The sequence below is a fragment of the Nesoenas mayeri genome (genome assembly GCF_963082525.1).
Source record: "Nesoenas mayeri genome assembly, chromosome: Z".
NCBI lineage: Eukaryota > Metazoa > Chordata > Aves > Columbiformes > Columbidae > Nesoenas > Nesoenas mayeri.
Window position 1 is genome coordinate 45,186,320 of NC_137542.1, and position 127,884 is coordinate 45,314,203.

A 127,884-nucleotide genomic window follows, 5' to 3' on the forward strand; every position below is an offset into this window, starting at 1 on the left:
GTCAATACAAGCATACCCCATTCATAACTGACTGGGAAACTTGGGGTGGAGTGAGTAAGGTATTTGCTATTGATTCCCTTCAAAAGCTAAAACAATACTGTTGTTACCATTAAGACTTTTCTATTAAGAGATGCCTAATTGAGTACTACAGCTCTCCAAGTGTGTGTTGCTGTCATTGCATCCATTGCAGTGGAGTTAACATCCTGTACAATGAGCCAGTATGGATATATTCCTGATGTGAAAGTACACCAGAAAGAGGTCTTACTGCACTGTAGAAAATATGTTAACACATCCTTAGGCCTGTCTTCAAGGCCAGGCCTTGAAGATTCAAGTTCTCAGGACCCTTTTCCCTAGAAGCTGTGTGGTATCTTTCAGACCAGTGAAGAAGTGGAGTCTATTTCAGACAGCATGATTAGTGTTTGTTTGGTTTTGGTTTGGTTTCAGTTTTTTTTCCAGTTTGAATCTAGTAAGGAACACAGGTGTATTTTCACTCGCTGCTTGGGGGAAAAGAGTCAACACCTGCCATTTTGGAAGTTGTACAGTTGAAAGGCTGGCTGCTCCAAACATTTTATCAAAAGCTAGGAATCTCCAGCTACATGTTCCAGCTTATTAAGGCTGCAAATGTTTTAAACATCTATGATTCCAGCTGTCTGTGTGATTTGTTTTCATAGAAAGAAGTCAAGCCAGAAGTAGCTTCTTGTTTTCTAACCACTTAAGGCAAGTGGCTGAAAAAGCCATCTTCTCCATAACATTAACAGGACAGTTGATAATGCCCTCTACTCTAAAGCTTCTGCACAGTAAGGAATAACACAGTCAGGAGTGACCCATGGAGCTGTGCTTTGATATCTCCTTATTCATGTTACCCTGTAGATTAATACACATTTCAGGTCTATTTATGTATAGACTACACTGTTAGTCAGGTGGAAGCTGTGTTGACACCACTTAAATCCAATTGGCAAGATTAGAATAATTGCCATCATGAAAATGTTATTCTAACTGCCTATGGCACTCTAAGCGCAACAAGTTTGGACATTAGCCTCTGTAAAGAACACAAAACAAAATGTACCAAAGAAATCAAAACCACACTCCCTCCCCATCCTGTCCACTCCCCTACCACCCCCACCCCACCCCCCCTGCCAAGCCCAAAATTTACCTAGCAATTTTCAAACCAGTCAAAAAAAAAAAGGCACAGGCATGAAATAGCAAACAAGCAATTTTTTCCAAGCTATTAATTAATTCTGAGTACCACTGCACAATAACACCCAAAGTTAATTCAAAGGCTGGAATGGATGCTTGAGGTGGTAGGATAAAAGCACACATCCATTATTACTTTTTAGCACAGTTTTAATGAAGTACAGCCTTCTTTCTTGCAAAGAGGCAGAAGCTTCATTAGTTACAGGCTGTTTTTTGCACTCACTGCAAGGGAATACTTCAGCTGCCACCTCCTGGATAATCGACCCCACTGCATTTCACCAGCCTCGTTTCCCACCTGCCTTCCTAAGTTCTGTAAATATAGACAAAATAGCTTTTCCTTTGAATGTATTCTTATCCTAATCCAAACAGGTTCTTTACTAACTATTTTTCATCAGCAGTAAAGAGTGACAAACAACACTGTATTTTCAGGCTTGATCCTAAGTCTGCATGCAGGAGACCAGAAAAGACTATGAACTTGGGTGCAACACAGATGGGAAGTGACGGGTCTATTTAAGGATGGGATAAGGACCACAGACCCACATACCCAATAAGATAGCAGTACTGAGCTAGGAGGATCTCTGTTCTGCCCAGATCTGCCAAGTCCTGTCAAGTCTAGCCTTCATGGAGAACATCAAGAAACTAAAACGAGAAATCTTTGATGATCGGTAGCAGTGCATCAGAGATTTTACCAATATGATAGGGTAAAACTGGTAATTAAATAACATGGATCAAATAAAAGCTTGTAGTGAGGAAAAGAAATATATTCACACGTGTTTCTTCATTTGATTACTATCATGACATCAGCTACCATGCAAGCCAATGTAACTTGGTCATGGGTGATATCTGAGCAGCAGAAAGAATGAAGTGAATGTCTCCAAGTGACCAATGCATTACAGCACAGCAGTTGCAACATTTGAAATTCTGCATCTTGTTCAAATGGGGCTATCACCCTAAAGGAGATATAGAAGAAGATTAATTGGCACCTCTTTGAATGGGAATTTTTACGGTCGCTGCATCTACGTATCTATCTGCTGCAACACCACATGCTTATGATAAATACAAGTATTTCATGCTGGTGGCTAAGGCTAAGACTAAGAATTGTAGGATTTTAGTCAGAAAAATGAAATAAGGAAGGAAAAAAAAGTCCTAGACCTCTTACACTTTATGTCTTGTAGAATGCTTATAGAACAAGCACCCTTGTTCTATAAGTCAACAGAAGCTGTGAGAACATGACAATACATCTCCCTACTCATCAACCCCATTTGACTCTGCTGGGCAAGGCACAGGTCATAGTTGAATATTTTACCTAAACAAAGTGTCATGCTTAGTTAAAAACAGGCCCATAGAGGGTGGAAAGTCACAGAGACAACTATACCTATAATCACAGCCATCAGTAGCATTCAGCTTCATCACAGACGAACTTGGACCCTTTGAAATAAAGTATCATATTCTCAGGAAATGTGAGTTCTACGGGGAAGGCCGTGGCTTCCTGCTCTGTTCAAGGCCTCCATTCATGGATGAGAAGGCCAGAGAAGCAGAGCAGTAGATTTAATCCCTGGGTTTATAAAGAAGCAGCACTATTTCATTGTGTACCATAACATATCACATTTACTTCCAGGCAAGCAAGACAACTCTTACAATCAATCAATCAAACAATCAATCAATCAATCAATAACGCTACAAGAAAAATTGCTTGCACATTTGAAGTTTTGCTTTTACTCTCATAATCTCCCTGCATATTTTCAGTTGACGGGTTCTTTTCTTTTCTGAAGTATGGTAGTGACTGATCCAGTGCTCTGGATCAGTGCTTATCTCCACATAAGAGAGGCTGGGGACCTCTGGCCTAGAAGCATGAAGATTACAAAAGCACTAACATAATCTCCTGAAAAAAAAAAAAAAAAATCAGAAAAGCAGGTTCAGGAGGTTTATCTGGTTTGTGATTCTTCTCTAATGGGATCTAGAAGCCTAATTATCAGGTTCTTCGCATAAGACAGTTTTTGCCCTTTTACCTCTAAATCTCAGAGTGGTTCTCCATGAACCATTAACACAATTCACCACCTCTTTTTTTCATTCTATAATGCCAGACAGCAAATTCTCTCCTACTATTAAACAGCCTTGTTTACATGAGAAGAGCTCAGTCACTTATGCACATTAACATTATATTCTCCGTGGTTTCTAACTATGAATATCAGCCATTAATTCCTGTCCAGTATTTCTTCTCCACAAGTCCACATTCAGTACTCTTCCCAGTCCTGATGTCAGTCTCTCAAGAACCTCCTGACTGTTCACTTCCAGCTGAGCTCTTCCCGCAGCCACTGCCACCTTTGGCCCACAATCTAATAAAGGCAATTCCGCTTATCAGCAATCTCGATGTCATTTTCTAAGGTGGGCACTACACTCTTTTAGCCTCTGCCATCCACGATATATATTTGCCTATAACCTACAGTCATTTGCAAAGCACTTTGAAATTATTCTTGATGAAATGCACTACATAAATAATGTATTATTTATTTACAATCTGTATTAGTGTTGTACCCAGAGCTCACACAATATTTCTTAAGTTTAGGGGGTTGTGACAATTTTCTTACAAACTGTAATTAATCTCTTTTAGAAATGAAACAAAGCAACAAGACAAATCCCCTCAAATTATTTAGTCAGTCTTTGACCAAATGTTGGAACTACAGGCCAAATTAAACTAACCCTATTATCCCTCTCTCTTTGCTCCACTCTGTTTCAGTCACTTGTGACTAAAATGAAGCATGGTTTGAAGGAAAAAATAAGTTTTCCCTTCTGTCTCAGAATAAAGGGCTCGTTGAAACAGAATGCTTTTTCATTTTCGGGCTGACCTTGCCTTTGTTTCCTTTCACTCTTCATCTGCACATCACTACAGCAATGTTACTAAGGCAGGGAGAGCGATGTCATCTGGCTGCTGTGGGAAAATAACATCCAAGAAAGTACATGCAATTTATGTGCAACTGTTAGGACACAAACTTTTTGAAGATTTTCTTTCTTCCCACTAGGTGTATGAGGAATTTCCAACAACCTTTGTGATTGATCTTACCCCCATCTCCCCTGCTCACAAAGAACAGTGGGATGCTTGCTTGCTTTTAGCACGCTTAAAATGTGCAAATTCAACACAGGAGGATGGTATTTTACTGCTGTTTCCCAAGGGCATCAATTAGTTTCCTTTCTTTCATCTACACTTTCCTAGTAGGCAGCAGTGACGCTTGGTCACACTGAAGAAGAGATATCACCATCAAGGCTCTCAAAAACATAAACAGCACAGTTCCCAAATAAGCTGTGCAATAAACATGAGCTTGAGCCCAAAAAATTGCAATGTAACACAGCTGCGGGGTTAAATATGTATACAGGTTATTTTTCTATTTCTTACTCCAGATCTGCAAGTAATACAGCTCAGAATGGGTGCTGTGTCACCTTGAGGAATTTGCAGCTACACAAAATCAGTCAGAGCTAGATCAAAGATCCACTGCTAGAGGCAATAACTTTTTGGTCTCAGGTCGCCATGTCTCAGAAATGCCATTTCTCTGCAATAGTCAGACTACTGAACTAGAAATTTATCAAGTTCTTTCTTTCAATTAGTCACCAGGACATACAGAATGAGTTTGCGTGCTTCTCAGCACTCTGTACAGGTTCGCACTGACTTTTGCGAAAGCAAAACTGCTGATTGTTGATGTACTAACCATCTTTCCATACATTCAAGATGCTTCACAACCAGACCTTGAAGCATCTATTCCCTTTGGTTTTGTACTTCTTGCTCAAATTATCATAAGAGAAAAGATATTTATTTAGTATTCTCATTCACAATCTTTAGTAGGAAGAAAACATGTCAATTTTATTCCTGATTGATGCCAGGTCAATAGGGGTTATGAATGCATGCATGGATTGTTTCAAAAACAAGGAAGATTTGGAATACAAAAAAAAAAAAAAAACAACCAAAAAACGAATCAACTGGGATGGCTCACTGGGGTATAGAGCAGGGAAGTAAAAAGTTATATTTGGGTCCTTCATCTCATCACATGAGAAGAAGGAGCAGCCATTTGCTAGCAAAGTGATAGTGCTAAGACTTCTGGGTATTTATGTAGACAACTTACTGAAAAGCTTGAGACTAACCAATATTAGCATAAGAAGCTAAAGGAAGAATTTTGGAAAAACTCTTAAAAGACTATCATGTATGCTAGCCAAGGTAAAGGGAAAATAAAGTAAGTGGATGCAAATATCCAAAGGGAAGAAGCATCATGGGAAGAAGAAAGGTTTGCTGCAAAAGAAAGCTTGCTATGTTGAACAAAGAGATGAAATTAAAATAAGGATATTTAATATGGTTTTTACCAAAAATAGTTTGTGCTATCCCATCAGGCTATGGGAAATAACACAAACAGAACTGAAATTGCATAAGTACTTGGAGGAAGAAAAAAAGCAATATTTTTGTATGTAATCATTTTGCTGCAGAAATGAGATGATACAGAAACTACCAAACAACAGTGACCCTACAGTGCTTTTGTCACAATGTTTCTAGCTAATAGGACTGTCAATGCGTCCAAAACCTGCAAACATTTAAATGCTGCATTGCTAATAATGCTAACCATTTTCTTAAAAATTTGGAACCTTGGCAGGCCCTTGTATACATTGACACATTTTTCTACTTCATGTTGACATATCCAAAACACTGAGAAATACAACTCAAGGGTATCTATGCAACCTTTCAGAGTAAAAGTTTCAGGCAGTCTTCTCTATTTCATCCTTCCCACTGATACACCAAAGAGAGAGAGTCCCACAGCAACCACAACAGAATATATATACCTTTGGTGATACACCACCATGCCACCCCGGGCAAACCAGTGTACCGCATATGCTGAAACAGCCGCTTCCCAGGCAATGCAAACCTCCTGCAGCACTGCGGCAGCGCGGGGACCGTACCAAAAAAAACCTCTCATGGTTTTAAAATGATCCATCACTGTTTTCATTAGGCATTCTGTTAGTATTAATACAGTGACAGAGTGACAAAGACTGCAGATTTTCAGATAGATCTGTGGAACGAAATGGCAGAAAGCCTGCAGCCTGGCTGTACACACAATTAAAATGAACAGGCAACAGAGACAGATGCAGTCCCCCCTGACCTTAACGATGTTGATGTTTACATATGAACCTCCCCACTCAGCTGCAGATAAGGAACGATAGACAACACTACAAATTAGTGAAGGTCAATAGAGCAGGAGGCAGCAGTTAGTCAATTACAAAAGCAAACCCTCTACTAAAGCACCAAGTCCTGTGTTTTCTCAGTATAATCAACTGTCTGAGTCATGAAGTCTAATAAAATTGACCTGTTTTTCCTTTGTCTAATTGACTGATGCCTGGAATTGCATGAACTTTAGGTGTGCTAGAATTTGAGTCTTAATATCATGTAGCAAAAGGCACACATCTAATTAGTCTGTCTTCAGGTCTAATAGCTGCTTCTGTGATGTGCAGTTCCATCCAACCATGACAAAATCTTTGCTTTGAAGGTGTTTACAAAGACAAAAAAAATTGTTTACAAGCTATATATGAACTCTACCGGGTGCTAGTAAAGTTGCTATAGCAAAACAGTTCTTGTGTGAAGAGCAAGTATTGAATTATAAACAAAAGCAAAAAAAGAAAAACACTTTCCTCAGATGAGATGTGCTCTTTCTGGCAAAGAAATCAAGAAAATCATGAAGTTAGTTTTCTTGAAATAGCAAGGCATAATAATTTTGTGGATTCATTCCTTAGAATGAGTCATTCACAGTCCTACATAGCCTTACATATCTGTTTCTTCCCCTTAGCTCTGTGGGTCATCTACATAACTAGTCAAGTCCTTTAGAAAGCTATAATACAACTTCAAGATTTTCAACGGGTTTTTTTTTCCACACATTTCCTATATATATTGAGCTTAACTTAAAATGGCCTTCACATGAAATGTCTCAAAGCTTGCTCCCTAGTGACAAGTGGACACAACTGCTGTTCCTGCTTTGTGGCTCCACTTTTAGCCAAGCTATTTGTATGTGTCGTTGAACTCAAACACCATTGCTGAACTTTAACTGAAATAAAATTGGACATTGGTATCAAGTAAAATTTGGCACTCAGATTCTTAATGGAACCCAAGGACACTCAAATATTATTGCAAGACTTGGTGCCTAACAAAATCTCAACCCAAAATAGAGGATACTTTACTGGTTTTTCACCATGTCTCTCAGAAAAAATGTAGTTGGACATGGGAAGTTCACTAGATTCATTTTTACTCAAGGGTCTATGGCCCTCTTCACCTCAAACTATACTCACTGAAGTCAGAAATTGAAAAGTAGCTGTAAAATTCCACTACTATATCATTTGCAGTATGATAAAAAAGATATCATTAGAAATATTAATTAAATATATATATAAAATTGGGACAAACTTAAATAATGTACATTCTGTGTGCAATTCTGTATGCACTCTAAAGAATATCATGTAGTTTCTGCTTTGGACAAATCAATTGGCTAGGGTTACGGCTAATAAATTCTGCTTGAAATCACATTATAAATAAATTTCCTCCAACAGTGCACCACAGAGCACAGCCCCCACAAAGGGACCCTTCTGACACCAGAAACTGTAGACCAAGAGACTGAAAAGCACATTCGCAAAAACTCAAAGCAAAATTATAGGCTTAATTTGCACAATTTGGTAGCAAAGTATACATATACTCTCTCTCTAATCACACAGAATATTTTACATGTATGTTTACAAATTGTTACACATATAAAGAAAATACACAACTTGGAAACTCAACTCTCAAACCCATTCAGTTTCCCGTTTTATACTAGTACTTTCTCTGCTCCACTAAATCTCTAACCACATTTTTCAACAATCCCTCCCTTTTGGCTGGGAAATTTCCTGGTTATTTTCTTTTTCTCCCAGCTGCACAGTTACCGATGTCTCATTAACACATTTCCCTTGAACTGGTATTGCTTTTCAGCCATCTCTATGTTCCTCAGTGTCAAACTGCTATTTCTGGACTAAACAATGCATTCTATTGCCACACAAAAGTCATTCCCTAAGAGGCAAATCTATTACTCATTTCATTTACCAAGGGGCTACTTAGTTGAAAAATCAAAATTTGTTTTCAGCATTCTTAAAAATAGCACTCTTAAAATGCACATCATGAAACTCAAGTTTTCTAAACAACAGGTTCAATGCTCACGTAAGTTCAGAAACAAGCATTCAATGCTTCCAACAAGTATTAAAACAATACTTCACGTTGCCACATAAGGCTATCTAGATCTACAATAAAAGGCCCAGGAAAATGGAAACCCTTTAATCACTGACATGAGCCAGCTACATTCGCGAACTGTCGTAGATAGAAACATTTTAGAAGCATATAGAGAAAAAGGGAAAATAAGTTGACTTCACATCTCCTGTTGATCAGTTTAGTACGTTGTACAGGTCCATTGAGTTCCAGCCAGTTCCATTGACAAGTCTTAGAAAACTTTAGCAAATTTTAAAGCTTTTTTTTAAACTAACTCCCATGTACTTCAAAGGAACTCACAACAGGTACTGGTCTGACAACACTAGCATTGTCATGCACAGTCAACTTCTACATAAATATTTCCATTCCACTGACATAGTGTTCATATAATAACATCAACAAAACCTAAGTAAATATCAGAAGTCTATGCGCCTATTATCCATAGCCACAAATTAAAACAAACTACTAGTATAAATTACTTCTAGCAGGATTAGTGCTCAAAAGTATGAGATTCTCTTTGAGAAGTCAGAGCCCAAAGTTTCCTTTTCATGAAAGGTTGTACTTTTGTACTAGACAGAGTATTACAAACACTAAGGCAAAATTCTGAAAGGTTAAAAAAAAAATCTGGCTTTATTCATTACTAAACATTGTATTTAATCTCCTTCCTAAGGAAGAATAACACTGGTTTTGTGACACTACAGTCACTTCTGATGCAGTAAAATTTTATGTCAAATAAAATCATTTTCAAGAGAATGCCTTAACATATCTTTCCTTCAGCCATCACCATCTTTGTCTCACTGTCCAAAGAGGGATGATAGAGATACAGGGGGAAAGTCATGGAAGATGAGAAACAAGCGTTTTCACACATCATCTGTGCCTTGGTGCACCTGGGAGACCTGGGATCTGTTGCGCACATCAGCAGGATCAAGTACTTCCTACGGCACTGGGTATGTGCTGAATGTGGAGCTGGCAGAGTCCAGAGAGGTGACACCAGGAGGTCTGATGTCTTCACCGACAGCACTGATCAGACACAAAAACTGCCTCTGAAAGACTTTGGCAAATACCTACACCTCTATGTCTAAATTCACTGACCACTGTGCATACCAGTTGTATCTCCACCACGGTGGAATTGGGCCCCTTCGGAGCACACCAATTGTGTCCATCCTGGAAAAGGGACAGTTTGTTTCCAGTTTGTCTGGAGCTTGTGTCCAGCACTAGAGCTTTCTTGCAAATGGAAGTAGACACAAACCAAAGCCAAGACCCAATGTGCACCAATATACAGATGACTGAGGGACAGGGTTTAAGAGGAAAGACAAAAGGTCACCAGCATGGCTTTATGAACTCGCCCACACACATCTCCTATAATACAGTTAACAAATCTTGAGCAGGCTCTTGTGATTTACTGCACAGTGAGTACTCTATAGAAAGTTATGACCTGATAAAACGTCAGTTAATACACCTGAAGGCCAAAGAGGTCCCAAATAGGAAAATTAGTGAGATCTTCCTGAAGAGCAAATTTAAAACATAACAGCGTATAGAAAACAGATACCATGGCAGCACACAATTGCAAGTAGCAGTTTTAGTTTAAGAGACAACCTTATGAACCATAAAATTTTGTAATCTCATATTGAGATTGAGGTCTTTGGAGCAAAGAAAATGGATCTTTGAAGGCAATGTTAATAGAAAGTGGTTAGCACAGTAAGGCAGAGGAAAGAATTAATTTGCATGCAATTAAACTCCAGAGACTCAGAGAAGTAATTCTCCAGCCTGTCCAAGCAAAAACTAGGCATATAAAAATAAGGAAAAATCTGATAATTTATTACTTGGGAAAACCGGTACTCTGGTTTTTAGCAACTTGTCAGACAAAAGCCAAAGGAAAGATATTTAAACGCAGCCTTTCAGAGAGGTGCGGCAGCATATGCCCTAATTTGGGAAGAGAGCATGTCAAGAGAGACACCAAGGAGGTTGGAATGTAATTCATGCCATAAAGGAGATGTTGAAAATCAAGGAAATGACAACAGAGGAATTCAAAAGGCTCAGGAAACCCAAGCAGTGCCAAAGGGGTATCTGCACTATCTCATACTTTTGTAAAGTGTAAATTATATTTACAATTTAGGAGAATTACAATTTTACTATGGATAAATTGTGCCTTGTGTGAGAAACCTCTCACAAGACTACAGATCTGATTTCTGTTTCACAGAGAGACAAAAGTCTCTTAAAAGAACAGGAAAAGGTAATGACAAAAGTCACATTTTTTGATGCTGAATTTAGTTTGTTGACTTTTTGTATTCCCTCAGCACTTTTGCAGGGAAAAGCTTAAAGAGTGGTATGACCTATACTGCTCCACTGAGCATTTGTGGCTGACTGGATAGCTCACAAACTTGAAAAATACAATCACAAGATAGTAACATCATAGCCATGTTTGAAGCTAACTACATTGCAGTTTGTCCAAAGCACACACATCACCAGTTACCATATCTCACCCATCAAGAAATATTATTAGTCTATTTTACCTGAAATATTTTTCCTCATATCATTAACTAAAAGTCATGCTCAACCAAGTACAGTTTGATATTTAAGGACCAAAAGATATTGACATATTTTGGTTTAGCCCATATTTCCTAGGTTTTATTTGCTGAAGTTGAATCTGACCTGTTATCTAGAATTAATATTTTTAAAGTTAATTTCCTGAAAATCAAAAGCTAAAGAGAGCCTGAATTACTGATACTCTTGCTAAAACGCTCATTACATTTCAGTAGGATCACATCTGCTTTCCTGAAATCATGCCATACTGTTCCCTGCAGCCTTAAGAATTGATGACCTGCGGATCACAGAATGATAAAGACTATGTTATTTTTTTTTAAACAGACTTTTAATCCAAGGAACACTAAAATATAAACATGTCACAACAGCTCCATGTGTCAATGTGCTCTAAGTGCCATTAAATGTAAAATCTCTAGCATTACAGAGCATCATTGAAATATTTTTTTGTCAAATTGAGTAGGTTTAATTAAAACCTATTATATCCTGGAAGGCACACTACAAAAGACAAGGATAGCATGCAAGAGCTATACACCATTTTTTCTACTCCTAACAGAAGCTGCCAAGAAGAAATTATCAGCTTGTTTAAAAATAACAATCTGTTAAGACTTGCAGTAATGGGGAAATAGTGTACAGTGGTATTGCAACCAGTTACCTTAGATCTGTAGTAAAATCATAGAATATCTCAAGTTGGAAGGGGCCCACAAGGACCATTGAGTCTAACTCCCTGCTCCTTGCAGGACTACATGACACTAAACCAGATGACTAAGAGTGTTGTCTAGTCACTCAGATTCTGTCAGGCTTGGTGCTGTGACCACTTACTTCCAGGGGGAGCCTGTTCCAGTGACCACCATCTCAGGGGAAAACCTTTTCCTAATGTCCAATCTTAACTTCTCCTGATGCAGCTTTATTCAGTTTCCTTGTATATACTGCTGCTGGTCATCAGAGAGAGAAAAGTACCTCCCACTCCGCTATCCTCCTTGAGGAAGCCGTAGACTGTGATGAGGTCACCCTTCCGCCTTCTCCAAGCTGAACACATCAAGTGGCCTCGGCCACTCCATGTAAGTCTCACTCCCAAGACTTTTAACTGTCTTGGTCACCTTCCTCTGGACACACTCTAATAGTTTGATGTCCTGCTTATATTGAGGCACTTACATAACTGCACACAGGACACAAGGTGGGAACAGACCAGCGCAAGTGTAGAGTGGGACAATCACATCCCTCAGCCAACCAGCTGTGCTGTGCTTATGCATCCCAGGACATGGTTGGTGCCTTTGGCTGCCAGGGCACACTGTTCACCCATATTCAACTTGCCAAAGTTATAAGCATTGCCCAAGCCTTCTCTTCTCTAGGTGAAACAATCCCAGCTCTCTCAGCCTCTCTTCAAATGAGAGATGCTCCAGTCCCAGAAAGACTTGTCCCTAGAGAAGAAGGACAGTTGTGAACTTAAAAATCTTGGAGAAAACTACTGCAGGCACAAAACATGTTTTCTGGCTTCAGTGGATGAGAGAGTCTAATCTCAGAAGGAACAACTTGGCCTGTCATACCAGCTTTGAAGTCCAGTGCAAGGCAGAAGTCAGCCAAGGGGCCGGCCCACCTTCTCAGAGTGGATTTTCCAAGTTATTGCTTGTTGCTCTTGCGGCAACAAGATGCCATTTGTGCTCTGGGCCTGGAATGCGCTAAGAGCTGCTTCCAGCACCTGGTGCTCCACATGCCTGTGCTTCTTCCCATTCAGGTCTGCTTAGGTATTTGGATGGTGCACACAGGGGTTTAGGCAAAGTACAGCTGCACATCACATACTCACTTCCCTTTCTGCTCCACCCTGCCAGCTCTGTCCTGAGAGTCTCCACTCCTGTGCCACTCATACCTTACAGGGGAATAGCAAGGGAAAGAAGAGGTGACATCCCCACATCTTGGAGCACTCAAAACAGTGTTTGTGCAATGGGGACAAGGCAAAGCCCTGACAGAAACAAGCCTGACAGCATCTTTGCCACTCAGTGAAAGGTGACATTTGGGAAAGTGTTCTCAGGGGGGCTTTTCTTCCTTTGGACTGAGGTCTCAGCTGGGTCCACAGCATGAAGCAGTGGCATGTGCTGTGGTCTGTTGCACAAAGAGTTGCACTGAAGTGTAGCAGCCCTCCATTTGCTAGAGGCACTGGCTGCCCTCTCCTGCAGAAGCAACATGCCTTGGCCATTGCTTGGGAAGGTGACTCTGCACAGGTGCAAGGGTGGACAAAGTGTTTCCCATGGTCCCTGGGCCAGCCACTGATCTTTATGAACCAGAAGAGCAAAGCAGGAGATGACTGCAAGGACTTCACGTCACAGCAAGACTTGGGATGACATTGTCTGTGGACAGGAGCCTGGGAGGGAGCATGACCTGCAGGAGTGCTCAGCCCTGTGCTGAAGGGGGTCTCCCTGGGTCCTGGCAGGGAAGGGCTCCACTGGACTCCTCCAGGCTGAGAGCACAGGCAATACTGCCCACAGCTAACAAGCTACTGGTTACTTGTGGTGCAGCAGGAGAAGGCCCTGGCCAGAGCGTGGCGGTGACCTGGCTCTTGGCCCTGCCATGGTGACAGTAGGAGCCTTCTGCACAGGGTCACAGGGAGGGAGCCCTGCAGGCAGTCCCAGCAGTGCCCTGTGCATGGCCACCAAGGGCAGAGAAAGCCCCTGACCCTGGGCACAGGGGCCACCTTGGAGCCAGCATCCCAGAGGCCTTCCTCTGTGTAGCATCATCATCCCTGGGCAGGATAAAAAGACCATCCTCCTGTGCCCCACGACCAGCCTGCCAGACTGTGCCTTCATGACAGAGCTGGCCACCCCAGCATTGGACGGGCTGTGGGAGGAAGACTTAAGGCTGGATGAGGCTGCTGGAGGTTCTCTGCCACACTCCCAGCTCCTGGCAGGGCCATGTTCAAAGCTGCATCTGCTGGACACAAATCCTACTTCATCCGTCCTTTGGGGAATGAAGACAAGCTCTTGGGGAGACAAGAAGCACCACACACACCTGGAGGTGCTCACGGCTGTCAGGCCCTTTCAGCTGGATGGCAGTGGCAAAGGCTGGCTTGTTGGCCTGACAAGACCATGGAAAGGAGTTCTTAGTGCTTGAGGAGCACTGCAGATATCGCTGTCCTCATCCCCTGCAAAGCTGGTGGCAGTGGCACTACCAGAGGGGATGCAATGCTGAACCAATGCAAGTGAGCTAATCAGCAATGTAAGCAGCCTGGGCTGCAGTGATCATGTGCTCATGGAGTTCACAGTCCTCAGGAATGTGGGACAGTCAAAGAGTCAAGTCAGGAACCTGAATTTTAGGAAAGCAAAATTCCAGCTCTTCGGGAAGTTAATCAACAGGACCACCTGGGAAACTGTCCTCAGGAACAAGGGAGCAGAACAGAGCTGGCAGATCTTTAAGGATGCTTTCCATACAGCACAAGGGCTCTCAATCCCCAGATGTAAGAAACTGGCTAAGGAAAAGACTGGCATGGCTGAGTCGAGACCTGCTGCTCAAACTAAAAGGCAAGAAAGAAAAACAAAGGCAGAGAAACAGAGACAGGTATCACAGGAAAGAGTATAGGTACACTGCCCAGTCGTGCAGAGATAGTCAGCAAGGCCCAGGCACAGCTGGAGCTGAACTTGGCAAGAGATGCAAAGAATAACAAGAAGGGCTTCTACAGGTCTGTCAGCCAGAAAAGGAAGGTCAAACAAAGTGTAACCCCTCTGATGAGCAAGACTGACAAACAGGTAACACCAGACGAGAAGAAGGCTGAGGTACTCAGCAACTTCTTTGCCTCAGTCTTCACTTAACTTCAAGCTCTCTTCCCCCACTTCTCAAGTAGAACTGCAAGACGGGGACTTGGGGAGCAAAGTCCCTCTGACTATAAGTGAAGATCAAGTTTGTGACCACTTGAGGAACCTGAATATATATAAACCTTTTGGACTTAATGAGATACATCCCAAAGTCCTGAGGGTATTCGCTGATGTAGTTGTTAAGCCACTCTCCATGGTATTTGAGAAGTCATGGCAGTCAGGTGAAGTCCCTGGTGACTGGAAAAATGGGAACATCACACCCATTTTTAAAAAGGGTAGAAAGGCGGATCCTGGGAACTACAGACCTGTCAGCCTCACATCTGTGTCTCGGAAGATCATGGAACAGATTCTTCTGGAAGCTATGTTAAGGCACATGGAGGACAGGGAGGTGATTTGAGACAGCCAGTATGGCTTTGCCAAGGGCAAGTCCTGCCTCAGCAATGCAGTGGCCTTCTGCGATGGAGTAACTACATCAGTGGACATAGGAAGGGCTACAGATGTCATCTATCTGGACTTCTGTAAAGCTTTTGATATGGTCCCCCACAATAACCTCCTCTCTAAATTGGAGACATATGGGTTTGTTGGGTGGACTGCTTGGTGGATGAGGAACTGGCTGGATGGTCATATCCAAAGTGGTCAATGGCTCAATGTCTGGATGGACATCAGTGACAAATGGTGTCCCTCAGGGGTCCATATGTGAACCAGTACTATGTCACTTCATCAGTGACACAGACAGTGGCATCGAGTGCACCCTCAGCACGTTTGTGGATGACACCAAGTTGAGTGGTGAAGTTGGCAGGCCTGAGAGACAGGATGACATCCAGAGGGACTTGGACAAGCTTCGGAAGCAGGGCCATGCAAACCTTATGAGGCTTAACAAGTGCAAAGTCCTGCACCTGGGCTGGGGCAACCCCTGTGAGATGAAGGGATTGAGATCAACCCTGCAGAGGAGGACTTTGGGGTACTGGGGGATGAAAGGTTGGACACGTGCCAGCAATGTGAGTTTGCAGCCCAGAAGACCAATCGTATCCTGTGTTGCATCAAAAGGAGCATGGCCAGCAGGTCCAGGGAGGTGATTCTGCCCATCTGCTCTGCTCTGGTGAGACCCCACTTAGAGTCCTGTGTCCAGCTCTGGAGCCCTCAGTACAGAAGAGGCACAGACCTGTTGGAGAGGGGCCAGAGGAGGCCACAGAAATTACCAGAGGGCTAGAACACCTCTACTATGAGGGCAAGCTGAGAGAGTTGGGGTTGTTCAGTCTGGAAAAGGCTCCGGGGAGACCTTATTGTGGCTTTTCCGTACTTAAAAGGGGCCTATAAGAAAGATGGAGACAGACTTCTCAGCAGGGCCTGATGCGATAGGGTAGGGGGTGATGGCTTTAAACTAAAGGAGGGGAGATTCAGGTTAGACATGAGGAAGACATTTTAAAAAATGATAAAATAAGATACTGGTAAGATACTGGAACCAGCTTGCCCAAAGAAGTGGTAGATACACCATCCCTGGAGACACTCAAGGCCAGGGAGGACAGAGCTCTAAACAATTTGATCTAGCTGAAGATGTCCCTGCTCATTGCAGGGAGTTTGGACTAGATGAGCTTTGAAGGATCCTTCCAACCCAAACTATCTTATGATTCTGTGATTCTATGAATGGGCCGCAAAGACTTTGCAAGGGATATCAGAGCCAGCACCTTCCCCGCAGTGCTCTGGAACACCCACTGGTGTCCTGCCAGGCAAAGGAAGGATTCTCATCCCCAAAGTCTGGCTGGAGACTCTTTGCAACTTCCAGAAGCCCCTGAGATGGATCCGGGAGGGAAGAGGTTGGGCACTGGCGACTTCCTAGTAGGTGTGACCACCCTGTGCAGTCAGGAGATAAGTCTTGCTCACATGCTCAGGGGAAAGCTGATCACCAGCTCTGGGGTCAAGAAGGAATTTTTCCCTTCAGGGCAGGTTGGCACTGATTCCTGGGGGTTTTTCACCTTCCTCTGCAGCACTGAGTTCAGCCCCTTGCCAGGGCGCCTCTGGGCTATTTGGGGTCTGTGACTGCTTGACGCTCTTGCAGCACCAAAACACCACTAGTGCCCATGGGTCTGGGGTCAGGAGGGATTTTTTCCAGCCCCCCAGGGCAGATTGACCCTGATCCCCAGAGCAAAGTCCATTGCCAGGGCTTGTCTGAGCCATTTCTGCTACGTTCCTGCATGCTGCTCTTGCAGCAAATAGATGCTTCTTTTTCAGCCTGAAGACACCACTGGTGGCTGGGTCTGCAGTCAGGAAGGAATTTTTTCCTCCAGGATGACTAGCACTGGTTACCAGAGGTTTTTCATCTTCCTCAGCTGCACTGAGAAGGCCCCTTACCAGGGCTTCTCTGGGCCATTTAGCCTAAGTCCCTGCCCACTGTTCTTGCAGCACCAAGACACCACAGGTGCCCAGGATCCCCTGGAGCTGCCACGTTTCAGCTGTCTCTGTATTTGGTAAAAGTGCTGCTTTGTCCTTGATCTGTGTTCATGTCATGTGTGCGCTGGTCTTGCCCTGGGAACCCTGTCCTGCAGCTGAGCTGTCAGCAACCGCATGCACACAGTATTGGGTTTATGAGGCAAGCTGGGGATGGAGGGAGGGGCAGCAGGAGTGGCTTGTGTGACAAGACACCAAAAGCTTCCCCCAAGTCCCATAAAGCCAGTTCCACCTAGCCAGTTCCTAGTTCAGCTGGCCAAAGCTGAGCCCATCAGCAATGCTGGTAGCACCCCTGTGACAACGTATTTAAGAAGGGGAAAAAACTGCTGCAGCAGCTCTCCGGGTATTGCATTGGACTTCTGGATGTCACTGCACATCACAACAGGTTTTCAGCTCTGGGATGTTGAAACATATTTTACATGCTGCAGTGAAGCCCTTATGCCAGTGTACAAAACCATGACGCAAAAGGAGCAGTCTCCAGCCTGACCTAAGAGAGGTCTTCAATAGCTACAATCACTGCAGAATGAATCTAGCCTTACCAAGCAGCAGTAATGAAACAGATAAATAGGAATGGCATAATCAACCCATTAACTTTTGAAAAACTCCTTTCAAGCATAAAGCAAGCATGTTAGCTGAATTCTGTCACCACAATCAAAATGCAGAAATCAAGCAACCTTTTTAAACTCCTCAAAGATTCTCAGGTAACAGTCATTATCCTCTGTATAACTCAAGCATCTACAGGCTGCATTCACAACCGGGGAATATTCGCACAACAAATATATTTATTTAATAAATATGGAAATTAAAACACAACAGTTTGTATTTACTATGCATCTCTTGCACAAGCCACCATAGTTCATTTTTTAAAGATACTGGATTTCTATTAAAGCTTGCTTCTGTTCCTGCTTAGATTATTTACACAAAAAATTTTAACTCTTCAGGACACAGAGAAACATAGAGTGAGGTACCTGCTTCTTCCCTATAGTAATTTCACACCCATCTGTAACATTTTGGCACCACACTCTATTTTAAAAGCCAGCTTAGCTTGCCTAAGTACTGGAGCCTGGTGCTACTTTAGGCAACAGTGACCATGCACTTGGTTCCATTTTAAAACAGAGCATTTGTGACAGCTTCAGAAGTTATATTCACAAATCTTGTTTGGGGTTCAACTCTACGGCACCTCTGGCTACAGGACAAAACTTATTAATATTTAAACATCAGCATTAAGACTATCATGCATTTTACATAGAATGCTTTGGTTCAACATGATTTCTTCATTGAGTAACTGGCCAGCAAGGCACTTGCTTCCATCTTACCTGAATTATCCATGAGGCATTACCCTGTAGAAATCATCAGCTTCACTGGGAGAATCACTCAACAGAACACTCCTGTCATATTTTATTTTTTTCCCTTTATTAAGTTCCAATGTTAATAAAAATTCAGCATTTTTGGAGGCAGAATATACTCAGTATTTTATATGCAAAAAATCAAAGCTAACTGTAATACAGTGAAATCAATCCAAATCACCAAAATTTAATCCAAAGGTTCACAAAGGTGAAGGTCACACCTCTGCAAAGGGCAGCACAGGACCTTTTTTTATTTCAATAGAAAATAAAGATGAAGACTGAGTTAGTTCTCTGAAAGGTTATAGCATTCACATTACAATTTTTCTGACTAGAAAGTGCTAGGAAGTCAGAGCAGATGCAAATTTCAGGGCCTAAACTCTCTGATACTGTAACTCATACCTCTCTCCACATCCAGTCCAATTCCTCCACCAATTTCTCCTCTGCTCCTGCATTTCAAAGCCAACTTAGAAAACCAAACCAAACCAGACAGCCAGTTCCCTGTCCCCGAACTTCATCGCTTTGAATTAGGTATCATTTTCTCATACACACACTGTGGAAACAACAGCAGCAATTAGGATCAATTTACGTCTGAGGTCAACAATGCTGCCAGGTAAGTGAATGCTTCTCATTTTATTTTTACAGACCCTAAAGAAGAGGCTGCATCCATCGACAGACGCACTCTCATAGCGGTAACATACAGTGTTACAGCAATTTTGAGCTACACAACAGTCATGCCCCTTTCTTCTGTCTTTGAAGTGACACGTGCCTCTAGAGAAAGAAGAACCATTCTTCTATTCCCTTGAACAGAAGGGCTGTGATTTTCCTTGCATCTTGGGAAGGGCACATAAGCGAGGACCTCCCGTTACCTGCTCCTAGGCAGGTGTAAAATCTAGTCTTTAAAAGTTTGCTTTCATATTTAGTCCTTTATCACTGGACAAATATTGACTTTTTATCTTTCCATTTCAGATAAAACCCTGGTGAACAGTAACTGCAACAAAAATTGATGTTCACACTTTGTTTTTCCTCCTTATATCAAAAGAACGTAATGCCCCAACAGTGCCAGAATAGCTCTGCAAAACATCACCTGTGACTCCACAGTGCTGACGGGGTCAAAAAGGAAACATGACTGCTGTCTGAACAGAGACACAGGGATGATTTAGTTTTGCAGGCAGAGATGGAAGTTCAGCCTACATGGCTAAAGAATGCCAAACTCTTGCTGAACACAATGAGATGAGTGGCATGAACCCAAGGGGAGAACTGCTGTCTGTTTGGGGGAATATAAGTGAACAAACCCAAGTAGAATGAGAATCTCACAACTGTTTCAAGATCAACTGAAGTACTTATTTTGTCTACTACAAATGCCTGTTCAAAGAAAAAGAGAAGAAAAACATATTTGAATAAGGCAAAAGTCACAAATCCTAGGTTTTCCATTTTTTTTTTTTGGCTAGCACCTGACTACCAGCACTTTCCATTAACAAATCCATTATTGATATGATCAAGAGTGAAACAATGACCAGTAAGATTCTAGTTCTGTTCTGCATAACTCTATTATGCTGAAATTAAAGAAAAAAACAGATGTAAAAGTCCTTATTCCATGGATGCTCTTAGTGAAAAAGAAAATCCACAGAACCATTCTAGGGAAAACAATATAAATGATCTTTTAATCTAAACTCAGTATTCTTCGCAATACTGATTGCACACCTGGCATACACCAGCATTTCTAGCACTGACTCAAAACTTCCTATGTAATCCTGGCACTTGAAAGAACATGGAACTTGATGTTGTGTAAAGTTAAACTCCCTTAGAGGACTACTTCAAGTAAAATAAACTACCGTAAGTTGAGAAATTAATATACTTGTGTATCACTTTTTCCTCATTCTGCTAATAACTATGAAAAAGATTCAAATGTAATGTAAATGACCTCAGTTCTGCAAACACTTAATCACAACCAGAATATGACCCATTTTTCAACACATTCATTTAAAAATGTATAAAGTATGAAAAAAACCCAACAAACATCACACACACATACAAAAACAAATCAAAACCAAACAAAATGTTAGAAATTTATCATTACTTTCACCTGCACATCTGCTCTATATATATGATCCTTTCAGCAACAAAGTAAACTGAGGAACTTGAGCCACTGACCTCTTTTCATAGAAATTTAATTTTACTTTTGAAATTTACTTTAAAATGATGACTTATAATAATTACTTGTGTTCTGTAAACACATGATTTATATTAACAGGCATGTACATATGCAAATGGTTTAGATATCATTTATTTGCCAAATACTCTCTATTGCTGTTTCACTAACACATAAAGGAGCAGGTATGTCTTAATGCGCTCTAAACCATTTCTAAATGCTCTTTGATATAGCTCTTTATTGAGAGTAAAACCTAATGTTCAGACCCCAAAAAATCTTTCATATGCCAGATATAGTCCCAGTTTCAGTTCAGCTATAAAAGCTAAAATATGTTACCTGTATTAACAGACACAGTAGGTCACAGGATAGCAAATGGTCTGTTACAGCTGCTGAGGGTTTTAATTATTACTTACAGGGGCAGAGAGAACAGTTCAAAGCTGCTTCCAACTGAGCACCTGCTGCCTCTCACACCCATGACAGAAGATGTGCAGTATGCATATCCACATAGATCAATTGGTATATATAGGCCAAACTAAGCCACAACTGTGCTGAGAGAACTACTGCCCCACAGGTATGGCAATTTTTCTCTTGCTTACTGGTAAACATACCTTCTCACATAGAAAACTATCTTGCATCTTTTAGGAAATAAAAAGGGATCCAAAGAAATCTGTAGTGGATCTTAAGCCCGCAAAACAAAGCAGTTGCCCTAGGATATACTCCATTAACAAATCAAATCCTGGTATTAAGTGAACACCAAGACATAGTGATGAGTATGAAGCTTTATACCAGCCTTACCCTGGTAAGAGATACAATTTTTATCTAAGCTTCTTGATCAACTTCTTAAAGACCTTTCTTTCCTTCTCCTCTCTTTACTTCCCTCTGCCACCTGTCCCCGACCACAAAAGAAGTGGCTCTCAGGGCATGAAGCGCTAGGGCTTTGGAGAGATCGTGACAAGGGACACAGGGAACAAACCTGGCAACTAAGAGTGCATGGAAGTCCCTGAAGTGCAGGTTTTGTAGCAGGGAGATGAGGAATGGCTGCATGAGAACAGAACCAGCTGGTGGTTGTTGTTTTTAACATGACTACAACCATATGGGGAGAGGAAAAAGCATGAGAGATATTGGATGTTCAGGCCATGACTCCTAGGAGGGCACTGAGCTGGAAATGCAGCAGTTGGGAATGCGAGAGCACGGGAAGATGTGCGCATTTGTGGGGTCGCAAACAGAAGTCAGACAGTCCTTCCTAAAGCAAGAAGAGAACTCTGAAATGCTTGAGAAACTGCCACAGCAATTTACTCTTCATGCAGGTTTCAATGGGTAACAAAGGAACTTTTTCTTCAAATGGCATAGGTAAACCCACATCTCTTCATTAATTGAGTGAATGGTGTTAAAAAGGCACTAAAAAGGACTAGGCTTTCCTTTTTATGTTACCAGCACATGCGAACAAATTCAATTCTGTAGAGCCGCAGTGGCACATGATCACAGTAAATTAGATCTTTTATTGCTTTGAAGCAGAAAAAAATATATAATTTATGTGCATTCATGTATGTAGGCATAATAAACACAAACCTCAAGAGAAAAACATGAAGCAATACCCCTTTTAAAAAGTGCAGTTTTTAATTAAATTCCAAAATAAGCAGGAAAGTTGTAGAAAATAATGCAGCATAAGCAATTTTTTATCTAATGTAACAGCTGAGAAGAAAACCTTTGGTCTTAAAATAATTTTTGCCCCTTTTGAAGTCAGTTGAAAAGTTCTCTTTTTATTTGAAAGAAAATTAATACAAGAGTAATTTTTTTTTGTAATATAGTGACATCATATTGCAGCTGGGATTTCAATAGGGTCATGAGACAATGAAAGTAAAATCCTGAAGAAAAACAAATTTGAAGGCTTTCTAAACAAAAGGGGGGCGTGAGGATTGTGTTCTTATTTTGAAAGATTTCTAGCTTTGCCTTTTTTCTTAAATTCTGTCTTACAAATTATGAAAATATGGAGACTTAACAGTGCCCACCTTTGTAAAATTTTCACATGTATTCATGTGTTCAAAAGCCTGCTCTCCATGTAACCAGTTCCCCAAAGCATGACAAAGAGGTACACGGTAAGCAGATTTCATTCTGGCAGCAATATTTAGATGTATAAAGTGGACAAGGACAAAGAACAAAACACTAGAAGCAAACATATTCTTTTTTTTTTTTTTTAAATCAATATCTAGTTAGACTGTTTGGTTTGACTCATTAATCTTTTGGTAAGTAAAAAATTAAACAGATTGACCATTACAGTAAAAATTAAAACTGTAAATTAAACTCATTCTAATGAAATTGCTTGCAAAGAGTGCTACTTCATCATGCACAACTTCCATCGAAAAAGTTTGCCATGTCAGAGTACCCACCGCTTTGAGGTGAGGTATTTAGAAATAAATTCTGAATCTAAAAGACCTCAAAACTGACTTTCTAAACTCTTCTTACATTTTTCTATTGTCTGTATTTCTATTGCTATGAAAGTTCCACCAAAAAAAAGTAAAAAGGAAGTATTTTATTTTGTGCTTAATAGCTTCTAACAAATGTGAAACTGAACTTCATATGACTGCTGTGTTGCATCTAAATGATCTCTATATTACAGCTGAGATGGGACATACAAAAACTCAAAAAATATAATGCCTGGAGGTTTGCAATGAAATGTTTTTCATTCCTTCATCAACTGCTGCATAGTGATTGATCTAGTACTGTACAACACAGGAAATTAGCAATTAAAGGCTTCCATGCATCCAGCATTAGATCCTACAAATTCTGTTAACCACAGGAGCAAAATCAGAAGAACAAGAGGAATCAACAAAACTAAATAGCGCTTTATTGTAAACTGTGTGAAATTTGTCCTTTACTGAAAAAAAAACACATGAAAACTCTGCACAGACTGCACGCACAAGAATATTTAATGTAAGATTATAACTCAATTAAGACAACTATTTCTCTGATCCAGTAATTCTAAGGCATTTTGCAGATGTCTGTGAATCCCAGGCTGTAATACAAATTTCATTCTGTTCTCCATAATATAAACTCACATTTTATGAAAAGACACATTTAGCCTTCTGTCTAGGAAGATAATCCTCACAATGTAGGTTGAAAGGCACACTATCGTTCTAGATTGAGTCTAAAATAAGGTGACCTAAATTAGCATATACAACATTAAATGTGAGTATCTTCTGTGTATGTAAATATAGCATTAACAACAAAGCCTGATAGTCTTGTTCCCTTACGAATGCTGGACCATGTCCCAGAGCACAGGGAAACAGCTTCCCAGCCCAGCACAAGACAAACCAGCCCCAGAACTGGATGAGGCGTCACGTAGGAGTCTGCACACACGAGCTGCACAAGACTCAACTTCAGACTCACTGCGCTTCACTACAGGAACAAACATGCCTTCCCTCTGTTCCAGCGTGAGCAAGGGTACATCTGCATTATCATTAATCACATGAGACTGTTTTGCTTCAGATTTGTCAAAACTAATTGAGGTTTGCTGAATTTAGTGACAGATACAGGATTTATCTAGACTGGGAAAGGAGAAAAAGGTTACATAAACTTTCCTAACACAGCCAGGTGAATTAAATTGTTAATCCAGGCCTAAACAAAAGGTCACTATTAGCTCAGGGTTAACTAAAACTTCTTAGCTAATCTCTGACCTCATTTTGACCTCTCTTGTTAATTGCAGAAATGCTTTCAGTTAATAAATAGGTTAGCTGTGCTTACACCCCCCACTTCTGTAGTTCTTTCCTTGCAGCTCATAAATTAAGGACGAAATATCTATTTCTAAGACTAATTAGTACCCAATTAGCTCCATGTTGTTTCCTAGAGTGGTACTGATAGTAAAGACAAACATTAAGCATTTTAAGCTGTTTCATGAAGGAGACATAGATGAACATGAAGAAAGGAACACTAAAACATTTATTTCACTTTTTTTTTCCCCTCCAGATCATAAAGTATTGCTTCACAAAGTTTGTAAAAATACTCAATTCTTTTGCTTCTAGCAATTTCCACTAGAAAGAAGTATAGTTATATCAATGTTAGAACTAATAAAGAACACATGTAAATCTAATGGATCTGCAATCATGTTAGTAGGCTGTATCCAGACATAAGCATTTGTCATTACATCATATTTCTTACAGGGCTGTTTACACTGGGCTTCTTTAATTCCTTTAGGATCATAGCCATTGCATACCAGGGTATAATTATGACATAACCATATCCATAAAATGTCCTCTCCTGTGGAAGAGGACATTTTCTCAAGTAAAAGTGAAGCACCTGAGTTATAATTAAAAAAATCATTTCTCTACATTCCTTCTTTTTGTAAGTCAGAAATATTCAGATTCTGGTAAAAACATACACAGGCTTAATTTAAAAATTAAGTCTGAGAGACAAATGAAACCCGACTGCATTGTAAAATGTATATAAATTTACAAAAGGGAATTCTAATAATATAAGAAATAAAAATCTCAAAGTTAAAAAGAACTATACAAATAGCATGCCTTATGCTCAGCTGGACTAAGTAATATAATGAATTACAGTTTGAAAACCTACTGCAATTAAGATACTGAAGCTAAAATGCTCTGTAGAAATGCATTATACTTATAAATGTTGAAGCCTTACCTTTCCATTACATTCATGTTCCTTGCCTTTCATTCTGATAAAAGCTCTCCCAAAGTAAATTTATCTAGTCACACTCCGGATCATACTTGTCACAAAAAAGATAACACAATTCTAAGTTATGCTCAGAAGTTGTTTCTTCTTTTCTATTGGAAACAAGCATGATCTTCTATCATGTGAATAAAGGCACCTGGCCTACTGCAAAAATGAAAAAGCTTGTCCATTATTGTTTGTCACATTGGCAGATAAACTCTTGCCTATGAAGGGCCTAAAAGTTGCTTTATTATAGTACAGTCAACCATTTGGATCAAATCCAGATTCATATTCATTTGGTAGTTGCAAATAAATCCCACCATACTGTCAGTACCGTTTTCTTATATTTTAACATTATTCACCAAAAGCTCCATTCTTCTGAGTTTGCGCTTATTCTTTGGCATTGGCTTGTCATACAAGCCATTTTTGAGAAGATGCTCCTTGCTGTGATGGATCTGGGCACCATGTTGAAGCTGGAAAGAACATAAAGCTTGAAGTGGACGGAGTATAGTCTGCAGAAAGATAAAGGAGTCGAGGGGAACAAAAATGCAAACCTTTTAGTAAGCTATTTTAAAGGCATCAGTTATTCCAGGTTTTGTATTCAAGCAGTACTTTAAAACGCTAACAAAATATAACGTGGATGATAAATGCTGATAAAATACAACCTTTGAACTTTAAAGGAGCCACATAGCAGACATACATCCACCTACTTGCTGTCATTCCTTATTACTTCCTTTGACCTACTCAATCCTGACTTCAGCCCTAGCTATATTACTGTATGTTATGGCTTTAACTTGACTTTAGTAACATATTACAATCAATTACCGTGGCTCAGTCAACAGGCTGTAATAAAATAAGTAACAATAACTAAGCTGTTTGTGTTTGTGGGAAAATACCTTGAGGCAGGGTTTTGAGGAGGATTCTCATGATAAAGGCAGCTGGACTGCTGTCCCAGAGACCAGACTGTATCCCTGCTGCTGGCCAGTGATATTATGTAGGTCTAATGAAGTCACAAAAAACAAATTTCTCTCAAGTGGCTCCTAATTGTGGCTTCTTAATTTTCTGGTTCTCTGACTCAGTATCATGGGGTCTCATATGCAGCTGTATAAAGCAATCACAAAAGTAACTGCAGTAAGCAGGAGCTGACTTTCCACCAAGTAAAATGTGAATCATCCAAGTACACCAAAAAATCAAGTGACTAATACTGAGCATCTAATTAAGTGCCCTTTTTCACCTTCCATGGTTTTTAACTTCAATTTGCCATCTCATATGCTGGGAATAGCACTACTTAATTCAGAGGGGTTATAAAAAAGTGCGCTAATGTTTCTGAAGTTGGTTGCTATCGCAACATTCGTAGAAGCATCTTTGAGAAACTGATAGTTTTGTCATGGAAAAGTAGGTTGGGCCAATTCTGAAAGGTAGGGATAAAGCAGAATATAGGACTGGGAATTGTAGTCACCAAGAAAACATTAACCCTCAGCCTGAGTAAGACAGAAGAGCCAAAGAAGGAAAAATATGCCAACATTGTCCTAGCACACCAAAGCAAAAAGTAAATATACAAAACTCACTTTAATTTCAGAATTTCTCACTTTTCTCAGGTTTAACTGCTACAGTAAAAAATTACCTCCTTTAATTATAACATAAAAGCATATGATAACAGCACCATCATAGAATATACACAAGTATCTAGAAAAGTTTATTTACACAGAGTTCCAATTTATGACCCACACTTTCTTGTGTGGCCATACACTTTGTTCCAATCTGCTTCTAAAGGCAATTGATTTAATGTTGAGGTGATTCTCTAGTGTCACAGAAGAAGACACAGGGGTAGCATACTCTACACCAACTACAGAACCAATTTTTGACCTGGGAACCTTTTTTAGTAGGTGGAGGTCAAGTACCAAAACATTCATTATCTGACTGAGAGGGATAGGAATACCTCAGAGTGGACACTACAATGCAGTGAATACGTGGATGAATTTTAAATCTCTTTTCACAGACGCATTCCGGGCACACAATCAGATTGCAGATCTGGCTCTAATGTTGCAAAACTACTCTTAGGTCTTTTGAAAAAGGCTTATTGAATTGATATTACTAATGTCAGCCACAAAAGATTAAATAGGACATTATCTTAATAATCTCTTCCATCGCAGACTAGTGGGATCACAACTTGCAAGGAAAAGGCTAATGTTCAATTAGTATTCTTTGACCTGGGTTAAACTTAAAACTCTAGAACTCTTAAGTTCCAAATTCCTCCAGTGACATGTAAGAGTTGTGAGCTGGCTGGCAGGAAGACATAACCCAGTGGCTTGTGTTCCTCAGCTGCAGGAGTGAGGGAGGTCAGTGGGACAGGCTAACAAAAGCACTTTATCTTTGAGGTATCTCCTTGCAGCTTCGCATGCAGTGATATATGTAATTGCCTGTCTCAAAGTGATCAGCTTTTGGGTTTTTGAGAGTTAAATATTATCTTGCTGTGCCTTGACTTCAGAGAACCATTTAGAAATACTGATCTATTTAAAAATATAACCATTATTTGACTCCAGTAAATATTCCAAGACCAATATATGCTATAAAGGAAATTAATCCTACCTGTCTGCTAACTAAATTAAACTTTTTAGAGTATAGCATCTGTTAATGACCTTTGTCAATTCAGTAATTTTAAATTCAGATATTAACTAAACAAGTTAACCATAAATTGAAAGGTAGTTAAATATCTGAATATCCAATGTAAGAGAGACAGAAACTTTACTGATGCTAATTTCCCAATTTTCTTAAGTTTCTCATATGTTGGAAATACTTTTCTTTTTAAAGTTATATCCAAAAATGTTCTACAAATTCCCAACAGCCTCAACTGAAGGAATACTGTTCCCCACTATCAGACTATGAAGACACTGGTGAAAATATCTGAATGTTTCTATGACAATTTTGTTCTCAAATGAAGTAAACAATCATTTTAAGGTATGTATACATATACATTACCTCCTAACATCTATTACAGGATGTACAACTTAAAATGAACAAATTCTCCTGACTTTAAGTGGTTTTACCTACCATTAGGAAAAAGCACAAGAAAGTCAATGGCACAAAGCCTTCAAGAGCCAGCACAAAAATTTAATTCCAAGCACTGCTTGCCACATTATTCAGTATTACTAATCAACTAAATAATAGTCATGCCTTCCTGGCTTCATGAAAATTAGACATCAGAGTGATTATAGGCTATAAGCTCTGCCAAATTTATTAATATCTTCCTTTGTTACAAAGTACTAATAATACTTTAGACTGAATATAACTTCAGTAATATGAGTGCAACATGTAAATTCCACACATTATAGCAACTGAACAGTTGTTAGCAGTTGTTAATTATAGTTAATTAACATAGTACAAAAAAACCAGTTTAATACAAATAAAGGAAAACTTTGGGTTTTTTTTTTTGAATCAAACTAGCATGTTAAATTTGTGCAACTTAGTATATTACATGTCTGGTACACAGTCTATATTTTGAAGTTTTACAACAAAAAATGTCAAGGGAACTTAGAAAAACACCACAGGAAGAGGTAACTACAACAGCACATCTCTTCACTATTTGCTGTGCAATATACACAGTAGTAGTTCTATTTGTTTTGGCCCAAGTCTCCAACTGTCATCTCTACAGATTTTCATTCTGTATTGTGGCAAGCACAGCATATATGATATGCTTATAAATCAACTTAAAAAAAAAAAAGTAATGTAGAGGTGAAGAGAATCTGAGTCACTCGTCTCATCATATTTAGAATTACAGGAAGAAGTGAGTAAGAAAGTAGTATAAGATGAGAGGATGTGATGGGAAAGAATAATGAGGTAGAAGGACAGAAGGAACTAGAAAATACTAGGATTGCTGAGTTAAAAATGCATAAAAATTAGAAGAGCAAAACAGTGAACAGAAAAGACAAATGGAAAAATGGTAGAGAAGAAAATAGAGGCTGAGTAACAAGTACAGGAATAAGACAACTCAAATCCTGAGACAAATGAACCCGAAGATTGCACAGTGAAAACTTGTAAAAGGGGAAGTGCCTGGGGAAAGTAGTAGACAACTAAACAAAATGAAGAAAAAATAAGAAACAAAAAAAAAAAAAAAAAAAAGGAGGAATTTACAGTAACCAATCTATTACTCCACACACAAAATGGGCTGCCAGGGTAAAACTGGTCTGTAAGATAAGTGGTCTTCATTCAGCCTTGGTGGACATTGCAGGACCAAATACAGCCTGTTACAGGACATGATCTGGCCCTAACTAGTACTTTAAACATCATCAAGCAAGATTTTTAGCCCTGAGTCTTGCCAAGGTTTATCTTCAGACAACTCTTTGTGGCAAAAGAGCCAATCTAATTCCATTATAGGGTAGAACAAGAAATGCTCTACCACAAATTAACACACTGAAAAGAGGAATAGCAAAACAAACATTCAAGGCTTTTGTATCTAACAAATTCCCTCAGCAATCTGACAGCAATGTTGAATACAGAATAGGAAGCTTATAGAGGCTTTTGGAACACAACAAGAAAGAGTCACAGTAATCTGAACCAAATAAGAGTTAACAAATATCTGAAGAAAAATAATTTCTGTTGGTACATTCCTGTTTTAGCTTGCTATGCAAAACAACCATTACAATGCTGTTAAGACTTCGACAGTCAAATATGACATTAACAGCTAAGTATCTTTGCTGCCCCTCTACTACTCATAACAGAAAAACTCAAGTGTTTAAAATCAGTTACATACCTCTTGTATACTCTTATTTTTTTCCGTGATAGTAAGAGCAACAGCTGCACACTCAAGTGTGGAGAGACATGTGTTTGTTGGTTGTGTACGAATTACGTATTGACTTGAAATGTTGTTTTTTAACTGCACCTGAAAAAAAAGTAAACTCTACTAAAATAAACAGGTCAGTATAGCAAAAAGAGATACTTCTTCCTTACACTAAGCAAAACACAGTCTCTTCCCCTCTTTGGTCAACTGCCGTCTTTCCCTTTTGCTCTTTTGTCTCCCAGTAGCCAATGACCTTATGCTACTGTTAAATATACTATAATACCTGTGAGTTGCCACTGGAGACAAGAACTGCATATTTGTTGGTGTACAAACACACAAAGAAATTACAATTGTTTGTTAGAGAAAGACTGAGGGAAATTTTAGGAACCAATTTCACTTGCCATAGACACCATATAACAAAAATAAAACTAGTTCTCTATGCTTGTTTTATTGAACACTCTAGACCCACATTTTAAAAGTCTTTCATTCAGAACTTGACAAGAAACATTTATTCATATAATTTACTAGGTCACTGATCAGAACTTTTTGCTTACCTAAATCTGCTTGAAAATAATTTATTGGCTCTGCCTCAAGTGATAACCACGCTATACTCTCTCACAACAATTCTCTTTTATTTTTCCACCTTTTCCAAAAATGAGGGGCTGTTCCCCATGGCCATCATAACAGTGCTCCCATTCTGTATACCAGAGATTTTTCAGCATTTGTCACTTCATCCAGTGTTTCTCCTCTTCACTTTTCCTACTTTTGCTTTCAATTGTAGTGCATCATTTTCCTTCATTTGTTTAACATACAGTCATCCATTCTTTAAAGTTCAAGATAACTCATTTAAAAAAGGGTAACTCCAAACTGCTGAAGAAACTTGAATGTATAAGATCAATTTCTAACACTTTACCTGACTCAAACTTAATAGGAATTAAAAATAAATTAATAAAAAGGTGAAAAGAGAAAAGCCATTCTGGAAAGAACAAATAAGTTAGCCATCAAAGCTCAATATGCTCAAATATAGGATTTGTAGAATCATGGAATGGTTTGGATTGGAAGGGACATTAAAGATCATGCAGTTCCAACCCCAGTGCCATGGGCAGGGACACCTTCCTCTAGACCAGGTTGCCCAAGGATGCAGCTTCCACAGCTTCTCTGGGCAGCCTGTTCCACTCCCTCATCACCCTCACGGTGAAGAATTTCTTCCTTATATCTAAATCTACTCTCTCTTTCAGTTTAAAGCCATTACCCCTTGTCCTATCACTGCATCCCCTTGTAAAAAGTCCCTCTCCAGCTTTTTTGTAGGTCCCTCTTAGGTACTAGAAGGTTGAAATAAAGTCTCCACAGATCCTTCCCTTCTCCATGCTGAACAACCCTGACTCAGCCTGTCCTCACAGGAGAGGTGTTCCATCCCTCTGATCATTTTAATGTCCCTCATCTGGACTCATTCCAACAGGTCCATGTCTTTCTTACTATGGGGGCCTGAGAGCTGAATGCAGTACTCCAGGACAAGACAGAAAAATGTACCTTTGTGACAGAAGAACTTGCTCATCAAAGGAAACTTTTTTATTTTTTTTAATGCTAGTCTTGTTATTGGGTAGGCTTGAAGGACAAAAAACATGCACATATCAGAATGTATTAAAAGTTTCTAGCAAGGATTGTTTAGATAGTTTGGAGAGATAGATCACTTTCAACAGCCAAAGAATACACACTTGGGCTGAGATATTCAGATGATGAATGCACAGTAGTTATTTAAATAATACCATATACTAACATTATGATTTTTTGCACTATGTAAAAATACATTTGTATTCTTTTTACAAGTGTAATACTGGAGGTGTCATTTTAATTAAATAATTTTAAGATCACATCTTCCAAAATCCATTTTGGCCCTTTCGGTGAAGACCAATGCCTTTGGTATTTTAAGGTTGTTTATAATAGTAATTACCAGAAATGCATATTTTTAATCAGGTTATATAATTACCAACTGTTAATTAAACTTCAAATGCACCACTGGTCTCAAAGCACATATAAATGTGTCAGTCTTGAACATACTTAATTATTCTTAAATATTTGAAAGGAAGGGTCACTGGTGATGATATACAGAGTTATTTCCTGAAAATTCAACAGTCATATTCACTTAAAACTCATTTTCCTTTTCTGCAGCTATTCAGCGTATTTCTCCAAATGATGTGGCACAATATATGACAAATTATTCAATACATTCCTATGAGTTACTGTAAAGTCGACTCTGATTATTTTGTATTTAAAGCCAAGCTAGTTGAAATAGTTGATTATACCATGTCTGAAAACTCAGGGTCTTTAGTCTCTAGCTCTGTACTCTGAAAGAAAAGAATTTATACCATTATGCTTACTGTTACACTGTACCAGAAGCCTCTCATACAATCTTTATTTCATAGCCATACTGTAGAAATATCTACTGAATGAAAGATGTTAACAGTTTCCTGGATATTCAAGCACAAATTCAGTCCACATGCTGAGGAACAGATCCAGAGCAGATTCAAGAATGAAGCTAGTGGATATATACTAGCCCTTATCAACTACTTTGTTCAATTTGGTATTGAAAAATCAAAAGATAATGAATTGACTTAGGAGAAAAAATGTAGAATTTAGACTTCAGTGTATATAATGAAATGCAAAAGAAAATTAAAATGAAATGAATATTTTCATTTGCTGTTCCTCAAGGTTTGCTTTTTTTTACATTCCTTTTACTGTGACCATGTATGCTTGTCCATCATGACAGAGCAGGAAGACTAGTTGTTTTTTAAGTATATGGAATTCTATGCTGGAGGGAGCTTTCAGTCCCTACTTAGAGGTGACTAAATGAGTATTAAAAACCAGGTCAAACTCAGTCCCTTGTTTCTTCAGGATGTAGCCTGAGCAGCAGAGCAGGCACATATCCTCACTTCCTCTCAACAACCACATTCTTCAGAGAAGATCTCTAGAGAGACTTGAAGAAATCAGCTGACAGACTACCTGAAAGGCACACCGGCTTCCCTCTCCTTGGACACAGACAACAATGCCTTAAGGCTTTCTTTTTTTGTAAGAGCTGGGAAAAATTCTGTCTGCTGTTTTCTATACTTCATTTCTCGGGGCTCATGCTGAAAAACTTTTAAGATCATCAGTATTCCAGAGAAAGGAAGATTATTCACAATTCCAAGACATGTTCTACAGAAGAAAGGCTACCTGTACTCCACCTTACCCTGCGGAGCCAGAAAGTCTGTAAGTGCAGCTCTCTAAGAGCTGACATCATACAAAAAAACAACTTTCTTTTCCTAACAGCAACAGCAAATTATTTTCTTCTTCTTTGCTGGGAAGAGTGAGAGAGGATGGAAACAAGTGGTCCCAGTCCATTTTTCCAAAAATTATGTACTCACTTGGACAAGATGAAAATACGACAGACAGCACAGTGGTGGAGATCAGAGGAATAATATCTGACCAGGACAACTCCCTGCTACAGTCTATTAGTCTTCTTTCAAGAAACGTGCATTTTACACTACTCTGCCCCAGAGAGGCACAGTATGTAAATATGAGACCCTTAGTCATCTGAGACACAGTCAAGAACAGCCTTTGTCTAACGCACATTCGAGACACTCACTGCATGACTGATTGACTATCAGAAATCAGGTGTACTCACTGAATCAATAAAACACACCATGAGGAGCTCTACCAACCTACAGCATAAACTGAATGGTAATACGAAGCCCAAACAACATTTAAACCAAAATGAATTAATACAGTTAAAATATTTTTCAGATATGGGAAGAATATCTCCTTGGAAAAAAAAAGTTGCCTTTATATTTGAAATATTTGCTGTTTTCGAATGTGACTGGGTAGGAGGATGACTTCTCTCATTTTCAGCAAACAGGTCTAAAACTTGCCTTGCCTTTTGTGGAGCTGAGTTAATAGTTTCTGAATTTCAAAAACACATAATGTGTATACACAACCTATTAATGTACATTTCCAAACAAAAATAATTATACTTCACAACTGTTTCTCCATAAAATCATAAAGATACCATGATACAATATCTTTTTCTTTTTAGATAGTTGAAGTGATTTGCAAATCATATGCACACTTTGGAATAATTTCAGTTACTAACAAAACACAGCAATGTCAAGTTGAAAAAACAGCCTATTTAACACCACTCACCAAAATAAACAGTAGCAGAAAACAGAAGATGGGAACTATCTCAACCAATTCAAACTGGAGAGGGAAATTTAGATAAGCCGAATGCAATTACCCACTGGAATTCAGCCAAGACACTGAAATTAATGTATCTATTCTTTCTCTAAGTGCAAGGGAGTTGGGTAGCTTAGTTTGAAAGCTGTCAGGAGCTTGAAGCAACACACACAATCAAGTTTTGTTTCTATGTGTAACTGAAGAGCCGGGGTTTCGAAAAGCCTGAATGTCAGCAACTCTCACAAACTGTTATGTTAACTTAATAAACACTGGCTCCTCTGCCACCCTCTTAGCCAATGCTACAGCCCTTGAGCATTTACAAAGGATTTCAACCACAGTAAAAACAGTGACCCTTCAAAATTTCTCAGGTCTGAGTTGTTCTTCCACTTTTGGAGATGTCCCAGGCAAGAACCAACCCAGCTGATCTTGTTCAGCTGTGCAGAACTCAGGCAAGCAAAAGTGTTGCCTTCATTCCACTAAAGACCTGCTGTTTTAAATTTTCAAAATTTAAGTCAGTTAAGTCAAGCAACTGATTTCTGCTTTTACTTTGTATATTAGGACTGGAGCTCTTGCAGAATGCTCTAAGTGCTACCCTCAGTCCTCCTCTTAGTATCCTTTTATTTTTACCTTTTCTATGCCAATTTCTGCATCATGACTTTCACTAGCTTTACTCTCCAAACAGAATCCAGCATTATGCATCTGCAAGAACAGTCTATAAAGTTAGTACACCTTCCTCACAGTGCACACTTTCAACAATTCTTTGTTTTGTTTGTCCTGTTTTCTGCAATTAGACTACAGGCACCTTAACACAGACAGAGGAACAACACATCCTTCTGTGGCTTCTATGAAAATTCTGGCACTTATTCTAATATCCCCTCCTCTTTTACTTATGTTTACAATGTCCACACAAAATCTGAATTTCTGTTTGGGAATTAATTTGCTCAGTTCTCAGAGAATGAAGTAAGCAAGTGCCATCAGTCATCCTGCTTAACAGAAGCACTTGTTATTGTTCATAAGTACTGTTACTTTAATAAGTATCTTCTAGAAAAAATACCATAAACTCTTTTTAAAGGAACTCAAAATGCACAAAAAGCACAGAAAGAGTGCAACCCTATCCTGACGCTTTCCCCATCATTCCAGAAACTAAGCAAAAAATGCTTTTAAGCTGCTGAAGAGAACATTCTCTGTTTGCTACTGCACAACCAACCTCAGACAGAAAAGAGAGTCAATCATGGGAAAGATCTTGCACTTGCTACCCAGTGTACCAGGAACAAGCACCTTTTACCTGTAAGCCCAAACAAAATATTTTCTATATGTTACACAAATCTCATGCAGTTTAAATAAAATTACCATTGTGACAGAGAAGATAGCCTGAGTAAATTTAGTCTCAGCATGCTACTGAAAATTAAATCAAGAGTATAAATAAATTATTTTGTTCAAAACCTTGGCTTTAATTTAATCTGACATCTTAAAGGCACTTTGTTTCTAAATACTGGAGGGACTAACTGCCACGCAGCTGTCACAAATGGATAGGCTGAAAAAGTACAAGGATGTCACAAAAACCTCTGCCCACTTTGCACATCTTTTGTTTGAATATGTAGATATATCCATGGCATTCTCGTGTATTTTCCATGTAAATTGCTGAAAGAAGTCATAGATGACACTGTGACTTTTGGGTAAACCTGAAAAAAAGCAATTTCTTCCATTTCTACAAAGTGACAAGATATTTTGCATATTGTCTTTGACAACTTCCAATGAACCCCAGAACCCTTCTCTTTGGGTATCCTGCAAACACTTCCTCTCAGGCAATTGATGGTATCATCTTAGACTACAGTCTCTTACCACAGCAAGCCTTGGGATACCTCACTGCTGTTGTGATGGGAACTGTAGTAAATATGTAATATTCTGTCTTTCCAAGATAAACATAGTCGCTTGTGCTGAACAGCACAATGTGATTGTGTGTAGCCTCTGCCTACTTACGCTCCTTGAAAGTCTGTTCAGAAGAACCTAAATTCAAAGTTGCAATTCAGATTAGCCCTTTCACAGATCAAAACCAGAAGCCTTTCTACACGCTTATAAAAATCACCTGTATGAGAGCAGTGCTCAGAATTTCTTTCATCAAATATGTCATAAATGTATGAAAATACATTAAATTTCTATGCACTCTCAAGCATACCCTTTCTTTGCCTCAATTTAAGAACCAGATTTTAATGCTGTAGGGTATTACACACTAAAAACAAATGCTCCAGAAGAAATCATAAGAGCTACTCACTGAATGACCTCATCAGCTGAATACAAGCCTACATGATGCCTCTTTGTTCCATGACTATGTCAAATAACACCTCTTTCAAAAACATCACCTCTGTATTTCATTATGTCTCTTTCCTGATACTATATAAACAAGTTTCAAAGAAAATAAACATCCTGTAATTTGAGATATAGAAAGAAATGCTGGAGAATGCCATAAGCACATTCTGGTTAAAAAGATGTTTTTTAGAGTTTCACAACATTCTGACCTTTCTTTTAAAATATCATTTTAATGAGGATAAATCAGATTGTATGAAGTATTTCTCTACTGTGTTCTATGCTTTCCTTTTTAGACATAGTTGACTGATGGGATAAGAAATTAAACTCCAAAAGGAACGTGCAATTCATAGATAAAGATTCTTAAATCACATCCCACAGAAAATTTTTGGGGAAGGAAAAAAAGGAAAAGACAAACAAACCAAATAAAAACAACAAAACACACAAAACCAAACAACAACAAAAACCAAACAAGTATATGGACTTCCTCTAACCCTGCCAAATTTTTAGAGTGCTCCAATCAAAATTATTCAATAGAGATTCTTTCCCAAGAGATGGGCAATGAAGCAATAACAAAGGAAATATGGCCTTTAAAAAGTAAATCAGAAAAAGCACAAATGTCTTATGATTATAAAAGATAATATTACAATCCCTACATGTAAAAAAAATGTGGTAAGTGAACCAGGGCCGAAAAAAATACTGTAAAAATTCATTTCCTATAGGCAGAAGGCAAGTTTCTCACACAGCAAGATTCCCACTTTTTAATTTAGTTTGTGTAGAGACTGGAGTATTTGATACACAAACATGATAATCGTCTTAATTAAACAGTTGAGAGAAGTGGAAGCTAAATACCTACTAAAGTTAAAAAACAGCAAGCAAAATAGATACCTCACTTTTCCATATATATCTGTAACCTAATCTATATGTCTACACCGATAATCTTTACGTATTACTCTGTATGAAATGAAGATAAAATTCAGGTTCCAAATAACATTTTCTTCCTTTCAGGAGAACCTGGTAATTCAAAATACTTAGTAACACATATGCCATTTTAAGAAAGTCCAACAAGTGCCTAATAATTCATTAGGCTACATATTTCTCTCTTTATGCACTAAGATCTACACAAAAACATCAAATAGTTTGCAGTTGCCTCCTTATAATTCTTTTTTTTTAATAAAACTATGTAAAACAGGCCCTTCTTCTGCCTATGCAATAATTTCTGATTTTTTTTACCAGGAATCTATCAGTAAGAGTTTTCATAAGAAGTCAAATTTTGAGTGTCTTCTCAGAGATGCTACGAGAATTCAACAGTTTAGCACTTGTTACATTTTGCAAAGTCAAATAAAATTGTCTCTTTAGATTGCCAAATAGTAGAATAGTAGAAACACCTCCAAACTATAATAGTTTAAAAGTATCACCAACGTAAACAATATTTTTGAAAGTTATATCCAAAAGTTGCTTATGCCCTCTGCATATTTTGAATCTTAAGGTTACATACAATATGGAACGGGTAAAATCACAAACTCATAATGTTTTGAAGCATTTCCCATGATGTTTGTCATCACTTACACCAGTCATGGAAAATATATACCATGAAATAAGTGTCCACCCCAAAATAAGTTTGGAAAATAAACATACGCCTACATGAGAACCTCTTTTTTCAAATAAGAAAACAGGATATTCTGGTCCACATTTAATAGATAAGATGTAAACAGTAAGTACATACAAAAAAGAAAAAGTTAATCTCTTCAGTACTGCTGCTTTGCAGAAAGTAACTTACTAGATAAGTAACATGAACTTTCAAATTAATGAAAATCTCCATCACTTGAAGTTATCTAAAATGGCACTTTCTAAGGTGTCAAGATCAGGCAGCTGACAGCGACAGAGAAGTATCAGCCTCCAGTGCTGGAATAAGGCTGAAGTTTGTATGCACTAATCCTGCTTTCATGGAAGACAAGACGTTGGACTTATGTCAGGAAATAATCTGAGCTCACTAACTCACAGTGCAAGTTTAGGCAAGCTACCTTCGTTCTCCGAGCTCCAAGATGATATTTATGCAGTGCCTGTAAATCACTTTGAAGGCTGAGGGAAGGGATGATGAAGAAACAGGAGACAAATGAGAAACAGTAAGTTCTGTTGCTGAGGATAAGAAGATCTTCCAATATTTTTGTGGGATATATTTTTTAAAAGCTATGGGAATAGTAAGGAGGAAAAAAAGCAAATAAGAATAATGCCAATCTTTCTTACATATAGCAACAAAAGAAAATCAAGGTTTCCTTCACTACTTCCCCTGTGTTTTTTATTGAATATTTAAAAACACAAGAACTACAAACAAAACAAAAAAAGACAAACAAAACCAGAAGGCCTTACTATCCTTAAAAAGGCAAAATAGTATGGTCTTCAGTTAATATAGATAACTACAGTAATGTTGAAGTGCAGACAAGCTGTAGCTCTAATCTGAAAGAAAGGGTTCAAATTCCTGTAAAAGAAGGCAGCTTGAGGCTGACCTAAACAGCTTACATAAAACTAAGAGCTAACAGACAGTGAAACTGTAAGGAAAGGAAAGTCATCACAGCTAGGAGAAAAGATAGGCCTGGTAATATTTGGACTATATATGTTGCACATATAATTGAAATACCATCTGGTTATGGTCTTACATTCTGAAACTGCAGGTTTTTACCTCTAATTGGGGAATGACATCACTTAATGCTGCCATTATGTTACCTAAAAATAATTATATTTAAGTGTGAGTCATACAGGGCATTTCTGGCACTTCATAAAATGACTATGCATTTCTAGTTAATTTCCATGCATTTTATTTTTTTTGTATTTAGAGAAAGAAAGATCCAGAAATTACTTCTAGTAATATCTCTCTTGCTCTGCTTGCGTTTCAGAAATGAATGTCACGCAACAGATCAATATTTTATGTAGCACTATTCTTTTAATAATTAATATAACAGGAAAGTGCTGCAATTCAGTCAGTAAGCAGAGTACAGATCTACAGAATGGGGTCATGCAATGAAGGAAGAAAATTTAATTACGTGTATTGTCACAGCCATTTAACTTTAATTACAGCAAATATCACAAAATTGAAAAGGAAAATTAAACATCTGAATGTCAAAAAGTAGCATCAGTGCAATGAAATTTTCCTTTGGAATCTACTAATTCCTTTTGTTTCCTCTGTTTTCTTTTTTTTTCTTATTGTATGTCAGTAATAGTAAGCTCTTCTGTGGAAAGAAAAAAATGTGGAAGAAGCTCCTGAGAAGAACTTTGGCAAAGGCAGAAGAGAACATGTAAAAAGAAGACTAAAAGAAGGAAAAAGCCTTCAATTAATGTAGTTATTTGAAAGTAAGCTCAATTAAAATGAAAAATATTTCTAGTTTCCTTTTGACAAAGTGTTCATGTCCCATGAGAACTACAGCATGGGCACAATGGTACAAAACAACCTGAACTGTTCTAGCAGCAGGATCTTCAGATATTCAGCAAGGAGTTTGACAACAATTACAAAAGAAATTGAAAAGAAATATATTATAAGCAAAGTTTCCGCCCAAGAGTGAAAATAGCATACACTTCTGACATCTGGCAAATTACCCAATGCATTTCAGTCTTAAAGAAAACGTCACTTTATTGAGAGGTAATAAATACACACTTATGACCAGAAAAACATCAAAGTGAACCAATGTCAGTCAAATTAACCCAAATGTCAGATGGACGGACTCCTGTTGATTGCTCAGCATCATATCTCAACACTGTGGGAAGTGTTGACCCAAGCTAATTCCCAGTTCTCTCCCCCTGGTCTCAGACATCTGAAACAGCAATTTCTGACAGTTCTAGCATAAAACACTTTGTTCTTTAGGGTTCAAAATGTTTTCTTGATTGTTTCTGTTCCAGTGAGACAACAGCTAAAACCAGAACACATCAAACATTTCAGTATATGTAAAAATTTTAACAATTATCACTATTTTTTCAGTCATTATATAGAAGATGTGAGCTACTTACGTAATAAAAAGAAGTTTCTCTGCTGCATTAAAGATTACACAATTTAAAAACACCAACATAACTCAGAAATAAAAGTTTACTATAAAAACTCGCATACCTAGCTGTACAGTGTACAGATAACTGGGTTCTCCTACAGAATTATTAGTAAAATCACCATTGTCAGACACATATAGATAAAAAATTTTTACAGAACAGATCAGTGAAAACAATGTATTTTTCTTCCATTAGTATGAGGATGTATGGTTGAAAGCATACTACTTTCTGGGACCTACATTACTACAATTTTCCTCATCGCAACCATTGTTGGATGGCCTTTGTTGTCTTGGGTTCTGATTTGCCTTCCACCCACCTGCACCCCTTATTCATCACTGTTCCTTTTTCCCTTGCAGAATCAAGCTGGGCACTGCTCATTTACTCAGGTTCTATGTGAACCCCTGCTCACCCCACAGAGGCCGCACAGAAACCACTAAGTCAATCGATTAAGTGCTATTCACTGGCATTCAGCATGAAGCAAGAGTGTATATTACTGAAGACTTCTCGAAGCAGATGCTGATGTGACTGACTTGGTAGAAGATCAAAACTCTGGAAACTCAGGCAGCAGTTTGTGTGCAATTCTTCTAATTAGCCAGTTTATGAGGTCAAGGATCATAGCTTCCAGTCATCAGTAACAGCTTTTGTAAACCTTTCCTTTATATTGAATTCAGTGAAGTATTTTGAAAGTTTTTTGGAGTGCTATGGTATTTTAAATTACCCATAAGCATTCTTAACAACCTGATTTTATTGTTTGGAAACTGAAGCATGTTTAGCAGACTGTGGCCATCTTATGCATGGAGTGAGAATGCTACACAAAGGCCAAACAGGAGGCAGTAAATAAACTCAGCAGGAATCATCCTTTTATAAATACAGTGCTGAGTAAGAGTATTTGTGTGGTGTCTTGAAACTTTGCAGATTATAGACACAAACAAGTTCAGAAACAAATCATCCTGAAGGTCTTGGCTCAAAAACATTTTGCTTACCTGAAATGTGCAACCTATTTTAATAGCTTTATGACATGCATTTATAAAGCACCTTTTATCACAGCATTCCTAAGACGTCATATAAATATGAGTAGCTGGCTGTAAATCAAGGTTTAAAAAAAGAAAACATATGGTAGCATTTACCTCACCTACTAGCAGGTCACATTTTTTTCTAGTTCATTTAACAGTTCATTCAAGCCCATAAAGCTATGTTGCAAAGAACATTTAATTCAGTTGGAAAAAAATGGGGGAAATTGAATTTAAGAGAATGTTTAATTACTCTGCGAAGAATTTGGCTAGGATGCCTGAGCTAGAAGTTCATCACTTATGGGATAACATCAGAAAAACCTCTGGTTTTGTTTTGTTTTGTTTAAATTAATTGAAAGCACTGTAGCAAAACAGCATCTCCAGCAACAGGAGCTCCCTGAACTCATCTTCCCTGGTACAGAAGTCAGAATATGCACATGGAACTAAAAAGAGAGAATTCTGCTGACTGCTTTGTGCACACAGTACCGGCCATTTGGAATAACCTATCTCAAAGGGAAAACGTTATGCCCCACAGCTTGCCACCTATTACACGTCTCCTCAGTCATTTGCACACTGGTTGCCTGCAGCAGTCCGGAGAAGTCAGGAAGGCACCTTCCCACTTTGCCAATGGGACAGAGGCTCACCCTTGCACTGCACCCTGCACATTTCTGAGTCTGTCTGAAAATCCTCGCAAGGTGAGGTCCCAGCATAAAGATGAAGACACAAAACTTGTGCATTGTGCATTAATTACCAGGGTTTTGATAGCAGGAGACAGCAGTACAGACCTCAGTGGAAGAAGGTGCCACTGCATTCATGCCTCATCCCCCAAAAATACATACATAGATATATACAAATATATATATATATATATATATATATATCAGGATTTGCATGAGAAACTTCTGTATGCATCATAGAAAACCTCAAACTAGTTGCCAAGGCTGAAAAACAGGAAGAGTGAGTAGGAACTAAGCAAGACAAAGACACCACTCAGCTGGAATGGACTCAAGAACAAACGATAGCTCAACAAGGTATTAAGTTACATGTCATAGAAGTAAGTCTACAAAAGACTGTATATTGAGAGTCTTGTGTGAAGTTCACCTCTCACCACATTTGATTACTACTACTTAAGAATGTCAACTAACTGAGATCCCATTTCTAATTACCTTCCTAAGGGATAAAATGTAGGATTTCTGAACCAGACTTACAAGGTTGTTCGGTTTTTTTTAATTTGTAGTAAAAAAATATCCCAGGTATCTTAAGTGAATATAAGTCTCAATAACCTGCTAAAGTTAACATTCTTTTTTATTAATGGAAGAGATTTCAAGGCAAAAAGTATCTCATCCAGAAGAGTATCACCTAGGGACATGACGATTTAACAATTCTAAAACTCGTCCTGAATTTGAAATGTTGTCTTGTGTGTATGTAAAGTGCAAAATGTCTATAAGTAATGAAGTTAGATACTTGGGTTCTACTCTTAAATGAGAATATATTATTAAGTAAATGCAAGAATTACTATCAAACGCTCAAGTGTTGAGGCTCAAGGACAACAAGAAAACCACTACTTAGACTATTGAGCTGTTCATTACATTAATATCTAGTAATTGCTCAGTGGCATGAGAAAGACTGGAATGAAATCTGAAAACTAAGGACAAAACTCTGCTATTCTTTATTTGCACAGTAAAACACTAAGTAAACTCAACTTTAAATAAATGTAACTAATTTGTCATATGAATAAATTTTACTTGTAAAAATATATCGCATCTAGTTGTCCCTTCAATTTAGAACTAATCCTACAAAATGACCACTCTTCCAGAATGGCTGCAAAGTGTCTTTATCAATAGCAGGAACTTTAAGACAAAATCTGGGGGGGGAAAAAAAAAAAAGTTTCTATAAAAAATACTGGCCTTACAAACTTCCAGGTGGCGAGGTCAAAAAAGTTTGCTTCAGCTTTCTCATATGCTGAAGATAAAGGACTTTAATAAAAGAAATAGTTACTTCAAAAATAAAGTTATATGGGCAGAGCTGGTGAATCATAGCTTGCACTGTATTGGAAATCTAAACTTAAGAGGAGGAATGTGATCCAAGAAAAGAATCTGGGAAATCACAGAAGTGACTTGTTAAGTTAAACAGTCCAGTAGTAAAACAAAACAAAACAAAACATAACAACCCGATTAAGAAAAGGCAGAAGTATAGATGGAAAACAAAAAAGAGCAAAACATTGTCCGTTTTCTGTCTTCTCAGAAGCAGTTTAAACCAAACATATACAAAGACAACAATAAAGCAGAAAGAAACAAGACAGAAGCTGCAAGTAAATTAGTGAATCTGAAGAAGTGAGCATTGCTGTTCAGAGAATATCTGAAATAAACAAAAACAAGAAAACAGACTGTCAATTTTAACATGTGAAGTAGCTGACAGCAGGTGTATTAGCATAGCAAAATGATGCAACTGTAGGCTCCTGGAAAAATGGCTTCTTGTCTCTCCCAAACAATTCCTGACGTTTGGGTTATACTCACCACCAGCTGCTACTTCTTATTTACACAGTCACCATGCACCTCAGGCCCCACTGAGTTTCAGGGCCTCGGTGTCATCTCCTCCTGGGTTACTGTGCCCCACATTATTTGATCTTTTCAATGCATTTTTTTTCTACTTCCTCTTTTGAAGGAGGGACAGGGCAAAAGAATATTTAATTTACCAAGTATGGTTTACATCTATCCCTAAGAGTTAAAAAATTAACATAGGAAGCAGAAGCCTATAGTAAAATACACATAGAAATACTTCCTCTGAATGTTTTTCTAGCCTCCAACAACTTGGGGATCTCAAAGGACGGAAGTGAAACTCTGGCATTTAACAATACTTTAATTCTTGATGGAGTTTTTTCCATTATTTTCTCCAGCTACTTTCTGAACTTCAAAAATATACAAATTCCAACTGTGAAGAATTCCACAGCTTTGATATATGTGTGAAGAACTACCATTTTTCCATTTGATCTCATCACTTATTTCCTTGATGGCTTAATCTATTGGCAAGGATGGTCAACAATTGGTCCATATTTACCCATTGTGTGTCACTCATGCATTTGTAAATCTTTATCGTGCCGATCCAGTTGTCTTCCCAGTTAAAGAATAGCCCACTTTGCTGTTTCTTATATGCAACACATCCCATATTTTCCTTATTTATTCACTTTCTTGGAACCTCTTCTAGATATTTTTGATTTTGTTGTTGTCTTGTTTTGTTTTTTAAACAGGAGGGCTGTGGGTCTGAAAGAGACCACATACATGCAAGCAAGGACATGTGCATGCAATATTAAACTTATTTTTTCAATGCTTTTCACCACTGAACAGGGTTTTTTCTTCAAACTTGTTATTATGATCCCAAAATCTCATTCCCAATGAGGGAATTGCTCAGTTAGGAGTTTTGGGGGTTTCTGTATTATTAATTTGTTTGGTTTTTATTTTGTTTTACATAAAATTCAGATTATCTTTGGTGTATGCTTTCATTACCATTTATCTATAGCGAATCTCCTGTGCTATGTTAATGTCCACTTATTGAGCTTCGTAGTCTTTCTACATCTCTTCACAGATGGTCCTTCCCATTACCACTCTAAATTACTACCATGACCAAATTTTATCAACTAGTCAACCCTCCTTTATATTACTTCAGAATATGCTGAACAGCATGGATTCATTGGGGGCTCCACAGATGACCTCTATAAACTGTAAAATAAAATTACAATCGTTATGAAAACAGACAAGTTACTGCTACCTTGCTTAATATTTTCTGCATGAGACACTTATTGTTCCTATGACACAAGAGGGTATTTGGTGAGGGCACTTGCCAAAGTGACCTTTGCGCATTACTTAAGTCAGATTGCTTCTGAAAGAGTCATGGAGCAGGTGGGTAAAGAGCTCCAATAACTTTGTGAGATATGTGAACTCTTTTAAAGGGCTGCATTGGGCTAGCCCAACACTGCATATTTATGCACGGATTTTTAATTCTATTCTCTATTATCTTTTCCATTATTTTTTTGGTACAGGCATTACTGCAGCCTCCCTGGATGTGTTGAAGGATAAGCAACAACACAGCCAGTAATACGCAGTACTAGAGGAACAATCAGAGACTGTGATAATCTTGGACTGTGGAGATGTTCAGACTTCCTGATGCCTACACCCTCCAAGTCTTCACTCTTGACTGGGTGAGACAGCAATCAGGAATGATTGTCCTCAGAAAACTGCCAATTATAGAGCTGAACATAAATTTTGTGGCTGAAAGATAATTCTGAGATACTTTATGCTTCTTTCAATAACTTCCATTGCACCAGAAGCATCCTAGAAGTTTAAAGCATCAGTTGGAATGACTTTGCTTCCTTAGAAGGGGGTGCACGTCCTTATATTGACATCATGATGCCTAACACACAGGAGATTATCACCTCTTCTGACACAGGTATTTTATTTGTGTGCCAAATATTGAAAGGTATATAGATAAATGAAATTATAATTGGGATTTTAAATTGCATTGGTCCTCATTAAAAATGCTCATATAGAGCCTGTTTTGTGTGAGTGGAAATACATTCTGACTGTTAAAGGTTGTTCTTCTCCAAGGGCTACTGCAGATGCTCTCAAGGCTGATCAAAAACTCTCGCCTCCAAAGTCTCTAAATATTCATTAAAATTACTGTAGACAGTGTTGGCCGAAACCTCTGTACACAAATATTCTTGTAATTTCTGACTACTTCTGCCGTATGTTCTCAAGGTGGCATTTGGTATTCTCACTTCTCTTGCGGAAGAACAGATACACAAAAAATTTTCAACTATTAAAATACAATTTAAAATAATCCAGATTTACTGATGATTCCTTGATCTCAAAGCTGCCTCTCAGTTTTTAAAAGCACAAGCAAGTCTGTGGGCAGACTTAACTTGGATATCAAAAGATCAGCTCACCTGATGACTAGTGCTTGGCTCAGAACAAACATGCCCACTAATGCTCACTGCTAGTCAAGCACATTTAAGCATACAGTGCAAGCTGAACTGAATGGTAAACCTCAAGGGTTAAAAATCAGCTGGGAGAAACTAGATCTTAGCTGATTATATCCATTTTCATATAACAAAAGAAGTACAAGGAACACAAAAGAGATGTGTCAGAAATTGTGAAAGCACGATGGAAAAATAAAATGAGTTGTTGAATATTTGAAAAACAGCAAAGCTGTGATGAATGTATAAACAGATGGGACGATTTGTTGGCATTATTATTGTCATTAACTAGCAGAAGAGTGCAGAAACAAAGAACTAGAGAGTGGAAGTGAATATGAAGCAACCCTCAGTTTCAAATCACAACCACTCATGCATGAGCTGACACACCATTCAAGCTTACAGTGAATTTCATAAGCTAGAAGCAAAAATAACACAACCTGTGCAAATGGTAAACTTACAACTAGAATATTTTAACTTAATGAAAATACACTGTGCTCTTCTGAAATGTTCAGAAATGATTTTATGACTACATTACTAGGTGTAAATATTATGCATAACAACACAGGAAGAAAAAGCAAAATAATTACAAGTGAATTACACTTCAGGCCTCATTCCTGACTGTCTGGAATCACATTTCTCTTGACTGTTGGTTAGACTGATGTCATCTTACAGGGCAAGACTCACAGTTTTCATACATAACTGAATTTCCAGTTTAAATTATTATTTTATACTGGAATACCAGTATACGAATTCCTCCATCACCCCAACTCGCAAAATCAACTGTGTAGCACTTTTGAAGTTCAGCATTTCTAAGGGATGGATAATTTTTTTCCTTCTGCAACTATACAGCATAAGTATAATTACCCAAAGGACATGTTCATTAGCTGTTTGAAAAAGAGGTATCGGGTGACAGAAATAGCGCATTCAGGTATTGGATAGCACATGCTTGCATCTACAACACAAACAAATAAAACTGATTCACTTATTACTTACTTCTGATAAGATAATAAGTACTTGGGATATCTTGCCTACATTTTTACATGTGTGCTTGTCACTAGGTAATTTTTTCAACCTTTTTTGGCACTGAAGTAGTAGAAGGTCAAATTTTTTTTTAGCCATCTGTTCCCACTACGCTATGTTTATCTCCTCATAAACAGAAGCAGCTTCACCCACAGAGCTCTGTGATTGCTTTGTACAATGTACCACCAGCCTAATGGTGCCGCACAGCAGCCTGCTGTGCAACCAGCTAATTCTTCCCTCTGAACTAATAGCGTCCGCTGCTCCAAGTTAATGCAATGCTTTTTCTGCATTACCTTTGCAAACCACAGCAGCTGTTGCAATAAAGTCTGCAGTGCATACTCTAATGGTTGTGGCTTCTTCCTCAGTTGTGGCTAAGCAAAACTTCCTGAGAGAACACACTTATCTAAAGGGTGTCACTCATGGACTACAAGACATAATCAATGTAATCATATTAAAAAACTATAAAAGTCACTTAAACCATATGTCTCATAAGTTTCCGCTATCAAGTTTTTCCAAGGTCGTCTTGTGTCATTTGTAAAAATTCCAGACGGTAACAATGATTCCAGATCAGGACATAAATTTAAATATTTTCTTTAAAGTTAAATTTGTTATATCCATAAATATATTTCCTCTAGGACTTTCTAGAAGAGCTCAACTGAAATTTCTTCAAAAATTCTTTTCAAAGAAAAAAGCTCAGCTGAGCTGCTGATTAGAAGAGCTTTTTATTGAAGATCTTTATATTTTAATACTAATTTAAAATAACAAAGTGTATTAAAATATCCTACAGTATCTTTAAAATAATTCAATGTAGCAATTTGTATTGCACAAAATCAGTGAAGCCATGAAGAAACACAATAAAATCCTATCTTCCCACGCCTCCAATGTATTGTCTTTGTAGCATATCTTGCAATTAAGAATTGCTAATTCCTTAATCACTAAAATAGTTATTCTCTAGCTACAGAATACTGATTAAAAGCTCAAATCACCATTTGTTGAAAAATTTTAGTTATAACAGTTTCTTTTTCATTTATAGATACTGTCTGTTGGAATTGTAACTTCTTTACCTTTCATACTTCCTTCTTTAGATATTGTCGTATCTACTTCATTCTCTTCCTGGAACAAAAATCTACCTCCTTAAATTCCAAATACAATGATGTTCTACTCATTTTGATCTTGCAAAACTCCATTACTAACCCGAAGTTTCAAAACACAAAACAAAAACTCCTTATTCAGATGAAGAACCATTCACAGAGTATTTAAGTATGAACTATAAAGTAGGAAAATAGGAAATCATGTATAAATTGGAAAAATCCAGAAAAACCCTACAGCATTGGCCAAAGTGTCTAGCTCAATGAGAAAGATGAAACATCCAACAGTCACAGGGTGAACAAAATTCAATCTGTAAGACTGAAGACAGCTTCAGTATAATCTTTTACCACATGATTGCTAATTTCAACTATTTACACCAGAGGCAATGTAGGCCCACTGATGAATGGGGTGGGTGCCCTGATGACAGAAGATACAGAGAAGGCAGTTACTGAATGCCTTCTTTGTCTCTGTCTACTCTGCTGGAGGCAGAAGTAGTGTTTGAGAACTACAGTGTCATGAAAACTGCTCCACATTATTTGAATAACAGCAAGTTTCAACTAGCATATAAAATAAAAATCAAACAAAATATTGACTTTAGCTTTGGTATATTTAGTAACAAACTAACTACCCATCACAGTTCAAAAAACATACTTTAATACACTTAATACTCCAAGAGTCACTGTATTTTTCAGTTTCACTAAGAATTTAAACACTTTAACATAGGAGTTGCAATGCAATTCCCTTAAAAGTACGGTAGGGACAGCAGAATATTCTTCTCCTTTAAAAAAAGATCAGATAAAAAGTACAGAGTGATAATTCAGACAGGTTGTAACTGCAACTGTTTAAGGCTGTGAACCATGCAATGCAGAATTCAAGTACGCACAAAGAAGCAAACCCGCTACAAATGTTTTTTATATTCCTGCTGTCTGCTCATACTTTTCACTAAGAGCTTAGAGATGATAATTTGCTTCATAACCCAAAGCCTCAGAAATGTCTCAAAGTAATTTTGTGATTCACCCCAGTGGGAAAACATATCCAACAGTTCACTTTTGCAGTCTTAAACCTGCTATATAGGCGTACACTGCAAGGGAGTGAGGGTACACGGCAGCCTGTTAACAATTAGTGCCCGGAAGACTGATCCCTGAGCTTTCAGGGCTGTCATGTACTTGCATGTTTTTATCCATGTTCATATACAGGGCGTTCCAGATTAAAATCACCACACTTACCTTTGCTTCTACATCTGTAAAGTTTTGTACAAAACAAAGCATTTTAAAATCCAGAGGACTGTTATGAGCAAATAAAGTTTCTACAAAATCACTTGTAGATGTGATTTATACCTAGTCTTTCTGGTGTAGTAAGCTCCTACAGTAAGACTACATTTGTTTGTAAACACCAAATGTTTTTTTCATTTCCTGTAGTTCACAAATACATCTTAACATCTTACTGAAATATAAAGTAATAGTAAAGCAAATCTAAAGTAAAGTACTAAACTGTTTTTACTCAATTTTTAAAATACCGTAACTTATTAAATACCAGTAGTTCTTATGAAATTATGTAAGTTTTGGGAAAAACACACTTCAATCAAAATCACACAACCAAATAAAAAGCTTACAGAGAATTTTAATTTGAATTGGACTTTTTCAGAATACTAGTCCTAAGCATGTAGAACACTAACAGTCTCTCTCTGCCTGCTATTTTACTATTAACATCACTCCACCCTTAAAAAGTCATTTATAGTCTTTAACAAATAACTACTAGTATGTTCTAGCATTATTTCAGAAAATATGGATCCAGACAGATGTGTAGGGAAAAGTATAAATACCAGCTGCAGTGGAAATGATGAAAATATCCAGCAAATGTTTAATATTTCAGTTTTGTATACCAAAGCTTATTTCTACCACCATTTAGTGGTACTATCGCAAGAGAAAAATGTTTCCTGCAGGATAGTCAATACTACTGCCCACTTTTGCAAGAGTTTCTTGACATAGTATCTTAGTTCACTTTCATTATATTGTTTTTACTCATCTTACCACCTCAAAGACTTTTTCAGTTCCATTTTGCATTAGGCAGGATTTCAGAATTTTAAAATAATCATTTGTATGTTAAATGATCCATAACTTTTCTGGCCATCATTTTAATAAAGGAAATGTTTTAACAGTCTCAGGGATACTAATTACACTTGATGCTCTACTACAAGGCCTAAAAAAATTCAGGGACGTAAAATGCCAAAATGCAGATGCACTTAGTCCACATCCCTTTGACTTTTAGTAAATGCTTAAATCACAGGAGCATTTATATAGCTAGGTTCAATCCAGTTACTACTTAACACCACTGGCTTAAGCTGCTGTTTACCAGGATCATAAGCGCACTTGAATAGCACATGCTGTGAACACACACCACTGTGGTAAGATTGCTACTGAGATACGTATAGGACAGACTAGGTCAAACTGATCGCCTCAAAGCTATCTCAAGGACATACGCACACCCAGGAAAGCAAGACTCTCAAGTGTAATGCAGCTATAATTTTAAGACTCAAAGTGTGAGTGTTTAAAAATTGAATTAAACACCAGTGTCTCTACAGACTTGAAGGTTGCATCTTCTTCATAATTCTACTATCGTCTTTCCTCCCTGGAGAAGAGAAAGCTCAAGGAAGACTTCAAGAAAGTATTCCAGTACTTAAAGGGCAGTTACAAAGACAAAAGAGGCTCTCTCTTCACAAGGAGCCACATGGAGAAGAGCCAAAGAGTACAAGTTGTACTAGGAGAGGTTTAATCTCAATATAATAAAAATATTTACAGTAAGAACAATCACTGGAACATCCTCAGGTTTGTGGTGGAGTCTCCATCTCTAGAAGTTTTCAAGATGCGACTGGAGAGGATGCTAGATAATCTCATACAGGCTCCCTTTCCCACAAAAAGGGTGGACCAGATCTCTTGAGGTCCTTTCCATCCTGAGCTGTTCTATGATTCTGGTCCAGCAGACTTTTGCAGGGGTTCCCATGTGAAAGAAAAAGAACAAACCCAGCCTGAAGAAATTTCTCCACATGGAGAACAAATTTTAATTATAGAACATAAGAAAAAGCTTGAAAAGAACACATGCTCGCCATGAGATCAAATCATTCAGATACCTGAAAGGCCTAGTAGAACATTATGTACTTGTGGGGAAGAAAAAAAAAAAATCCACGAGTTCAAAGCACTTGGATTTTCAAAATTTTAAGGAATTTATTTTTAACATTGAGTTTTTCCACAATGATAATACACAGGCCAGATTTAAAACTTCACTTCTGTCCTTTCAGACACTTGCTGGAATCAGAAATATGTGAGGCAGAATTTGGATGACTAGTAAGTCAGCAGGGTGCATTTCTTTTTAATAGATATGCTTCCTGTAAGGTGTTTCTGACAGGCACCTCAGGTGATGTTTTAATTATATCAGTGTGATCAAATTAATTTATTTGCAGTACAGAAGGTTAAGTAAGAGAGGAACTTATCCTGAAGTATCATTCATTTTCTGTACCTTATTTACTCAATGCTGTGCTTTGTAGGTTGAAAAAAATATTTCAGTTCTATGCATAACACATATTATTTTTATGTCCCTGCATTTACATTATGAATATATTAAATCTTGCTCTTTTGAATGGTGCTGTTTTGAACTTTATCTTTTTCAACTCTTAGACAAAACTGGCTTGGCCATCTCTGTTTTGTTTTTTTTAATGCTCAATGGATTCTGCTGGTTTATGCATGACAGGCTATCTTCTTTAAACTAATTTAAATACAAGTATGGTTCACAGACAAAATTAAACTATAACACAGTGAACAAAATCCACTATAAAGGTATTTAAGGAAGGTATCTGGGAAACACTTAATTTCCAATATCTCTCACATATGGAAATAGGACTTCACCCCATGTTAATTAATTCGCTTGATTATTCTCAAGAGTTATGTATTGTAACTAAGCATGTTGCACTAGTTTGACTAGTTGGTTAGCTCCTGATTTATTTTCTCCACAATAATATGTGAGAATGAAGCAATGAGAAATAAGTGTTAAGAGAAATAAAGTGAAACAAGACAAGCATGACTACCAAAAAAAAAAAAATCCAGGTACAATAGATCAAAAATCACATGCAAAATATTAGCCTTTTTCTAAACAAAGAAATACTATCAACAAGTCATTTAGAACCTAAATTTATCTTACATGTTAATAACTGATTGGAGAGAAATCAATTTGACAGCTTACAATATAGAATAAGAAATTGGTCCTACTAGAGCCATATTCTTGAATAGTAAATTTTTAAACATTTAAGAACAGAATTTTAAAACCAAGATTGTTTCATCTAGTCATGCTCCTCAGTGAAAGCAGTTTAGAAAAATGAAGAAACGGAAGTAATCTAAACTAAATAAGTAAAAGTCCAACACCTACTCTCATTATCATAATGGAAGAGAAATTGAAGACAATGGTACCTCAAAGAGAGTCAGAAAACAAAATGGATTATCTACACAGTCCTCTCTTATAACACTCTTAGTGACCTTATCTGCCAAAAACACTGACTATATGCAGACAAGAGATAGCACTTAAGTACCATGAAGCAGTAATCACCTGGAATATGCTCCAATTACTGCTCCTCCAATAAATCAAATCGACTACTGAAGACAATCTGTCAGCTGAAAAAAAAGCTAAAACAATTATCAAGTTTCAGCTGGCATGAACTTCAGCTCTTCAAAGTTGAATTACACACAACAGAAGTAAATAATTCAGTTTTTAAATGACTGGAAAAAAACAACTTTAGAATATATGCAGTACACTTCTGCTTGATCCAGGTTTTGCAGAGATTACGTTTTGTACATGTAGCTACTGAGAGGAAGTTCTGTCACAGCAGTTACATATAAGAAGGGAAGCAAAAAGGAAGGTTACCTAGAACAAGTTACTTCCCCCAAGTTATTTTCAAGAACGGGGCACTAAACACAGTTTAAAATATTAGAAAAGGGCTGTTGTGGAACAGTGGGCTGGAGTTCAGCTGTAAACATTGGATCTTGTCTTTGGAGATATGAATCTATCTCTCCTCGGGGGGTGAAAAAAGTGTGCTTCAAAAGAACAGGAATAATTAGTGGCTTTGGCAAACAAAGCTAAAACTATTTTTGGAAGTTTTAAAAGGAACAGACAAGAAGAATGACCTATTTTTCACAGAATGTTAGGGATTGGAAGGGACCTCGAAAGATCATCTAGTCCAATCCCCATGACAGATCAGGAACACCTAAATGAGGTTACAGAGGAATGTGTCCAGGCACGTTTTGAATGTCGCCAGAGTAGGAGACTCCACAACCTCCCTGGGCAGCCTGTTCCAGTGCTCTGTCACCCTCACCGTGAAGAAGTTTCTTCCCATATTTAAGTGGAACCTCCTGTGTTCCAGTTTGAACACATTGCCCCTTGTCCTACCATTGGTTGTCACTGAGAAGAGCCTGGCTCCATCCTCGTGACACTCACCCTTTATATATTTATAAACATTAATGAGGTCACCCCTCAGTCTCCTTTTCTCCATGCTAAAGAGACCCAGCTCCCTCAGCCTTTCCTCATAAGGGGGATGCTGCACTCCCTTCATCATCATCATCATTGCCCTGCGCTGGACTCCGTCCAGAAGTTCCCTGTCCTTCTTGAACTGAGGGGCCCAGAATCAGACACAATATTCCAGATGTGGTCTCTCCAAGGCAGAGTAGAGAGGAAGGAGAACCTCCCTCTACCTACTAACCACCCCCTTTCTAATACACCCAGGATGCCATTGGCCTTCTTGGCCATAAGGGCACAGTACTGGCTCCACTTCTTTCTTGTACCCCCTTAGTCCAAGTGAACAGACAGGAAAAAGTGTTTTCTTCTGCTTTTTCTTACTCAGGAATGCACTCTACATTTGAGAATAGCCAGTTTACAGAATTCATTATTTTTACTTTTGCTGGCAAATTCAGCAGGGCCCAACTAAAGAGATTTTGAACGGAAACACTTTCTCACTTAAAGACAAGTCATGTATCCATGGTTAGGTGTCTCAGTGTATGACAGATGTTCTGCAAAATTTGAAATTTATTGCAGTGGAATAAATTCCATAAAATCCATTCTTAAAGTTGCAGTTAAACTGAAATACATTGAAATGAATCCCGTAAGTTCCTAGCTGTAAATTCCACCTGTTTCACCATCTTCCTCTGAAGGCCAAAGTAATTGGACTAAAACCTAGAATCTACTTTTCCATTTTACTTACACCAATATAATCTATTTGCCACACTATAGTAAGAGCCTAAAAGCAATTCCCAGATTTTATATAGAACAGATGTCAGTAACCCTAAAGCAAATTATCTATGCTTAGAATTAGAGAAACTATTTATTTGAATTAGCAGCATGTTGACTAACAGTATTCCATTTAAATTATTCTAACACCATTGCCATAATGGTTTGGGTTTTTGAAGTTTCCAAGTTGCCACTACTTTTCCCCTCCTGAAAGGACAGAGTAATCTCTTAACTGATTAAAAGATGATCTAACAATGAAGAGAGTATTTTCCACTAGTAAAACCATCAGTATTAATATATTATCTGCAAAGTACTTTCAGTCATGCCCTTGAATAAAAATGGCAGCTTTGTCAATAAACTACTCCTGGACAAATAATCCTAATCTCATGGAAAAACTTAAGAAACAGAAACAAAATCCTTGTCTATACCACCTAGTAGGCAATATTTTTATTCATGTTGAAAAAGTTCTCTCTAAGACACATTATTTTAACAATATATGGGTAGAAATATCTTGCAGTCATCATGCCATCTACAAGAACCCAAGAGATCAAGTCTGCCTCACTTCAGTCTGTAGCAAAACTGCTCCTATACATGATTTTGGAGACCAAAATTGAGCTAGCTGATAGAAACAAATACTTCAGAATATCTGTGAATTCACATTAAAAAGTCTGCAGTTCCTATAAGTTTCAAAAAAGCAAAATAAACAAGAAACTGGAAACTAGTGTTAAACACCAATCCACTATGAAGTTAGATGCATTAACTCAAAACAAACACAAACAAATTTCAAGTGACAAAGTGAAATGCCTCAATATTTACAATATTTCTGACAATCTAACAGATTGGGTTTTTTAATTGTTCAAGTTTTCCTTATCTTGTCAGCTGGTTACAATTGACGAGAAAAAAAATATTTCCATTATTTTCTTTTTAACAAAAAGACAAGCATCTATTAAACACACTTGAAATTTTTAATTTACATATTACAACTCACCTGCTTGGGAAGCCGAAAGAGAGAATTTTTGTAAAATATATCTTTAGCCTGACTCCATGTTCCATCAATGATGATCATAACAGATGGACCAGAAGACCTCACAGCAAATTCTTCCAAATTTGTTGCATCAGCTCCAGGATACAAAATTATAGTATCGGGATTTCTGCATACAGTTGCTAATTCAGGATACCTTCAATGCAGAGACACATAAAATGACAATAATAATTAAAGGTTTTTATGACAAATACATACTCCCCTATATTCGAAGTTACTAACTCCAACTTATGTTCTTCAACTGTTAATTAAGTTTCAAAAACGTCCACCACTCAGCTACGAATTTCTCTTTCCAACACCTCAAGAGAAGTTGTTGGTTGCCCCCCAGCCCCTCATCCCAAAACTATGGCTCTTTACCCAGTGTGCCTGCAAATGAGTCAAATTTAGCACACAGAGACAAAATGTTATTACAAAGTTGCACAAGTCTGGATGCTGGAATAAATCCAGCATGCCAGCAAGAAAAGTAACAGCTATTACATACAAAATCTTATCAATACTCAGGGCAGTTCTAAAGTGCCAATTGGTTACACATTTGCATATTGGTTACATAAATATTTCAGCATATAATGAGCAAGGTTCAGCTAAAGGACACTTCATCCAACCGTCTTGAGTTATGTGTTAAAACAAGATTCAACTAACTGTATGTACTTCAACATGTCTAAAGCTGCGAGGTCAGTAGTCCCTGTAGTTTCTGATTAGGTGTTTTGCAAGACACTCTTGTATTTGTTAGAAGAGCAGACTGACCTAAAATTGAGAGGATTTACATATTTTTAGATTAGCAATTACTGATAGGATTCATTCTTTTATGTGGTAATGACTACAAAACCACTCTGAGTAAGTTTACAAAACCCATGTGTTTAATCAGTATTGGAAGCCTCAAAAATCACCTAGTCAAGTAGGCAGGTAAGGAAGAATTTGAGAAAGAGCTGGCCTTGTAACAAAGACTGCATTACTTGTCTTGAATCATTTTCAGCACTATCACCGTGCAGTCTCCAGAATCACGTCAATCAGAAATCAGGAAGAAATACAAAGCAAGGACTGTTTGTATGAAGCATATAACAAAGAATAAGAAATTAATTCTGCATAGTACTTCAGAGGTTCTAAAGAGTAACTGATGTGTTAAGGAGAAAAGCAGTATGTAGTTAAAATAGCATGTGATTATTTGTGTTCTGAAGTGGAAAGGGAAGCCAGTATTGCTTATCAGAGAAAACAGATGTATCAAAATGAGGTTAACAATAGTCAACACACAAAGTGGGCTTTCCATGCTACCCATCATGAACCAATAATTGTCAGCGCATATTCCTGGACACAGATAGAGGCAGGATGTAAGTCCATACAGAGGAATTATTAATGCTACTGTGACCTCACAGTTTTTAAGCCCCAGGAGTTGAGCACCTGTACCACTACTCCAAAAATCAAGGAAGAATGTTTCTTAACAGGGAAAACAATTTAAAAAAAAAATATATTAGGGAAGAAAGAAATGGTTAATAACATTTTTGAGTTGACACATACAAGGTGTAATTCAAATCTGTGCATTCCATTATCACTCTCTGGGGACATGTGTGAAACCACAATTTCATCAGTGTTAGGTTCAGGCAGAATTGAAGTGCCTAAGACATTGAGATCCTGAGCTTAAAATTTATATAGGACTATATGGGAAACATCTGAAAAGAAAAATAAATTGAATTCAGTGTACCAATAGGCCCAGATCTAGTATTCTAATACTTGACAATCTTTGCCCCCCAAGCAAACAGTACAGACTAATTTAATGCCACCTGGTTCATTACTGTCAACATTATTTACTAAATAAAGAGTAATGAACTTTCCTTCTGAAAAGAGCAGTAAAAGAAGTGCAAACAGAGATGGGAAATATGCAAGGGAAGTCTGTGGCAAATACAAGTGTCTGGAAACTTATCCGCCTACTATTTTTTTAAACCTTACTTACCTTATGGTAATTTGGTACCACTTTAGTTTAACCAAATAACCTGCTACACAAAATCAAAGACAAAAGAGTATCTCACTAAAGGCTAAGACTCAGGTTTTAATTTAGAAAATCAGCCATTATTTCCAGATGTTTGTCTCAAGAACCCAACTCCTCAAAAAGCAAAGTATCCTAATTTTAGGATAGTAGAGCTTTCAAATGATTAATATCTCTTAAATTATTAAAAAAAAAAAAATTCTTAAAACTGATCCAAAACCATAACAATTCTGAAGCACTACAAGTTAATATTTTGCTTTTTTTAGGGATAACACAAGTGTCAGAAAGATGATTCTGATCTTTTGTACACATACACAAAACTTATGTTACAACTTAATTCATGGCTAAATTTACACCCGTTTGGTTTATAGGGGCTGCATATGTCACACATTTTTGAATTACTCATTTCTAACTTGAAGACTTCGTATTTTTTCTAAAAAAAAGAATAATTTAAAGACCATGTGTACAAATAGTTTAGTACAAATGTAAAAAAATACAAATACTCCCATCACAGTAAGGATGAAAATTCAGTAAAAGACCAGAAGTTATAGCCAAGACGATTTCAAGGACCAAAAATTAATATCCAGTTAAAAGTTGCGCCTAAAAGAACACATTAGGAATATGAACACTACATTTAAAGTCTTAGTCTTCAAAATACAATTTAGTTAAAAACAATGGTTCTCAATTCGTATTCTTCCAAGAATTCCAGTTATTTGAGTTTACAACAGCTTATATGCAAAAATAAAGTGGGGGACAGGGCGGTACAAAATGCAAATTTCACCTAGTATTTGAAGGCTGATTATGCACACACTGCTATTCAAACTGCTAATGCTTTACAAACTAGTAGAAATTGCTGCTGTCCTGAAAGAGTTTACTGTCCATAGAGTCAGCCCTGCACTGACTTGGACCACATGCAGACAGCTATTTAGCACTCTTCCCTTTCATAGAAGAGGTTCTCAGAAATATATGCTGTGCAACCCTTCAAGGCTATGGTTCAGACTGACAGTCAGTCCACTTTAGTAGCCTTATTAAAGGGATATAGTGTGTATAAAACAAGTTCAAAAATATTTTTAATGTATTTCTATACATGTGCATCATGTTAACAGCATTGCAGATTTTGTATTTGCTGGGTTTTAAGGCTTTGCTTCCTGTTAGCTTGTTGCTGACACGTAGTACAATTATGCTTTTTCTGTTCACCTACCACCACCATTAAGAATTTGTCCCCCAAAACAGTTTTTATATACATCCTTCAGCAGAATTTAATTAGATTTGTGAAAGGAATGAAAAGCCCCAGTAAAAGACTGAATTTGTATCTGGTAAGTAAAAATGAATCTGTTAAATTGAACAAATTAATATAGCATTCAATAGGCAAATACACATATACAATATTACTTTTCACAGACACTTAACAAGAATATGCTTCTGCTGTGTTTGCTTTGGGTAAACACTGTAGTACAGTGTATTTAATCACATACTACTTCTGAAATATTGCTAAAGGGCAGAATCTTCTCTACAAGGAAACTTAAAGGAAACATTTGTGAAATATTAGCCATTTCACTATATTGCTGAAATACAGCTGTTACCTGCTGAGGTATTTCAAAAATCTGATCCACACAACTGTTTTTCCACACCAGCTCTGTCTTGTATGCTTAAGCTTACTCCAGCATGAAGTAAAAAGACTAAGAATTAGATTTAATATTCACAGAGCTTAACTTCTAAGAGTAAGTGCATCTAAGTCTACTATAAAAACATATTTAAACAATGTTAATATTGATTTTTTTAAATACCAATATTTTATTCCATAGTTTAAGTACAAGAGTGATTTGAGACAAATAGTATGGCTTATTAAAAATATAGGAAACAATTTCATTAAGGTTGATGTTTGCATTCATGACAACTCATGAAATATTAAAGGATATATGCCAGCTTTTAAATTCTCCTCAGAGCCATAGCAGCAGCTCCTTACTCAGTCCTGTGCTACCCAGGAAAATGTATTTTTGTTTTTTACCCCTGCCTCATTTTCCCCTGTAAAATAAGAATGGAGTCAAAAATCCAGTACCAGCTCACTTGCCAGCCCAGACTGCCTTGTTTAAAATAACTGGACAGAAATTTCAGGCCACACACTAGATCAGTGTACTGCGATGTAGATAAGCATCTTCTTCTCAAGACATCTCCAAGTCCTCCAAATTGCTAAAAGCTGACAGAGCAATTGGGTAAGCCTCACCAGGTTTGTAGCCACTATTCTGTGTATTCTTTACCCTTTGGGATGATTTTTGTTTGTTGTAATGCCAGAATAAGCTAGTCAAAGCTACTGAAGGAACAGTTGATTATTATGATGGAACAATTTTACACAACGGCTGCCCACAGTGCCCAAGGTGGCCTCCTTGCTTCTCTTGCCATCTTATGATATGCAGTACTACACAGTTTTCACAACATTTGTGACTTCCAACATGGCATAATACAACATGCCAATCATCAAAATATGTAGCTTTGGCAGCACAGATGCAGAATGAAGGGGAATGTTTGTCCTAGGGGCAGCAGCAGCTGTAGGCAAGATAGCTGGGCTGCAGGCCTCACAATAAAGCTTTCTTTATGAAACATGTCTGCAAATTAGTTTGCTCACTAGTTATAATAACCTGGACCCAGAAACAATTCAGTGAAAGAAGCTCCTCCTTTAATCGTATCCCATCTCACCAGTATGCAGGACATTGATATTCATTCATCATTCATCCGCATGCAGGATCTTGGAAATCTCATCTGCAAATGCTTGAACATGACTGTGGGCCAACACCAGAGACATGTCAAAGACAATGGCAAGGCTGGGCATGGTAAGAGGCATACCAGTTAACCCAAGAGGTCAGACTGGGAGGGGGAAAATGACAAAGAAGAATGTGGTTGTTGGTCAGTGTTACAGTCTGCTTTAAGTTAAATCTTATTCCACATCATTGTCCTAGATCTTTACACAGTGCTTTTGTAGAAGCCTTTCTTAGTGTGAAGCATGACTAACTTCAGAGAATTAATGGGGACTTTAATTTTACATCCCATTTCAGTCAGAACCGACGTGCTCATGGCAGACTCTTTGAAGCTTCCAAATCTCAAAAGGAGACGGAGAAGCTGAATTTCTAAAATAGAAGTACTTTTCTTCCTAGAGATCAGAGGTTGACTTTTAAAGAATTCACAACTCTGCATCAGTCAGGGGAAAAAAGAAAGATAACACTGCTGCATATGAAAATGTTATTTTTAAGTAGTGTGTTCCTCTTCAGCCTTTCTCAAAGATACTGCAAATGAATGGTATAAACTGAGTAACAATTACAACTTACTTCCTAATTTAGGTACTGTACTTCAGTGTATTACCAAACTTAGCAGCCTTTAGAATTACTTTGTTCTGCATGCTATTTCACAAACATCTTCTCATTAAAGAGGTGAACCACGTAAAGAATTTCACGTACAAAATTGTTCTATGTTAATAGCCATGAAGACAATCAACTAGGCAAGTAATTTGCTTTTTTTTATGTCACATGTATTCATACAACAGCAGTTATCAAAAGCTTCCTGGAGATTTGTTACAATTAGGACTTTGAAATCATGAATCTCAGTCCTTAAAAAAAAAAGTCTCAAAAGAATCCATTATAGTGAAACTGTGATGAAGCTACATATTTACACGATTCACTCATACATGCATACCAAGGATATGCCAATCTGTAACATTCCACTCCAGCCAAGGCAATTGTTTAACTGAGTTCTTAATTGTCATTAGGGGAGCAGGGAGATGGGGAGGGAAATAATATAGCTTAATTTTTGCTTTCAGAAATAATACAACTGTAACAGTTTATAACAGTTTTTAGTTGGTGTTACCTGAAAGGGTCTGATAATGAACAAGGCTTAGTTGCCTTTAAGGCATGATTTAGATTTGTAAATTACTGTAAAGTGCATATTAAGCAATTTAATAATAAAAATGTGATTAAAGTGATAGAAGTGACACATATGTTGAACTTTAATAGAAAAAGAGATTGTTCAGAAAATACACTCATGTAAGAAGAGGTGTTACTTTCTCTGAAGTCTGCAAGGGAAAGCAAGATCTACTCTTTTCTCTGTGGGACTCTAAGTAATAACTAGAGGAAAAGAATAAAGTGGAGGCATATGAAGGATCAGAGGGCTTGGAATTTTGTTTTCTAACCATTTGTAGGTTGCTAAATACTAGCAGAGGCTCTCCAACAAACTTTCCAAACAAAGACAACAGAATTTTTAAAAAATTATTCACAGAATTGGTGGGAAGTACTAAGAGTAAGTATGAAAGGATTTAAAAAAAAAAAAAAAAAAAAAAAAATTTAAGATGTTACTATTTCCACAGAAGAAAGCAGCACAAATTAAGAGAAAAAATGCAATGGATGAAAAAGAAACACCAACAAGAACTTTTGCTAAATTTTGAATACTTCACTGATCTCAAAACATGTTTGAACTCTAAAAAGTACAAGTAACATCAATACAGAGACAATAAAGACTCACTTACACTAAGGATGGTTTTAAAAGTATAGCATAAATCTAAGTGAGTATCATGAAAACTAGATACAAAATAAACCCATTAATTAAAGCCAGAGGGAAAAACCCCATGAACCACCACATTGGACTACAACCCAGAGAAAAAAGTGAACTAGCTGGAGGTCTACGGACAAGAACAGCAAAAGGGATAAAAGTCATCGCAGAAACTGAACAAACCGAGGTTGTAAGTTTTAGAGAAAAGAAGGCCAAAGAGAAACCCTTTTAACAGTCTCTGAAGCCACAAGAGAGAGGAAATAACCTATTCTCCATTCCCATAGAAGACAACAAAACTAATAAGTATAGCTGCAGCAATAAAGATTCACACTAAACAGAGGTAAAACCTCACAAGCTTCCAATTGGTCATAAGTTGAGTTTACACGTTAAAATAGACCCACTGAGAATTCCGCAGACACTCCTATATATATAAGTAATATATATATATATATAAGTAATGACTATCAAATGCCAAAGCTGGTCTTTTTCTTAAACGTAATTATTTCAAGTAATGGAACTATGCTGAATGAATATCTTCCACATACAGATGAAAAGTTTCCAGTGTTCTGACGTGTACTTAGTAACACATAATTTTCCTATGGACATTCATTCCTGGTCCTTTACCTGATGTATTTGTACATATTACTAGTTTCTGAGTTTTCATCAATAGTTTGTGTAGAAAATGCTGGGATCCTAAAACAAATAATGTGTACCATTTATGGCTGCAGTATTCCACTTCAAGACAGGTAACATTTCATTGCAATAATTAAAAATACGACCAATCTGAAAACAATTATTTTCTTCCTATAAATACGTAAAATTCCTTATCTGTTACCTATCTTTCCATGACCAACAGCGAATGTAAAGCTCAAGAAGATGAACCAATTTAAAAGATGTGTTTTAAGGTGCAACACCTTCAACTCTATAAGAGGAATACTTGCAATACTTGCTTCTTGTACAAACCACTGTTCAGCCTGAGTTTTGGTATGCAGCCGGCATTGCAGGCCTATATAATCTGTTTAGTCTGACAACAACCTACACTAAGCAGAACTACTCAGATCTTTCATTTGTGCCTGAATTGCATCCAAACACTTTGTCATAGAGGATTTATATGTTCTTATGATCCTACTTAAGCCAAGTAGCATTTCATTATTTCTGGGATGTATGCTCTTGAGGTGTGTAATTTAAACACTGCTTTATCTCATTATAATCCAGTTTTTCTATCATAAACATTTCTATTACACATGTATGCTCAGTTTCTTTCAAACTCTGCAAGTGGTTTTAATTCAACAGGGATCTATTAAACTTTGCCAGTGTCAAAGGCAAACTTTCAAATTTTAAAAATTCAACACTGCCATTTAGTAGCAAACAGTACTAATATTATGGAACAGATGCTAATTCATTCTCTGTGGAAAACCATGAGGTTAATGAAAACTTCTCATTTTTTCTCATTGTTGTTACTGCTTCACCTTGGTCACAAGCAAGTGTGTTTACCTCTCTCTTGACTCCTGCATTTGGAAGACTGTGGAAATACTGATTCCCATAATTCCCATAAGGTGATGAAATGAATAAAAATAAAGGCAACAACCCTCTATCATCTCCACATTCAGAAGTAGTCACCTGGGATCAGGACTGAAACAAAAGACATACCCAGCAAGAGAAAAAAATGTTTTCATATTAGATACTCTACTTTTTTGTAGATAAATGACATTTAGTCTCAAATACAATCTGTTTTTTCTTCCCTTTTAATTAGTAGTCATATAAACAAATTATCTTTCATCATACAATCAAACAATGTTAATATGTTAAGGTTTAGAATCTGTAATTTCACAACTAAATATTTCCCACTTTACTAGGGAAAAAGGTCATAAATATAGCTTATGAAAAAAAACTATAGTCTACAAAAACATGTATATAAAATACTTTATGGTAAAGGTACTGTTAGCAAAATCTCCGATAAGTTCCACAATGAAAAACCATTATTACCAATGCATCCCAACAACATCAGCATTTACACCATAAACGCACAAATAAAACAGAGGTGAGTCTGTCTGTACGGAGACCTTTGTAGATTTGGCAGCTGGTGATACCAAGTTTCTTATTATTGACACAAGTGAAGGTAGCCTGCAACATTTAATAAACTAAAACAAAAAGGAATAATGGGTAATAATGGGTTGTTTTTGTTGACTCTTCTATTATTCCAATTTCCATTTACTTATCCATGCTCATGTTCTGTGTTAAATTTAAATAAAAACAGAGCATAAGCTAAGAATAAACAGAAAACTGCCTTCTGTCTGTACTATTACTGTTTTTTCTAGAAAAAAAAAATGGTTTTCAATCAGCCTCAACATCTAAAAACCTGATTCTCCTAACTAATATGCCAAGAACCATACTTGGTAACATGGGAAGATTAGTTTTCAAAATTAATGCAATTAATGCAGCCAAAAGTACAGTAACTTTCAAGAAATTAACAGCAGAGCAAGTTTTTGCTTTATTAGCGGACCTCAATACCAGTTCCCTCCTACATATAACGTTTAATGTCTTTCTCAATGAAAAGGGTTGATTGCAAACCTCTCTCCCCCAGAACCTAAAAAAAACCCAAACCAAACCAAAACAACAAAACAACCCGACAACAACAACAAACAAACAAAACAACCCACACCAGACAGACAATGACCACGAGATTCTTATGCACTGAAACACAGGTCTCCACAATCTACTCAAGGACACCTTTTTCCATTACACTGCATTCAGTAGTACCCTCTTCCTATCTACTACTCATGCAATGTAAAACTTACCAAAGCATTTTGTGGCTTATCTAATACAATGCGGGGGGGAGTAAGAACACCAATACACAGTTTTCTTACGAAGAAAATAAATATTCTTACCACAGAAGAACAGCAGCAATCACTTGGTTAAGTTACATTCAGCTTCTTTAAGAATTAACTGCAGAGAACCTAAACTGCAATACTTAGCAACACCTAGAAGCCATAACTATAGGCTAAACCACTTCTCAACGTAACAAATACATCCCAAGAGGTCTATCATATTTCAAGCAGCATGTAGGTCTCTTACAGAAGGGCAGCCAAAGAAACTGCAATAATTCTAACAGACTTTTATACATCTTTTACTGAGCCTTATGAGTGCCTTTTATGTCACCATTAGCATTTCTAAAATCTTAAAACCTTAATTTCAATAACAAGATTCCTTCCCCCCCGCTAAACTTCAACTAAACAATTAAACATTTGGTTTCTGTAGTATCTGTGTTGCATTATATATAAAGTGTTTGCTATAATTTAGTATGTTAATCACATATATTCTAAAATCCAGTACATCTTAAAAGTGCTTGTTTTGGAGGGAAGTAGGACACAATTGGAATAGAAGCCAGGAAACCGATGAAGAATTCATGAAGTGTCATCATGAGAGACAAAAATAATTTTCCACTCCTTCTAGTAGAGAAACAGTTTTTAAAACATACCGAAGCAGGCAAGAGAAGGAAGGAATTTCTAAAGCTACAGTCCCAGAGTAGTAGAAGTTCACACCACACCTTAATTTTAGCTTAAGGTATTACAAGAAAACAAAGCAGAGAACGGCACAGAGAAAAGAACTCAGAATAAAATTTCTAAATATAGTAAAAATATCCAAGCAAAATAGAAACCGAAGCTCAGGAACTAAAGTACAGATTAGAAACAGAGGCAGATATTAGTATATCTAGAAATGCCACAGCATTCTCAATGACATCCATAACTGTTTCTCTAAAAAAGTTGCAAGTTTTGCTTCAAGGAAGTAATGCACCTGACTTGCTTTGTATGCTGAGCTAATGCAAATAATTTCACAATTAATACGAAGCAGTCCCAATTAATTATTTCCAAATGAAAAAAAAGAGAATAAATTACTAACACCAGATAACTTCTACTTTTTACTCAATGTAAAAAAAAAAAAAAAAAAAAAAAAAATCAGCACAAATCTTGGCATTAATTCACAAAGCCACTGCTGGGATAGGCCCAGAGGCACCATCCTGTCGAGACAAATCCAGACCACCACATTATTCTTCCACAGCTGGTGAACCATGGATGCTGATCACTGCATCACTACATTCACTTTAACAGTTCTTTTCCGTGCACAAAGCAATAGAACATACTTGAAAAAGCCCATATATCAAATCTTTCTCTGCTACTACTGTGAAGCATAATCCTTAAGAACAGAAACATTAGCAAAAGGATCACACACTGTGGCATGTGGCAAGGTTTCAGTAGAGAGGGAGCTGCAGGGCTGGTCCCTGTGGATATGCTCTGAAGGGAACTGCAGCCCCTGGAAAAGAACCACATGGAACAGAGGCAAAGAGTGAGGAGGAAGAAGCTGCAGAGAGGAACTGCTATGGACTGACAGCAAAGTTAAAGGCTGTAATATTCAAAGATAAAATAGCCAGAGAAAATGTTACCCAAATTATATTAATAACCTGGTTTCAGCTGGGATAGAGTTAGTTTTCTTTCTAGTAGCTGATATAGTACTGTGTTTTGGATTTAGGATGAGAATAATATTAATAACACACTGATGTTTTGGTTGTTGCTGAGCAGTCAAGGACTTTTCCGCTTCTCATGCTGTCCTGCCAACAAGAAGGCAGGGACTTCACAAAAGGCTGGGAGGAGACACAGCCAGGACAGCTGATCCCAACTGACCAAAGGGATATTCCATACCAGATGGCATCATGGTCAGTACACAAAGCTAGGGGAAGAAGGAGGAACAGGGGAACCTTTGGAGTTATAGCATTTGTCTTCCCAGGTAACCATTGCACATGATGGGGTCTGGCCTTCCTGGAGATGGCTGAACATCTGCCTGGCAATGGGAAGTAGAGAATGAATTCCTAGTTCTGCTCTGCGTGTGCACTGTTTCTGCTTTAGTTATCAAACTCTCTGTATCAACCTACAAGTTTTCTCACTTTCACCCTTCTGATTCTTCGCCCATCCCACCAAGGACAATGAGCGAGTGGCTGTGTGGGGTTTAGTTGCCAGCTGGGGTTAAACCACGACAACTGAAGAATCTAAATTTGATACGGTAACGTACAGTTTCAGATGTAAATGAGCATATGTTCAGTTAGTAAGCATTAATTATTTTCATAACAAGAAAAACTGTGACACACCAATCGCTGACTGCATCTGCTCATTGTTGATTGAGATAAAGAGCACAGAGGCACAAATGAAGTTTATGAAACATAATGACACTGAAGCACATGAAAAATACCTACAAGAAAGTCAGTTGAATGAAAAAACATATCTTGTAGATAACTTCAAAATATTTGGTAAGTGATAAGACTCGATTAGTTGATATTTGATACTGTAACGATATTTTTCTTTTGTGAACAATCACTAGAAGAGTGCCATACCTATAGTATGTAATTAGCAAGAACAGCTTTATAAAATTAAGAGAAATAAGTCACATTTTATTACTTCAAAACTGTTTGAAGTTACAAATTTTCCCAAGTACCAAATTAATTTCTGATCTAAACTACTGAACTGTAGCAGAGCTGACAACTATACTATACTGGAAGTACAGTACTATACTGTACTGGAGGTTTGTGTAGCTTGATTTCAGAAATCAATGGAAATAAACTTGCAATTGCCACCTCACTGTCCTAAATAACAGGGTGGTAGATGCAGAGATATGTGCACCAGTTCTCCTGTTACTGATCATCCATTAGAGTATATAATTTTATCATAGTTCACAGAATTACCTAACTACAGAAGGCTGAATACTTGCAAAGAGGGAAGGTTTGAGAATAAGACTACATTTTCCTGAGGGGGAGCGGGAAAGAAAAGACAAAAAAACCCCTCCCAAACAGTCACAAAGTATAAAACGAAACTTAAAAGCAGTAATGACAAGGCTGTTTAAAGAACTATGACATTAAATTAAAATAATTCAAATTTTTGACATTAGACATTAGATACAGTTGCTATCTCTGTTAAATATATGCCAGAAATTCCTGTAGAGTGGAATGAACAATATTATTATTCAAAAACTACTGCGTGCAAAAAGTTCATTAGTAGCCCAAAAAGAACATGAATCCCGTAAGTTGTATTCTGTTCATCAATATGAGAAAATAGTTCATTTCCCCCTAATATTTGCATAGTGCATAACAAACCTACTGCTCAGTCAAAGAATGCACTGCAGTTGTTAGGTACATCCTATGAGCAAGTAAAAGACTGGGAAAAGACATTAGCACTTTTTTTTTGGTTAATTTTTTCCCCCTTTTCTGAAGTGTCATCTCTATAAGAGTACTTTAATAGACATCCTGCAAATGTAAATGCAGTTTCAGAAAACCATGCTACACACTTTACATTCAGTAATATAAGTTACACCCTAACTATGTATTCAGGAAACAATAGTTACCTAGACATTCTGAGACAACAGATGCCCTAGCTAACCCTCTGTCATCCCCTGCATTTTTTAATTGCCCCTGCTCACTGTATCATGTGTACTGTCAATAACATCGCATTTTCAGTACAGGCTTGAAATTCAGATCATGTAAAGCAAACTTATTGTTGAATGTAAATATTTCATGGAGTAGACTTTTGGATTTGCTCTTCTTTTCAAGCATGCCCGTATCTTGACCAAATGGGTATCTTGGTTCCCCTTTACCACCTTAATCACTGCTACCATGCAACCTTCACAAGCCACTGGGAGTTCAGTAATCTTTTTCTCCTGGAGTACTCTCAGTGAAAACGTAACACACAAGAAATGGACTCTGTCAAAAGGAGTTACATAGAACTAAATTTACAGCTGGCACTGCCCAAAGAAGAAACATCTAATGCTAAAGTCAGCTCTTTCTTACAGGGTATTTAACAAAAAGTGAAATGAAATATTTTCCAAGTGTCTACTCTTGACTATAATTCATTATTAAATAGTTACATGTAAAAGAACATATTTATCTGGTGGAGTAGAAGGAGGAAGAAAAGGATAGACATTTAGTGTTCCTGTGCCAACAAGATCATGACCAAATTTGATTTGGGTTACATCTGCTCCTGCATATGTAATCACACACTAATGTCCTAAGAAAGCCTCAAGCATGTGATATGCTAAAAATACTACCTGCTACGTTAACATAACAACTATGTACATAATTCTGCAACTGCCTATGCAAGTTGCAGGTACAAATTCTAATGCATTAATTTGCATTATTCAAGCACTGCAGACCATCATCCTTTGCAACCAAACATCAGTTCACTGAGAAATTGTAAAAACAAAATGAAATTGATCATCTAATCCCTATCAAGGAATTAACAAACCAGATGTAAAACAGACTAAGTAAAGGAATAAAAAACCTGTAACAGTAGCAATGGAGAGCACTAGCCTCAAGTATTTTCAGTATATTGGGGACCTGACTTATGATTCTGTATGTACATATTAAAATCTAGGGCAAATTGAGGGTTTTTTAGAACAGAAAAAAAGAGACTAATTACCTCTACAAATGTTTCCAGCACAATCAATCAAGCCTAAACAGACACATGGAACAAATTCAATCAATAATCAAAAAGATACAGGAGATAAAAGTACACATTTCAAGAGTGAATGGGGTAACAGGAAATCAGGCAAATAACATCTCTGAAAACGACATGCTTCTTTTCAGTCTGACAACAAGAGATAACATCCTGACTTGTCAAACAGGATAATAAGTTCAATAAGCTGAGAAAAGTTGTTCAGCAGGATTTCAGATGGACTTTCATGGGAAAAGATTTATGTTTGTCAAGACCAAAGGAAAGCATACTATAATATTTGAAACAGGTGAAAGAAACAAATTGTACACTCAAGCTTAACAGTCACCAGAACATATCAGAGAATTAGGACCTCTCCTATTCCAAAGGAGCATAGCTTGGCAAGTTTTCAGCATTTGGGTAAAATATGACCAAATGTCTGTAGATAACCAGTAAAAAACAAATGTAGATAAAAGAAGTAGGCTTCTATGAAACAGATAAACAAAACTGAACCAGAGACGAACAACATTCTGAAGCCAAAATGATGACAGAGGGACAGAAACTAAACAGTGCAGGAATATCAAAAGATAGAAGGTATCCGAAGATTAAAACAAAGTTTTGAAAAATAGGTAATAGAGATGAGACTAGGCCAAAAGAAATCCGAATATACAGCATCACTGGATGAAAATGTTTAAGCTAGAGGAAAGGAGGAGATGTGGAAAATACCATCTTTTGCCAGTGCAGAGCAGAATGAAGAAAAGACAACAAAGCAAGAACAAAAATCATACTACTACCTCTGTCAATATTATTCTATAAAAATCATCAGTATTGAGGAAAGACAGCAAAAGAGCTAGAGAAAAATCTGCATGTTTCAAGAATTTAAGTCAAAGATGGTGGCAGTGTAGGTTGCAAAATAAGCTGCGTTAACTTAAACTGAAAAATTATAATTACTTAGCTGCAAAGATAGCAGAACTTAGGAAGGAGAGAATAAGGTGAGCAGAGAAAGTAAGTTCTGTCATGGACAAGAAGGTCAGTCGTACCAATGGAGAACAGGAAGCAGTTTTGGGGCTGATAATCTTGGCAATGAACATTGATAAACTGCAAACCTCTTGAGAGCTGTGAAAGAGCAGAAAGGAGGAAACTGCTGAACAACACTTGGATGGAGGTGAGAGTCTTCAGAAATCTAAGAGGACATTACATTTGAAGAATTACATATACCTCTGATAAGCAGAAGCACTGTGAACCAGAGCTAGTGATCTAATAAAAATAGTTTTTTACTAAGAACTATGAATGAGAAGCTAACTAGTGCTAGTAAATTTGAGATGTCATCAACTAAGGAAGACGTAGACAACTTAAGTCAAACATGAAGGGCTTGAATAGGTGGTAGCTAACAAAAACAGTAAGGAATTTGCAGATTTATCAGAGGCAATAACTGCAAGAGGGAAAAAACCAGGAAATGCTATCTGGTTTTGTGCTGCTAGAAGACATAAGGAAAGAATGGCAAAAAGATACAAGGCATCTGTAATTTGTAGCATGTGAACATACAAAAGAAGGCAGGGGAAAAGGGAAAGGAAATTATGCATAAGTTATGCACATTTGAATGCTGCTGCCAGGCAGAAAAGGAGGAACACGAATGGCACAAGTTTTCAGTACAAAAAACCACTACTAAAAAAAAAAACAAAAAAAAACAAAGCAAACAGAAACTATAGTCACAAGAAAAGCAGTGTTTCTAAAGTGAGAGACAAAATAAAATGGATACAACAGTTTAAAAATGCATATAAACATCTTCCTACCATTCCCAATGAAGGCAATTAAGTTACAAGCATTACAATTATTACAAATAATTAAAAATCCCTTTTTTTTTTACAAATACAGGATAAAAATATTCTGAGATATCAATATAAACTAATTTTCCCATTTTCCTTTCTAGAAGGTTCAAGATATCTAAAGTATGGGCTGTTAAGAGAGTCTCTAGAGAAAATTTATTTATAAAACATATTTTGTCAAAGGTAATAAACATTCTATATACTCCTATGTTTCGCAGCACCAACACCACAAAAACAACAGCCTTATAACAGAAATTAATATAAATAACTGAAACTACTGGCAAACTAGAAATTAACCTGAGTCCTACTACATTGTTTCAGTAGCTCTGGCTGATCCTTACTATCCAATTTTTCAGTGTCTGCTGTGTCTTACTTGGTGACTTCACAAAATCAGAAGTCAAAACTCCAGTTACCATGGAATCAGCCTGACCTTGTACAAGTAAGGAGGTCTGCTTTGTGTTAAAGTTTGGAAAATTTCAGTAAAAGTGATATGAGCCTTCTGCTTGCTTATGGTATCCTTCTAGCCAATGTCTGAAAGGTGTCTATATTTAACAGACTCACCATTTAAACTGATCAGGTATGTCAGACACAAAAAGAAGTGGTTTACACTTTTACATAAAATTCAGTCTCTTATCTGGCTGTGATGCTATCTCAACCCTCCCATATTCTTGTCTGCCATGGTACTATGATACTGGGTTCATTGTAAATCTATAAAAATTAGTGGAAAATATTAACAACTTGCAAATGTGCTATATAAGAAAAAAAAAAAATCACTTGATAAGTACTCATGCCAAACTGTTAACTTTTAGCTTAATCATTTCAGTATAAAGATTAACCCTAATGTCTATCAATAATATAATTGATACAAAATCTTCAGAAGTTAAGGTCTTTGAACACTTGGAAAAAATCCTCAGATACAACCAACAGAACCAGTCTTTTAATTCAGTAATGCTACCTGATAAGTCCAGTCACCACGCAAACATTACATACTCGCAGCGGAAGCAAAATGCCAGATTGCAGGAAAAATTGATAGAATAGGGGAAAAAAAAAAAAATCACAGATTAACACTTAGAAACAATTGGATTAATCACTCCTCATCTTTACGGCTACTCTGAAGTGTTTTATGTTTTCAAAGCTGTTGCCAAGAGCTACTGGATTCTGTGAAAATACAAATATGCCCACTACCATTCTATTCTGAAAATTTACAAATGTATGGGTAACTATCCAAAATATCACTTTCACAGGTCTACTGCATGGTGGGGCTTCTATATGTATGAAGAAAAAGAACAGGCACACCACATTACCCCTACAGCAGCCACTGTTCACATGCAAGATCAGTGTGAACACACATTTAAAGTGATACTGTTTCTATTCCTTTTCAACCCATGCACTTCCAGTTTAAGCTGCAAAGGATGTAAATAACATCACATAACTTCAACAAAACAAAGGTATGGCCTTAATGTGCTGCAAAACAATGATAGTTAAAAAGTGTATCAGAAGGCACTCTTTAATGATGTTTTTCTTCCAAGAAAGACAGAAGTCTTCTCCCAACATGGGGCAAGGTTAATTAATTTGCTTGTACAGCAGCTACCAAATTGCTTACAGACAGCATGGCTTTTAAGAACATGAGAAAAACCCCAAGCCCTGTTTAATATGCCATAAAACATGAGCTGCACCACTGCAATTTATGAGGCTTTAAAAGCCCCATTGGCAGAGATTTTCACCCTAAGAGGAGGGCAGGGACCAGTACAGCCCCCACCCCTGCCATTAACAGTAAACATGGAGATGCTTCTACCCCTGTCTGCACGTCTGCTCCTAGAACATGACACACCACAGAAGGCATTTAAGTCATTCTAGATGATTACTCTGAACTCTCTGAACATACCTACCAAATTTATGGCCTGATAGGATGCTAGAAATCCAAAATAGCACCGACATGATCCTCTAACCTAAGCAGTTCAAGTACTGCTAGTTAAAAATAAGGAGTACGGATTAGAACACTGGCAGGATGCATACATAACTAAGAAAAAAAAAAAAAGTAACACATTGCACAGCTGGAAAACAACTTTTCTCACCTTCTCATCCCTCCTCCTCCCAGGAAGGTGGGAATGAACTCCATGACTGAGCACTCCCAATTTATGCAGTCTTGCTTATATGTACAGTACAATGCAGGCATATTGCAGATACGTTGAAGTAAAGTCAGGATTACTACCTAATTACTTTTAGTCCTGCATCCAGTTAGTTAGATCATCCAACTCATATTAACCTAAGGAAAACTTTGATTTCTTTCACCACTTCCAGTATGTTTTGAGGCAAAAACCTTATATGAAATAGGTATTTAAGAACCTGTTTAAACTATTTTGGTGCTGAGATGTTCTACAACTTGTTTTGACCTAGAAAGGATCCTTTAGGTTAAAGAACTACCTCTGGATTCGAAGTTGTAAAAGCTTTAATACTGTAATCATCACTTCTAAAAAAACACTCTAAAAAGATTTAATAGAAGCAGACTGTATTGACAGTGTTCCACCTTGTGCACATCAGTATGAAAATCTGATTCACTTCCAGGTTTAATGGGAAGACAGTATGACTTCCCTTTAGCTTGGAACAGTTTAGATTATTTTAGTTATTATCATAGAAAACTAATAGAAAAGCAATGTATTTCTAAAGTGCTCTAGCTACCATATAGGCAGCAAAAAGTTGGGGGAGCACCATTCTGAGTCACCTTCTAACACTTCTGTTCATTGAAGTCTACCAAAAGTTTTCTCTAAAGATTAAACTCAATTTTAGAATTAATTTCCTTTATAAGCACTCATTATTTTATTTGATTTTACTGAAAATGTATGTAGTAAAATTTCATCGGCATTTTTACCAAGAACTGGTTTCCAAGACTTAGCTTCATCTAATAAAGATTAAACACGTGAGGTGTGAGACCAGTGTTGTCCAAGGTATCAGAATAATAAAAAATAATTAAAAATCTAAAAGCTATGCTTTCTTATAATTAATTTTAAGGTAAGGAAGAAAGGATTTGAAAAAATACATTATCTAAGAGTTTCCAGCACTGGATTCTCTTCTCAGCTTCTCCCACACTCAAGTGAAAACTATTACTTAAGTTTCAGTAACACAAAATGGTTTATCAAACAAAGCAAATACAAAATAATGATAGAGAACAGCAAGACAAACTTAGTAACAGATAAGAAAAGAACTGCAAAAAGCTTTCTAAGAGTTGCACAGTAACCACTTGAACTTTCCGAGAGCACAAAACTGCAATAGTTAAAAGCTACGATCTAAAGGAAGAGATATCAAATGTTTCTGAACGTTATACGTAATTTATCTTCGCTGGAAATCAGAAGCTTATACCAAAATTGAAAGTGCACACCTGAAATAAAAATTGAGAATACTGTTAGCTATTAACAAAGACACTGAAAGAAATATCTGCATAATTTACAGAGGACCAGAAAATGCATAGACAATCCTGCTCACCTCTCTTCACTGAAACGTCGACCAACCAAAATTTTACATTTATCTGGAGGAAGACAAGCTGCTAGCAAAGGTACCGTCCTTAACACTCGACTTTCCTGTAAAAAAGAAAGGTTACTTTTGAATAAAATCAAAGAGGGCCTCTATGAATTCTTAATGTTTCTAGTTACTTTCAAGTTCTTCTGACTATATATACAGAAAAAAATCTTAAAAAAATAACAGAAAAAAAAACCTACAAGAAAAAAATACCCAATTTTCAATTTTGATGCATTCAAATTGTACTGTTTTGATCAACACTATTACACTTAGTTTTAACTAACCTCTGATCATCAGCATAAGTTTGAACCAGGCTACAAAAGCAACTACAAAACTTCATAGAATAATAAACAATGGGCAAAAACCAGCATTTGCATTAATGTAAAAGGTTGGGGATATAATGTCTCCATATTGGAAAGTGAGGGGCGGGCTCAGTTTCCACAAACAGGTGCTAAAAATGAAAGCACTGGGTGTATCAGAACAGTATGAAATACAAACAACTCCACACCACTGTCACTTCACAGTAACCAGGACAATGGTGCCAGCACAGCCACAAGTACTCCACCTCATGCCATTCAGGCTGTGCTGACCAGGTGAGGAAGGCGACCGCCATGCCTGGGTGGGGAACAGAGCTGTATTGGACCAGGGCTTCAGAAAGCAGAGGATGAGGGAAGTACTCCCAGCTGAACCAAACCATCTACTTATCAAACAGAGCAATTGCTTGTTCCATGCTTTATTTAACACAGCTGGAAAACCACTATTTTTTGTCTAGACGAGAAGAATTGCAAACTGAGCTTGAATATTTAGGATGGCAATTTTTGTATTCTGATCAAGGAAGAGGGAGCATAGGTTTATCTTGCATTTAATGAAGACAAGAAGTCAACACCAAAAAACAAGTAAAAATTTCAATTTACCACAAGAGGAAGAAAAGAAGGTAATTAGCTGAACCTAGCATGAGGCAAGACACTAGAGGTCAGGTGAGGATTACAAAAGCCCTAAACTCAGTAAGAAATGAGTTCTTATTCTCAACCTGAATGTCTCACGATTCAAACAATGAAAATCCAAAGATCCATCCCTAAACCACAGGATTAATTAATGAAAACCTTGTGGCATTTTGGTCCATCTTTTGATTTATAAGCTGTATATCAACAATTCAGTATTTGTGAACACATAAGGCCTTGACTAGCTCTCTCAGTTCTCTCTGGGTGGCTGTTACCTTCCACAAGTATCAAAGTGTCGCTGTGTCTGGCTTTCACCTTGTCTCACCACCAAGTTGCTGATAAATTTGCAATGCTTCTTGTCTGTTAAATTAGTTATGTGAAGATTTTTATGACTGTTGCCTAAAACCTTTATTAATTTTGCTTCTTGTGATCCATATCTACTGATGGTCTATAAATAAAACATCATGGAGTTGAAGGAGTAAGTTGTCCTGCCACACACCGACCACCACTTTGCATGGCAGCAGTAGCAGTACGATGTCTCTCAGGGATAGATGAAGATCTAAGTTCCCAGGAAATTAAATGCTAGCAAGCGGGTGGAGAAATATAAATCAAACTACCATTGATTTCTTCTGTCTCCACAAACCAGAATAAGGAATCATTGGTGGCGTGGGTTTATTTGTCTTTATCTCATCATAATTAAATACCACTCCAATCCGCTAGTCAGAAGACTCCCTTCTTCATAAGAATGTAAGAAGTGGCAATAAAGGAACTGGAAGAAAATCAGTTCTTTATTGCTGATAAGTAAATCCAAAAGAGCTATAATTGATCAAGAGCAAGTCATTCAACTGTTTCCTCTAATCTTATATCATTAGTTCAGAATTGCCTTTCATGTCAAATGCAGCCTCTTAGCAACAGGGAAAAAGTTAGAATTTTCCAATCTAATAAACAATCCATGTTTATAGGAAAATAAAGTATAAAATTTAAAGCTGAAAGGAATTGTTTGAGAGCAGATCTTTAAGAACAGCTAAGTCAAACTAATATAAAAAATTATTTCATTTGTTTATATTGGTCTTCATTAAAAGACATTTGTATTTAACTAGAATATAGATAATCTATTTATTATCATATTGACTATTTTCCATTTAGTGGTTTGAAAGCAAGCAGTTACTCTCACCTTTCTTCATCTCAGTGTTCTAGTATCATTTTCAACTCTTTGTTTATTCATTATTTGACCATTGAAGTATGTAAATAGGAATAGGACTGGAGCATTTATGCAGTGGGTTGACCTTGGCTGACCTCTAGTTGCCCACCAAACTGCTCTATCACTCCCCTCCTCAGCAGGATAGTGGTGAGAAAATAAGATGAAAATGAACACGCAGGTCAAGATAAAGGCAGTTTAACACAGAACAGTAAAAGCCACATGTGGAAGCAAAGGAAAAAGATTTTACTCTCTACTTCCCACCAGAAGGCAACGTCCAGACACTTCCCAGGAAGCAGGGACTAAGCACCTGTAGAAGTTGCTCCAGTAGACAAATGCCCTAGCAACAAATGCTGTGCTCCACTCTCCAGCTTTTACTGTGTAGTACGGTATGGAATATCCCTCTGATCAGTTTGGGCCAGCTTTCCTGGCTACGTCCCCTCCCAATCTCCTGCCCACCCCTAGGCTACTGGCCTTTGGAGGTGGGGTTTGGAGGGACAGTCCTGACGCTGTGCAAGCACTGCTCAGCACTGGTCTGTTATCAGCACTGTTCTAGCCACAAAGCACAGCACTATGAGGGCTGCTATGGCCAGCTCTGCCCCAGACCCAATGCAATTTACTTTACTTTCACTTTTTTGGGGGGAACGGTGTGGGGAAGGGAATGAGTGGTACTTTTATTTAGCACAGCATTACACATCTACAATGAACAGGATGGTTCTAACTAAAAAATATTTATTAAAGCCAGTGGATATATGTTTCCTCCATTTTATTTACTAATTATTAGGACAATTAATAAAAAATTTCCCCTTACATTTGATTCCTTTTTTTCAATAAGGAACAGTATACATAGGAAGTATTATAATGAGTAAGTCAAAGTTAATTACTGGCATTAGATCAAAATAAAAAATAATTAAATACACATCATCTAATTGTTCTTCTCAGATGCTGAACATTGAAAATTCTTACACTTATATCTAAACAGATACCCTCTGCTATGCTTTAAGGGTTCTGTCCTGAGTTATACCTATAACTCAGGGTTTGAAAAGTACATAATGGCCTATACTCTGCTGGAGAATTCCAAGCATGATAAAATGCAAAGGTAAGACAAATGTCCACAGGGGGTTGTACACCTAGTTATGCTACTGACCTGACATAAGAATCATAACAGCAGGCATGAGAAGGGAAAAATAACAAAATTATTTTATTTACTTTTATACACATATCTACACGCAAAGAAAAATAAGATATTATGTTAGGTATATAACTACTTCACCATTCCACTAGTTCTGATTCTGGGTTTGGGATGCTGGGTTTGTCTATACTTAATTTTTAAATCACTCTTTACAAAGAATGGTACACTAACACTATTCAGAAAACAAGCATTCCCTTGACATGGAATGCTGAATTCTCTTCAGATACCTTCACAAATAAAAATCTAATTCATTCATGGACCTATTATGCAGAATGGAAGCTGGATGGGAGGATTCCTCACCTGGAATCCACTGCCCTGCAATAAGTGATTCCTCTCTCTTTCACAGTATCTGATACCTGCACAGGTCTGTCTGACAGCATGGACTCTGGATAGTAAGCATGTGAAGACACAGTCACATTAATCAGAGCACAGGAAATGTTGCTCCTAACTTTCTACATTACTATCTCACCTGAATACAAGTCTCAATAGCGTCATCTGACCACAGCTGGTGGCTTACTTCACTGCACTGTGAACTGCCAAAGCCAGTAAATAATGAAGCACATAGAAGATGATAGTCTGCACTGAGGTGCAGCAAAGGAAAGACATCCACTACCTGGTTAGTTTAATGAGATACTTTTGAAATGGACTCTTAGCATGTATCTGTAATGACATGGCAGACTGAAGGATGAGACAGAGTCCAGAAAGCTTATCTGCCTTCAAGATTGATTGTATTTTGACTACGAGCAGCTATGGCAAAGGGAATCTATCTTTTGTCAGCTATGCCTCCACTGTTCTGGAATCAAAAGCATCACCTGTGATAATCTAAGACAAATACTTTCGAAGATTATTATAAGATATTCTTTGCTTCCCACTACCTGTTTGGATTTATCTCTGATAAAACAAGTGCCCTCGTAAGCCATATAGTTAAATTTTTCCTCTCAGATGGATTGTCTTCAAATAACAGTGGTCTTTCAAAACTATCTTATTGTGTGAATTATCATTACATGACACAGGCTAACAGAGAAGTTGCATCCCATTGTAACAGACAGCTATTGTGATTCTGAATTAATAAAAAGTGTAGATAGCCTTTCAGAAGGATGCTGGAATGGTGTATGAATCTGAAAAGAATCTGCAAACTTCTTCTAGTACCTTCCACCATGAGTAAGAAATTCAGCACAATTCAAATGCCAGTTCAAAGTTCTCTAGCACGTTTTTAAACTTTTTATCCAGAAAGTGACTTAAGCATATACTTAACTACTTTTGAAATAAGAAGTAACACAAACCTGCATTTTTATTATAAGTAGCCAATTAAAAATCACAGCTTTACCATTTAACGAACCAAATACATCACAGTTTCTGTTTTGTTTCTCTGTGAGAGAAAACGTTTCTCTAACTTGCTCTTTTACATTCTGCTTAAGCTCCATCAGGCAAAGACTCTCTGTGTACTGACTGAGCTAATGTATAATGCTAAGTAAACAGCCAGACCAGAAGACTACAGGTTTCTGAGCTTCATAGTCTAATTTCTAGACCCACCATCTATCCGGATCTGTGTAGCTGTAGTCCAACTTCTAAAACTCTCATGATCCACCACCACACTACCTTGTTAACAAACAAGAAAACATCAATATTAATCCTCCTATGAGGTAAATGAAAGCATACTGTTCTGAAGTCAAACTGTTGTTCTTCATTGGCTAAACAGCTAGGGTCATCACTATGGTGAATTGCTTAATTAATATTTATAACAGAATACCAATATCAATAAAAGAAAACTGCTATAATCAAAACACATTCCTCCTTGGATCAAGTCTGAGTGCCTACGTGGGACACCATGTCAAGATTACTTCTTGCAATTTGTACAAAGCCAAGAAGACTTCAGATTCAAGCAGGACTATTCAGATAAAACATCTTTCATGAATGAAAGTTGCAGAAATAAGGTGTGATTTCACACCTTTGGAAGAACTGCATATAAGATACAATAACTCAGATGAAGTGGCATTTGAGTCATCTAGTTTAAAAGGAAAAATCATTACATGATGTTAATAGCATAGCTGTTTCATCTTGCATACTATTTACCGCATTAAGATTCTTAGCTGAACTCAAAAAATTACCACAGCTTTACTCACCTCTGCTGGATGCTGAATTATATACAAGCAGGTAGAGACCTTTAGCGGGTGTATTGGCAGGAATGGACATAAACACACCTTCTGAGGACGGCTACATGACAGAAGAGAGTGAGAGAACAACAAAAGTATGCATCAATTTATGAAAGATTGTACAAATACATGGCACAAACACATGATGCACCCCAAGAGGCACACTAAGAACTTCCCCTTATGACACAGTGTATTAAACCTGACATAATTTTCTGTTTTAAACTCCCTCTGTTTTTAAAAATAAAGAAGCAAGCTACAGTTTCAAGAACAGTGTTCAGATCCCTCCTGGACTAAAACACTCTAAAAGCAATTCACTAGTATACACACCCCAGTCAGAGAAGTCTGTTACTGCTTTTCCTGTCAAGTTAGTGAGTTTCAACAATTTGATAAAATATTATAATAGAATATATAATATTTATAATTTATACAATATTTATAATAGATTAATTACAAAAAAAATTATAAGTATATACACAAGAAACCCCAGACATGCTATATTTATGATTGGGTTTGTTTTCTATAGTTTCATCTATAATGAAATATGTAGTAGACACACGAAAAAAAAAAAATCCTTATCAGGAACTTCTAATTTAAGTCTGAAAAAAAAAAAATCTAAATTAAAATTATTTAAAATTCTTCAGTGCACTGCATGTAACTTTTAAAACAAGTAACAGAAAAACTGTCTCCAAAGAATTTAACTCAAATAATGCTTGGCACGAAACTAATATGCTGAATGATCAAGCATGAACAGAAGCAAAGAATTAAGCTCAAAGTTATACATGGCGTAACTGAAGTCACTATAGCTACTAACATACATTATTCTATAACTCAGAAAAATTAGGGATTTCCTTAACAGTGAAGATATTACCAGTATTAACTGCTTAAAGTCATATCATTCCTGCAAACAAAGCTCTCCAAGCTTAAAAAATAGTCAGGATCCTCAGCAAAATGCTAGGGACGTGGAGCACAACTCAACCTGCATCCTCCTTGTAATCCTTATTGGTAACAGTTAATATGTTGGTCACGCATGAGAGACAGTAAGCAATCACTGCAGTAGACAAGATTTACATAAGTGAGTTCTGAAGACAGGTCCAGATTAAGTTCATGGTTAGCCCAACTCATGCTGCACTTGCCTGTCCATAAGTGCAAGTGTACTAAGTAATGTTACAGTAATCCAAGTAACTGTTCCCTAGTCAAACATTAGCCCTTACCAGTAAATGGTGGCATTATAAAAAGGCAATAACAATAGATAAACTCCTCTTTAACAGTTGACAGGTTGTGTTAATTTAAAGCTCCTACTTGTAGCCCCAGCTACTCAGACAGAGATTCCCTTCTAAATAGGTTACAGTTAGAGGCTACCCAACAACAGTCTAAATCTAAAGCAGTAGGGGAAGTGTTGATGCAAGGGAAGGAATTGGTACTGATCAAAATAAGCACTGAAAAAAATATTTTGAAATATTCAGACTAAAAAGATCATGGCCTAGAAATCCGATTAAAGACAAAATGGAAATTATTCTCATACGCTCTATCATACTGTTCCACGCTCATACACTGTTCCACAGGCCTGCTGTCTGTCTTTCCGCCACACTTCTAGTGCTGGCGTTTTCCAGTTGCTAATCCTGCATAAATTGGGCATATTCTGCTGTCTCAATGGACAGGCCTTGAGCCTAAAATTAAGTACCCTTTAATTTCACTGTTCAGTGGCCTATTCTAAGGACCTTCACCATGAATGAACCAAAACCAATCTCACTTCCAGGTCTGGATCTAATTTCAGAAGTTCTCCAGTGCTGTACCAATGGCTTTTTTTTTTTTTTTCCAAATTTTTCTCAGGTGTAACTGATTTAAACGGAAATCTATAAAACCAGTTTTGTTAATAACATGGAAGCAGCAAGTACCCCCAGAGACTGTTTGTTGCTTGTGTTAAAGAGAAGCTCATCCTCTTTTTGATTATCAGTTTTAGTGGAAATTCAATTTGGGACTAAGTACGACTCCTTAGTTTCTCCCCATTATTACATGTTTTTTTTCCATTAACAAAAGAAGTTGTTAAAGTTTTCCTCGTTATGGCAGTTTCTACTAAGGATAAATTAAGGCATGAAAATCGACTACACAAAGCTATTTCAAAACAGTTAGCTGGTGACTTCAGTCCAAAGAGCTGCATTGTTCACTAGCTTTTATAAGCAGATGGAAACAGTTTCTGGCGATTTCCGACCTCGGGGTGTTTAACTAAGTTGGCTAGATATGACTTACTTATTTTCAAGTGTCCTTTTACATATCCTGTTTGTATTTTCCACAATGGCTTGGATTTTTCATGAGTAGTGTCTTAAACTTTGTTAACCTCACCAAAAATCCTCAAACCCCAAATCAAGAATAGGAAATTACCGAGAAAGCAGGCATTTTCAAAAAGTTGCAGAATTAAATCTACCTATAATTTGATTTGTTGGGAGCAGAGTGTGAACCACAACAAATAAAATACTTTCCAATATAATTTAATTATTTACACATGTATATACAGTACTCAACTTTAATCACCCAATTAGTTACCTAAATATGTTGAATACGTACTTTTACAACCCCATCCTGGGGGTAAAATACTCATTTCTGTACTTCCACTTTGGTACATAACAGTTATCGTACTGAAACAAAAACAACAACAACAAACCACAAAAACAAAAACAAAACAAAAACAACAACAACAAAAAAAAAAAACAACAACCAAAAATCTACCAAAAAAACCTACAAAAAACAAACACATCATTCCTACATGAAACTGACATTACCAGCCCACATCAGCTGGATGGGAGGCACTGCAGAGAAGTTCTGTTCCACCACCAGAGAAGATTATTTGCTCAGAGAAAGGCCACCTAAACAGATAAACTTCTTGTAGTTTATTTAAAGATTCTGCTGCAGTCTTGGCCTACATACACAGCTGATATTATAGAGGAGCAGGAGCAGCACCACGGAACTTATTTAATGATGAACACCAGTTTTCTTCCATTTCTGGAAACAAAATTAGCAACGTGTTCCAGGCAGGAACAGTAGTATTCAGGATATATAAAGGGTGAGTGTCATGAGGATGGAGCCAGGCTCTTCTCAGTGACAACCAATGGTAGGACAAGGGGTAATGGGTTCAAACTGGAACACAAGAGGTTCCACTTAAATTTGAGAAGAAACTTCTTCTCAGTGAGGGTGACAGACACTGGAACAGGCTGCCCAGGGAGGTTGTGGAGTCTCCTGCTCTGGAGACATTCAAAACGTGCTTGGACACATTCCTGTGCAACCTCACCGAGGCGTTCCTGCTCCGGCAGGGGGATTGGACTAGATGATCTTTAGAGGTCCCTTCCAATCCCTAACATTCTGTGATTCTGTGTGATTCTGTGATACTGAGGAAAGGGTTTGCAGATGGGGATTAGGATTTGAATGAGGATAATTTTTACACTATTACTCACCTGTATGCAATTTCACTACATGTCAAAGCGATTCGGTGTGCTATTACCTGTTTTTCAATACAACAATAATTTAAAAATTTATGACAAAGTAATGTGGTGGGACTAAGGAAAAAAAAAAATCCTGTGTCTTGCAAAAGTGTTCCACCTACAAGAGACAACTGTGCACATACACAGACTTCTCATAGCTTTCCTTCCATTATTCACATCTAAATTAATAATGTTCTGATTCAGAAAAACATTTAGTCTGCAAAACTGAATGTGGACAGTGGACTGTGCCATACTGTGGTGTCAGACCCTAAAAGTGAATATGCAGCAGCCTGGAAAACAGTGAGCTAATTCTGAAACTCTTTCCAAGTCTCTGTATGATTTTCCTATAACGATAAATGTCCCCATTTCCTTCAAGACTTTTAGCTTGTTACAACATATCCAAACGGCTTCTGAAAACAGGCAGAACGCAGAGCAAGTAAAGAATAACAATGTTACAATGCTACAATTTTATATCCAGCATTTATACCAATTTCTATGGAAAGATATAAAGAAAGAAATAAACATATGCCAAACATATGTTCTAGAAACAACGCCTGAAATATTAAAATAAAGAGGAAACTGATGTTTTTAAACTACTACCACTTGTGGCAACATTTTCACATTCCATGACATATTGCCAAGGTCAGGTCCCAGACTCCCTGTTTTCAAAGAAACATGCCTGTCCAAACAGAAATGGCTGATTCAAGTAAATTAGATTTCTCTGTCTTTTAGGCGAAAACACCAAGGGTTTCAAGGTCAAAAACCACCTGAGAAGTCTGGAGAAAAGCCACAAAGTTACCATAAGTTTGTTTTATAGTAATGTTTGAATACCAGTTTCCTACTAACAGAAGTCCATTACACACATGCATTAAAACGACATTCAAGAGTTACATAAAGCTGTGTTGGAAGTTTAAAGGCACAAGCCCATACATCTTATACAATTTGAGAACAAATGTTATTTTTGCTAGTTTTATGTTACAGGACAAACACAAATTAAAAATGGAGTTAAGATTACTTTTGGCATCCTCCATCTTAACCACTACAGCTATAGAAGGACCTTAAAAGAATGAGTGGATTAAGTTAAACATAGATAAACATAAAATTATGCATTCAGGAAGAAACAACCATACAGAACATAGAGAAAAGTCCCAGGCTCTGAGGTTAATATGCTGTGACATTCAGGAGTAAGATCTTTACAATAAACAATTCTGTGAAAATGGTAGTTTAATGCCTGGCAGTTCTGAAAAATGCAGATCAGATGTTAAGTGTTACTAAGAAAGGATTAAAGAATTAAACAGGCAACATTATTATGCCACTACATAAACCTCTGGCTTAGCCCCATCTTGTACTCCAAGAGAGAAAAGAAAAAAATATGATATAGAAGCACTGCCACTGAAGGGACAAAGCCACAGCCAGCTCAGAAGGTACCCTGACCTAAAGGCAGTTGAAGAAAGAACAGATGTATCAGCATATGCTTACCCTTTCTTTAGATATACATATACACTCAATACATCTGTTCACGGCTGATGGTGGCATGCTGTGCAAATGGACCTGTGATACATTCTAGTATGGCCATTCTTCCATTCTCAGTCATTCACCATAATTTAAAGTAAACGTATACAAAGCCAGTTGCAGTGGTTTGAGATTACCTAGCTGTAACTTTTTACTTTTGTATCTTAGCTCTAAAATGTTTCTGTATATACTTCTGTATTTATCTGGGTAAAATCTTTTAGCTACTTTGGGGTAGTCTTCTGTAATTGACAGGACTTACTGCAATCTTTGAAAGTATTTGCTGAATATATCATGTTCCTGCTTTCCCTCACCCTATGGCTACACAGTATGCAACCTGATGCAATTGCCACAACTTTCATGGAAGAAGCCATCCCTGTTAAACGAAAACCTCTCTCTTGTGCTGAATGGAAGTGAAATAATGGATTACCTCATCCTCTACACAGCGGAAGCCCATCTGGAAAACGCAGGGCCAGTACCCCTAGGAGAAGCATTTGGTATTCACTGAAGTTCTGCTGATAGTAAGCATACATCCTGCCAGAAGAGCCAAATTGCCATGGTCACCAGCTGAACTGTACATCTAAGAATCTAAGACAGGCCTAAAGCTCTCTCTAGGTAAATCTACACAGCAGACTTGAGATTTCTGAAAACTTGCCCATCCTCTGATGCTAATAAATATGAGTCCAATTTTAACTAGAAACTCCATAGCTGATGTCTCAAATACACAAGCTCTGCTGATCTGCTCTGTTAACTGAAGCTCACACATGCTTTTAAACATGCTTTTAAACTACTGCATAAGAGGGAAACTGTGAACTATAATACTGAAATAATAAATGAAGGAATACCTTGGTGTTCTCTTCTTTTGTTTTAAAATGGAACAGGATTAGCCAATTCAATCATTACTACTGCTTCAATTATTATGAGTTGCCCTCATTTTCTCAGTAGCAGGCAGTTTGTAGATAATGTGGCTGTGCTACTTTCAGGCACTACAAGATGGCTGTGTAACATTACCAGGTAAATATCTCTCATGGTTGCAGTGCTAGTAGTACTTCAGGCTCATGCTCAGTTACCCTGGAGCACAGAAATAACAAAATATAATAGCTGCCATGCTTTAGATTTAATAATAAAATTCATGGCCATCATATTTTGCTGGTTTAGCTCTCCTGCTGTCATTATTGTACTTTTAAGCCGCATACTATTAATACTATCCTCACAACCTTTCAAATCAATTAGCCTACAGAAGACTAACTCCCACAGACATCATCAGGAAAAAAAAACTTATCAGAAGTAAAATGCAATAGAAGCTCATCCTCTTTTATATTCAGTTTGCTAATTACATGCCTAACAGCTCTTCAATTTCTCTTTAAAGTTTTGGAAAGCCATCTTTCTGAGAGTACCACAGCTGTCACAAAATGCAGAGAAACTGAAGGAGCCATCAACACTGTTCAGGTTTCCTCTAGGCTTACTTGGAGCATTCTTTACTCAAGTAAAATTTCCAAGCTTTAATTTAATGGTCTTTTTTGAGAAAAATCAGTCATAAATGATTATTCTAACTCTATCGCATTCCAGCTTCCATCCTTTCTTCCAGTCTTTTTTCAAAGACTTTGGAACTCGTTGGCCATGAGGCATAAAAATTTAAAATTAAATTCTTATCAACTTCATTAAGAATCAACAGCCACATAAATTAAAGATATAGTACCAAAAACTCAGGTGGAGAGAGTATTAAGCGCAATCAAGAAAGCACTTCCTGTTTCACTTGGTAACCTGCATAGCACCAGCTTCCTGAAAATAAAAAAGGGAAAAGGAAAAAAAAGCAGAATATTGCTGAGGTTTTGCTTCCCATGAGAAGTTAAAAATAAATAAAACAGGTGTATGGTTTTCGTTTGGCATTTGTAGTGATTTTGTTTGTTTTTTAAATGGTGCAGACAACGAATTTACATCCCAGTTTTCTTAGTAAAATGATACATTTTAAAAGAGAAACGTCTAATACATGACAACTACTTACAATCACAGGATCATAGAATCATTTCAGTCGGAAGAGACCCTCAGGATCATCAAGTCCAACTATAACCTAACCTAAACTAACTCTAGCAACAAACCATGTCCCTAAGAACCTCGTCTAAACACCTTTTAAACACCTCCAGGGATGGTGACTCCAACACTGTTCTTGGCAGCCTCTTCCAATGCCTGACAACCCTTTTAATGAAGAAATGTTTCCTAATATCCAATCTAAACCTCCCCTCGTACAACCTGAGGCCATTTCTTCTTGTCCTATCATTTGCTCCTTGGGAGAAAAGACCAACACCCTCCATAGTACAACCTTTCAGGTAGCTGTAGACAGCAATAAGGTCTCCCCTCAGCCTCCTTTTCTTCAGGCTAAACAGCCCCAGCTCCCTCAGTCGCTTCTCATAAGACTTGTGCTCCAGGCCCCTCACCAGCTTTGTCACCTCCTCTGCACTCTCTCTAGTACCTCAATGTCCTTCTTACAATGAGGGGCCCAAAACTGAACACAGTATTCAAGGTGGGGCCTCACAAGCACCGAGTACAGTGGCACAATCACTTTCCTAGTCCTGACAGACACACTACTCCTGATACAAGCCTGAAGTTGTGCCTTTTGAGCTTTAAATTTGTAAACTTAAAGGGTAATTAATTATATATGTACATTAAATAATAAAATACAACTTTCAAAACTTATTATCATATCAACTGACGAGTCAACCAGCATTCCTTGACAAATCACACAAGTAGACCATGTCAGCCCCAGCTCCTCAACCTCTTCATCAGCTCTAAACACATTTAAAGAGCACAAGACTAATTATTCTGTTAACCTCCTCTGTAAAAATGTGCACAGAGAAGATACTCTATCCAAATAAAAGATCACACACAACAGGAAAAAGCTTATTTCCATGTTGCCTGCCCACATGGACCAACTACTTTGCAAACTGCCTTTAGGTGTAAAGATATAACTATTTAAAGAAGTTTTACAGCTACCCTGCACAGAGGCTTTTGTACCCTTTTCAAAATAATTAGGGACAGCAAATTCAAGCAATGTGCCACAGGAATAAACTAACTCAGCTTATAAGAAATCTGGAATACTTGTTCTAATTTATACAAAAGCTCTACTACTATACCACAAGTGAGCTGTGAAGTCACTTGGTGTCTTTACATTTTGTGGAAGATCATTTTCCAATGCACAGGGAATGTGAACTGTGCTAATGAGCTAAAGGCACCGAGTTTGAATGTCAGGACTCCATATAAATGTCTACAAATGTCAGCTGCGTCCTTTCATTGCTCCAGAGTGCCAGGCAGAAATAGAGAAGCATCGCCCTAGAAGCAAGCGTTTAGGGCATTATCAGACTGGATCAATTTGGACCTGCAATGTATTCTATAACAAGTTTCAAAACTTTTCCATCTATTTCTAGTAAAAGGCACTGCAGCCTACATTTTAAATTCACTCAAATATATCAGACTATGTTAAGCATTTTGTACAAGAAAAGATTCAAGGCAGTACCACGAATTTCCAAACCAACATGAACGTGACAGATTAAATACAGGTTACTATTGTATTTGACAAGTTAGTTTCCAGAGAACTTTTCTGACAACTGTACAGTTGACAAAATGCACGATCTATTCTTCTTGCCAGAAGACACTAGCAAGCTTGGTCACAGTACAGAGAAGTATGATATAAAACATAGGCACTCAAAAACCAATACAATACTTTTAGATAAAAATTACCTTTGAACGAATGTAGTATTCCACCACTGGAACTATCAGAGGAAAGGATGCAGAAACGGGAGAAGGTAATGTGATAGGGTCAGAGATTCATCAGGAAAGAGGCTCAGAAAGGAGGACAGGGACACAGAGCCATCTCCCCACCCCTCAGCAAGGCATGGACTACTAGTGAGCAGTTAAGAGATCACAGCAGTGTTTCCTCACATTCAGATTCCCTTGGCATCAGCTCTCAGCAGCTCCTACATGCTATGTGAGAAGATACAACCCTTTCCCTTCCTTCCACTTTCCACCCTCAGCAAATATGGCCTACAATCCTCCTGACAAAAAAAATTTATTATGTTTTCCACCATATTCAATCAAGATTTCCCCATCACTTTGAAAAATTACTGCTCTCTTGCAAATTTAAACAATTCTGGGTCTTTGCCCAGAGCAACGCACTTCAGAAAACCCAAAGAATAAGGCAGTTAATTGTCAGAGGAACCAGGCAACACCAGGAGAGATTGAAGTTCAAAAGGAAACACCTATTTGCATCTGTTTCATGAATAGCTACATTGTACATCTTATCGCATGATGACGGGAACAAAAATGCACAGCAGGAAAAAGGTATCCATCATCACAAGCCACTAAAACAGGGACGTTGTCATTTGGATTCAGAAAACCCCAGGACCATAATTCATATGAGCCACAAAATACCATTCTATGGTTATACTGTATTTACTCTCATCCCTAGGCACCTGTTGTTCACCACCGTTCACAACTCTGCACCACACAAACCTTGGGTCTGCCCCATTTATTCCAAGTTTACTCACATAAGTCAGTATTTAAAAGAATGCAGCTGTAAGGTCATGAACAAGCAGCTCTCAGGTCTTCCAGTCTTCATCGGCATGCTAAACATCAGCACATTTTACTGCTGAAGAACAATACAAGCAAGTTGTTGAGCCACAGAGCTCAAAAAAAACCCCAAAGCAATAGACAATATCCGGCTTGTACACCCAAGAGAAGAAAAAGTTCAGCAAAATAAGTGTTCAGAACAAGAGTACAGACTATAAGTGGTCCCATTTAACATTTACTTTCAGAATAACTTCAGTACCTCCGTCCTGAACTCTTGCTGAAAAAAAATCAACAAAATGTATTTCAAAAAGTGAAATCATAAATACTATCCTTGATGCAAGTCTTAAAGAAGCTGTGGTGTTTGTGCTGATTCTGAGCTTGGAGTTTTCTGTTGTTGACACCCAGCCAAGGAAAATAGGATTTACATCACTGATTCATTTTCTGTTCAATGCCAAACAGCTATCAGTTTGCAACGATTTTCAGTCAAAGCTCAACTGATCTGGATTTGAACAACAGAAGCAAAACATTTTAAAAGCCTTCTTACAGAGATTACAAGATGTCATTCTTACTGGATTTAAGACTAAAATTGGACCAAAAAGGCAACTCTCTGGAGATCAGGGATGGAGTCAGTCATTTAACTCATGACAAGCTCATAAGTCTCATTAAGGACAACGTTCCTGTCTTGGAAAACTGCATCAGCTATTGCATTTCTAGAAAAATTAGACAAAAACATAAACATACATACATATATGTGTGTGTATATATATATAGATATATATATATATTTCTCTCCAGAAAATGTTTATTTGTAAAAATATCTAAGATTAGTAAAGAAAAAGTCTTTCCTTTCAAGCATTTGGCAGTTTATGTATCTTTCCAAACTTCTCTTCTATTTTGCATTACCATATTTTTCATAGTGGTTTTGAACACTAAGTAAATAGTACAATAGATTTTTAGTATTAGTATTACACAGTGAAGAGATAGTTTTACTTAGAGAATTATCACTTGAGGGTGAAGCTTTTACAGAGAAGCTTATAACAGTTCACTGACAGGCAGTTACATTTAGAAGTAGTTTAAATCAATTTGGACATTTCCTTTAGACTTTGACATCACAATAGAAGATAACAACTTACCCAACAAAATTAATAGATTCATTAGTACAGAGCTGTATGAAATACTATATGTTGAGTGTAAGCTGTCCTCAAGGAGTGTTCTCTTACGTATTTTCATGCTGAAGGTATATAGACAAAAATCAATATATTTCAGAAATGTGAACAAGGTCCATCCCGCCTTTATTAAAGGCTGTATGCTGTGCAGTGTTCTTGTGTGGCCATTTCCCAAGGCAAATAACCTTTTTGCCTGCCCAGTTAAATCATAAATAAAGGACAAACAAGTAAGTTTTGGGGTTTTTTTTTAGCCTGTCATGTTCATGGCAGCTTTACAAGGCTAATCAGAACATATTAAAAACAACAAACATCTTCCAATGCTATAAAAGAGAAAAGCTATGAAAAAGAAAAGAACAAAATATGCACCCTGCATATTTTCCTGACTTCTTATATGGAAGCAGACCTTGTCAGGCAGCTTTCCTTGCAAATAATTGAAATTAACAAATCAGCAGAAAAACGTTCTTTTAACTGTTTACATTAAAGTTGGCTGTGGTTACCACTGTAACTAATATGAGTAAATTTTTTAAAAATTTCATTGAGCTTATGCAACACTGCAGTCATTACAGAGAGGCCAGGAAAGCCAAAAACTAATGAGCCTGAGATTGTTGACATTTTCATGCATATTGGCTCTACAGTCTGGCAAAATAACTGGCACTTTGACAAGCTTGATGCCAGACAGTCAGCAGAGCTTTAAATCTGTTGAAGAGGTGAAGTGGCAATGGCATTTAAAACAAGCCATTGTAACATTCAAGATTAAGAAGTTAAACTGAAGTTTTACATTGTCAGCTTTATAATTCCCAATCCATCTCAGAAGTTTAGAGGCTGTCACAAGAAAAGACAAACCAGAAAAATTCTGCAACCAAAACATCTCGTGGTAAAGCTCAGAATTTCTTGTAAAACAGAGGAACCCACAGATCCAATAAAGAAAAAAATAAAATCCAAATGAGCAACTTGATTCTTTCATCCATTTGTATATATGCAGAGAATACTCCAGTTAACAGCACAAAGTGAAAACAGAATTATATTTTAAAAACATATGAAGTTCCTAAATTAATGTTCTTAAGTTCCTTATTCAGTTAAATGAGGTTTGTGGATGTTATTAGCTGAAAATATTTTTTGCAACACTACAGACATACATTTGTTTGAATGTTTGTTTCAAACTGAAGACTTGCATTTCCTCAAAATCTTCTTACTGTTTTAGCCTTTGAAATAATAATTACAAAATAAGAAACTGTGCCATAGGGTTTATGTGATAAAGCTCCATCCAGCTATGGTCTATTTAAAGCAGCTTATTTAAAAGACAGTTAAGAAGTGCCTACATCTGAAAATGCTGCACCAAAACATTTCAAACATAGAAATACAAAATACTTAGAAAAGTAAAGGCTATCAAAGAGACTTGCTTTAAGTTTTCATTCCTAACCCTTTCTTAGTTTATCTCTTCATTGGTTTTAATTGAAGAGAGACAGAATCTCAGCTTTGTGTAGGCAGGATTTTATGGGCTCCAGGTATACAATCTGACCTATTCCCCTTACTAAAGGCTCATACATGAAAAAGGAGAAAAGCTGTGAGCAGTTACTTGCCTGGAATTACAGTTGTTACTTATTTACCTGCAACATCATGTATTAGGAAAGTCTGTCCTAACCTGGCTGAAAATATTTCCATTATCTTATTTTCTTCACTGGAACTTTAAATAAAAAGGTGAAAACTGTCTTAAAGGCATGGACTAGAACAGCACAGAGACCACTAAGATAAAATGGTCCAGAGAAGCAAAAATGGTTATAACATAGAAAGTACCTGCTGCGTGGCTTCCCTAGGAAGGGTCACTAAGCCAAAACCCAACCTGTGCTGCTCCTGCCAGGCCACGGGTGCCCTACCTGAGCAGCACCCATCTGACCAACACTGCTGGCTGCACCGTGCCTGTGGCCCTTGGCACCCCGCTGCTCCACCCACTCCAACGTCAGCAAGCTTCAAAACAAAAAACTCCATTCAATATTTAATTTAATTTAACATTGTGGAACGGTGTTGCAGCAAGCATTAATATACTCACCAACAACTAGTACTTTTACCAGCATTTCGGCTTCTGTTTATGTTAGTGACAACTATTAAATCTTAATTGTATATGTACACAACTACCCACAAATTTTATTACAATTTTATACAATTTGCAAAACAAATCAGTCCAGCACATTGCTAACATCTGCATCTCCACACACAAGAACATATGTAACTGATAAATTAGAGAAGCATTAGCACAGCCTAAAGGAAGTTTGCTTCCACATCCTACACAGACTCTTTTCAGCAGAATGATAGCGTTCTTCCAAAACAATAAAAGCCACCAGACACAGAGCACTGATTCTTGGCTGGCTCCAAGCTTTCATTATAATCCAGAAAAGGACAAAAACTATATTATACATAGAACTTCGACTTCTGTACAGAAACAACCTCTTCTGACGTGCCAGGATTAGTGGGCAGGGTCCTCTCTTTAGCCTTGGCTCTGGTAGGATTACTAGCCCCCTGCATGCTTGCCCAAGGAGCCTCCTGCACAGGACTCTCAGAAAATGGGGGCTAACCAGCCATTCCTACCCTCTCCTCTCAGGCTGGTACCTTGGTGTGGGGAAACACAGGCTCTTTTGCAAGTCATGTGGAATACAGTCATAGTCAACGTGGCAGTGAGCCAGGGGTAAAGCAGCTCTAGAAGCTGATGGACTGGTGCTAGTAACAGTACAGTTCGCTGCATTCAGTGGTTCAAACAGCAACTGAAGCTCCGTAAATGCAATCTACAAAACTGACATTAAATTAACTAAATGCTTCATGCATTGTCATTTCATTCTTGTTGTTGGTTTCTTGATTAAAAGGATAATTATAACTTGTCATTAAGGGTTACTTCACAAGTTAACAAAGTTTTTCAGTTTTGCTCTGAAGACAAAGTTATATCCACAGGATTTTCTTTTTCCAGAAACACAGACCAAGTATCAACAAAACTGACTTTTCTATCTCCACACAAGCAATAGGTCTTTTACTATTTGAAATTTAGGTCTACCTATGCAACTTCACCTTATTTCAAATCACACAATAGTTTGATTTGGAAGGGACATTAAAGACAATGGGCAGCGACACCTTCCACTAGATCAGCTTGCTGAAAGCCCCATCCAACCTGCCCTTGAACACTTGAGGCACAAGGCATCCACTTCTCTGGGCAGCTTGTTCCAGTGCCTCACCACCCTCATGGTGCAGTTTCCTCCTTATATCTAATCTAAATTTATCCTCTTTCAGTTTAAAGCCACTACTCCTTGTCCTGTCTCTACATAGCCTTGTAAAAGTACCTCTCCAGCTTTTTTGTAGGTCCCCCTTAGGTATTGGAAGGCTGATGTAAGGTCTGCCTGGAGCCTTCCCTTCTGCAGGCCAAACAAGCACAACTCTCCCAGTGTGTCTTCACAGAGGAGGTGTTCCATCCCTCTGATCACCTTTGTAGCCCTCCTACGGACTCACTCCACCAGGTCCATGTCCTTCTTATGTTGGGGTCCCAGAACTGGATGCAGTACTGCAGGTGGGGCTGCACCAGATTGGAGTAGAGGGAGACAATTACCTCCTTGACCACACTCCTTTTGATGTAGCTAAGGATATGGTTGGCTTTCTGGGCTGCAAGTGCACATCACCAGGTCACGTTGAGCTTCTCAACAACCAGCATCCCCAAGTCCTTCTCCTCAGGGCTGCTGTCAATCCATCCTCTGCACAGTCTGTATCTGTGCTTAGCATTGCCCTAACCCACGTGTAGGACCTTGCACTTGGCCTTGTTGAACTTCAGGAGGTTTGCACAGGCCTGTTCCATGAACTTCATGAAGTTTGCACAGGCATATTACCAGGAGGATCTGCTCCATGATGTGGCTGGGCACAGAGGTGAGACTGACTAGCCTGTAGTTCACTGGGTCTTCCTTTTTTAAAAAGGGGGGTTATGTTTCCCCTTTTCCAGTCAGCACCAGATTGCCATGACTTCTCAGATAAGATGGATAGTGGCTAAGCAACTTCATTCACAAGTTCCCTCAGGTCCCATGGATGCATCTCATCAGGTGCCATGAACTTGGGCAGCTTCAGGTTCCTTAGATCGTCTTGAACCTAATCTTCTCCTACAGTGGGTAGCTCTTCATTCTCCCAGCCCCTGCCTTTTGCCTTCTGCAACTCGGGCGGTGTGGCTAGAGCACTTGACAGTGAAGACTGAAGCAAAAATGTCTTTGAGTACCTCAGCCTCCTGGGTAAGCAACTCTCCTCCTTCCTTCTGGAGAGGGCCCACATTTTCCCTAGTCTTGCTTTTATCACTGACATACCTAGAGAAGCTTTTCAAGTTGACCTTGATGTCCCTGGCCAGGTTCAATTCCATCAGGGCTTTAGCTTTCCTAACCTGATCCCTGGCTGCTCACACAATTTCTCTGTATTCATCCTAGGCTACCTGTCATTGCTCCCACCCTCTGTAACCTTCCTTTTTGCGTTTGAGTTTGTCCAGTAGCATCTTGTTCACCCATGAAGGCCTCCTGACTTTTTTGCCTGACTTTCTCTCTCTTGGGATGCATCGCTCCTGAGCTTGGAGGAGGTGAACCTTGAATATTAGCCAGCTTTCTTGGGCCCGTCTTCCCTCTAGGGCTTTGTCCCATGGTACTCTACCAACGAGATCCCTGAAGAGGACAAAGTCTTCTCTCCTGAAGCCCAAAGCAGTGAGCTTGTTGTGCACCCTCCTCACTGTTCTAAGAATCTTGAACTCCACCATTTCATGGTCACTGCAGACAAGGCAGCCCTTGAGCTTCACGTTCCCCACTGGTCCCTTCTTATTGGTCAGAACAAGGTCCAGTACAGCTCCTCTCCTCATTGGCTTCTCTATCACTTGGAGAAGGAAGTTATCACCAACACATTCCAGGAATCTCCTAGAATGTTTATGCCCTGCTGTGTTGTCCCTCCAACAGATATTGGGGTGGTTGAAGTCCCCAGTGAGGACCATGGCTTGTGAATGTGAGGCTGCTCCCATCTGTCCATAGAGGGCCTCATCTACTCAGTGCTCCTGGTTGGGTGGCCTGTAGCAGACGCCTACTATAATGTCACCTGACCTGTAAGCTCTTGGTCAGCTCCTCATCCATACCCAGGCAGAGCTCCATGAACTCCAGATAGTCACTGACATAGAAGGTGACACTCCCTCCTCGTGTCCCCTGCCTACCCTCCCTAAAGAGCCTGTGTCCTTCCATTCCAACACCCCAGTCACAGGAGCCATCCCACCATGTCTCGATAATGCCAATAAGACCACAGCCCTGCAGGTGTGCACACATCTCTAACTCCTCTGGCTCCTTCCCCATGTTACCTGTGTTTGCACAGAGGCATTGAAGTTGGGCCAGCAATGAAGCTGACTTACTGGCTGCAGTGGCTGAAATTCCTTTGTGCTGCTCTTCAGCTGCTCTCCCGATGACTTGTGAGCCTTCTCCAGACTCTGGGCATCCATTGCTGGCACTGGTCAGCTAATACTTAATATAGTATTATTTTAAAGACAGAGCTTATTGGCATGTATTTGCTAATAGCAAACAAAGTCTGAATCTATTTTGAAACAAGCAGACAAGAGAGTGAAATTAAAAGTTCAGTTCTGCGCCAAATGAAGTTAGAAGTGAATTCTGCCATTGATTTTTAATGAAAGCAGGCTCAGTACCCACACATCTTTCAGAAGTTAAAAGAGCTAAGCTTTTATATGTCTCAGTCCTTGCAACAATGCCATATCCTGTCACTTAGAGGTATGAATTTCTTTCTTCTTTTCACAAATAACACCAAAAAAAAATAAAAAGCCAATGAAAGGATGGTATTGCTATACTGTATTTTAGTAAAACAGATCCACATACAATAGAAAGCCCATTCTAATCTACATTCAGTATTAACATAAAAGTAGATGCTTTCCATCAGACAAGACTTGTTTAAAGAGTGCATACTCCTGTTGAAAGGAAAATTTACCATTCTCTGCAATTTATCTTCAACTGAATATAAGCAAAAAACACAGTTAACAGAGCTTCATCTGACGAATACCTAACGTTAGGAAAATGGTTAAATATTAAATAGAATCTTCAATTAAAGTATTCTAGTCTACTATTCACTTCTTCTGCCATAGATGGTAGAAGAATGGAGTTGTGTTTATACGTTCAGTGAATTTCAGTATAACTCAAAATTATAACATCACGTGAAAAAAGACAGTGTGCAAGCAATATTCTGTTCATAAGACTTCCTGATAGCGCTTAGCTGTAAGAGTATTACTAATGCTACAGTACACTCTAGTGTCCTTTTTCTGAATAGCAGGTACTTCTGTCAAACATACTTTCACTTTGATTTTGATCTAGCATCAAACTTATTAAAAAGCAGACCAACGGTTTCCTGGCATAATGCAACAAAATAATGTATTTTAAAGTATTTTATCTGTTATTAAACAATAAGCAGTTATTATGTTTCATTACAACGTGTTGATTTTTACTGAATACATAATATTTTATTTATTTAACCAGGCATCAATTTCATTAAGTTATTCTACAGCTTTTGGAGAACACTGTAAGATACTGCTTTTAAAGTATACAACCAATTAAGTACAACTGCTTCTAAATGCTGAATATAGCAGTCACTACATTGCACCCCAGAACCATATTTATTTACACCTAATGACCACTCAAGGTGCTTTGCAGGCAGCATTTCTTATGGAAAATATCTTAAAATAGTACTTCCCTTTGAATAAGAAAGCTTGAAGTCTTTCACACAGATGAACCTTTCTTGTATAACTTCGAAACACTATAACAAATATGCATACCAAACATATAATATTATAAATGATGTCTATTTGGCAAACATGCTCATTATAGTGAATAAAAACAAGGTTAGACTGCACCTGAATACATCATTAAGAGACTGATGGGAATGAGATGGATCACAACAGTAAGATTTTGCTAAGAAAATTAGCACTGCCTGGTCTGAGAGGCCACTGGTACTAACTCAGAGCACAACAGGACAAAGCTAGAAACAGACTTGTAAAATAATTTGAGGAAGAGACCTCTGGAGGTCATCTAGGCCAGCTTCCCACTCAAAGAAGGAATAAATTCAAAGGCCTTGAGCAACCTGATCTGAGCACTTCCAAGGATGGAGATTCCACAGTCTCACCAGACAACCAGCTGTAACATTTAATCACTCTCACAAAGAGTAATTTATTTTTTCTTAATTTGAAATGCAGATACACTCTCACTGAAACAGCCAGGATGATCTGGACCTCTCGTGCCACCAGGATGTGCTGTCGGCCCACACTCAGCCTTCAGCCCAACTCAGTTCTCTGTTTCTTTGCTGCAGTGGTTCCCTCATCAGACAGTGCGCAGGCTCCCAATGCTGCCAGGGCTTGTTCAGCCCTGGGCTCAGGGCCCTGAATTTGCTGAATTTTTAAGTTTCTAATTACAATTTGTCAATGTCTCTTTGAATGGCAGCTCTATTCTCCTGCATGTTGGTGCTACCTGCAAGATTGTTGTGCATGCCTTACACCCCACAAACCTTGTCACTAGAAACATGTCCACTAGCTTTGTGGAGAACATAAACCCACAAGAAAAAAATCTCCTAAGTAACTGTCTCACAGACTTTGAACTGTTGATTACTTGAGCTCAAGAACCCAGCATGCTCTTTTTTCATTTTGTAGCCCTGTTCACCCAGTCTGTATCTTCTCAGCTTGACTACTCTGATACCGCAGAAAATAATCAAATGCCTTCCTAATATTTTTATCCACTTGGATGAATATAACTACCACTATTTCAAAACATGCCGTCACGGTTAGATGCTATTTAATCCATTAACCAGAAGGTGGGCATGCTGATCTTCTTTCATTCTCCTACCTCCGCATGTTTTTGTGGTACATTATTTGATTAATCCCCTGACAGTGCAGTTATTAAATTTCTCCTCCTTAAAACGGCTACATAATCTGTATTTTCACACATTAATAGAAAATGAAACCAAAGCAGTGGTTCCTAACAGAATGACATTAAAGGATAACTAACTTAATAAGGTTTGACAGATTATATCCACTGTACTATTACAAATGTCAAAGTAGTTTTAGAGACTTAACCTCTAAGATATTTAGGTGTCTAGATCCCTTTGAAACTACTTGAGTTTAAAACACACACCTACCCATCAGAGTCTCTGCTTCAGTTTAATAAGGCATTAAGAGGCTATACACACAAGAGTTTGTTTTATTCAATGAGGTTTTTTTAATCTACTTGGAGATGACACGTTCTAAATGCCCTTAAAATCAACTTAATGCACTGCATTGGCTACTTGCTTTTTCATACATTAGAGTTTTAAAATAACTTAGATGTTCAGAGAGAATTAAACATAGGCCTCGAATAGAAACAGCCCATCTGGATTTAATTGCTCATCTCTTTGGTATCTTAATGAAGAAATTCCCTATTAGAGGCTACAATTAACAAGCCCTTCTATTAAAAATAGCAAACACGTTTAAACCCTGATGATTTTGCAGATGTAAAACTCTATTTGATGAAAGCTCCACTAAAAAGAGACAAGTTCAAGTTCCCAAATCAAATCCTAATAGACACTGAGGAAAAAATTAAAGGGCATGAAGTATAATACTGAATTCAGAACTATGAGGAAAAGACAGTTCCATACATTATAAAACTGAAGTGGACCACTACTGTTGTCTCATACAAGTAGGAAATCATAAGAATCTTCAAATCAACCTTTTTGAGCACCCGTCTTTATAGAATGCCACTCTCTTGATCTACCGTTTTCTAGCAGTTAAGAATATAACCCAATGTTAACAAAACTAGTTACTGTTAGCCATGGTCTCCTCACAACAGTCTGACCTTATCTCTGATTAACTTTTCTGGCAGTGGATTTCTCCAGACTGCGAGGCTTCCTTAATAAAGCCACAAACTGTAGATGTTTTATTTAAGGTAAGGAGCATTTTCTCTCCACTATCTCAGATGAGCATCAAAATATGTAATTCCTGAACATTTCATATTCATTCCAATTTGCTCCATTTCTTCTCTCGCTAGTATATGATCCACCTATATTCAATTTCATAAAACTGGACTTTCATAATAAATAGAAATGTTGAACTGCTAGTAGCAAACAGAAGTATAAGGAAGAACACTTACTCGATGACATCATAAGAAAATGAAAATATTTTATAATAAACATTGTAAGGTCATATAAGCAGATATTGTCCACTCATATAAAAAGCGTGGCTTTTAAGGTGCTCCTTCCAAAACCCAAGGAGCATGCACACTAAATTGTATTTAAAATCTCTAGCCTTTTGGATAACAGTTGATTGGCTGCTTAAGAAAACAAACAGCATACTTAGAAAAACTGCATTATCCATCATTATTATAGAGAAAACTAAGAAAAAATATATAAAAATAAAGATCAGCCATAGCAAGTATTTGGCTACTTATTGGGTAAGAAAAAAACTACACTTAAATTTACAACATAAACAATTAATTTTCTACTGTTGTGCTGGAAGAGCCACAGGATAAGTCCTCCAGGACTCATGTTATCTGCTTTTTTCACACAGTGCCCAAAAATTAAATGCAGAAAGGATATATTCTCCTTTATGTGACTAAGCTGATACAGCTGGACATTCAGAAGACAAACTTGAAATCAAACGAAAACCATCTGTTACAGACAGTTTGCAGGTCTTCAGTATTGACATAGAATTTTAATAGCTTTAGGAACTGAGAACAAGAATTTAAAAATAAACTCTTGCTAAAACTCATAGATGTAGGTGATATAACTAAAAAATGGCATGTAGCAATACAGAGGTAAAAATACCAATGACTATGTCTTAGAAGCCAAAGGAGAGCTGTGCTTCCAGTAACAAAATAGGCAGCTATCAGCCTGACATATCCAGGAGTCTAAAGCTGAATTACTTGGTCCAAGCCCAAAGTATTACAAACTTTGACAAAAAACATTTCAGCAGAGCTTGTGGAACAGAAGTACAATCCTGGTAAAGCAACAAAAGAGCCAAGAGAAAACTGAATCCCAAGCTCAGAAGACTTAGAAAATGAGAAAGTCACACATAAGTGCATTGCAAGGGGTAACTCTGGATGGGAGATCAGATGGTATGAAATACAGTCACTAAAAGGAGGAGACTGAAATAACCACCGCCTACAAATGAAATGGAAGACAAACACAAAATATTTGTAAACGGAAGGCAGCCAAAAAATACAGGTGGAAAAAGTCAGAACGGAGGTATACAGATTCAAGGAGAGAAAGAGGCTTAAGTAGTACCTCTGAAGTGATACCAAAGCTTGGTTTTGTAAAAATGAAACTCAATTAGGCTGAGGGGAAACAAAAGAAGGAAAAACAAAATAAGATGGGGTAACTGAAGAAGAATCTGAGTGAAGTAAAACTACATCAGTCACAAGACGTTCAGATAAACTCTACAGTGCTTAAATGTCATAAGCAACTCTGGGATATGTCAGGACTGGCTTACCTCAAAAGGAAATACTCTTCTGTTTCATACCACTACGTTCCAGGTGAAACTCATCTATGCCAGTCTCAGATTCCATCGTAACAAATTACAAGAAAAATCACAGAATTGGCTGCACTTAAACCAACTTGAATTTGGGTTTATGGATAACAGTCTTCAGCTCTCACCTACTTTTCATAATCATCACAGCATGAAAAGTAGAATACCTATTTTTTTAAGCTTTTCTTTTGTGTTATGTTTATTTAAAATATCAGTAACAATTCTTGGAAAGGAGCAGTTGGTATTTTTAGTATTCTTATGATTAAATTGGGAAGGTCTGATCAATGTTGAAACATCTTTAGCTTCTCTTACAAAATGCTACCATCCTCAAGGCAACACTGCACTCAGCATAATTACAAAAAAGCAGATCAAAGGTCCTAGAGCCGTTTTAATTAACAAGATTATTCTCTGCTGAAGTTCTCATCTCTGGTTGGGCTCCTACTAGCCCATAGCTATCCACAGTCAAAAGGATGAGGCCAGCCTGATGTTTTTTTTGATTGTTGTTTTTGTGGGTTTTTTTTTTAATGCCAGCATATCAAAATGGATGCTAACCAAGTCAGCCAAGCACAAAATAAGTGGCCTAAAAAGGTCACTACTCATTAATCTGATCACAATATAATAGAAAGTGAATAAATGCCATGGAAATTTAGCCCAGCAGAAAGCAGTAACATTCAAGTCACTAAAATTTTTAATTCATTAACAGTTCTGGCACCACTCATTACTGCTTACATAGGCCAAAGAAACAACAGCATGAGAAATTACTCTGGATATAGTAACTAGCAAATGCAGAATAAAATTAAACTGAAACCCACTGACCAATGCTTAGCTTGATACTTACAATTTTAACTTACAATAATCTCAAGCAACATTAATAAAAGAGTGTTAAGATTATATGAGGCACTGAACCTTCCAATGTTTGCTAATTTTTCCACTCACCCTTAGCTTCTCTTCCTAAAATGTGGTACGGATTACATATATCTTAGTTAATCAATTTCAAACAAGTTACAGCTTCATCTTTACTTGGTAAATTCTACACCTATTTTGCTATTAAGTAAATAATTTCAAGAGACCCTCCCTAACATTCTTTAAAACTTGTCCTGGGTTCTGCTGGGATAGTTAATTTTCACAGGAAGCTGGGAGGGGGCCCAACCAGGACAGCTGACCCAAACTAGCCAAAGGGATATTCAACACCATATGTCATCATGCTCAGTATATAACTAGGGGAGCTGGCTGGGGAACGAAATTGCTGCTCATGAACGGGCTGGGCAGCAGTGAGCGGCAAGCAATTGAACTGTGTATTCCTCATTATATATACACTTTTATTGTTACTGTGTTTATCGCTTCCTTTGTCATCCTGTAAAACCATTTTTATCCCAACCCATGAGTTTTACCTTCTTTTTTTCCCCAATTCTCCTCCCTATCCCACCATGGGGGTAGATGGGCATGGAATGAGAAAGCAGCTGTGTGGTACTTAGTTGCCAGCTGGGGCTAAATCACAACAAAAGTCCCTGAGAAACTTCTACTGAAAATAAATTAAAAACTCAAAAGACATACATACCTACGAAGGAAAAAAAGGTAATTCTCAAACAGTAGAGACTTTCAGGCTTGTGTACTCTTGCTTTCCATGTGGAAAGCCCTACTAAAATTTCTTAGCCTCTTCAGCAAAGCTAACATATTACTACATAAATATCTCTGCCACTTCAATGACAGGAAAATCTACAGAACCACTTAATGCTGAAATAAACTTTCAGAGTTTATGAAATAACTTTTTGCAGTTGCAGCACTTACTGGTAAATAATTCTGCATTAGGCTATAAAACCTTTAAGGAATGTTATCCCCTTGTTGCACGTGTGTTAAAACTCACCACAATCATTTGTTCTGCGGTCTTGTGGCTGGAGTTTCTGCTGTCCACAACAACCAACTCAAAGTCAGGGCACAGGGAAGCCAATTCCTTACTTAGGAACTTAATTCACCTTCTAGCTTTCTAAGAGCACTGCTTCAGATCTCTGTATGCAAATATTCAGACATCTAAGCTGGCTATGAATGCATAAATCAAGTATCAAAAAGATTTCAGCCATGGCAAAAAGAGCTCTTCTTCATGCCACTTGTTAGGTTGAAAAAACTCCAAAGCAGGGTCAGGCACCTGATTTACACCAAGGTCTTTTTTCCCTTCGTAGTTGCCTATAGACTTAATACTTTTACATCTCTACCCTTCCATATCAAACTACTTATATATTTGCAATTATTATATAAAAATCACTAAATGTCAAGAATAAGCTCTTATTTTATATTCACAGCAAGGAAATAAGAAATCTTTGCCAATACTTCCATTTATTTTTGAAGAAATACAGCCTACAGGTGATAAGGTCTGTAGCTACTTTATCAGGCTAATGTATGTTGAAACTAGTTTAAAAAAGTTGAGCAGTTCAGCAAATTTTGTCCCCAAGTTTGGATGACACTTTGAAAAAACCTACGTATGCAGTTACTAGGCAAACACAAGGGTACAACAGAACTGCAATAAATAAAAAAAGAATAAAATAGCATGAAGTCAACTGCACACACTTCATTTGCACCAGCCATTTGCCATCTCAAACACCAACTATGAGTAGGATCATTTCCCATGATCCTTTTTTTTTTCCTTAAACTAGCACTTAAACACACACTTAAAAAACAAAAATAATCAAATGTGAATGCTAGCATCTTCTCCACAGCCACCACAGAGACACCATAGGCAAAAGGAAGCCTCAAACCCATCATACTTGGAAACATTCTGCTCCTTCAGGACACTCACATCATTTACATTATCCAAAATAAAAACTTATCTACCTTACACCTACATTTCCATTTCACATCTTGACTGACTGAGTACTTGTTAGAATGCTGTCAATCAGCTGTCATGCCTTATCAAAAACCACCAAAACCTTAAGGCGGGTCTGCATGTGGAATCATCAGATGATGCTAAAGGAAACACGTTCTTCCGTGCTTTGTAGTGAAGTCAGACCATCACTACTATGAATACTGATACTCTTAAACACTGATACTCTTAAACCACTGTCATTAAGGTGCTTTAGAGGAAAAATTTACTCTATAGTTTAGGAAATGGAAGGATTGAGTTAAAAATATCTGCCCCAAACCATCATGATATTGGTGAGGGTAGTAACTAAGTTTCATGATATTCCTTCCCACGATGTATCCTAAATCACTGGCTTATTCACTTTTACTCTGACTCACACCACAGAATGCTGTGGTCAGTGACAAGCATAGTTTAGTTATATTCCCAAGGAAGAAGATGAAGATACACTGCAAAAATAGACTGAGTGCACAATTCAGATTTGCATCACAATCTCCATCGAAACTTTACTTTAAAAAAAAAAAAAAAACATTATTTTCTTTGTTTCTTGAAAAGCAAGCAGCTTTGTGGTCTTTTTGTACTCCTCATTTCTCTCCCTTTACATTTCTTTCAGTGTCTGTCCTCATTGGACTCATGCTCTTCACAGCAAGTGTAATTCATTTAGAACTCTTTGGGAAGCTGAGGTTTAATACTACATGGTGATGATGAGTTGAGTAAATACCTTCCATCAGGTGTTACTATGAAAGAAAAGAGGGAGATGCCTATTCTGGAAACCATTTTTGCAGATGACTCGTCAGAGAATCCCCCCAGCCAAACAGCAGCAGTTTGGCCCAGGCTCCAGAGGAGGTAAAGACCTGAGCTGTGGCCACACCAAGAGCTTCCAGGAGACACACAAGGAAGCAGAACGGCACACTGAATGCCAGTAACTTGTGGGCTCAAGGAGTCTCGTGCAGACTTCTCCTACTGTATGCAATTTGACTGTGAGTCAACCACTTCATTCTATAAATATGACGGCCTGGATGAGCCCACTTTGAGCTCTCCCTGCTAAATAAATGAGCTGTATGGCAATGGTTTTACTACTCAGTGGATGAGCCCAATTCAAGTTCAATATTAATCATTTAGCTGAAGTAGATGCATACTAAGTGTAATTGATTATTTAGAGATATAAGATTGTATGATCTTCAATATACTCTTTGCTTCATGTTACTTGGTAAGCTGGATTTGCTAAAATTTTAAGCTGTAAAGTTCTGCTCATATTTATCAAAAGCAACTACAAACTACGCTTAACATTTATCAGGTAAGGCCTGTTTTGCACTTTGCTGAGAAGAAAGGATTTATTCAGACAAAACAGTATCTGTAAGGCTATGGACCATAAACAATGTCTACAGCTAAACAAAACAAAGACCCATATGGAACAAGAGAAAAAGATCCAGTGAGAAGCAGGAAGACCTCAAATATTGTCTCCAGAGCTCCAGGACACAGCTCCCAGAGCAAACAGTTATCAGGTAGGGAAGGTGCCTGAAAGTTTGGTTCGTGAACGGGTACAAGCATCTGGAGAGAAGGTCAACAGCATTTGGGTTGGCGTATTTCCCCCGTGCAGCAAATAACAGAGTGAACCAGCCACCGAACTCTTTTAAGTCACAGTTCTCTTTAAGAAATCTAAACATTCTGCAGTAAGCAGAACACTAAACTACTCCCCCTCAACAGAATCTCTCCCAAATTGAAGAAATCAGAGCAGAGATTATGAAACATAGTGACAAAATAAACAAAAATAATCAGCAGCACTCCACAGACATTCTAAAAGAACTCAAAGTTAAATAGCTGAATAATGAACGACAGCGAGTTAACTCTCATTTAACAGTCCTTGGCACCTCAGGACTGGAAAATGCAAGCATAAAGCAACAATAAAAATCTGTAACAAAACTGTTAATGTAAGCCAAAATTAGATTTGAAAATAGAATTAGTGAACAGTTAGCAAAAATATATTATTTACATTAGAAGACTTGGCATGGCTTTTGCTAAAGGAAATCTTACTTTTCAAACTATTTAAGACCTGTCAAAGATTCAATAAACATGTGGGTGAGGGTGCTGCATCGAAAATTAACTTCGGCTTTCCAAAAGGCTTTTAACAAAGTCCCTTACCAAAAAGTTTACTAGGAAACTAAGCAGTCATAGCATGAAGGAGGGTTCTTTTAAGAATAAGCAGAAACACATTACCCAAGGTATAGATCACTGGCTTGCTCACACCTTGAATAATGTGTGCAAAAGACGAAGGTAGAAGCCAGATCCAAAATAAATTAAAAGGTAATTATTCCCACCCAGGGTTTGTAGGCCTGAGGTTTCTTCTTGCCAGCCACATGCTGTGGATAGGAGAATTGTATGTGTGCTCAAGGACTGGAGAAATTCACAGAAGGAAAACAACAACAACAAAAAAAATCTACTGGGCATACTAAGTAAACACAAAACCACATCTGGCTCAAGAAGTCCCCAGAGCTAACACTCACTAGAAAAACAGAGAGTAGCAAAAGTTAGGTGTCATGCATCTGCTCCATTTTCATCTTTGGGCATTAACTATTTCCTATGTTTATTTTTTTATAGTTAGCATTTACAGATGTTATGACTTATACATGTTTTTTATGTTGAAGTCAAACTTGTTTATCAGATAACAACTCTCCTAATAAATTCATCAACTTGTCAAGAAGAGTATTTGAAAGACTTATTTACAGGAACATCACAAAAAAAAAAAAAAAAAAGAAAAAAGGTCCTGAACTCTTACGTTTTAAAGAGACTACAACATTGTTAGCAAAATCACATGCCTTTCTACTTGTTTTATCAATCAACAGAAACATATAAAACCAATACTGGAAATGTTTTCTTTGGTGGTTTTGCACAAACTTTTCAGTTCAGGAACTGATATACTGCCAACTCGCTCCATTAAAAGCCCATATGTACACAGACGTATAAGCAGGTTACGAAGCCGTCCCAGAGTCTCCGGTGAACATTTTCCACCTTGTCCAGGTGCCACAGGGGCTGTCTGTGCTTGGAAGCAGTGGCCTGGAGCCTAACCTAGCACAGCCAGACTTACATGACTGGTGAGAGCCAGAAACGTCTTAAATAAATGAATAAACAAATAAAAATACACCAGACGGCGGCCAGCCTCTCTCCAGCCCCTGTAGCCGCCCCGCAGCACGGACGCCGCTTTCCCGAGTGAAAAGGCCGCGGGGCGGCCCGGAACTGGAACTCGGATCCGGCGGCAGCTCCGCGCGTGGACACGCGTCCGGACGGGTCTGTGCGTGTGCGCTCGGGCGCGGAGGCACCGCCCGTGCCGGGCACGGACACGCGAGACTCGGTTAAACTCGAGCCGCTGCCGGCGGGTGAGGGCAAGTTCCCCGCCGAGCAGCCGCCCGCCTGCCCCGTTGCTAAGCAACCAACCCCCGTTTGCCCGGAGCTTTGCGCCGCCCGCCCCGCTGCCGGCACGATGCGCCGGAGCCTCAGCGCAGCCTCCGGGGCGGAGCGAGGGCCGGCCAGGCCCGGCGACCCCGCGGTTCTGCCCCAGCCCTGCCCCGCAGGTCACCTGCAGCGCCCGCACTCCGGCCGCCTCTCGCAGCGCTCCACCGGCAGCTCCCACAGGCCCGCGCAGCCTTCGCGCTCCTCGCCCTCCTCGCCCTGCGCCGGGGCCGCCGCGCTGCCCCGCTCCATGCCGGCGCGGCGGGAGGCGCTAGCAGCCGCCAGGGGGCGCCGGTGGGCAGGAAGGGCCACTGTGCCGGTTCACGTGGGGCGCCCCCACCCCTTCGCGGGGACTCATCCAATGGGGGCGCGGGGAGCGTTTCTCGCGGAGCGTCGGGAGTGGCGCGGCCGGCAGGGGGCGCCGTCGGCGCGCGTCGCTGCTGGGGTGCGTCTTCCCGCTCCCCCCGCCTCCCCAGGGCGAGGCGCCCGGAGCCGCTGGGTCCTCAGGTCCCGGGAGCGGAGAGCTGCCCCTGCCGCTACCCGAAAGGGTGTCGGCGCCTGCAGGTGGCGAGAGCGGCGCTAGCAGCCCGCCTGTCATGGCGACGGATCCGGCAGGACCAGGCCCAGCGCCTCCCGGCAGGCCTCGGCCTCGCCCCCAGGGCCGCCCGGGTCCGGTGACAGGTTGCCACCTGCCACCTGTCCTTCGGCGCCGTTTGCCGTTTAGCCTGTGCTTGTCGGCCCGTCTGAGCCGCGCCGGGGATGGGATGGGGAGTGGGGGATGGCGGGCCTGGCCGGAGCAGGGCTCAGGGCCCATGGGAGCTGCTCTCCAAATGGCGAGGGGCGAGGAAAGCGAGCCACGGGCTTGGAGGTGCAGGTCTCCTGCTCAGAGCATATATGTGTAGGGAACGGTCTTCTGGTGCTACGGACAGGTACACTGGAGATTGAAATTGGTACTATTAACTAAAAAAAAAAAAAAAAAAAAGTCGTTAAATGCATATCTGACCATTTAAATTGATATTTTATTTGAAGTGCTTCAGAGTAGATACTTGGGCATTCCCATGTCTGTAGGTATCCTTTACACTCTTTCTTGAGTTCACACAGCTCTAGGAGAGGCTGCACCACAAGCTATGCTAGTAGGAGGGTGGTAATGTAACAAGTAACCTTTGACTGTCCTTTCCAACCCCAATAGTACCGGGTCGTAAGAAATAAAAGAAACTGCAGATATAGACTAGGATTAAGATCAAAGTTATACTCTGTTCATTAAGTCAGATATAAAAATAAATGAAATATACTGTAGTCTGTTATACAATTAAATGAGGTTCTACTCCAAGGTTGTTGCAGTTTACCTTAGAAATCAACTGAAGTTTAGTAACTACTGAATCTCCACTCTGCTGAAGTTATCAACTGCAGATGAGTTGGCCGGTTGTGTTATTTCCTGTTTTGTCCAAAATAAAATGTATTGTGTTTACATATTACAATCTTCAGAGCCATTTGATGGAATTTAGGCATGCTGGTACTGATTACATGCACAATTTTAAGATTTTTCAATTTTGTATTTTTGTACTCCAGGTTTGTATTTGTAGCTCAAGCTACAAATTAATTAATTTTCCTGTGTAGCTGCTAGAATGTGTTTTAATCAGAAAATTAAAATAATCAGAGATCAGCAATTCTCATACTAGCTGTAAAATTACACTCTGCAAATGAAAAAAAAAAAAAAAAAAAAAAGGAAAATACCACTATGCAAGTTTTGAATTGTGAAGTTATTTATTGTTAGTATTAGAGGTCACCTAATTTAGGATAGCGTGACCAATGGAGGGGTGACTCTTCTATTAAGTTGAAAGCATTGTCACAAGATGAGTTGGTATAAATTACAAATAGCCTATTTAGGCTGATTATTAGAAGTAATGCAGTTGTAGTGGGTAGGAGGAGTATCGATGGTTTAGCCCTTCCTGCTTCAGCCTTACTGAAGAGAATCCCCATGCAGTGCTACTGAGGGCAGCCTGGATGTGCCTTCACAGCTTCCCACGAGAATCCTCAAAGAATGAGGTTTTGTCTGGTCTGATAAGAATAAAAGGCTTCAGTCATAGGCTTAAAAGTAAACCATTGTAAACTGTTCTGGTCTGACTACACAGAAGAAGAAAATTAATCTGCAGATAGATGCCTAAAATAAATTAATAATGATATGAAGCAATGTTATTGTTGAGGGAACAGGCAAATGTAGCAGGGAATAGCTAGAGGCTAAACAGAGAGCACTATATCTTTTATTTGAGTATATAGAGCTAAAGAGCAAAGTGAGTGGTTTAAATTGAAGGAAAATGTTGGCACAAGATCAGGATAGGATAAACTGTGACTAAATGTAGGCCTGAAAATAGAGGATTCCTGTTATCAAAATATTACTATTCTGGACTACCAACAAAAGCAGAAGGGATTAAAAACCAGCTCACCCCTAGTGTTTTTTGGAACAGAGCTAGTGTCTTCTATATGGATGTTGTTCCAGAGTTTAACAGACCAGCAACTTCTCTCACTACAAGCTGATATTAAATACTTCTTTGAATATTTTTTATTTTTTAAAGCATGATTTCTAGGCCAAAAAATAAAATAGTTCTTATGATAGATATTGGTTATCTTTTGCAGGCTAATAGGTGGATATGCCCACACTACTTATTTAATGCATGACTACCTTGAATATTTGTTGTGCATACATAAATCCAAATTAACACCTCCATCATCATATTAGGAACCTGAGGAACTCACAGCATCTCTTTGAACTAGTGTTTGCAATTTGTAAACTTACAGACCAAAGTGATGGTGTAACTGAGAGCTTCCAATTTACATTTAGTACTCTGATGTAATGCACTGTTCCCTTTTTGGCATTGTGGATGATCACATGTTTAGTGACTAGCTGTAGGCTCACTGTGGTTTGAGAAGTCCGTTCTATGGAAAGTACCGTTCCTCTGAATGTCTAATCTCTTATGCATCATTCCAGAAATCATTTCCCTTTTATTCTAGGATTAGCCCTTACTAAGTAAGAACAAATTACATTTCTTGCTGTTACAAGTGGTGTACGCAGAAAAGTGTGTATGTCCCCCGCTCCAAGAAGTTCAAATTTAATATATATTTAAGAGATGTGAAGAAGGTGTTGGAATAGCAGTTCCTAAACAAGCATATTCAAACAGCAGGTGTAGTTCCCCAGCAGCTCTAGCCAGTTTAATTCAAAGTGCCATGTTTCTACTCCCTGCCTTGACTTGTGGTTCCAAATACCAACATAAGGAATTTGAAATCTGCTGGATTTATATCTTGCAAAAGCTATAGCCTCCTACAGAATGTGCTTTCATGGCAGCTCAAATCTTGAATTTGGGTCAGTTGTGGTTCTTCTTTCCTGTTCACATCCATATTCTGCCATACACTCAGGGGATTGACTCAAAAGCCAGAAGGTAAGCTGGATGAACTGCCTCAACAGGCTCACTGCACAGTCACGGGTGTCAGCATTAGGTGTAGGCTGAGAAGTGGAGTCAAAGCTGGGAAGCCGTGACAGGCCAAGTGGCTGTCTCAGCCCACCACAAGTGATCATGGAGAACTGACTGGCTCCGAGGACTCTGTGCCACCTGTAAACAAGGTTGGAGACTGCTGAGCCACAAAATGCTTATACGAAGGCCGCAATGAAAAAGAAGACAATATTTTTTTGTTTGTTCTCCTGTATTTCTAGCTTAATTCCTCGCAACAGAAGACAGACACCTTGCTATTTGTACATCTGGCAGCAAGCCAACATGCACATATAGAAGCCATTATATTGGATAAAGTGGGTTTGTGAGCAATGTTGGTAAATACAACTGTGGGTGGCAATAGAGTTCTGTGCAGGACATGTCTGGGGGTGTCTAAACTCAAAACCAGGAACTGGTGAGCTTTGGGGAAGACCTTGCATTCTGTTTGACACCAGCATGCCCTGACCTGGTTTGCCAGCCCACTTGTTTCCTGAGGCATACCTGTTTTGAAGCAAAACCAACGGTTTAGTGAGACAAGATAGATGGTCCGAATAATACAGTTCTGACCTCCAGCCAAGGACTTGGTGACTACTGCTGGAAGCGCTATTATTTTTTCACATGCACAGATGTGCTGTGAGGCTCAAGGGCAAAAGCTGCCAGTGACTGTCTGTGTTCTGGAAGGTGCCATACTATAATTGATTTACAACACAAAAGCTGGGAATAGAATATCCTTTCTTGTTTACTTTTGTTTACCTAGCAGTTAAGGATGGCACAAAAGGAAAAAGAAAAAAACAACAACAACAAAACCAAAAAAGCACAGAAGGATTTAGCCATTCAGTACTGAAGAACTGATTGCATGGTAAGAACATTGTACCAATGATGTGCAGTGCATAATGTTGTCTCCTAATCTGTTGAATCCGTGGGCTTCAGACATTACCTGTTCTATTTAAGGTCTTTGGATTTGTCTGTCATTCATGATAACTCCCTGCTGTGTGAAAACTGACAAGTGACTCAAAAAACATAGAACTAGTTTCAGATATTTTAGACACTGCTGGGTGGTTGGACATGTCCTTTATGCAAATTAGAGAAACAGCAGTAGCAACAGAAACATCTTGTTTGTTGCTTAACCTTCATCTGCATTTTTTTATGTTGACATAAGAATTAAAATTGGTGCAATCATGTCCAAAATGCTTTGCAGCAGTGATTCTGCCGTTGTTCTGTCTAATGAAAATTCTTCTGCAGAGCTCACTGTTCTTTGCAGCCTTTCTTCTACAGTGTTTGGTGAAACAGAGATACTTTCCGTAACGTCATTTCCTTATCAGGGGGTGGGGGAAAATTATGTTCATCCATTAAAACTCTCTTTCACTCCACAGCCTGGAGATACCCTGTAAGGAAGTGCTGTTAAGAACTATTTCCATGTGAGGAAATAGCTCAAAATATTCCATCCCCAATGTCTCATGCTAACTCCTGCATACACACTTTTGTAACTTTTTTAATATGCTTTTAAAAATACTTTTTTATAACTATAGAAATGAGTAACAGTAAAATAATGAGGGTGTGACTTTGTACAGTAACTACTGCATCACAAAACTGCTGGTGTGCATGTTTTCACATGCTGTTAATATAAGGAAGTGTTCTTCCTCTTTCTCCTGGTCACCTAGGGACAATAACCTGCCATTTAGAAAAAGTAGTAGTGTACAGAATGATACATGCTATGAGTAGAACCATATTTCTATACTCAGTCTTACAACACTGAAACCTTTTCGGGAAACTGCATTGGAACTAATTTCAATTAAGTTATATAAAGATAATTACATGGTAGTATTTTTCTTCCTAGAAGATGGAACATCCTGGGGCAGGACAAATAATGATACAGGCAGATACTACAGGTTAGTCTAAGTGGCTTAGATAGTCCCATTTTGAAGAGATGATCCCTTAGGAGCGTGAAGATTGGTCTGCAACTACGTACTTTTGGAGACATCATTCATCACTTGCAAATATGTTTTACCTAACACAGGTATACTAGCAGAACTCAAAGCCTCTGGCATAAATACAATTATGTCAGCAGATATTATTAAGAGGCAGCTTTTAAGCATTTTGGTTGCATTTATTACTATAAAATGTTACTAATTAGACAGAAAGATTGCTACTCCAAATGAATTTAATAAATACTTCAATGCTTGTATGGCTGTTTGCAGTCTACCTGCTCTTGGAGTTCAGCATTCTGCATTGGGTGGACAGATACCAATGGCTTTGCAGGCATTATTCCTGGTAAGGTAGTCACTTTTAATAGTGGATTAGTAATCCTTTCTCCTATCAAGAACTGTTAACAGACATGTGCATACTGAGTTCCCATAAAATATTGTTTGCTTGTTCCAGCTTGGAAACTGGTGAGTGCTGGCAGTGTAGCAGGTGTTAGACAATGCTGCTGCAGGCTGCCTCCAACCAATTTCCATCAAGCCCAAATAAGCATGTTGTTCAAGCCTACATATATTTAGCAAACTTTAAAAGTCACAGCATATTTCTAAATGTGACACATAATTTGAAGCTGTACATAACTTGTCACTGCAGCTGAAGGTGATGATCTTACCTTTCTTCCCCCCTCCCCCGCCCATCCCTCTCCTCTGGTCCTCACTCAAGTCATCAAGGGGCCACACAACCACCCTGCAAGTTTCTTTCTCTTGTTAATTCTCAGACCAGCTCAGTTTACTCTGTGGCTAGCCAGCCATAAGTGTTGACATAAATGTGCCGGAAGAAGGAATGAGGAGGAAAAAAAGTCCATCTTTCCATTCAGATCTCTGGTGTCAGTAAATATGTAAAAGATTCATAAAAAATGTAAATACTGGGAAGAAGTACTGCTTTCCTGAGTGTGCGCTGGTGCCTGCTGAGGCTGGCATTGGCCCATGGTCGCTGTCTCGATGTGGGCCAGCCCTGTACAGAGCCAAGTCATCATCTGCTGGAAGGGCGAATATATCCAAGTATTGCCAGCTAAAAGTTAGTCGTCATGGTATTTTTTGTTTCATTTTTCTCTCACTCTTCCTTTTGTGAGCCACCATTTTTCTATTCCTATTTCTCTGCTGCTGCCGCCACATCATTTGTCTTTTCCCGGCCACGCTGTGCTGTGAAGCAGCACACCAGCCTGCTACTCGGGCTGCGTTCCCTGCCAGCATGCCCATTGCACAGTGCTATGTTTCTGTGATTCAGCAAATCTCTGTGTGCTCAATTCCTCATTTTGCTGTTAGTGGTTAGTTGCAAAAGATGTGGAAGAGACCGTAATCTGGCAAAATACATTAAAGTGCTATTTCAGTTGCCAAAGTTGGCTCATGAGTCTGGTTGGTTTTATGTTTGTAAAAACCACCTTCTCCATTGCTTTTGGTTTTATCTATTGCAAATAGATCTCACATTTTGCATAAGAAACTCACATGGAATTTCATAAAGGTATTTTATGAGGTCATGCGCAAGTGTAATCTCCTTTTTTGAAACAGCTTAGGGTAAACAGCCGAGGTAAATGAAATACATAATGTGACAGATCATTCATTCTCATTAATTTCTTTTCTAAAAGAAAAAAATGAACATTTGTAAAATGTAAACACATTTCCAAATACAGTCTTTTCAGCTCTGATCTGGAAGTTTGTTAACAAGGCTTTTGATTGCATCATGGCCTCACTCATAGTACTGGGTTAATAACAGAGGTAATTCTAATCACAAAACCTGTGATTGCAACTCTGATGACCTGGCGCACATTACAGTAATACGTAGCTGAGACCTTCAGGCTAATTTGAAAATCCTTGCCTAAAATCAGATTCAAAATTCAAAATCTGTGCACTGTATAGATACAAGCATGGCTGGTCACATAATCTTGGTATGCTGTGGATGTCATTTGGTATCTGTAAAATGGAAGTGAAAATAAAGAACACAAATGCAAAAGAAAATGTGAAATTCAGTGATTAAAGATCAAAATAAGCAGTGGGCAGTGTTTGAAGTGATATCTGCTAAAATACTGTAGATAAGGGTCAATGTGTCCTCCACAGCTTTATAGCTTTATAGTACCTAGTAGACAGCTTTTGTTTTCAGGACTGCAGAGTGGAGACTCCTGCATGTTAAATGTCCCTAGGAAGCTGACAAGTGTTGACGTGTAATTCACCTGTATCAGCTTGTACTGCTGATGCAGAGGTGGCACGTCACATGGAGAGAAAAGATTGTGAGTGCACTGGTTAAGGATACTGACTGAAATCTTTAACTGTGAGCTTTAATCAAAGGCCTCTGGAAGCCAATGTTCTGTTCAGCTGTACTTTTACAGGGCACACTGGGATGTCAGGCGCCCTTTTTCCAGTCACTTTAGAAACTTTTCCTTCAGCAATATTTGTCAAACATAAAACATTAAAATTGATGTGTCTGCTAATACTTCATCATAAGTGGTCAGGATTTTAAAGAAATAGTGGAAGACTAAAGATTCAATTGAGAAACATACATTCCCAGATATTATCCACTGAACTGTTTACTGGGAAGTGCAATAAAAAACAAATTTTCCAAAGTTTAGCCTTTGACAAAGGATCCAAGGTTTGCTCAGCTGAACTTCAGAACAGTGGCTTAAAATACAGAAAATCACCAGGAGAACTGTTCATTAACATGAAATAGTAGCCAGAAATCTTTATTTAACCAAGACAGCAAAAACCATAGTTCACCACAATTAATGAAAAACATCATAAAGATATGAAGAAAAGTAAAATGGCTGGAATTCCAGGATGCTGAAGCCTCAAGTTGATTTTTACATGCACAGAAGCATGTGGTAGGCTCAAAGAGCAATCGTTACTGAGCAAACTGCTCATATTCCTGTGAAATGCAAGGTTTTGAATTACCATCTTTCAGGAAAAAACTGCCATTTCCCCTTTATCTTTACTGGGAAATATGAATGAGGAACATGTAGCAGCAAAGTAAACATGAAACGGAACAAGTGTAGACATCTTTTTCTATCAGCTCTTACATGGAAAAAGGAGTTAGAAGCTGCAGTGAGCAGGAGGGAGAAAGAGCTGCCTCTTATGGGTCTGCTTCATCCAACAGTCTTGAAACTGTTCGAAGCACTTTCAAGATGGTTCATATTGAAAGTGTGTTTAATATGAAAGATTGTAATATAAAATTGCAAGGTTAAATACTTTTCTGCTAATGTAAAGGACAAGCTCACCATCATTAATAGTGAGCAGGGACTAGAATCAAAGGACCATGGTGCCATGGGATAATCCTTGTGAAGCAGGAGTTCTGGAGGTACGTGGTACAAGATGTTGTTCCCAGCAGGGTCAGCCATGGGTCAGACCAGGCTGCTCAGGGCGGGAGGGAGACTGCACAGCCCCTGGCCAGCCTGTGCCCTTGCTCACCTTTCCTCCTGGTGAAAAGTTTCCTTGCAGCTGGTTGCAGCTTCTCCTGTCCTTCACCCTCCTGCCATCCCCTACTGATAAAACCCCGGCACTCTGGCAGCCCCTCCTAGACACTGGCAGCTGCTGTTGGGTGTCCCCAAGCACCCCCTTGTCCAGGCTGAACCAGCCCTGGTGCTCCAGTCCTGGCACACAGCACCAGAGCAGGCTGCGAAACCAAGAGTGTCCTCCACAGGTCACATCCACGGGGTCTCTCCCATCTGCTGTAGCGTGCTCAGTCACATTTGAACTGTGAGTCTGGCTATGGGTCTGCTTCCTCAAGAAGCTTGAAACATCCCCATATTCCCCTTGTGAGAACTGAAAATTTTGTGGAAAAAAGAAAACCCAAGGATAAAAGTAATATAGAAAGCTGTATTTTTTTTTTCATGGTATTAATTCTGTGCACATATAGATTTATATCTGAGGACTTGGAAGCATGTTGGTGAACAAACCCAGAATAATCACACCCTATTTTTTCCTGTGACAAGTATGATCTGAAGCACAGAGGAATTCAAAGTCCCATGCTACAACACTGTGATCCACAGAGCAATGAGAACTGCTGTGCGATAATAGGAAAAGATGGCTCAATGCTCTTCCACTGAGATCAGTAAGAAAAATCAGGATGCACTTGAGTGAAGAGTGGGAAATAGGCTGGAAGGAATAAATCTCCTGCATGTTCAAGGCCAGCTAAGTTGACATCCACATGCAAAAAAAAAATCACAAAAGCAAGAGCACTGTGTCTATGCAATACTGAAAGAAAAGCCACTCAACAGCCAAACAACACAAATATAGCAATTAGTGCATCTTGTATCTGCACAATATTATGCAAAGCTGGACATTTTGGAGTTTCCTGTAGTTTGAGCTGCATCTGACACAGATTTTGATGTTGTGTATCTGTGCAATCATGTGCAGCAAAGGTCTTTGTTATGGTGCTGCCACCTAAATTTGTGAAACAGATAAAGCGAAAACAGTTGTAGTGTGTCAATTTTGCATGCCCTTCTCAGGTGTAAAATTAATAAAATAGCCTCTATATTAAAAGGCCTGTGCTGATAGGAACAAATGTGACAAACTTATAGATAACATTTGTAACTGGTTTATCTTCAGATTATCTGGATTTGCACACAGTTCATTTACTTGAGCGCGACAGAAATTTTCTTGGTGTGATGTGTGGACTGCAAAGTCAGAACGGTGTATCAATGAATACCTTAAATCATTGGAAACATACATTTATACCACCTTGATCTACTCAGCGTGTACACTATACTGAGTAAACTCCTTTATGTAGAGGTAGGGAAGTGCAGGCAGTTTTTAATGGAGAGAAGCAAACTATAAAATAATCTAGTTTGTACCAATCCATACATCACCTAATTTGTCCTGTGTTCACGGCCCATTTGCAAGATCGAAAGCAGCAACAAAGGGAGCTGTGAATGAGCCTGAAGAGACGTGACAGGCACGTTTATGCTGCTGACGGCTGCCACAGTGGGGCCTGCCAGCAAAGCACTGGAAGATAGGTTAAAAAAAACTTATCTTAATAATGGCACCTGTGAATAAATTTAGTGTCCCAGCCATCTTAGGCCAAGAGCTCACACATTTTACTTGACATTGGTAATAGAAGAGAAGGAGCACACTCCACTCTTTACTCAGGTATCTATTCCTGTCCACTGTGCCTTGTGATCATCTCCTACTGGGGCTATTGCCAAATATTTGCAACAAGTAGACAACAAAGACCATCTTTAGAGGGCACTGGCGAGACTCTCACCCCGCTCCAGTGGCAGGTTCCCAGGCATATTGCCCGAAAAAGTATTTCACCAATGTTTAAATACTTCAGTATTAATCAACTCCACACACCAAGTCAGATGTCACTTATCTGATTTACATAGAAAAGGATCATATTCTTATTTAGTATGTATTTAGTATTCATGAAAGAATTTGGAAAATTCCCAAGTCTGTCTCTCAGTTCATTCCTCTTGTGAATAAATACACACTTGACTGAAACTTAGAGCACTTGCCTTAGGAAGGAATTAAATTATTTGTTGACATTCTTCTCATTAGATTTCTCCAAAAACGATAAAATTAGAAGTGGATACATTTAGTGCATGATTTGCATTGTGTTTAATTTCCATTCTTCTTCCAGTCATCTGACCAGTGGGCCATATACAGTTGCGCTCATTTTCCTTCTTTTAAGAAACTTTAAATTTCTTTCAATTCAATTATTTTATTTAATATAATATTACACAAATGGCCCTATAACCATTACTATTTTCCAAACCTATAATGTGTTTGTGGTCTTTATGCAATGTATCTTCATAAAAAAGAATGCAGTGATGGTATTTAAGTCAGAAGCCCATAAATTCAAAGCTTTCATAACTAAAACCAGTTTAGAATTAACATGTAAATTACAGAATGTAAAATCTTCATACTTCCTTTTTCCCCCCAGAAATATCTATGTCCTTTGGTGAAACAGACACATTGCTTTGTTAAAGAGTTCTAGGAGTTTGATTTTGTCTTTGGTTTGGGGGGCTTTTTTTGAGCCCTCTTCTGCTTCTGGTTTTGTAAGTTGAAGATGACAGTTTTTAAACTGTGCAAGCAGTACTGAAACCAGGGTTTAATACTTCATCAAAGCTTTCCTCAGGACTGTTATTTTTAATTACATGTTTATCAACAAGTCAATGGAAAATTATATTTGTCACAGTAAATTTCACCTAGCTATGATAAAAACCAAACTGGCTATTTTAATGGTTTTGATATATTGTTTCTTTTTTTTTTGTTGTTGCTTATTATATAGCACATTCAAATAATGAAATATTGATCTGTCATTTGGTGTTAATGCAAAAGCTGTAGCGCTCATCTAGGAAAAAATCCACTTCATATTAGACAGTACTTCTTATATAATATGAAAACACTGTGAGTTCTTATAATGGTAAAAATCTTGTAAACCAAAGGGTGATGAGCTTTTAGTTGAATCATATGGCAATGAAATAATTAAAAATTCATATCTCCTCATATTTCAAGTAATCGTTGCTTATTGCTATGCATTCTGAAAGCATGCCAAGTAGCATGCATTAGTGATGATTCATAGTCTCTTTCTTTCTCTTACACAAAAACACACACATATGCACATACAGACTCCCAAAAAGTTAAGCAGGACTGTAAATTTTACATGGAACTCAAGAACAGGAAACAATTTCTCAGACTGAATTGCTAGTTTTAGGCTTTGGAGTGCTGATTAGTTAGTTAGTTATTTTCTTCTCTTTACTGGTATATTTAAACACAGAATCTAATTATAGATTATATCTGATTACTATCAATGTTATTTCTCCTGGGGTGAGGCTGGGTCTTTCTATTTTTATTTAGGAAGAAGATAAACTGTAGAAGTAAACACAGCATGCATATTATGCTTCTCTTCTGCCTTGTGACTATATTTGCTACCTGTTTTTTTTCAAATTCTTCCAGAAAAAAAAAAAAAAAAAGATAATATACTTGATGTAAAGTTCAAACAAAAATTCCTTACAGACACTGGTATTGATTAAAAGAATTACCGTTTATTCTCCAGTGCCACCAAACGACAGTGCCCTTTGCAATGGAAATTCAGCAGTTAAAATACAGAATAAGACACTGGAATTGCAGAAGATAAATTTATTTATCTTCCTCCAAAGTGTGTTTAAGGGCATGTTCTCTACAATACAGCTGATAGTCTACCCCCAACCAGTTACAATTTTTTACATGTGAGCTAACTGTTTTTATTTAATAAAGCTTTGCACGGCTGTTTTTTTATTTACCCTGTTGGCATTTTAATATCCGGACAGTTCAAGCACATTTTGTGGTTTTAAATCATTGCCTGAAGACCTGGCAGAGTAAACTGCTTACAAAAAAAAATATACCTAACCTGGAAGAAAAGACTGAAACAGGCTTGCCAAGATCTGAGTCTGTATTTACAAAGTGACGGTGTGTATCAAAGCAGGTAGGACATCAGCTTGTTGATGGCTGTTGTATATAATTTCTCTTTTACTTTCTCATAGATTTCATTCCTTTTCAGGTGTATCTTTCTGGTACAATAGGATCCCTTCTGTTGACACACGCACTGAAAAAAATCCTGTTACTTGCTATGTAGAGGCAGAACAACACTATGGAAAATGCACCTTCCAGGTTTTATACATGCCCTTCCTCACACAGTATTTCCCTATTGCTTGATCAGTTCCTACAGGGCTATTGCAATAGAAGCAATAAACAGTAATAACCAGGCCTAGGCAAATAAAGCATCACCAGCATCCTTCTCACCCACCATCTGTATACGACAGGAAAACCTTCCCTGCTGTCATCCACACAGAAGCTGCCACAAAGGCAGCTGCCTCTGGCGCCTGCCCCAGGAAACATGACAGTGGATTTTCCCCCTTTCCATGATGCTGCTGCCCACTCCACCAAACAGCTGTCGATGGTGATATCAGCAACATCAAATGGCCCATTATCTTATCAAGACACCTGAGATACCTCTCTGCCATGGTTACTACGCATAGTGGTTTTTTTCCCCCCCTACATATTATGTATAGATGCACTTTTGCAATTCTACCTACTAACAGAGGCTAGGACAGAGAAGAAATCCTGCTGTTGCCTGTGCCAACTCTTATCTGTGAAATCAAGTGTTTTGTACAGCAAAAATATTTCCTGGTGAGTCTCTGCAATGAAATATTAAAATTCACATACATATCGTGTTATGCTACAAGAAGAATCAAACTTTAAATGGGAAGTATATGGTATTTCTTAGAGCCGTTTCTGCAATCGGCCTTTCTTTCTAGTGCTTTGGGTGCTTTGGGGTGTTCAGCACCCTTAACTTTCATTAGAAACTCACTGAATTTGACAGGATTAAGACCTAAACAATTTAAAAAGCTCCTGGTACAGTTCAGTTGCTCAGACAGGGATTAAAACTACTGCAGGCAGTAGCAAAGTGGTAAATATTGACTCAGCAGTAAATAAAATCAGTCCATTGAGGTGGAGTGTACAATATGTGATGGAGGAAGAGTCACGAGAAAGCATTATCGCTCTTGGGCACATTAAACAGTTTACATCACAAAACCACATGCTGTTTCAGGAAAGTCACAGTCTTCATGGAACACAGTGACACTTTACACTCACAGCTAAATTTAAACAAGGAAATTGCATATTCTTTTTAAAAAAAAATCTAGTCAAAAAGTTATTTTCTTTAGTTGCAAAACAGTTTAAGTCTGGTACTAACAGCCAGCCCACCATCCTTTAATATGTCTTAAAATGTGCATGTATAGATTTTAGATCCTGTAAAGAACTCTATTTAAAAAAATCTTACAATTTGTTATTTATAAAATGGAGGATGTTTCAATACTATTCTCTCCTATGAAAAAACAAACAAACAAACAAACAAACATTTTATTACCAGTTAAAGAAAAACAGAAGACATACAGGTGATCAAATCATGACAAAGACAGCAAATTTAATAGTTTCTTTTCAAGGCTCATTAAGTATGGTTAGTTCTGCTCAAAATCAGTAACTGCAATGCCAGTTTCTACTCAGCATATAGCAGCCAACTATGAATCTACTGCCAGGCTGAAATGTTAGTGTTTTACTAGTCTGAGCGCCTTAGTTTTTTATGTTTCTACAGAGCTATGAATATACCACCAAACAGTGGAAGGAATTTGCAATAACACAAAGATGAGTTCCCCTTCATTTGGTTGCTCTTGCTTTCTCTTCTCTACTTTGAGGGATAAAAGCTATATAAGGAAGGTTATATTAGCATTAAAAAAGCAAGTATGCCTACCTGGTCAGGCACCCTACATATGTGTATATGAATGCCTGAAGAGAGCAACAAGGCTCCATAACTGCAGGGTAGCAAGCAGAAAAATAAACAACTTGTGAGCTTTCACTGTATACCACTGAAACTGCTGGCAAAAAAATCCAAAAAGTGAGACTACCTCACAAAGTGGCTCTGAGATAAAAGGGGGTGTATGCATTTGAGGAGAAAACAGTTTATGTTTGAGTTACACTGCAACAGCAGTGAACAACAGGCTTGTGTATTTCATATTTTTCTTTCCCAACACTTGAATGGCAATCTATTCACATCTATGTATAGGTATACAGTAATAATCACACCACCATCCTATGAGGTTAAAACCTAACCATAAAGAATCTTAAATAGGCAAAAGGTTGAAAAATATAATAAAAGAACTATATTTTTCAGTCTAGCCCTTGAGGCTCTTAAGCCATGTTAAAGACCTAAATATAAACATCTGTATGCAATAAATTTGTGGAAATATGCTGACACTGAATCTGAAAGCAAATATATCCAAACACTTGATATAAACATGAAACTAACAGTAAAGTGAATGCATTATACCCCAGATAAGTTTGCTAGGGACACCTATAAAGGGTGTCACCCTTTAAAATACGATATGGAAAATATATATGAAAGTTCAAAACATATAATGGAATATTCTTTATTAGAATAGACTGGCAGTACGAACAGAATTTTCATTACATGAATGTGGAGTCTAAATACTTATTTACATACCATTTAACATCATTTTAGCAAATTAAAAAATAAATACTTGCTATTATACCCAACTTGAAATCAATAGTATCTTAGAATAGACTTGCTGAATAATTTAGGGTTTACATAGAAAGGACAAATATGTTCTGGTAAATAGTACTGAATAATGCATATTTCAATAGCCTTTCATGTGAATTTCAAGTAACAGACTATACATAAGCAGCCTAATCAGAGTTCAGTGCCAGCAGGTGAGCTGTCAGAGGAACTTCTTCAAGGCCAGATGGAGTCTCCCAGGTCTGCACAAATAATTGACCAACTAAAAAGGCATCTTTTTATGGGTGGAGACAGCCTGGCTCAGTCATTTCCAGGATACTGACTATTGCACCGTGGCACAAAAAGTACCCTGTGCGCAACCAGACTGATGACATTTGGAAATTGACTGACACATCTGGAAGTTGTCACTGTTCAGCATTTGCTGTAGGAGAGGACTCCTATGTGCCATGCAAGACCACTGTCAACCATGTGTGGCAGAGTCTACCAGCACTATGCCAAAGCTGCCCAGCAGGCTCTCACAGCCCTACTGCAGTGCAGCCCTGAGACTAGGCAGCAGGGAGGCCATGGGGGATCCCTGAGAAGATAATCTGAGCTTATCACCAAAGCCAAATAAAAGATGAATTGAATAAATGAAAACATTTTACTAATATGTTGTAAGAAAGGATAACCATCAGCATTTATCTCCTTCACCAAATAAAAGGTCATATCAGATTGCTGAAGTGAAAGAGAATGTACTGCATGCACTGTACATATGAGGAAATGTAGCAGCAACATGAGCTGTTACAAAATTTCTTTCAACAAATGAAAAAGGTACAAAAAAATAAAAGAAGCAAATATCACTATAACCTGCAGGCTATGGATATAAAACACAGGATACTGAAGACATAACAAAACAAGTGTTTTGCAAAGAAAGGTTTCAAAAGTTGTCAGCTCTTTAGGACTGTACTACTAATTGTCAGCGTTTATGTATTTATGTATTTCATGTTCTCCCAAGATGCCACGCTGTGTTTTGACTCTTTTTACACTGCTAAAAGTTATAAAAGCTCAAGAACAGAATCAAGTACTTCTTCAAGTGATTACCAGTGTAGGTACAGAGGAGGAACTCCAGATCTTGGGGAGATCAGTAAGGGGCTTTTTCTCTTGACCTCACTATGATAAGACTTCTGCCTCGGGTATTCACAAACCAAAGAAATCCTGCAGAAGATCCAGGGCAACAAAGACAATGACAGAGTATATAAGGCGGAACAGTTGTTCCCGGCAGCAGTGCATTGTTTTTGTAAGAAGCAAGTTAACATATAATGAATTTCATATGATAAATTATTTCAGAGCAGGAAAAAAGGAAAAGAGAAAAACAGGGGAAAAAAATGCTACCTGCCTGTAGGTTATTGTTAAGAAACCAAGTAAGAAAACAATATTTTCTAGTGTTGTAGACAAACTGTAAGCATGCCACTTAAAATGTCACCTTCTTCCACAGCTGCCTGTGTATCATTGACATAAGCAAGCTCACTGCTGTTAATGAGTGACTCATGGATGTTTATTGTACAGAAAGAACACAAAGTATGTCATTGTAGTTGTGCAAGTGAAATAATTTACAAATATACATCAATTTCCTACTGCATTACACTGAAGAGTATTATTAATATGGATTTTCTTTGCAGAGGTGCAATTTTGAGTTTAGATGACACTTGTGGGAAGATGATTTAAAATTCTCATTTGGACTTTCCTCAGACATTATTAGGGAAATACAAGCAGGATTTCTAATGAAAAATGTATATGTGTATATATACATATATATATACCTGGTATTGCTTTTTGGAGCATTCAAATGTGATGCTGTTGTTAAAAAAAATAGTGCTTTGATCAATAACCAAAAGCAGTAAATCATTCACTTCCAAGCCCTTCTATGTATGCACAAATGCTGAAATTCTGGCAGACTTTCAGAACAGCCATGGCCACTATATGTTAAAATATTGGGAAGTTATACTCTTTCTTGTCTTCTGCTATTCTGATACTGAGAATATTTTGTATAGTGCGTCTTTAAAAAGCCAAAGGCAAGGACTGAGTGATTACGTTCAGCAGCAGTTGTGAATGACAGGATTCAGCAGCTTGTGAGAAGAATTACAGCTGAAAGACTCAAAGATTTACTGAGGTTAGGGGGCAAAACACTGGAAATAATCTTGTGATGGTATTTTGTAATCCTGTAGGGCAAACTCAATGCCTTTGCTGTTTTCTAGATACTTCTGAATGAAAGCAAAACAAAGCACTTTTTGGAAAAAAAACTGTTCTGAGAAGGTGAGAAAAATATGCAAAAATGAACAAAAAGCACAGCAAACACTTTTTTTTTGTGTTTATTAGCTGAGATATTATTTTTCCTTCCAAGTACTGTCAAGTTTTGACATTCTGAGCAAAACCAACCTCTATGTTTTTGTCAACAAAACAGTGTATAAATACACTTTTAATTGTAGTGAATATTTTTAAGCTGTTTCATTTTGTTTCATTTTTAATGCCTGCAATATAAAATTGCACAGGCCAGAGTTGAAATTTGTCAGTGTCCAACAGTGCATTCACTTTGATATCATAATAAACTGTACAGTATGTAATTTGTCTGTAGCTGAATTCATAGATGTTGCAGGAGAAGTGAGAAGGGGCTCTGTATGGGAATATAGTGGAAGAATGGCAAGGAGGTTGTTTAAATGTAAATATGCTCAAGTGACTTGCAGCTGTCTGTAGAAAAAGCACATGCATCACACTAATTGTTTTACTGACCTTGTATGCTTGAGTAGAACCTCTGTGCTAGATAACATAGGCCTGTGAGAAACTCTAGACACCTTATCACTGTGTCTGAGATTTCTGCTTTGTTGTGAGAAAGAGCAGAAGGCTGCACCTGCTTGAAGCCTTGAAATACACGGCAGCTCAGCAGGCCCAGTGATCTTCTACCAGGGTTGAATTTACCAGTGCCTGTGTCCCCACTTGTGTTACCTCTGCATGGGAGCTTAGGTGCTACTTTGGAGATCACCCAGTAGAGAGGTAACCGGAATAAAAATTGCTCTTTGCAAATGCATTCATGGCCTCTGGCTCTTTTGGATGTGCCTGTGTTGGTTCACAGGGGCCTCAAACCAAAGGACGTGTGCCCAAGTCCCTCTTGTAGTGGCTGCCCTTGCCATTCCCCAGGCTGAGAACTGGAAGGGGCAGAGCAGCAGTGTCAGGAACCAGCAGCAAGGAGCAAGAATCCTGCACTACCGCTCACTGCTGACAGCACATGTGGGAATAGGGAAGTAGTGGCCCATCCCTGTGGGGATGGGACTTAGGATAGGGATGCATGTGCCTGACATGTCATCAAGTAGGCTCTCTATCCACAGAGGAGAGGATAAAAGTTGATGTCCTTCTGTTATGAAGTAAGCCAAATGGATTAATCTGGATAGTCACAAAGATGAAATCTAGTTAGGAAGGAAATGAGAAGCTCCGTATTATCTCACCATATCAGCAGTTAGGCTGTGTCACTTGTAAACATATCCTATTGTATTGTCATTTGATAGAGATTAAAAAGCAGTTATCAGTAAAACTCTTCCTTTCATTCTTTTACTTTGTGTCTTGAGTTTCCCCTTCTTGCTGAATTCTTCACCTTCCTCAGGTTGGGGTCTGGATTGCTGTCTAAGTTTACCCTGCTATCTTGTCATACTGAAAATGCTATGTGCTTTATACTTGTGGAGTGAATAAGGCTTAAAGAACCAATATGGTTCTGCAGGATCTCTGACCTTTTCTGTGCAGCATATTCTGGAGCAGTCCTTGTGGGAAGAAGTATCAGCTGGCTGCAGCCAAAGTGGCTCACAGTCTGAGCCCAGAAGTAGATGGCTGTGCTGAAAATCACAAATAAGGTCCTTTTGCTGTTTTCAAGTCATAATTCACTTTCTTGCGTAGAACCCAACAAAAATAATTTTTGTTAACTTAAAAAATCCACTAAGATTGATTTATGAG

At 38.1% G+C, this 127,884-nt stretch overlaps 1 protein-coding gene across 1 annotated transcript; it reads right to left on the reverse strand.

Annotated features, from left to right (window-relative positions):
• Positions 1–25,742: 25,742 nt before the first annotated feature.
• On the reverse strand, positions 25,743–108,703 carry DTWD2 (DTW domain containing 2; the record flags this gene model as incomplete). Its single annotated transcript, XM_080362650.1, has 6 exons — positions 25,743–25,913; positions 30,152–30,280; positions 56,061–56,250; positions 75,401–75,495; positions 80,888–80,978; positions 108,579–108,703. The coding sequence occupies 6 exons, from the start codon at positions 108,701–108,703 to the stop codon at positions 25,743–25,745; spliced, it is 801 nt and encodes a 266-aa protein (XP_080218776.1).
• Between the last annotated feature and the right edge of the window lie 19,181 nt (positions 108,704–127,884).